This window comes from Furipterus horrens, unplaced genomic scaffold, assembly GCF_987537825.1.
Source record: "Furipterus horrens unplaced genomic scaffold, mFurHor1.1.pri manual_scaffold_5, whole genome shotgun sequence".
Taxonomy (NCBI): Eukaryota; Metazoa; Chordata; class Mammalia; order Chiroptera; family Furipteridae; genus Furipterus; species Furipterus horrens.
The window spans coordinates 49,764,507-49,908,685 of NW_028327175.1; the positions used below are offsets into that span (position 1 = coordinate 49,764,507).

At 43.1% G+C, this 144,179-nt stretch overlaps 1 long non-coding RNA gene and 2 pseudogenes across 2 annotated transcripts; 2 read left to right on the top strand and 1 right to left on the bottom strand.

Annotated features, from left to right (window-relative positions):
- Window positions 1-33,134: 33,134 nt before the first annotated feature.
- On the top strand, window positions 33,135-34,413 carry LOC150008580 (keratin, type I cytoskeletal 18 pseudogene; annotated as a pseudogene).
- A 9,493-nt stretch (window positions 34,414-43,906) lies between these two features.
- On the bottom strand, window positions 43,907-113,381 carry LOC150008581 (uncharacterized). Of its 2 annotated transcripts, none has more exons than XR_016511325.1 (3): window positions 113,034-113,381; window positions 100,818-100,898; window positions 43,907-43,966 (listed from the first exon to the last, which is right to left on the bottom strand). It is a non-coding gene; the product is annotated as an uncharacterized LOC150008581 (long non-coding RNA). The 2 variants fall into 2 exon arrangements; XR_016511326.1 differs by lacking the exon at window positions 43,907-43,966 and adding an exon at window positions 98,984-99,235.
- A 3,056-nt stretch (window positions 113,382-116,437) lies between these two features.
- On the top strand, window positions 116,438-117,437 carry LOC150008582 (small ribosomal subunit protein eS17 pseudogene; annotated as a pseudogene).
- Window positions 117,438-144,179: the final 26,742 nt, after the last annotated feature.

A 144,179-nucleotide genomic window follows, 5' to 3' on the forward strand; every position in this document is an offset into this window, starting at 1 on the left:
ACACTTTAAATTCTTCAGGTAGTCTCAACCATGAGAATCAGAATATTCCTTCTAGAAATAAGGTCACTGCAGAGTTGGAGGAGGAAAACGTGGCATTAGGGTGAAAACAGGTGACTTGCGTGAAGAAGACCTTTATCAGCTCATGAGTATACCTGTCATGTTAACACTGAAAAATTTTTTTAATGTTTATTTTTTCAATTACAATTGACAATCAATATGATTTATATTAGTTTCTGGTGAATAGCATGGTGGTTAGACATTTATATAAATCTATGAAGTGATCTCCATGATAAGTCTAGTACCCACCTGGCACCATAACATAGTTATTATAAAGTTATTGACTATATTTCCTGTGCTGTACTTTACATCCGTGTGACTATTTTGTAAGTGCCAATTTGTACTTTTTAATCCCTTCACCTTTTTTCTTCCAGCCCCCCACCTGGCAACCATTAGGTTGCTCTCTGTATGAGTCTGTTTCTGGTTTGGTTGGTTTGTTTGTTTTGTTCTTTAGATTCCACAAAACTAAATTTGTTTTAAGTTAGGTATTGCCTCCCTTTGAACCAAGTCCTTTAAAAAGAAAACAGCAATATGATATCATTTTATAAACTCAATCATTAATTCCAAAAAATAATGTTCATCTGGAAATAGTCACGGGTCCATTAAAAATGGCAAAAGAAGTCTTTCTCGCACCTCATCTGGCCCTGAACACCTGAACCACTAATGCTACTGACAGAAGAAAACGGGAGTGGTTCATGGGAAAGCGAGCCCTTCGTGCCAAGGTTCCAAGCAACCATTAGGGAGGTGACGTATGTACACAACAGAAACCTCATCCTGGAGTGGCCAAGGGAACACACTCATGAAACTCCAGCTCAAGGACTTCCTGGAGGGCATAAAGCAGGCGCAGCTCACAGCAGCGACCTCCACCCAGGATCCCATGAAAGCAAACACTCCAAGCACCTCGTGAATCTATGAGTGGCCATGGGGTTTGCTAGCAGAGCTTTCAGGGGAGTGCAGGATACTTACTACCCATGAACTGGGCCTAATAATGTAGGACAACCCATATCCTTAAAAGCCAAGAGCCTAATCTGGGATTTGTTCAGGGATCAAGACAATGCTAGTAGTAACTGCTGACGACCTTAGGAAAAAAAAATTCTGTATTCTCACGGAGGTCACTTCTGTTTCTAACCAATACAGCCAAGCAGCAGTGGAAGTAAGAGTTTTCAAATATTTAAAATAAAAGGCCAAAGTCTATGGTAAACTATGTTCATATTTCTAAAAGCATCACTGAAAAGTTCAATGTCACTGGGATATTTTGTTTTGTGTTTGTTTACTTCACTCACATTGATGCTGGCTTTTTACAACCAGAGACACACACCTGCAGCCCTATGGCGGAAACTGCCCTATGTGTCCACAGTACACACTGCCTGAAGGCCAGCGAGCTCAGAGAACAATCTGAGAACGGCCTAACAAACGTGTATCACACACACATGCAATAAAGAACAACATGTGTAAGTGATGTGTGCAAACATGGCTCTTCATAATTTAATTTATGTATCAAGTGTCCCCTCTCTAGTGCCTTATTTCTCTCATATATTTAAGACCCATGAAATACTGTGCGATCAGAACAGCACGCAGACATACATATACGCACATTGTAATTGTAGATTTTTTAAATGTCTAAAAAATCAACAAGACAGATTTGTACTCAGAATCTATACTCAGTTCATTGAACACTATCAGTGATTTCACAGCCAGAGATCAAGTTATGTAGAAGTTTTCAGCTCTCCCTGACGAGAACGCCAAATTAAAAAAACGTGGACAGGTTTAAACATTCTTCATCTATCAGCTGAGGAATTCCCCAGATATTTAGGGTTCAAACTGTGTTTTGCAAACAGATCAGCTTAGCTGTCAAAGGGACACACAGTCTTCGAGGAAAAGCAAGTTCAATGTACAGTTCCAGTAGCTTCAGGTACTTGCAGATACATGAACAATCCTTAAATGCAGACAACAGTCCTGGCCTGTATTGCTGAACTGGCCTAATGACTCAGGAATGTCCCTTGCAGGAGGAGGCGGCCCACTGGGCTTTCCTCATTGCAGCCTAGATGAAGTCAGTGCAGTAAGTTCAAGATAGTCAGAGAAAACCATGTTCTGGAATTCTGAACCCTTGTACTTGTTCATATGCTCCAATAATCTCTTTCTGGAAAAAAGGACTTACTGTTACAGCTTCTAACTATAGTGAGGCATAGTAAATAGAGATAAAGTTCAGCTGGATGTCTCAGAAGACTATGTGCCAAAAGACCAAGCCATTTGAAAACAAAAGCAAAATCACTGGGAAGGCTCGGAGAAGAAATGGCTTCAGGTGCCTTTCCGAAGAGGAGACATATTCCTACCCCCTGCTCCCCCTCTTCTCAACTGTCAGGGCTACTAGACAAGGCTGGTGAAGAGGAAGTCTTTCCAGGTTCATGGATGTCTAGTGCTATGGACTCCAGGTGCCACTGTGGGCTCCTGCCACCATCCTTCCCAACGTGCACCAAGCCAGAGTGGGTGACTCACTGAGACCCCCCCCCCCCACCATGGCTCGGTGAGAGAAAGGTGCCAGGCAAGAGAGCCTGGGGGAAACCAATGGAGGGGGAAAATAGACTGGGATTCATCCAGGTAATAAAAAGGAACATCCTCAAGTGCTGACACATATTTCTCTGAACTAAGAGACTTTATTGCAGCAAATGACTTCCCATAGCCCTGACCACTACAGGCCTTGTGAGGAAACACCCACAGCCCTGGCTGGTGTGCCTCAGTGGATTGAGCGCTGGCCTGCAAACCAAAGGGTCACCAGTTCAATTCCTAGTCAGGGCACTTGCCTGGCTTGTGGGCGAGGTCTCCAGTTGGGGGTGGGAGAGAGGCAACCACATATTGACGTTTCTCTCCTTTTCTCCCTCCCTTCCCCTCTCTCTAAAAATAAATAAATAAAATCTTAGAAAAGCATAACACCCACCTATGGCAGGTGCTGATCTGTATCCAAGTGCCAAGCTCTCCCATGAGTAGGGTGGCTCACAATTCTGGGTCCCAGCATACAATACGGGCCAGCCAATGTTTTGGGGACAGTCTCTCACCCACAGGATAAGAATGAATTCCAACAGCCACCCTCTCAAGCTTGCTACCAAATGCACTGCTCCACCCTCCAGACCAATGAGCTCATCCGGAAAGGCAGCATCAGGGAGTGACTCAGTGGAGCCGGACTGTCTGGATTTGAATCCTGGTTCCACCACTTCCCAGGTGGTGACCTTGGGTACAGATGTGCCCCTGCGTTGCAGTTCCTATGTTTGTCCAATGCGATACTAATAAAGCCAACCACATAGGCTTGTTGTGACAATCATTTAAATCAAATAATTAATAAGCTCAGAACAGTGTCTGGCACATGGTATGTACTCCATTCGCATAGACTGCCCTTCCAGGGACAGGGTCCAGCCAACCTATCCCCTGACCCCACATCAACATGGCCACTTCCAAGGTCACATCTCTGGCACTGTCATTTAAAACGTTCCGTTCTAGGGCCCACTTGGCATGTGGGCAATTAGCCACTCCTTCAAACACCAATTTTCTCCACGTAAAAGGAGGCCTCTGGCAGAAAGGATACAAAATGGAGCAAGATCTATTTTCAGTGCTATCATCCTGCTGAACCATTAACTAGCTCTGTGTCTTCGGATAAGGAACTTCACTTCCCCGAAGTGGGAGTGATCAAAGTACCTATCTCATAGGGTGTAACAGGACTGCAAAAGCCATGCAGGTAAAGCAAGGCATAAATTTAAGTACCCAGAGGGTGATAGAAATCAAAACTATTATTATTATAGTGGCTAATATTTATTTTTCTGTTCTTGAAGGCCTGTTTGTCTCCACATGGACACACACACACAAAAATCACCTCCTAATACCATTAACTCACTATAGTCAAGTCTGTCAAATGGCAAAGTCATACATAGGGCAAAAAAACACCAGACAGGAAGCAGGGAAAATGTGGGTTCTGGTCTAGGCTCTTGGCTCACTGGCGTGTGACCGTGCACAGCCCCCTTATAACTACTTTGGCTTCAATGTTGCAGGTACAAAGTGAAAGGGGAGGATCTACAGATCACCACTGTCACTTTCAGCTCCCAAGACCAGTCATTTCAAGCGCATGACCACCTCTTACCACTTTCTCCCAGACCAGCAGCACTACCTGGAGTGCCTCTGGTTGCATGGGAGACAGGGACAACCCTGTTGGGTCCGAGGAATGCCAAGTGCAGAGGCAGAAGAGGTCCTACTGGGGGCAGGGGGCATGCCATTGGGCACTGCACAGGAAGCTGCCCAGGGCCATGGTCAAAGGGCCTGGCTAGGCTGGTTCCCTCTTCTCATCTTTTCTACTTGGGTAGAGAAGCCACTGCTAACCCTTCACTCCCAGTTCCAAAGTGTCTCTCATTCTCAGAAACACAGTAGGGTGGTCCGCACTCCAGTCCTTTGTCCAGGTCTCCTTTGTCTTTAACATCAGAGATGGATTCTACCGTTAAAGAACCCCCACTCAGTTTTGAAAATCCATGCTCTTAAAAAGGGTCATTCCTTTCTTAGATACTTTTGCTCCCTATTCTCGACAAGTGAAATGATTGATCGTAAAGAGTTTCATAGCCATATGCCAGAGGATATGGTAGAATACAAGTTTTAATCATTTTTTAATGAAGGGTACCAACTGGTGAACAAAAGCATCTCAGTGTGAGTTCTGCAAGGGGGAGAAGCCAGCAACATGAGAGAGTCCTTTTTAAGTGCTTTGGTTTCAGGCAGGAGTCAAAATTCATATCCCTTTTAGTTCAAAACATAAACCATATGAGATTGTCCAATAAAATTAATGTTGCTGCTGTTTATTTCTGTTCCTTGGTGAATTATTAAAGTCAAGCAGTGCAATTCTCTCGTCAGTTCTATAAGGCCCCAGAAGGCTGATTTGCATCTCTCCAGGGGCACTTATTTCTGATAAATATTCTTATTAATGATCTAATGAAATGTCTTGTTTTGTTATGATCAACCAAATGATTCAAGTGATGTTTAAAAAGTCAACACTCCAACCCAAGAGCCTGGTGATGAAGCTGCTGAGCTGACATTAATTTAAAGTGATTTTCAATTTTACTTGGCATTATCAGTGAGGTCATGGGTAGATTTTTTAAAAACCTTCTTTTTAAAAAGTTTGGTCCCAATGCTGTCCAAGGCAGTATTTTAACAACATTCAGTAAAACTGATCTGATTACAATGATAATCACAGACAGCAAAGGCCAGGGGCGGGAGGTTCTGGCAAGACGAATTATTTGTCCGCCAACCACACACACCTGCAGTCGGCAGGCAGCGCGGTCGCGGGCGCGGGCTGTGCGAATAAAGCGAGGACAACGGCAAGGACGACGCGCACAGGTACGTTCGGCTTCACTCCTCACTTCCTGACCTGCGCTTCAAAGGGCCCTGTCGTGGGGGTGGCATTGACAAAAGCAAGGGCTAACCTGTGCTGGGATCTTTGTCCTGTGGGCAGGAATCGAAATGCAGACTCAAAGGCTGGCCATGTGCAGGTGGGAAGGGAGTCGTGCACACAGAGAAACCTCCCTCCCTCGCAAAAGAACCAAGGGCCCAGAGGCTGCAAAGGACAGAAGCAACAGGTTTCTGAGATCATGGATGAAACTGCACCAATTCTGCAAAAATAGTTCTCACTTTCCCCAGGACCCAGAATATTTAATTTCTTGATTGTTCCTTTGCCCTTGTCTCGTTAAACCCCACCCTTTGAAAGCACTGCTCATGCAATAGCTGCTTAGCTAAAGCACCTAAAAAAAAAAAAAAAAAAAAAAAAAATCCCTGATATTGCCAGCTTCCCAAACTGGAGAATTCCTATTAATATGTCTTTGCTGACCTTTGTTTATCATGGGGATTAGCAACAGCCAACTTAAAGCTGACTAAGCACTCAAGTTCTAAAGAAGAGACTCCAGGCAGATGCCTCTAGGAGTCAACACCTTGTTCAAGATCTGAGTGTCCTCACTGTGTAGAACAATATACTGGGTGATGGGGGTGGAGAGGGTAGGGTGGAGACACAAAGATACTCTTACTTCCTTCAGAAACTGTCCCTGCAGTTAGAATCAGGAAGCACACAGACAGTGGGGCCACTGAGGAGCATGACCAGCCACAGGGAACTGGGAATGCTGGGTGGGGTGGGACAGTATGGGAGGAGGAGAATCTTGAGAAAATGACAAGGTTTTATGAGAAACATAATAACTGTGAAGTAAATCAATGGTTAGTTCATTCATATCAGAGAGTTGCAGTTGGGGAAAAAACAAAAAAGATTAGAGTTCTTCTGCTTCTGTTGGATAACCCAGGAGGGTTGCTCAAAAACCCTTTTTAAAAGAAGCTAAAGGGCTGGATCCTGCTGACACTGCTTATGTTCCAAGCAAAATTGAGGGTGCTGATAAAAAGTCATGTTTAGTTGGGGGGAGGGGTGTCTGTCTGTAAGTAGGAATGATGGCTGAAAAAGTGAAGAATATTTAATCTAGACATTCCTGCTAGCTAGTTAGTATGATGAATTTTAAATAGAAGAATGAAACTTAACCTTATGTTCTAACTCCTCTTACCCATGCAAATTCATTTTTTAACTTGCAGGATTACTTGTGAACTCTTAAAAATTATTTCAAGGAACTAGGATGACTTTTAAGTGACTCTGGGTTTCTGGTCCAAATTCTAGCAGGAAAAATGCCTAGGACATACAACGATTAGACAGTCTTAAGAGATAAACTCACTCAGGTTGGCGCTCAGCCCACATGGGTTAGGAGGCTGGTGGGGCCCTGGCAGGGCTGCTTTGCCCTCTTTGGCTTTTGTTCTAGAGCACAGTATCCTCTGGTCCTAAAAACTGGTGGGAGTGGAACTTGTTAACATTTAAAGAGGTAGTCTGCCTTTGATAGAATCAATAAGTATTAATATGGCTTGGGGCGGGGCGGGGATAATAAATGTCCACGCTCAAGGAAGAGTCTGTGAATATAAAGTGTGATCCTAAAAAGGAACTTGCAAACTTTTTGCAACCTGTCCCTGCCCATTAAATTCTCTCTCAGCCCCTGACCACACGGAACCTTTCCAGGAGAGGAAGAAGCTCCAATGGATGTGACTGAGAAAGCAACAAGCTTGTGTAAGACATTTAATGTCAATGGGAACCCTAACTTCCTCAACAGAAAGAAAGCCAGGGTCAAGTAGCCTGGTTGGAAGTGGCCATTCCTCAGAAACCACTCAGCCAAATCCAGAAACTAGGCGGTGGGTTGATCGCCCTCCTGCTGCTGGATAGAGTGAAAGACAGGTCACGTTCACGTAGCAGCAACAGAAACCTCTGAAGTGCACTCATAAGCCCAGTTCTGAGCCAGTGCTGGGACAGCCAATGACCACTCTCCATCCTCAAAAGGCTCATGGCTAGTGGGGGACAGATAGGCAGCAGGTGGGCACAGCACAGAGTGGCCGCTGCCATGGGAACAGTCAAGACGGTGTGCCCTGTTCTGTCTGGAGTCAGAGAAGGTGACCAGCACAAGGCCTGAGTGCAAGCCCTGCTCAGATCATTGCTGTCCCCTGAAGCAAGCGGGCTCGAGCAGGGCTGCAGCAGGCAAAGAAGGCAGAAGCTGTCCTGTGAGGGGCTGGATATGTGTGTCCAATACGTTATGATGAGGGACTCCTACAAAATTCAGCATAAAAGTGACAAAATCAGACTTGCATTTTAGAAAAAAGTCATCTGTAGGATACCTGCAAGGATTAGGCAAGCGCCAGGAAGGCCAGACCTTCACTGATTGTGTCTGCTGGGTTGAGCACCTTGTACACGCACCTTGCACGCACACTTGCACATGCGCTCGCAAAGGTGTACGCAGGCTCCCCAGGAGTTGTTCAAAGGTGGGGGGGGGGGCTAAGCCCCAGGGCATTGCTGCCAGTAGTGTGGAAGGGGCAGGAAAGGGGGTGCACCCGGAGGGTCAGGAAGGCCAGTTAGGAAGCCCTGGCAGCGATCCAGGTGAGAGGGGGAAAGGACCAGAGCTACTGCAGGAGAAGGGCAATGTGTAAGAACCGCCTAGGAGAGCGCTCAGGACTCGGTGACTGACAGGCTACACCGGTCAAGGCTGACACAGACTTGTACACCTACTTGGATATTTCCTTTCCCTGGAGTAAGAATATGGGAGAAGAGATGTGCTGGGCAAGATGGTGAGTTAAGAAGCACTTGACATCTCTGTGGATCGGGCACTCGAAGATTCGGTACCTGCCAGCGTAAGGAACACCAGGGGCCTGAACAGGATCTCCCAAGGTGGTGTTGTGGAATAAGAAGACAGGAGGTCCAGGGGCGTGCCTTAAGGAATTGAGAAAACTGCCAAAGGAAGCAAAGAGGAGGCCAAGTATTCTAGAAGGCAAGGGGAGAGAGATCAAAGGGGTGTCCCTGGTCAGCAGAGACCAGCAGCCAACACTGCTGTTCACATCCTGCCACACTAAGACTTTATCCTGAAATGCAGTAAGGAGATCGCTGAGCAGGAACTACAGTTAGTCTCTGAGATACACTTCAAAATGTTGTGCTTTGCATTTTAGCTGGATCCTCGATTTTTCACCCCCTAGCATTTCATTAAAAGGAAAAAAAGTCCCACAGGTACTTTGTCTAGGGAGTCATTACAAGAAACAGGCAGTTAGCACAAGGTCAAGCTGAGGAAGACTGTGAACAATACAGCCTGGAGAAGCTGCTGGGCGTGAGGAGGGGGCTGGAGGGAAGGAAACGGCTGGACAATGCACAGATGTCTACGTTTTTGCTGCCAGAAGTTCAGACAAACAGGAAGACCTTAAACTTCTCCAACTGGGGGCGCTTGGTTTTGCCTAATGAGCAGAGAGTCTGAGCACATGACTGGAACACGAAACAGAAGGTTGTGATTAAGGCTGTGAGAACTTCTCCCCACAGAACGTACGTGCAGCCTCATCAGCAAAGAAACTGGAGCGGGCTTGCCCTGCGCCCAGACCCTGCTCCCTCGGCCTGCGGCCCGCCCACCACTGGTCCATGAGGATTTGGGCGCATGGTCTGTGGGTCATATGAACTGCACCTACTCATGGGACCCAAATAGGGCCAAGACACCAAATTTCACAACTTAAAATTTTCGTGCTGACATGTAGCAGAATTTATGGGTATGAAGCCTCTAAGTGAGAACCCAAGAAAAAAAATGCCTGGTGTAATTACCCAAACAACATGCTCTAGTCCATAACCATATCACCAGGGAGTTATAAGAATTATTAGACATCCTTTGTACTTCAAAAGTTAGGAATACCATTAAATGTTTTCTCCTTATAAACAGTTATACATTTCTCCCTATTTGGTAATGTAAAAATAATTTTAAAACTATGCAAAGAAGGAATATTTCTTGAAATAACTGAAGTTCCAGAATATCACCTGAGTGCTACCCTTTAACTATTAAACATAAATACTCTGAGATATCCATAACAGGGCTTCTTAACCTTGACACTTTTAACATTTGGGGCCAGATAATTCTTTCTTCTCAGTGCTTGTGGTATACATTGTACAGTGTTTAGTAGGACCCATAGTCTCTTCCCATGACATGCCAGTAGCACTCTCCTAGTTATGACCACAAAAAATTATGTTAGATACTGAAAAATGCCCCTGGGGGACAATCCTGCTGTAGAAGGTACCTGCTTTTGGTTAAGCTACAGGCTCTAGACTGAAATGAGGTTCAAGTCCTGGCTATAGCTTGTACTAACAGAATGAAGTTGGGCCCCATTTTCCCCAGCTGTAAAGAGGGGTGATACTACCTCCTTCATTGGGTTGATGTGAACATTAAAGGAGGAAATACATGTAAAATGCTTTACAAAGAGCAAGCATTTAGTAAATGGTAGTAATAATAATGGTTAAAGAAGAGAGTGGTTGACCCATGACCTTGGATATAGAATCAGGAAGGTCATTTATTTGGCCATCTGGTAAAAACAAACTGCTCACATAGCTCATGTCTAAACAGTCTGTACAGGGCACTTATGTTAGTAGGCTAGAAACAAACCATGGATTAATACTAACCTTGATGGAAGCCATATTGCATTAATCCCCTTTGGAGTGGGCTGGGGTTAAAAATAAAGGGAAAACAAGTGAAATGGAAAAATTAGCTACAGACCAAACAGAAATATCCCACCACAAAGAGTAAAGGTAAAAATTAACAGCCTTTAAAAACTGGGCCACAAACTAAAATAAATATGCTAAATCTGGGGAGAGGGTACCACGGGAAGAGTTGGTGAAAACCTACACAGTTAGAGATGGTCACTGGCAAAGAAGAAGACAGTCCTCAGTGGGTGTCACAAGGTGGGGAGTGATACAGGCACAAACAGCAAAGCAGCAGGAAGATGGAAGCGCTGTAACCCCCGCCTGTCTCCGGCCAGCAGCTGTCTCAGAGCTGGCTCCTGTCAGCACAGCTGAGCCTGTGGAAGCGGGGAGCAGAGCTGGCTGGGGCCTCCCCAGGGTCCACTGCCTTGAGGACAGCAATTAGGAGCCTCAGACCAGCTCTCTCGCACTAGCCGTTTTCCCGGCCCCGCAGTGGGACTGGCAGGATGTTAAACCTGTCAGTGGGAAATGGTGCCACAGTCAGAAAAGCCTCCCTCTCAGCCTCCTCCCCGAGTCTGAAGCCTGCGCCCCACTCCACCACCTCCACACATGCAGGGAACCCAACAGCTGCCTCTCCTGCTCAGCCTACTCTGGTCGAGCTTCATGTGCAGGCTGGGTTTGGATGGAATAATCCAAATGCAAACACTGTGAGTCAATCAGCATCCAAACTTTTCTGTTTGAAAACAGTGGCTTTATCCGGTAGCTGAAGTCTAAAATAAGTTGTTTGAAACAGTCATCTGACTCCCAGAGAATGCCCACACTAAGTTGGCTCTCTCTTCTAATCAGTCATTCAAAATACAACTGGGTCTTTATGAGACAAAGTCTGGAAACAGTGAAAGGCCCTCTTCATTGTCTTTTTTTCCTGAACCTCAGTAAGATGCAGTTGTCTACTATGTCATTCAAATGCACCATATATTTCTTTTTTCATTAAAGTAAAATAAATAACCCAGAATAGTAGTAGGCTTGTGCCCAGCATTTAAGGTCGCACACATTAACATTCCACAATACGCCCACACATCTCTATAGTCTCTGAGCCCAAGTCTTGTCCACGCAAAAACCCAGCGGAGGCGAGTGATTTTTTACGCTGATATGCTATTATGTTATTGTCAGTTGAATACACTCTAAGAACCAAATAAGGAAAATAGACAACCCTCCTTTCTTTCCTGAAGGAAGGCTACACAGTGCCCTCCATTTGACCCCAACATCAAATCAAAGACATCACATGGTATTTACATTCTAGGGTAATTTTTACAAGATAAAAACTTCCACAGCACAGCTTAGAAAATAAAATGTTTGACATAAATGAGGTATCCAATAGGTAGTAAATGTTAGAAATTTGAAAAACAGGCAACAAATATATAGTTGACTTAAAACATCCTAAACCATTTTGAGAAACTCCAGAAAGTTGAATGCTAACCCCACTTTGTCAGAATTAATTTGGGAAACATTTAGTCCTGTGTGAAGGAGAATTGGATTTCTCCAGCCAACATTTTGTCAAGTCACCATTTCCATAGTTAGTTCCTGTCAGTGTTCTGTCTGAGTAACGAAGTGTTTCTCTCCCACCTTGGCTGGGAGGATGAACATGGGGCCAAACACCTTGGAGACAGAAAAACAAACAGACTCACTTATGTTTTTAACTCAGTTCTGTCTGGAAATCAGGAAGCAAGACTGAAGATTAACTTTTGGGGAAACTCTTAATGCTGACTTTATTATTACTATTTTTTAAGTTCAAATGAGAAGTCACTGAGAGCGCAGAAGTGAAGAAGGCAAACTTCAATTCCCTCCTGGGAGGCACAGTCTACCACCATCACTTGGGACAATTTTTAATTCAGAAGGATCAGAAATATGGATTGGCTTCCTGTCCCATTATTTCACCTGACCTTTGTGTTTGCCGATTTTATATACAAAGTCCCCTGCCTAAAAACAAAGGGAGATGGCCAATTTCCCTATACAGCGGGTCCTTGAACAATGATTTCATTCAGCACCATTCTGTTATAATGTTGATGAGAAAAAACAATCAATTCCCAGCGGGGGCTGCTGTCTATGTAGAGTTTGAGCTGCACATGGGTTTTCTCTGGGAACTCTATATATAGAGTCCTCCCACATCCTAAAGACGTGCACATGAGGTGCACTGGCATGTCTCGATGGTCCCAGTCTGAGTGACTGTGGGTGTGAGTGGCCCTGGGACAGAAGGGTGTCCTGTCCAGGGTGGGTCCTGCCTTGTGCTCTGAGCTGCTGGGACAGGCTTTGGAAACTCGTGACCCTGAACTGGGATAAGCAGGTTGGAAAAGAATGATCTTACTTGTTTTTATTAATCTTCCTTAAATATATGTATAGCTCATATTTATTTCAATGTTTGACAGTGGGAGTGTTTTGGGTCTTTACTTAGAAGTTTGGTGATGGTTTTGTGACCAGAAACATGCTATAGGAACTTAACTCTTATTTATATTGATGAGCTTAGGGTAAAATTGGTTTTGTTAAATGTCGTTTCACTTAAAGTCACAGTTTCCAAAAACCTACCGATAATGTTAGGTGAGGACTTACTGTACTTCTAGTGAAGCCAAGGAATGAAGGACTTCAGATTTTACTTCATTTACATGAGGAGGAATGAAAAAAGATTGTGAGATTTTCAAATTTCTTTATTACGACAGTTTTTAGTCCCATCAAGAGTAGCCGAACAGCCCTGGCTGGTGTGGCTCAGTGGGATGGAGTGTTGTCCATTCGGCTGAGAGGCTGTGGGTTTGATTCCTGGTCAGGGCACGTACCTAGGTTGCGGGTTCCATCCCAAGTTGGGGTGCGTATAAGAGCTGGCTGATAGATATTTCTCTCCATCTCTCTCTCCCTTCCTTTCTAAAATTCAGTAAGCATGTCCTCAGGTGAGGATTTAAAAAATAATAATAACTGAACAATGTCATTCAACAGGAAAGATCAGCTAACTCCCCTCCCTCTGGCCCCAGCTTTGTTTGTCCAGACACTGGGTGTTTATTGAACTGCCTGGATAAGACTGTGAAGTCAGGGACGCTTCCTGTTCTGAGTGCTGAAGAGAGTAAGAATGGGCGGGAGCTGGGATGATGAATAGTAACATCCAATGCTCATCAATCTCTACTTTTCATTTCTCTTTTCTCAGGTCTGATAACCCTCTTTATTTTCTGAACCTGACAGTTGCTAGGGCTTCTCATTGATTACAATCGATCTCTGAACCTCTACTATCTGTCTAAAATTGGATCTTTCTTTAGGGTAATTGTGCTCCCAGGGGAAAAAAATCCTTAACTGTTTAAACTGATGCATTTCCAGCGGGCATATAGCCACAGAACCATATCTGCTGTGCCCTTCAGAGTTAAAATACACCTGTTCACACACTCCCATCTTAATCTCAGAGTGTCCCCTACTGTGTTCTTCCCAACTCATTGCCATGTTTGCGCCTTTGTTGCAGAATGTGTTTATGTATCAGTGACTAAGAACGATAGTGACATTTAAAGCGATAGGCACTGTGTTAATTGTGTACCATGAATGCACTGCTGTTGAACATCCTCACTGCTTTCAGAAAAGTGCTATTATCTCGTTTCACAAACAGGAAAACTGAGAGACGGGCCATTTAAGTGAATCAAAAAACAGAGCAGTCCCTCCAACATCTAAGATACAGCACCCACATTCAAAAGATGCTAATAAATACTGACAACCAAAATTCTATTTTAACAAGTCTAATGCTAACAAATTTTGTAAAATTGCTTTTTAAAAACACATTCTTCTACTGGACACAAACAACCAAATGTTAATTGGCAGAGAGACTCGTCAAAGGTAAGCACCTTCATATCTTAAAATTAAAAGCTTACCCATATCACCCTGGCTGGGTAGCTCAATTGGTTAGAGCATTGTCCCAATATGACAGGGTTGTGAGTTTGATACCCAGTGAGGATACATATAAGAATCAACCAATGAATGCAAAGTATGTGGAACAACAAAGCAATGTTTTTCTCTTTCTCTCAAATCAATAAAAAAAGGGAAAAAAAAGTTTATCCAAAGCAACACCTAAAATCCTTGAGCAGGTGTCTTTGTAAGAACTGAAAAGTACTTTCACTGGTGACCTCACTGTCACAGCATTCTTGAGAAATGTTGAAAAGACCTGATCAAGGACAGCCTTTTCCCCTGAAGCATGAAGCCACAGGCTGCCTCTGAAAAGTGTTGTGCAATCTGCAGGCAGCGGGGCTTTAGTTAGGATGGAGCCCCGCCATGCAGCAAGGCTAGTGTGGAGCTGGATGATAAAACGGTCACAGCTTTAAAAACAGAAAACATTACATGAAGAGCCAGATGAAAGGATTTGTGAAACAAATCACTGAATTTTCGCAATCCTATAGTCTCACGAAGGGAAATCATCTGACAGACTGAATCATGAATGTGTGCAATGCAAGAATTTATCAAAGCCTCAGAGTATGAATCATAGCCACAAAATGTTTTTTTAACATCCTTGTAAAAAAATCAGCCTATGAATGTAGCAACTCTTTCAAAAGCACTTGTCTTTTTGCTTTAGGCATTGACTCATTCAGCAACCTGTATAAATAATTAATGAAATCTACCTGAAGGTTAAATTTCTGGAAACTAGAAGAAGAAAGGGCAGAACATAAATACTAATGTTTCCATCCAAACGAGTCTAGTGTCAGTTTACTATCAGGAGTCCATGTCACTGCCTTTCCGAGTAATCAGAGACACAAATCCGGGAAGGGCGTGGATATAGACACATTTCCCCAATGGCATGCCGCGGTTCTGGTGCAAGGCTGACAGCGCCCTGGCCTGCTGCTGCCTGTCAGCAGGTGGGGGCACCCAGTCAGGCCAGTGGTGCCAAACGAGCCATGATCGGCCATGACCTGGTGTAGACCGGGCAGCGCGGCAGCTGACGGCAGAGACACAGCTCCTGTTCTCTCCTCCACCTTGTCCACCGACATCCTTACCCACAGGACCCACAGACTGAAGTCTTCTGCTTCCTAGGGACGCTGGGGACCCACTGCTCCACTGCAGGAAACATTAACTTAGGTCTAACTCAGCGCTGTTATCTTTTCAAAAACCAAGATTTCAGAAGACATCTTCCACATTCCTGGTGTTGCTGCTCCCCTACCAAAGAATACCAATCCCTTTAGGCAGACATGTTGTGAGTACTAAACATTAAGCCTTAACTACAGAATATTTTTAAACAAATGAAGCTTTGTTCTATTGGGTATGACAGTAATTCAAACCATATGAACAAAGTGCTGCCTGGTGACATTCCTTAGAGGATGTGTGACAAACATACATGAGGGTAAACTGGCATGCACAATAACAAGTATTAGTTTGTCAATGCACTGTTCACGTTGTGAGTAGGGACTGGGAGGTGCAGGATGCCATGGGAAAGGTAAGTAAAAGCATAACCTTTCAATCTCCCTGAACAAAGGAAATCCGCAGGGAGGAGAGGGGGGAGCCCATTCAGGCTGGAAAGAAGTCGCAGCTAGAACTAAAGGCTCATATTCCAAGGTCAGAGCCCTCTTTTCAGCAGAAGAAAAGTAAAGAGAGCGTCATTTACATTTCTCCCTGCTTGTATGGGTTGTTAAGTAATAAGCCATGTGCCAAAACCCTAATCTGCAGGATCAGCTCTGAAAAGAGGAAAAGATTTCTGCCAAGCATTTATCAACACCTAAAATTGTTTCTTTTCATTCTCAGAACTAAAGCTGTTTTATTAAATATTTTAAATCTGAGGTCCACCACTCCCCTCCAAACCTGCAGGCACTACCTCAAATGTCAAGCCGTTGGTCTAAGAAAGAAAAGAGGGGAAAAAGCCAGAGAGGCCATTAGAACAAGAGTGGAGACCCCTGAGCCTTCCTTCCCCAGCCCTGCAGCAGTGCAGACACCCAGCTGTGAGCCTCGGCAGGACAGCTCCTCACCCAGCCTTTCTGCACGACCAGGAGAGCAGGGCCCCAGATGGCACCCTAGGAGGAAGAAACTGGGCAGCTGTGGCCAAACCATCACGTGATGCCTGTGGACACTGGTGGAGGGCAAGGGGGACTATGAGGCGGGATGCCACGCCCCAGAGGGGTACAAGTAGGGACCAGACACCTAGCCTCATAAAACCCTGGAGTCCCTCCTAGAGGGAGAGCAGAGGGGTCCTCTCAGGGGTCAAAGGCTGAAACAACAGGCAAGGGCAGCTTCCCAGTCCCAGGAATCAGCCTGGTACACAGAAGGGCACTGGACGGGGAGTCCGAGAACCTGCTCCTCCTCCAGCACCGCCCTGAACCAGATGAGCGTCCCAGGCAGGTTGCTCTGGAGCTCCACTGGCTCCTTCTTACCGGAGGCAATTAGAAAGTGAGTTGTCAGGGTACACTCACAGCTCCAACGTCTGTGACTCAGTGATTAACTGTCCTCACGCCTCACCCACCCCTGTGTTGACTCACTCCACCACATGGTGATTGCTGGGTTTTCTTTTCCTGACCATCGTTTGGATTCAAAACAAAACAAGAACCCAAAGGCAGAACTCCAGATGCAGACTCAATGTCCCCTACTTCCCGTTACCGAAGCAGCTGCAGATCCTTGGCAGGGGAGCAAAACGGCCTAAGCTTTGGCCCTCCAGGACCTCATCAAGCCCCCGGCCTCCTCTGCCCAGGCAGGCCTTCACCACCCCCTCTGCTCTGACAGAACTCCCCATTCCTGCCAACGCCGGGCCAGGAGGTAGACTGGGACGAGGCCCAGGGATTTCACGTGGAGGAACACTGCCAGAATCACACAGCCGCCTCAATTTAAGCTTTTCACATCTCAGAATGTTATTTTTTGCCCTCTCTGTAAGTCCATGGCAAAACAAAAATGCTTTAATGGCATTTTGTTTCAAGTTGAACAAGTTTGCTAGAATGTAGAAAGAAAAACCATCATCTTCATAGGAATAAAAAAGAAGAAAAGCCGTTTTCTAGTGTCTGAGGGCTGCTCCCGTCACATTTTAGCTCTTTGTATCCCTGAATCCGGGACATCCCACAGGGTAAGACATACAGAAATGGTTTTGTGAGAGATAGTGGTTCTGCCAAGGAACCAGAGAGCGAGTTCTGCACTTAGCATTCAAGTACCTGAGGACCCTGCCCTCTCACCCAGGTGTTGCCCTGAGCAAATCACTGTGGGAACCAGATAAAAGGCAAAGCTCAGAAAGCCCCTTAGGTGCAGAGACTGCCTTCACGCCTCGGTTCTGCTTTGTTTCCCCAGTGCTCACCAAGGGGAGAGGGCCTGTCCCCCGTGGCCAGCATGAGGGAGGGAGGAACTGAGGAGGGCAAAGACCTAGGACCCCTTCCATCAGCAGAGCTACCCAAAGCTGGCACAGCCAGGGGAGAGGGAAGGGGCCAGGAGAGAAAATCCATCCACAGGAGCACCTCCCGGGCAGCCCTCTGGCCCAGGCCCCTAGCTCTGCACGCTGACTCCCAACCCCACCCGCTCTGCTGATGCCCTTGCTCCCCCGCCAAGCCAGGTACAGGTATGGAACTCCCACTCCCTGACTGCAGAGGCATCATGACTGGTGGCCGCTAGACTCTAAGAGTCACTATAGTACCTCACCCTGGGACTCCTTCACAGGCCTGACCACACTGTTTCCACATGACCAGGGGCTCTGGATCTGAGCACAGATGGATAATGATTTCTGGAATACAATCAAAATCACAAGCTGGAGCCTACCAGTCTCAGAATGTTAGAAATCAGACTCACTGTTCATCCCCTTGGGGAGGACTCAGGCACCAGCCCTCAAGGCTGCGCCAGTCGATCAGAAGACCCATGGAAAGGGAGCTCACTGGGTTTTCTTCTGTGAAGTTCAACCAGTCATGGCTTCCCCGCTGAGACATCACTCCAGTTTCTGAGGAGCCCATGCCAAGCACAGGCCAGTACCATAGACTGAAATCAGCCCCACAGATCATGTGCGATCACATGGAGAGTGGGGGTCACCCACAGTACCATGGGAGATGGACTCACATGGCGGAGAGGGAAGGGTGCCATCATTCAAGCAGAACTTGGCCAGTAGAGGTAAGTGCCTCTTTAAACACAGTCAGCCAGATGTTCCTCCTCTCTGCCCCAAACAAGAAAAATTCCCCCCAGAGATGGAGGAGGGCAGTTTTCTCACCTCTAGAAGAGCTTCTAGAGCCAATACAAGTTTTGTCCTCACCTGTCTCCACCAGGGCCCAGCATACCACTTCTCCAAGAGACCAGGTAAAAAGCCTGGCCTCTCAAGGACAAACTATCTACAGTCTCATGAAAGTTTTTTTAAAGACTTTATTTATTTATTTTTAGAGAGAGGGGAAAAGAGGGAGAAAGAGAGGGAGAAAAACACCGATGTGTGGTTGCCTTTCGCGTGCCCCCAACTGGGGACCTGGCCCACATCCCAGGCACACGTCCTGACTGGGAGTCAAACCAGTGACCATTTGGTTCTCAGGTCAGCACTCAATCCACTGAGCCACTTCAGCCAGGGTTCATGAAAGTTTTAAGATTGTCAGAATGACTTTTACCTCATAGCTTTAATGTCTGGGCTATTCTTCTGCCCTGACCATTTTGATCAAGTCTGCTCCGTTATTTTAGAAGATTCTGTTCCACACCAAATAGCACACGCCTGCGTTTTACTGAATTGGTCATTACACCTACAATGTTTGCAGTCTCCCCAACCATATGTATTTTTACCAGCAAAATTATAATATACAATAGTAGTAATATTCAAGTGTCACCACCACCACTGTGCAAGGAAAACATGGTTAGGATGATGAGAAACAGCTGCCAAAGCACTTGCCATTTTTTTCAGCTTAAGTCAAACACAAGATGATAAAGACGGGGAGTGGGGTAACTCCCCTGGCTGGGTGCCTTCGCTCTTCCTTGGAGTCCTGAAGATCATGGAGGACTATGTCACCCAAGTGTGATGATCCCTGGGCCATCAGGGGCATCACCTGGGAACTTGCTGGAAGCGCAGAATCTCCCCAGCCAGAGCTCCTGAGTCAGAATCTGCACTTAGCAGTCCCAGGCACGGTACAGTTTAAGAAGTAGTACTGAAGTACTGCTATAAGGCCTTTCTTTCTCCTCTCATGCAACACGCCCCACCTTACTTGCACACATACAGTGGCCCCAGATCTGAGATCAGCCTCTGCTCCCTGGAGGCCACTGAAGCTTTCTCTAATGGGCCCAGCTGCCACAGTAATCCCCCCCACCCCGCCCCCCGCCCACGGCTGGCATTCCACCACCTGGCTGCACGCTAGCTCATTTGGCCTCCTCTGTTGAACTGTCCGGGATGGTGAGAAATGTGTAAGGCGTTTTGTCCCCAAAAACGTTTGTTAATTCATGAGGAAAAAGATCTATTTTTAGGTGTCAACTGCCAGGGCATACTGGCTCACCCAGTCCCTCTCCTCCCACTTGCCCAATTAGAAAGATCATATTGTTTCCTGGCATACAATTCCAAGGGCATGGAACACAGGCAGGGGGCACGGAGAGGCTCCAAGAACAGCTCTCAGTGAATGGAAACAAGATGATTTCTGCTCAAAGTAATTTCCTCAGCAGCCACCCTTTCCTCCCATCTTGGACCCCATGCTGAAGGGACGCCAAGGCCACGTGGAAGTAACAGAACACCAACATATGCAAGACATATTTTTGTATCCTCAAAATACAGCAGAAAGCAGGGAGAACCAATCAGTTAACTCTCCCTCTATCCCACCCAAGTTGAAAACTTAACAGTCTTATTTCAATTTCCCAAATGATAGATGAATCCAAGTTTTTCTCATATGGAGAAGTGTGCATAAGAAGGGAGGCTATAAAATTGAAAAGCTTCTGACCTAGCTATGTTCACAAATTCTGATTTTTTAGGGGGACCCTGGAAAAGACCATAAACACACAATTTACCTTATTATCTTGGTGAGCTACAGGGAGGGCAAATATGTTAGGACATTTCCCTGTTCTTTGCTCACAGTAGGTGGCACTAATTCATCACAGTGCTTTTCCCAACTAAGCCTAGATGCTGCCTTAGGATCCTTCTCAACAGAAGCCCAGTCTTGCAGAATCTTAGAGGCCACCTCATGCATTCTGAATCAGGATGTACATTTGAACAGGACTCCCATTCACTGACGTGTGCACACCGAAGTCTGAGAGGTGCAGATGTAAGCTGCACCAGAGCGAAATGGACTTGCTACCCTGGTCTATTATCCCGGGCTTTCTAAACTCTACATCCCATTTCTATTCTAACTTCTCCAGAAGTTTTATACTAGAGGAGTGTAGACAACAGATGACCCATTACATTTTTTAAAAATTTAGTAGCAAACATTCAAAGATTGAAAGACAATGTAAAAATCCACATTTGTGGCTTTTCTTGTTGGGGAAAAAAAATCAGTATACCTGCCAATACTGGGCCTACATTTCCACATGATAATAGGTGATGAGAGTTAAGTAGTGGCAGCTCTCTATTGAGTCTCCAATTTACCCCAGTCTCCACTCCTCCCTATTGCTTTGCAGCAGCCTGTTTTACTCATTCCAGCTGCTTACCTGAATGTGTGACTACAATTGTTTCCAAAATCAACAAGAACAATTGCCCATTGACACAATCACCTTCACATTCAACTCTTCACGATTAAGAAGCTAAGCAACCCCGCCTGCATTGGCACAGTTTCCCTTTCCCTGCATGACCTCTGTGTGGGGGAGAGGAGTGCTTGCAGTGTGAGCTGCCGTTTCATCGAGCTGTTACACTCTTTGAGATCCCCAGGCTGTCTAAGGTCTGCACACACATCCCACACATCCGTTCCATTGTTTGCTGCCTCGCACCAAGCACACACCAGGAAGCACAATCCTTACGAGCACGAGCTGTAAGCCTACAAGAGTTCAAATTCCTAGCCCTGCCACTCAGTAGCTGTGTGATGACTCTAGGCAAGCTGCTAACTCCCCTGAGCCTGTTTCCTCGCTTGTGAAATCATAGGGAGCACTTAACTCAGTACTCCACTGAGTTATTGTGGGAAATAAACAAAAGACTTTGAAGTGTTTAGCACAGGGCCTCGCATACATATGCACTCAATAAAGGTGGTTATTGCTGTTATTATACACAGTTGGTGCTCACAAAATTAGCTGACTTTCCCATCACCTTTGACTATCCCACCCCCCAGAGAAACTGAGAGCTTGCAGACCCTCTGCACTGTCACCAAGGGTAAAGAATGATGCATTGCAGCCCATGGGGCCTGGTCTCTGGACAGGCTGCCCACATCAGTGTCCAAGGACATGGGTGGGTGGGACACAGACCTAAAACCACACAGCCACGCCTGGCATGTTCCTACCCGCCCCCCTCACAACTTCTACACTCACACCAGCTAAACTTTTTTGTTTTTAAGTTATTAGCATTTCCATAGGCCTCCCTTTCAAGTTAGTAAGATATATTTTTAAATTCTATTCCAGGCCACACAAATCTCTCCCTTCTCTCACACTGTCCTTGCTTAGGACCACACAGTTCAGCATTTAATGCTCTTGCAATTTATCATATAGGCCTATGACCCTCAAGGACAACTCTAAGAGGCCTCTAAAGGTGATTAGCATGTGTGTAGCCAACACAAAGTGATTTTTAAAGTACACACAACAGTTTCCTTCTTTCAGGCAAATAGTCTTTTATTTATTTATTTATTTTTTAATTTGGTACAAGCAAAGTGCCAAGCATTGTAACAAGCGTGATACATGCCATGCCCATCAATACGCATTCCCTTGTGTGCTAAGAGACATGTTTCATGTTAACTAAACTATGAAGTGGAACTCTTCCAGCTTTCTTTGGTAATGTTTAAACCATACCCGGTACAACAAATGAAAAGGGACAGAATTGGGTCATTGTCTTGTTTGTTTGTTTCCTTAAAAAGGGACTGGTGATGATCTATCTCTGCGTTACAGCATTATATCTGCCAATGCTGCAAAACTGACGGAAGAAACATGGTATGTCTTTCCAGAAATAATGGTTTCCATTCAAGTTCCTCCTTTCAGTTCTAAACTATCAGTCACTGATTTTAACAGGCCACAGACCTTGGCCTCACCTGTACTGGGTAGGAACCATTCACAGTCTTTAGGAAGTAGGAACTGGCTGGGAGGGGGCCGCACTGATCACTTCAGTCTCCCTGAGACCAGGAGGAAGTAGAGGCATTTGGGATCACTCCTGGCACCTGTGGTCTGCGGCCCGGATTCAAGCATCCAGTCGCCGCTGCCTCTTCATAACCAGCTTTGACTTATATGTGGCACGTGAAAGCGGCTACAGAGCCCCGGACAACAGCTCCTCCTGCGTGGCAGGCAGACAATGGTCACGTTGAAGTGGCTCTCAGGCTGATCTGGAATGACCTGCTTGTCTGAACAAACCACACAGCCCCGCTAGGCAGCTGCTACCTTGGTGGGGACACAGAGAGTTGTCATCCCAGATGCTTGGCCTTTGGCCACAAGGACAGACCCCAGTGTCTATGATCCCGTGTGCCTTGGTGAGGGAGCTGGCCTCTAGCATTGCCAGAGGGCATAGTGGAAGGTTTAGAGCAGAGCCGAAATGAGTCCATGAGGGAAAACGGCATGAATGTTAGCAATAAGAACAACAGGAATAGAAGATCCCTTACCTCCCACTGACAGGAAGCCCCTTTCCGAATTAGCTGTTTGATATACCACCAGGGAATTGCAGCCCCACCTCCCCAGCCATCTATCACCCCACTTCAGCCCAGACCCCCATGGTGCTGCTCTCCACACAGACTAAATCAGCTGCCTGGAAAGAAACAGTCTCACAAGACCTCTTGGTTGGCGGTAGTGAAGGTGGGAGAGATGAAACATCTGGGGAACTAGAGCCAGAGGGTGAATGTGGGGAGAGCATCCTCCAAGCATTTATTGATCACAAAATATGAACCGACCAGAGGCCCAAAGGCCTCAGGAGCACTTCCTTTGAAGTTTCTCCCTGTTCCTGAAGCAGCCAGAACACGGCAGCCAAGACCTGGGCGCAGCTGAAGGAGGTCACAGAGCTCGTATTTCAAATGTGATTGTGGCTTGTACAAGCCACTTCACATTTACTGCCGTGTGGAAAACATAAAGGCAGCCACGGCCTGTCACATTCTGTGGCGGGCTCATGGCTGAGCCAGTCACAAAGTCCTTGGGGGAGGTGGTGGGGGTACCTTTCATAAACTCTTGCAGTGAGGTGTGTGACCAGGCTGGCACCTGATAAATCAGTTACTGAAACAGATCCTGGCCTTCCGGTGACTGGGGATCCAGTAACACTCCAAAGAGGGGAACATAAAAATAAACCCATAAAGCAATACTGTGCTGCAAAACCCACACAAAAGAGAACTTTCAGTTCAGACTTGCACCGCAGGAAAATGGTAATAATTACAGTTGCTGCTGAGTGCCTGCCTATCTACTTAGTGAGGGCGGCCATTCGCTTGTGCCCACCTGGCCTACAGACAGCAGGAACCAGAACCACTGGGGTTAAGTTCAACTTAAAAAAAAAAAAATCTCCATTTAAAAAATACATTTCTGTAGTAGGAATAACATCAGAATGCTTCAAGTTGGAGTTATGACAAGGGGCCACTTTAAGAGGAAACCCATTGGTAATTCTAGAATTCTTCAATTGCAGAAACTTAATAGCTCTGCATTTGTCTTTAAAAATAAAACACCATTGTAGTTAAGCTTTTGTCCCACTACCTTCACGTCCTTCGGAAATGAATCCTCCAGCATTGTGCGAGGGCTCTGATTTGCCATCAGGAAGAGTTAGCAATCTCTACAGGGCCTCCCATGAGCCCATAGCACGCTTTCTCTGGGAGGGTCCCTTGAGAGGCTCAGGTGTTGGAATGGGACGCACTGCTGTGGCCCTGGCAGAAGGAAGATCAAACATCCGCTCTCACAGAGCTGCCAAACCCACTTGCCCATGTCCCGCTGGAGTCTCCCAGCAAAGGGTGACTGTGAACTGAGTCCTGGGACTTCCAGGAATCGCCCTGCTGGGCTCCTCCCCGCTGCGGCCGCTGAGTTTGAGGCACTGAACCCAGCAGAATCTGCCCCACTATTCTCGGAGCTCCAGCCAAGCGGACTTCCCGCATGTGCGTACCTCAGTGTTGTGGCCTCCTTACTCCTTCTCCACCTCCCAGCTGGCCTTCAGGGTCGAGCTGGAATGCCAGCTCTTCCATGGAAGCCCTTCTCTTTAGACTCTTTCTCCACCGAGTGGCACGGTGCTCTCCACAGTACAGTGAATGAAAGAACACATTTCTTCTCCCTTACTAGACAGTCCCTGAGCTCCGAGGCCTCCTCTGTCTCACAGTCACACACGTCCCCCTCACCCCATCCCCGGGATGCACAGGCAGTATGTGCTCTGTAGGTGCTGGTGGGGCCTCCCTAGAGCTCCACCCCTGCCCACAGGGAGGGCCGTGGTGTCCTGGGGCAGGCACTGGGATGGGGTCTCCCATCCTCCCTGCTGAGGATCTCTGGGTTCCCTGCTTTTCTCTGTTGCCCCTCTAAGAGGGCAGAGCACAGCAGGATGGCCATGCCCTAAGTCCTGTCACTGAGATACAGTCCTCAGACCTGGGCCTGGCCTCCTGGGCACAAGGGGACAAGGTGAGGAGCCTTGGCCTTCCCGTGCAGGCCCCAGAAGCAGAGGCAGCCCAGGGAGGCCACTATGGGGCTGAAGAAGAGTCTCTCCTCAGCCAGTCAAGTCACCTTTAGGTACACACAGCCAAAGACTGAGGGAGATAGAAAGACCTGTGCGTAGGACAACGAGGACCAAGTATAAGGAAGACTAAGGCAAGACATAAAGCCACTGCTACATGTGAACTGAAGGCAGAAAGGTGACCTGGGAGGGGTGGCAGGAGCCTGCCTTAGCCTTTGGTTGTCTTTAGTAATTCCAGGGAGGCTGCTGGAGGAAGACCCACCGCCAGTGGCTGGCCAGGTGGGAGGGTCAGGCTGCAAGCACTTTCTTCTTGGCTTTTGAGACAGGCTGAGAGCTAAGCATGGCCCACCGACCTGGTGCCAGGATAGCAATGAGGAAGAGATGCTTGACTTGTCAATGGAGAGCCTCTCAGTTCTCTGAGCAGCTTCCTGGGGGAAAGGCGGGGGGAGGGACTCTCCTCCAGGCAGAGCACCCAGGCTGCTACAGACAGTAAACTCCATGAGGGAAGGGACCCTGGGTCTCCCCTACTCAATACCATAACCTTGAACTAGCAGGTGTTTAATACCTACCTGCCTATTTTGTGACACCTCAGAGGGTAAAAACAGCTCAGATCTTTGTTTTGGAATCATCAGAGGGAGCACATTTTGAACACAGTGTACAAAGAGCAAATCAGCCTCTCCATTCCTGGATACCTTAGGGGGATAGGGCGGGCACATAAAATCTCTAAACCAAAATCGAATGTTACTTTCTTTATAGGGCCACCATTTCTACAAGGAAAAATCAGCCAGGAAAACCTCAGATGTGACTTTAGTCAATAGGATGATTAGGTATTATTTGTTTGAATCCTCAAGTGGCCAAGCTGTGCAGTCACGGTGAGGATCCACAGCTTTGCTGACGGTGGCAGTTTTAGAGCTGCTTGTTCTGGTGAGGTCAGGCCACCTTGGTGGGAAAGTCAGGTCAATGGCAGAAAAGCATGCCAGTAAGTCTTGGGCCATTTTCCTGCATGGAAGTGCGTGCTCGTGTGCGCGCACACACACTCCTCCCTTGTCCCTCCCCCCACCCCCCCCCCCCCAAAAAAAAACACAGGAACGAAACTACAACCAACTGAAGAGACTGTTTTGGCAGGCATTTAACTGCATCTTAGTCTGCATTTTAGTAACTGGGTCAGAATCTAAACTTCTTTCTTGTCTTTTCTAAAAGAAAACATTCCCTAACCAAAATATGGAATTCATCTGCATTATAATCCCAAGTGAAGAGCGGACTCATTTCCTCTTGATCTGTTTCACTTACTCCCACTCACTCTTGTTTCTCATGGACAATGAATGGAAACACTCCCCTGTAGGAATTTTAACCACCCTCTTTGAGACAGATGTTTTGGAAACCACTGACAAGCTGCCTGTCACTGTGAGGCAAATCACACACGCTTCCAGCCAGTCAGGTCCAAACCGTGAGGTGTTTCGGCACATCCACCTCTAATAGGACCTATGCGGTCTTAGCTCTCTGCCCTATCAGATCAGATAAAAGCAACCTTCTCTTCATGTCCCCTTTCACCAATACGGTCGTCACCAAGAAGCCACACTTAAGACTCCATCTCAGCAATGTCATTGTCACCTACTGAAGAATCAAGAGTGGGACTTCTCGGGCGTGTCTCTGTAAAGACCCAGTACTGTAGTCCAGTCAAATCTTTCAATGAAATTGTTACCTTCAGGCAGTGAGCCTAGGCACTTGGGAAAGAAAATGAAATTTTATAAGCCACTAGGGCAGTGTTCATAAATTTCTGCGGGGCAAAAGGGGCCCCTGTGGCTTGAAGGAATTATTACTCAATACTTCCTAAGCACCCACATAAGTTCATGTTTCTCCCCAAGGGCCTCACTTGCTCCAGAAGAGAAATGTACTACAGGCTTTAGTCTTGTTTAAAATTGGTGTGATGCATGGGGGCAGCGTACTCGAGCCACCTGGATGTGCTGTGAAATAGTTTCTCAAACAGTTCCAGCGTTTCCAAACGCACCTATAAAAACAAGACTAAATGCCCGTTAAATTCACTCTTTAGGAAACCTATTTTGCTCCAACAGAGTCAACTGACCGAAGAGAAGTTTCAGCAGAAACTTCTGGTTATTGGCAAGAATAAGGGCTACGTTCGTGTACACTTGGAGGAGCACGAACTAAGTCAAGAGCAGATCCTCAGAAAGAGACCCCTCTTTACCCATCCTTTGCTAACTAAGGCCATTATACAGAGGATGAGCTGGAGAAGCTAAAGTAAAATCTGAGAAAAATGCTCAACATTAAAAAACTTAAAACCTGTGCAAAGGTTATTCTCATCTGCCTTAGCAACAGGCTTCAAGAGTTCTAGTTTCTACTGCACCAATAAAACTCTGGAGTGACTGTCTGTGAGCCATTAAATCCAGGCACAGGCGTTCCTGCCAGAGCTGCACAAGCCTGCGTAGTGTTAGTGCACATGCTTGAGGTTAAGTCTATTGGCGCCTTTTTTCTATCAGTGAGAATCATTTAAACGTAATACTAAATTTCAACTTTATATGGAGCAATCTGAGTGGAATGACCATAAAGTTATAACTGTGATAAGACATTTTCTCAAACTAGGTATCTTTAGGTCGTCTGCTTCCCAAAACCGTTGGGGGTGGGGGTGGGGGGTACACACCTACAGACAAAAATAAAATTAAAAAGGGGTTAACAGAGAAAGCCAATAGAGAACATGTAAGGACAAATCCTAGAAACCTATCCCCAGCTCCATCACTTTATCAGCTGTGTGTCCGTGGGCAAATTAACCTCTGAGCCTCTGTTTCCTAATGTATGAAATGGGCATAATAACAGACCTACATTTCCTAGCATGGACCACGCATCTGAGGCACAGTACTCAGCAAATGGGAAGATCTCAAGAAATGGTCACCTTTATCACGCAATTCTTACTAACCTCCACTCCAGGACTTGCTGGTGCTGACTTAACACAACCTGTCAGTCACCTGTACAGATGACTAGAATTGGCTTGTTCACCTTGCCACTTAGAGGTCACAGTCTGCTTGTTCTGTTTATATTGACTCTGAGTTTCCCAGTGACATAGTAGTTACACCAAATCATCTATTTGTTTAGCTCTGCTTTATGCTGCTTCCAAATGTCTGTGGATTGATCTATGTGGATCCCAGAAATGTAATCGTTAGTTGTTTGGCTAAAGAGGCTTCTCTCTGTGTTTGTTTTTACTAGAAGTCAGTCCTCTGAACCTGCGGTTTGCAAACTTTCTTTCTGAGCATGGAACACTATTTATCAAACAAAATCTGACAAGCAACTCCAGTTCTGCATATGAAACAGATAAAAGTAGAGCTGTGCTGATTATAAAATAAAGGGTTGACGAGGGCCACCTTGCTCCAACCATGCCAGGCAGCCCCCAAAACGCCCCTAGGAACTGCAGCATTCTGTGGAACATGCTCAAAAAACACTGATCTAAATGGCTCTTCCAATTTGGATCTCACAGCATGGTCCAACCTTGAGTCTCATTGGTGAGCTACTGCTTTACAACTCCTAGCTTCATCAGTAACAGCAAAGTCAGAGACCCACAAAACCATGATCCCTTGCTTACTAAATGTTACTAACATGGCTGTGGTCTGTGCAGATACACAGAGCCTTACTTTTTTTGTTTTACTGACTGAGTTACAACAAGTGTCCCCCAAGAACGTTCCAGGACACAGTGATTATATGGCTGTGTCCACCAGTATGTATGGTGCATGATATCATTATCATAGGCTTCTGGAGGAGCCAGGCTCCATTGAGTTTTTTTTTCTTTTGTACTGATTAGGCCATGCCATATAAACCAAGGCAAGCCAATCTAGCAAAGGCTCAAAAGAATCAAATAACTGTCAAGGAAAATACCATTCCGATGGTGGAACACGCACTACTCGCAGTGCTTACGAAGTACCAACAGTTTCCACACATGTGAAATGTTACAGGGACAAAAAATTAGAGAAATTCAGAGGAGGGGATCAGAATACTGAAGCAGCTGGGGAAAGTCACCTCTTCAGAAAGTCCCAGACAAGGAAGCAGGCCCCTCCTTCCCGTTTAATTGCTGCTCAGCGGAAGCATGACATCGACTTAACTGTGGGAAGGCAAGAGGCGGAGGGGGGCTTGTTCAGGGTGGTCTGAGGGAGACCAGCCAGGAGTGATGGGGCTGGAGCCAACCAAGCAAAGATCCCAACCAATCATGAGGAAAATATTTCCTCCACAGAAAAAGTTGTCTCATCTCCCAGGAGAATGGCTGGAAGACTCCCAGCCTGAGTCACGTGGAAACAGCTTTCACGAAGCACTCCAGTTTCCCAGGGGAGTGATCTGACCATGATGCAGGAGGAGGTTTCATGACCAAGTGGGTCTTTTCCGGCTCCAACTCCCATGATTTCTGGAACCTTCTGCTTCTTCCCAACACACTGTGGCCAGTGTGGCCGAAGCATGACTGTCAGGATCTTCCGGTCTGAGCATTTTAAGGCCTGGGTGCAACTACGGACATGGCTCTGAGGCCTCCCAGCTGCAGTCCATGAGCCTGGAGTCCCAGCAGCTATATAAGCCAGCTCCACCTGGACTGGGGACGCTGAGAAGACAGTGGGTGCAGGGTCCCTGGAGGTGGTGGTGCCAGGCCCAGGCACTCAGCAATCAGGCTTCAGTGAGGGGCATGGCCTGGAGCCTCTTACATATCCACATCTCACCAGGGGACTGCTGAAAACATGTCCCTTTCAACATCTGCTAATCAGATCTGCTCGTAAGCAGCAGCAGTAATTAAACCTACCCTGTGACAGAAACACTGGCAAGGTCTCACATCCCCACAGCTGGCTAGTGAGTGGAGCAGATGGGCCCTATCAGATGCTGTGTCTCCTTACATCTAAGTATGAACCTGAGCCCTAAGTGACACTGGTCACCTTCAGAGACAGCTGCCGGACAGCCCTCAGGAAAATGTCGCTGAGCGCAGGTGGGAAGGCCACTTCTCCATCAGTTCCTCTCACCTTCCCATAGCAGCATCAGCAGGACCTGCCGTGGATCACTCATGCTGTGATTGGGTGCCATTGTCTGGTGCTGTTATCACATACCAGACACACTATGCTCCTGGTAACTGTTCACTTGACTCAGGTTTCTGGGAAATCTCTGTCCAGAAATTTAGTTTTAAGCCAGAAGAGCCTCCTCGAAAGTATGTGATTAAACAACCATATTTTTTTTCTGTCTTATTTCAAAGTTTTTGTTGGGTGCTACAGCTTATGTTAGTATATCCATTAACTACTGTTGTGTGACAAAGCTCCTCAAAATTTAGGGGCTTAAAACAACGGTATATTATTTCTCACAATCCCAGGGATCAGCTGCGCATGGAAGGCCAGTGAAGGCTTCATTCACATGCCTGGCAATGAACGCTGCCAGCCAAGAAGGGCGCTGCAGCTCCCCTCCTATGGTAGGTGAGAGTCTCAGGCCAGAATTCCGACAGGGCAAAGCAGAAGCTGACATACCTCCTGAGATCCAGGCTCTGGAACTCACACAATATTTGTGCTGCGTCTATCACTCCAAGCAAGTCGAAAGGCCAACCTGGATTTTGAGAGGTAGGGAAATAAAGCGCCAGTTCTGGACGGGAAGAGCTCAATGGATATGTGACCACTGAGCATCTCCCCAACTGTGTGGGCATGACCAGAGTTCTGGGAGAGGCTCATAGGTACTCTCTGGCTAGAGGGGTCCAAGGACAGATGCCAAATCCTATGTCCTACCTTTGATGAACAAGTGTACATATTAGCACGCTGAAGTCTCTGAGAAGTCCCACAATAAATATAAATCTTGTTTAGCTTTGTTTAATGATGAATAAATAAGTTTATAGAAGACCACTATCCTGTAACGCCATTTTGGAAAGCTCAGTCATGAGTCTTGATTTTTGGAATAGCTCTAGTTTAGCATACTTTTCTTGATGTATTATGAGATGTCCTATAAATGTCATGTATATTTCCAAAATGCATTCTACTACGTGGAAGCGGCACACTCCACTGTGAGTCCTCAGTTGGGGGGGTTATAAAACTAAAGGCCACCACAGTTATCTCCCAGATGACACATGAAGAAACTTCCACTCAAAATCATCTTTTTTTTAAATTTATTTTTTAGAGAGAGAAGAGAGGGAGAAAAACAAGGAGAGAAACACTGATGTGTGAGAGATATCAGATGCCTCTCACATGCCCCCAACTGGGGACCTGGCCCGCAACCCAGGCATGTGCCCTGACTGGGAATCCAACTGCCAACCTTTCAGTTCACAGGCCGGTACTCAATCCACTGAGCCACACCACTCAGGGCTCAAAACATCCTGATTAACACTAGAAAACTTTTCTAAAAGTTGTATGCACAAAGGTTTGAGCTTTTTATCTTCAGATATAGTGTTTCTTGAGCATTGACATTAGTCTTAATTCCTACAGAATACACATTAAGATTCACTCTGACTAAACTTCCCAAGTTTAAAATGCAGTGAAAATAACATAACGAACAGCAGAGCAGGAGGCCAAAAGCTATTCTTTCACAAGGGGCTGACAACCCCCTAAAGAACCACTCTACGTCTTAGCCTGCCTATCAGTCACCAACCTATACCCTCTTGGACAATCTTCTGCCGAAGCAGAAAGAAAAAGATCATCTATCTTCAAAACCAGGTTCTCCACTGAAAGCTTTTAATAGTTATGACACGGGGAAAATAAAATGACCTGATGCGCTGGTGGGAGCATGATGGTCCCAAGAGTGAGTGGAGATTCATGTGGGCTGGGCAGAGTCAAATCAAGGCTCAGGGCTGTTATCACAAAAGCACTCACCAGACCAGGAAGAGCAAAAGCCATCTCCGAAAACTCAAGGATCAGACCCTGCCCCTCCCCACCCCCCCAGTCCCTGTCCCAGTGCACAGTGGAGGCCCACTGCAATACTGGATCCTGAAGACAAACCTGAAAAAACAGCCCATGGAACTTCTGTATTTGCTCTTGTACTGGGGAGAGTGACTGACAAGCGGTAGACAAAATGATCCAGGCATCTGGCTGCTGGAGCAGCGCCTCACACTTGATTATTCTTACATTCACTTCAATTAAAGGACAGAGATTCTCCCAAAGATACACAGTGATCAGGGGCCAATTTACTAAATCAGAAGCAAGATACCCTAACATCTCTTTCTTTGTCATCAAATACTTGTCAGTCTTTAACTTATTCGGTGAAGTCATCAGGGAAACATCTCTTGGAAGTCTGAATGCAGTTGAAAAGGATGGTATACAGAGGAAAGGCAAATTCCATGGCAAAAACCACTGCGTGAGTTAAAAAAGAGGATGTGGGATTCCTAAGGGAGAAGGAATCATAACTGTACCACGCTGGTTCCATGAGCTCCATTTATCATTCTGCACCTAAGTCACTGCTGCAATGGTAGGATGTTTGATGGAAACTTAAGCAGGAGCCAACGGAAATGGTATCCGCCTTTTGACATTAGTGTGGGAGAGACACTAAAGGCAGGGATGAGGCCCTCAGGACTTCTCTCATCTCCACTGACGACCTCACTACACCTTGTATTTCAACCACACCAAACCACACTCATGGCTTCCTGGCCTCACTTCACACTTTCACGCCCTCTTGCCTTTGCCCATTCTTGTCTCTGCCAGAACTTCCACTCTCCTCCTTCATCCCTTGCTGAAACCTAGTCGTTCTTAAGGCCCAAGTCAAATGCCACAGCTCTGGGATGCCTTCCCCAAACGGCAGAATTAACTGTTCCTTCCTCTGTTCCCACATAATCAGTTCATTACAGTGGCAATGACTTCTCAGCTAGTCTGTCATGGCTGGGTTGGGAGCCCTTTAAGGACAGGGACATAGGTCTGAATGATTAGATATCTGACAGCTTCAAGATCTTATCCCCTCCTCCCCCAAATGACACTAATAGCACATGATGTGAGGACACATTTTCTATGTTAAGATATGTCATCGAGACCGTTGTGTGAGTATATAACAAAAAGGAGCAACAAGAGACACATAGCAGAGAAAGATTCTTTTTAAGGTCCATTAATGGCACTGGATTCCACCTTCTTGACTTCCCCAGGAATTTCCCAAAGTAATGAAGGCGGTTCTGTTCAGACTTGGCTGGCCACAGATTTCCGTCAGATTTTTGTTTTCTTCCAGATCTGAGTGCACAGAAAAAATATCGTAATTTCCTTATAAGCTTAGTTATAATTCTGTAGGCTGATTAGCACTGAAGAAACCTTAACCTCTAAGGAGTCTGACAACCCACTTATTCCATTTGTTACTCTAATGGCCTATCAGTGTTTGTTACCAATGCATGATGTCATTTTAGAAACAACACCTGACTGCAGCTTCAACCTGAGTCTCAGCTTGTCGCCTTTCTCCCTGAGCAACATGAGCTTCAGCACACACTCCAGCTTCTCCACAAACTACTGGAGCCTGGGCTCCGTGCAGTCTCCCAGTCACCGGGTCCGGCCAGCCAGCAGCGTGGCCAGCGTCCATGCAGGCGCCGGGGGCTCAGGCTCCCAGATCTCGGTGTCCCACTCCACCAGCATGCGGGGCAACTGGGGATCCGGGGGCCTGGCTGCAGGGATGGCCGGGGGTCTGGCAGGCATAGGGGGCACCCAGAGCGAGAAGGAGACTATGCAATGCTTGGCCTCCTACCTGGAGAGGGTGAGAAGCCTGGAGGCTGAGAATCGGAGACTGGAGAGCAAAATCCGGGAACACCTAGAGAGGAAGGGACCCCAGGTCAGAGACTGGGCGCATTATTTCAAGATCATCGAGGACCTGAGGCTCAGATCTTTGCAAATTCTGTGGACAATGCCCACATTGTTCTGCAGATTGACAATGCCCATCTTGCTGCTGATGACTTCAGAGTCAAGTATGAGACGGAGCTGGCCATGCGCCAGTCTGTGGAGAATGACATCGATGGGCTCCAAAAGGTCATTGATGACACCAACATCACTCGGCTGCAGCTGGCGACGGAGATCGAGACTCTCAAGGAGGAGCTGCTCTTCATGAAGAAGAATCATGAGGAGGAAGTAAATGGTGTACAAAACCAGACTGCCAACTCCAGGCTGACTGTGGAGTTGGATGCCCCCAAATCTCAGGACCTCAGCAAAATCATGGCAGACATCCAGGCCCAGTATGACGAGCTGGCTCGGAAGAACCGAGAGGAGCTAGACAAGTACTGGTCCCATCAGATGAGGAGAGTACCACAGTGATCGCCTTGCAGACCGCTGAGATAGGAGCTGCTAAGATGACACTCACGGAGCTGAGACGTACGGTCCAGTCCTTGGAGATTGACCTGGACTCAATGAGAAATCTGAAGGCCAGTTTGGAGCACAACCTGAGGGATGTGGAGACGCGCTATGCCATGCAGATGGAGCAGCTCAATGGGATCCTGCTGCACCTGGAGTCAGAGCTGGCCCAGACCTGGGCAGAGAGGCAGCGCCAGGCCCAGGAGTATGAGGCCCTGCTGAACATCAAGGTCAAGCTGGAGGCTGAGATTGCCACCTACCACCGACTACTGGAAGAAGGGGAGGACTTTGATCTCACTGACGCCCTGGACAACAGCCACTCCTTACAAACCATCCAAAAGATCACCACCCGCAGGATTGTGGACGGCAAAGTGGTGTCTGAGGTCAATGACACCAAAGTTTTGAGGCGTTAAAGGCAGCAGAAGTAGGGGATCTTTTTGCGAGGCAGGAGGCCAATAAAAAGTTCAGAGTTCATTAAAAAAATAAAATAAAAAAAAGAAACAACACCTAGTTGCCTCTCAGAGAGTCTCCTTATACCTTCCCTTCCCAGGTTCAGGAGCAGTGGTATAAAATTCTCAGTATTTTTTAGTTCACTCTGACAACTATCAGATACTGATGTGACTTAAGTACACTGTACTAACAATCTCTGTATGTGCTTTGCATCTGGCCATATGAGATGTCTCTTGAAAGTGAACTTGTGTCAAAAATGCTAAAGCAGTGCCCTCAGCAGGCGCTGTCGGCACCCACCAGCATCCCCCCAGCTCCCATTTCCACACATGCAGCAAGCACCCAGGACCTCTGGTGGAAGGACCTCCACCTGAAGGAGCAGACCTTAAGGGCTGTCCTCAAGAGCAGCCTCCAGTCAATGGCAGGTGTAAGTTGGAAGAGACACAGCCCAGCCTGCTGGCCCCTCCGACGGGATGATTCTGAAGGTTGTTTCCTAGAAGACAGGGACTAAGTAACCAGCTCAAGCACCTCCCTGCACGGCTCTTTTCTCCATATTCCACATCCCTGTTCCCTTAATGCTTTCCAGGATTACCTCCCTAGAAACCTATTTGTGTTTGAATCCTTATCATAGGATCTGTTTTGGGGGAGACCAGCCTAAGAAAAGTACCAACAGTGAAGCAACCTGACACCAGTAAAAGAAGGCAGACGCATGGGGACACCCATAGTCAGGTGTGGTAAATATTCACAGTAAATAAAACACAGTCACAGCCTATTCGTGCCCAAGAACCTTTCTGTGTCATAGTCATAATGAGTCTGAAAGGCTCAGGAAGTGAACTGAGTTGTCTCAAGTCTCTGGGAGTTAGTGTGTTATATGTATTCTAAAAATGGATTGAATTTCATTGGCCGTTTCCAACTTCCATGGTATTAGATTTCTTTTTATTCTTCTCAGCACTGTATTTCCAATAACCCCTAAAAAAAAATGTACCCCTGGGGAAGGATATTTTGCTGTCTTAATAAAGCCTTTCAAGCCTTAGGAGACAATCACCATATTTTCATTCTCAAAAATATTAATATTACTCCCTGAAAGAATCTTATGAAAATATTTGTACTTCTTGCCTGAGTTCCCTGGGAGGTGAAGTTGAAAAGCTAGCTAATAAAGAATAATCCCAGTCATGGAGGAGGCATGGGTTCACTCTGGGGCACACTGCATTGGAAGTGCCAGTGGGACACCAGGGGAAGACCCCCACCAGGCAGTTGGCTCTACAGGTCTGCAGCCTGGAGGGGGCTTCAGTCTGGGGTGGTCTGGCCTGTGGGTGGCAGCTGAAGTCACGGACGAGGCTAGATAACTTGGAGAATGCAAGAAGCTGAGGTGAGAAGGGTCAGGGACTATTTGGTAACCATGATTAAGGGTCAGGCACGGAAAGTCAGCCAGTCCGACAAGAAACATTAGAGGAGAAAAAGGTAAGAATCACTTCATGGGGTCAATGAACACTTTATTATGAGCCAATGCGTTGTTTATTATTTGTATTCTGTCAACAGGGGTTATATCATGTCTGCCTTGAGCAGACAGAGGGGAAACAATAACAGAAGTTCCAGGACAGGATATGTGGTGAGGACAGGGGCGCTCACTGGGCAGGGCTAGCTTTTCAGATGCTGACAGTCACAACCAAGAAGTCACATTAGAACTTCCAAGTGTGTTCTCTTTGACACTTCCACAGCTGGCTTCCCCTTCAAATACAGGACAGTTTGTATGCAATTAACTATTACTGAGAAGACAGTATGTGCAAGTTATGTACCTCAAGAAACCTTTCTACAAAAATGGAACAAGATAATAAATCAGTCGCATAAATGACAATTTCACCTAAAAAGGGCACAGAAAAGCACAAAACATGCCTCGCCTCCTTGTAAAGCTACAGCAAAAATTGCAACTAAACTACAAAACAAATATCACCCAGAATCATCAGAAAATTGAGCTGTATGGAAGTCTGACAACCAAGGATTTAAAGAAGCTACAGTCATCCAGATGGGTAGGAGAGGTGGAGACATGGAGAGAGGTGGAGAGGCATAGAGATGTGGAATGGATGGTGCCACATCCATATTTGGTGGATAAAAATTGGGAGGGATACCTTGGGAACAAAGGATCTCACCCCAGACCAGCCCACCCAGTCCAGGGTTCCAGCACCAGGGAGGTAAGTCCCCATAATTTCTGGCTGTACTAACCAGTGGGGTTTCGTTGCAGAAGAAACTGGGGGATTCTCAAGAGAGTGCTCTTAAAGGACCTACAACAGAGTTAGGACTCATACAAACCCAACCTCTCTGGGATTCAGCACCACAGTAATTGCTGGAAGGGCACCACTGGCATAAAGGGAGAAAGTGCCAGTAGACAACTTCCTCCTGAGTAAAACTCCAGAGGCCAGGCAGCAGCACTGTCCACTCTCTGAGCCCACCCCCACACAGAGCCACAGAGCCATGACATGGGTTGCCCTGCACCGGCACTTACCTAAGACTCCTCCCCATACAACTTACAGTGCACTTTTCTGCAACAGGCCATGCTACTAAGACAGGGAGTCAAAGAAGCTCCACATAATACACAGAAACAAATACAGAGAGGCTGACAAAATGAGGAGACAAAGAAATATGGCCCAAATGAAGGAACAGAACAAAAATCCAGAAAAAGAACTAAACGAAATGGAGATAAGCAACCTATCAGATGCAGAGTTCAAAGCACTAGTTATCAGGATGCTCAAGGAACTCATTGGATGCTTCAACAGTATGAAAAAGACCCAGGCAGAAATAAAGGTTACATTAAGTGAAATGAAGAAAAATCTACAGGAAACCAACAGTGGAGGGGATGAAACTGAGAATCAATTCAACGATCTGGAACACAAGGAAGAAAAAAGCATTCAATCAGAACAGAAAAATGAAAAAAGAATTAAAAAAAACAAGGATAGGCTAAGGAATCTCTGGGATATCTAAACAATACAACAGCTGAATCATAGGGGGTGCCAGAAGGAGAGGAGGAAAAGCAAGACATTGAAAACTTATTTGAAAAAATAATGAAAGAACACTTCCCTAATTTGGTCAAGGAAATAGACATACAAGCCCATGAAGCATGAAGAGTTCCAAACAAGATGGATCCAAACAGGACCACACCAAGACACATCATAATTAAAACACCAAAGGTTAAAGATAAAGAGATAAAAGCAGCAAGAGAAGAGCAGATAGTTACCTACAAAGGAGTTCCCATAAGACTGCTGATTTCTCAAAAGAAACTTCGCAGGCAAGAAGGGACTGGCAAGAAGTGTTCAAAGTGATCAAAGCCAGGACTTACAACCAAGATCACTCTATCTAGCAAAGCCATCATTTAGAATGGAAGGGCAGATGAAGTGCTTCCGAGACAAGGGAAAGCTAGAGTTATCACCACCAAGCCATTATTATACAAAATGCTAGAGGGAATTATAAAAGAAAAAGAAGATAAAAATGATGAACATTAAAATGGCAATAAATTCACAACTATCAATAATTGAATTAAATAACAAACTAAGCAAACAAGCAAGACAGGAACAGAATCATAGGTATGGGGACCATTGGGAGGGTTATCATTTGGGAGGGGGAAGAGGGAGCATGGGGGGCAAAGGTGCAGGGATTAAGCAGCACAAGTTGGTAGGTACAACATAGACAGGAGAATGTTAAGAACAGTATAGGAAATGTAGTCAAAGAACTTATATGCATGACCCATGGACATGAATTGGGGTGGGGGCATTGCTGGAGGGAATGGGGGTACCAGGTGGAGGGGGACAAAGGGGAAATATTGGGACAACTGTAATAGTATAATCAATAAAATATTTTTAAAAGAAAATCACAAAAGAGGAAATACAAATAGCCATTCTATAATATTTACAAAAAACATTCAATTTCATTAGTAATAAAAACCACAAAAATAAGATGAGATGTCATTCTCACTTCCCAAACTGTCAAGATTTAAGGATCCAATGATCCTTAGGGTATGATTAAAAAAAAGCTTTTATATTGCCAATGGGAGCCCAACTTGCCTAGATATATAGTATTTTAAAAACTGAACAGAACACCATAAAAGGATATTCAAGGTTTATATTTAAATGGTTTTAAATAAATCAGAAAATTTAATTGTCAAAAATATAAGGTTAAAATGATTTAAAAATAGGTACAATATAGAATATCCAACCACTAAAATTCTTTTTTTAACAAGAAACTTTTAATGATATGGGGAAGTTTCATAATACAATATTAAACAAAAAAGTAAATGAACATAAAATTTTATATAGAATAAGTGCTCAACTATGTGAAGAAAAGAATGTATACAAAGTGACATTCTTAGGTACTTGGTCACTGGACTGGAGGTGACCCCTAAGGGGTCTGAAGGTTTTTCTCTGAATGCTAATACCTTTCTGAATAAACAAAGATTATTTTGATAGTCAGGAGAAAAACACATATAAACATCTTCTGGCAATTCTAGCCCAGCCTTAATAATAAGTACATTGGGGCTAGTGCTTGGCTTCAAGAGTATACGTACCAGTGTTCAGGGAGGCTAGGGAAGACTGAGGTATGACCTTTGGGCAGATGAAAAACCATCTTTGCTTGCAGACATAAATACTGCAAGTATAAAATAGAATACTGCAGCAGCTAAAGAAAAGTATAACTCCTGGGGGTTTGCCCCAGTGGCTTTCTCTATAACTACACTACCATCAAAATGCCTGACAATTTCTAGGACAGACTTAAATGTACCTGATCTGGGTGTAAATGGTCAATAAATGAGGTACTCTAACCTTGAATAATAATGAGTCCATGAGAACACTTGACCACCAGCCTAGGTTGACTGTCTTTCCAATCCATAGCTACTCCACGAATAAAAGGGGGGAGAAATGAATTGAACTTCAACTGAATCAGGGATACAGTTTGAAAATGAAGCAAGAAGAGAAAAATACTGTGGCGAGGAACAGAGCGAGGAACCAGCTCTCTCAAATTAGTCACACTGGAGGGCTAACGCGGATTTCAGTCATATTTGCCTTCGTTGCGTGAAAGAGATGACCTAAGCTGTGAGTTAACGACAGGAAGTGTCCATTTCCTAACACAACTTGGCTGTGTGTATAGAATAATTTGGATCAAAATCAGGTACATTTCCAAGTCCATCTGACCTTGCCAAGTAGTTTTAAAAGTTTTTCACAGGCTGCTCTGGGTAACATAAGGTACAAAGACTGGGAGTGGGGTTGGGGGACAATCCTATCTTCACAGGTTGCCCTGCACCCTAGCCTTATCACTAGTGGTTGTCCCCAGCGTGAGAGCACAGATGGGGAGAAGATTACACAAACTTTATTTTGGTTATTGAGTTAAACCAAAAGGAAATGAAGATTAAATCAATATTTGATTCAGAAAAAGTCAGTTTATGGTAGGAAGTCATGAGGAAATTTCAAAGAGCAGACAGGGTGCTTATGGGGGATGGATCTCGGAACTTCGGAGCCTCGTTTGGTGGTAAGCAGGACTGCTGTGGTCTGGCATGGGAAATGGAAAGGGATACAAAATAGAATGTCTACAACTCCCAATTACCTATATTAACAAGCTTCACATAAAAGCTTAAGTATACTTTACATTGACAATGAGGGAAACACCTCCATACCATCCCGGTGTATATTCATTCAGCTGAGGTCAGTTCATTTCCTCCCTTTCAAAAAGTGACTTTAAAGTGGATCGTTAAAGTAAAAAGTTTTCTGTATAAGGGTCATGGGCATTTCTTTGTGTAGACAGAATGACAAGAGGAGTACCAGTTGGTATTCTAAATCTATCTGCTGGAATACCTGTGTAGTCTTTTTCATAGACTTTGACATCTGATCAAAACAAACTTGTACGGTTACTGACGTGAGAGCCAGAACATCCTTGTGGACTAATCCCATTGAACAGAGGACCTGAAACCCCCATAGAACAAGCCATCAGACAGAGGAGCAGAATTCACAGGAACATGGACATTCTGGCCACAGCAGCCCCAAGAAGAGTCCTCTTCCCAGGAGGGAAGCACACATTCTTCTCCTACCCCGCCTTTACTTCCTCCCCCTGAAACAAATGATTTTTCCTACTTTGCAAAAGAATGAAAGCCACTACATGAGAATTCTCCTAACCTCTATTCCTTGCACTTTAAGCTTATCTATGCCATCCCACCCTTCTTCTGCCAGAGCTGCCCCAGCTCCTGCCCAATGCTGACCCATGGGCACCTGGCCCCATGACTGGGCTTCACCAGTGAGCCCACCCTACCCTCTCACATCTCCCTCTCAGCCCTGACTATTTCTGGCCAGTGACACCATCCTACCTGGTCCCCTGGCCTCCGATCAATCTGCCGCCTGTGGTGCCTTCTTAATGTTCAACTTCACTTCTCTGCTCTAAAGAACTTTCATGGCTTCCCCAATTATAAATGGGTCATACCCCCAAAACTCCTTTGCACACTGGGAGTTATACTTAAGCCCATATTCACTCCTCCGTTTGTCCAGCATTTACTAGACATAACATGTGTCGGGCACTGACACAGGCCTGAAGTAGAGGTCCCTTCAGTGACTGTTATAGAAACGTTACAGAACCAGCTCTACAGTCTAACCATCATTTACTCTCCATCCATTCAGCTGATACTCACTGAGCACCTAACACGCATCAGACATTGGACTGGGCATCAAGTATGTAACAAAAGACTCAGACCAGCCCTCGGGAAGTTTAGGGTCCACCAAGGGAAGCAACTTTCCATAGAAAGAGAGCACTCCGCTGGCGTGAATCTCAGGAAGCTTCTATTGGACAGGCATAGGTCTCGCCAGAACTTCTTATCAGAAAAAAGACAAACTGTCAACATGCAAGTAACAAAAGCAGAACCAGAACTGCAGTCACTTTAAGTGTTTAGTATATTTATTTTGATTTGCTTTTTAAAAATTTGGTAAACCACTGTCTTATCTCCACTCTATTTTATCAGTTTCCTATCCAGAGACCACATATTTGATACAATTCACCCTCAGTAACGGGGGAAAGGCTGTTATGTCCTCTCTCATTAAGTGCTTCCCCTCTCCAATTATCTGCTTCCAAGTGCTGGTGGAAATGAATTTTATATTCTAAAACTCGAATTTAAAAACCTTAATGTTATAATAGTCAAACTATATGCAAGGAAAGCCACCTTTCTTTAGCTAAAAATTCTTCATGAAATTTGAGAAAGGATTCTGTTTAATACACAAATATCAATTCTGCTTAATCCCTGAGCAGAGCTTACAATGCTACACAGTAGACTCTCACTCATTCACTCAGCATGGAATAGCATGAGGATGGCAATGCACTTGTGTTTTTCACACCGAGGACTAAGGGCATCACAGATCAAGTTCTTGCAATGGGAGAATTTTGACAAGGAAACTGGTTAGTCTTTCTTGGTAACAACTACAAAGGAACAAAATCAGAGAGGTTAGGAAACCTCACCACTATCCCCTTGTGAAGCAGCCAGGACTCAAACCCAGATCAGGATGATTCTGAGTCAAATACTCTTCTCCCACCTCTTAGAATGCACTTGCGTCACCTAGGACATGAATGTGAAACAAACACACCGATAACCTTAATCGTATTCTCTTCTCATGTTTCATATATACACTGGTCAAAACTAAACATCTAACCAGTAGTCAATCCCTTGAGAATATATGTCTATATTTCTAGTAACGTGGTAAGAAGAGAGTGCTAACTTAGAAAGTAAGGTCAGAGTTCTCTGTAATTCAGATGCTGTTAATTCAGAATTGCTATTCTTGTGCCTGTCTGACTTGTCCAAGTCTTACTGCATTTGATGAAGTGAATTCACAGTCAAAAATAAAAGACACCGAGAAGGCTAGTTTTATCTGGTCAAATCTTCAGAGATGGAGATTTCAAGGGTGAACTTGACTTAATTCCTGAAGACACTGGCAGAATAGAACTGGCTTGTCCCCAGAGCTGGATGAACAGGCCAGCCTGGTAGTGATCCAGGGCGACAACTACAATGGGGGACTAAATCATCGCTGGAATACATCGGAAATACAGAGCCACTTAACTCAGAGTGAACATGCGACTCCTTACATAAGGAGCAAGATGGCAATCGGTCCTGTTTCCGTTCACGCAGACTGTGCCTCAGTGTAGAAGTAAACACACTCCTCACCAGTACAGACCCGTCTCTGTTGAGACTATTTTCCCTGCATGGGTGAAAAACCAGACCTCACTACCAACCCCAATGTCCCCAGGCTGAAGGGCATCTGAAATTCTGTATCGGAACCACGCATGCCATTGTTATTAGCTGAATTTTGAACAGGTTTATGAACAGCTGGTTCAGAAAATCACATGCAACAAATCCCTATTTTTCAAACTTACAAGGAAAGGAATATACATATTTTTTATTAATAGTCTTTATTAATGGAAAAATCGATTTATCCCACCTTCACTAAATAAACATGGAGCAGATATTTAAAGATTATCAGTAACCGTGCCAATGATTAGCCGTCTCAGGACACCTACCTGTCTCAGGTCAGCAGCCCTGGCTTTCCCATGAGAAAGAACTTTGCTCAAATAATTTCATAACTCCCAAGTGTTTACAGTTCCCATTAAAAAATAAAGAAGAAGAACAAAGTTTCTTAATCTAATCCAAGCAGTCATTGTTAGAACAATTTAATAACATTTGAGAAGTCAATAGTTCAATTTGTGACATAAGAACAATTTTTCTTCTGTGGGATCTGTCAGTTAAAAAGATCACCTTTTCACAAATGAGATGGTATCTGTGAAAATACCCATGGCAGGCCCTCCTAAGTAGGGGGTATCAGTTGATCCCAAATCCATACAACATGCTGCCTCCCTTGGCCTGAGCTACATCCTCGTTTATAATGAGGTGCCTACAGGTTGAACAGGCCTTGATTTTCTTGAATGCATGCTCAACCCTTATTATTGCTACTAATATTTTCCAAAAGTGACCTTTACAAATTATAATCCATAGAGTTAATCATAAATCACCTATTAGTCAACTGTTTTCAACTTTCATGGAGGCAATTTCCCTACCTGAGCTGACAGTAATAAAATGAGTAATCAGAATTGGCCATCTCTACTTCCCCTTCCAGAGAGAAATGATAACAGTGAAATGGTCCACAGAAAAGCTCCAAAGGCAATACAACTTAAGTCAGCTCTACCCATTATAAAGAGCTCTGATATTTGTTTTTATAAATAGTAACAGAACAATCCATGTCAGAATCAAAGCATGGAAATTACAGCATTACATTTAACACCATTTATGAAAGTTTACAGGGTTCTTTCCAACATTTGTGTATGATCATCAAGTTGTGTTTCACTACCCCACCCCCTGCAAAAAAATACCTGTACCTCATTCCAGTAAGTTGCTACCCACGTGGAAAGTGTTTCCAAAGAATCGCTGACAATAAGGGTATCTGATTTCATTTACTTACCTAGTGTATCTGCAGGAATGCTGGGAACTCTCAATGAACAAGTTCAGAAAAACGTCACCTGGAGAACAAATTGAACAAAATGTTGGATTAAAAACACACACACACACAAAGGAAGACTTATCATGCAATTTTATGTTTCAGAATATGTGCTGTCTCAAATATTGGCTCCCAAGCACCATATTTTTCAACCGGCATTAGAAGGTGGCCGCTGGGAGCATGGACGCACCAACACAAGGTCCAAAACACTGATGAGCCAGGAAAACTGGGGGCCATGGGGTCGGGGCAGCCAGAGGACATGCATCTTGCAAAGGCCTTGCCTTTCCTCTCACAACAGGGACCGACTTGAAATGCAACTTGTGTCCTTGAGGGCGTTTTATAACAACCACAAAGGCACAAATAACCCAGAAACAAACTAAGGGATGAAATATGAGAGACTGTGATTGAGAAAACTACCCTGGAAGCACTGTATATCCTCTTCAGTTACTCTGCTAATTTTTTTAGAAGCTAAATTCACAAGAACATCAACGACTGGAGAAATGAAAAAATGGTCATTAAAACTCTTAACACAGTAAACAGAGCAACTTAGAAGTAGAAATTTATTTAATGATTGATTAGTCTATTCAGAAATCAAATATTCCTTTTGGTGTGCTCAGAGTCTTCAGGTAACCTTAAAAATTATAAGTCTATTAATACATTCACAGAGAATTCCAAAATATCTGCTCAGGATTGCTTGGAAATATCTGACAGAAATGGAATGAATTTCTAACATAAAAGATCCCAGTTAACCATTTGTTGGAAATCTGTTGTGCACCTAAAGAATGTGTGGCATCAGATTATAACCTCTACAGACAGGCAGAATGTTTGCTGACAGATGAGGAAACTGATGTTGAAAGAAGCAGAGAACCTCCCCTAGTATCACACAGATCCAGGGGTTCTAAATAGTACTCTTTTCCCCTGCCCTTTGGCCCCTTGAAAGCACCCCTTCCATGATACATAGTCTCTCCATCACCTGCCACACAGGAACCTGACAGCCCTCACAACTGGAAAAGAAACTGACCAGCAGATAAAAATGAACTTGTGCTTTTTGCATGCTTCAGAGTAATTCCTTCATTTCAGATTGATTAGCCTAATTGTGCTATTTAGGACTACAATGGAATATACTATGTAAGTAAAAATTTAGAAATAAAGGGTTTAGGGTCCAAGAATTATTACAAACACAATTAGAAATAAAGTACTTTTAACTCCATGTAAAATGGATTAAACAGAAAACACTCAATGGTTTCAGTTCTACTGATAAACAGGAAAACAGGGAAAGGCTAAGTGCCCATCTTCTATAATAAAACTTTCAAATATACCCATCGTCAAGCTTTGATAATGAAGGTCTATAATATCAGACCACGAATATTCAGACTTACAACTTGAGGTTAAAAAGCCAGAACAGGGCTCAAAGTCTCCTCTATTTAAAGCAATTATTTTAGTTCAGTAACAAGCTTGAAGATACTGGACAACAGTCATTCGGTTTCACTTTATAAAAAAAAATAAAGAAGAATTCTGAACTCATAAGGTCCTTTGTTATAATAGCTTAGGGGAGTTATGCTTTTTGTCTTTTAATGGTTATTAGTAAGTTAATTACTAGTTAAGTTCCAAGCATTTCCCACAATTCTTTTTACCCCTTCAGGGAAAGTCATGGGATGTCACGATCAGTATTTCTGTCTGGAAATGGCTTCTGGAAAATAAGGCACCAGAATTACTATGAATGGGTCTGTTCTAAATGGAAATCTTGATCAACATTTCATTGCCTCCAAAAGTTAAATGGCTCACAAAAATACTCGATCTAGCACAGTTCAAAATCAAAGATAACATTTTAAAAATCTCTTTTGTTACATACAACACAAGCAAAGCTCTAGACAGTTAAGATGGATCTCAAGACCTTAACAATAACAGAGAAGACAGTGACAAATGATGATTTCCCACCTCAAGTTTCCCAAACTCACACTGCTGGTTAAATGCACTTCTTAGAATACATTAATTTGGCCTGAACTCTGAAGAAAAAAAGGTACTTGGGAATAAGTTTTCAGGATCATGATAAAGCTTTTCTGATAACAAAGTCATATCTTATAAAACTACCAAAGTGATCAAAAAAATAAAACATGCCAATTCTGTTACTAGGTTTGGTCATTAAGTAGGGTGTTATAGTAATTTTTGTTGTTTAAAAAATGCTATTTCAAAAAATACAGTAGACTAAACACATACAATAGAGCCCTCCAAAGTTCACAAAACAATAGTGATTCTTTTAGGCATTAACTGTCAGGTACTGTTCTATGTACTTGATGGGAATTAACTTATTTATTGTCCACAAAAGCTCTGAAGGAGGTACTAGCTAGTGTTATCCCCAAACTAAAGATAAAGAAGCAGGCCCAGAAATGTTTAAAGAACTTCCCAAGAGTTAAGATGGCTGCAAGTAAGTGAAGATTTGTATCTATATACATTGTCGCATTTAATCCTAACAATTATATAATACAGCTGGGTAGAAAATTTTACCCCAGTTTAAATCTGAGAGAATCAAATTCTAGAATAAAGACTGCCTTTCCCAGAGTCACACTGAAAGACGGCAACAGGGTCAAGGACAGAACCCAAGGCATCTAACAACAAATACTTGTATTTGCTTGTTTTTGTTTTAAATTCCATTAATTGGTACTGAACGCATATCGAGAGAGTGTGTCTGCCTTTAATCTCTGAGAAGACACTCCAGGGCTCTCCCCTGGGGAGAACATCAAGTGTAGCGCACACAGTATTATATTATCATGCTGCCCCATCACCATTTTTCCGTTTCTCTATGTGCAATTAATGTTCTTCCCTTACTGGCTGTTAAAGACAGGGGAGCTTATAAAAATTAGAAATGTCTGTCTTTATCATTTATCATTTTGTCTTTATTTTTATAGATTAGTAGTCTATTTGGCCATTTAAGTTATTTATAGCCCAATAAATGAAGGCACTGTTTACTCTCGCAAGTACTGTATTCTAAATAAAATGAAAATCACTGTTATGTCAACCCAATAAATTCAATAAAAATTTTTACAAAGAAAATTAATGTTACTTTTGAGTTAAAAATGTTTACTTCCCATTCATCTCCATTTGAGCCTCATGCCCTTCTGGTCCACTTCCGGAGATCAGGAGGAGAAACAATAGCTGCTTTTAGTGCCTGAATACCCACGTGATAGGCACCAGCTCTTATTTATTGAATAGAATTGCCAAAAACAGGAAGCAGAGTTGTAAGACCCCTTACTGAATTATAACCTTTTATGACTTGAAATGCACTGGTATGAATTGTTTCATATTACTCCGTAATACTAGAACCAAGAAGTGTAAATTATCTTGGAAGTTAATTTTAAGGATAAATTTCAGCTTATCTAAAGAATGTGATATTAAGCAGAGTCATCCCCCAGTGGCCCAGGTTGCCTCTGGGTAGGTTAAGAAGTCATAGAAGGGGAAAGTCTTGTTAACTGTCCTCTAACATAGGGTCTTTACTGACCCCTGCAATAGCTTACTACACCCATCTCTGGAGAGAATGGACGTTCCCATGGCAAAACTCAGCATAAGGTCATATGACACTTTCCAATTCATATTCTCATTTGATCCACACTAAGAGTAGAAGGGTAGCTGGAATGGGGGTGAGGGCAGACACATCATTTATTATTCCCATATTACAGACCAGGAATTTGAACAATGTAAATGAAATCACACAATTAGTAAATGCTAGAATCTGGACTCCACCTAGGACTTCTGATTCCCAAGTCCAAGATATTTCCAGCTAGGTGACATTGCAACAACCAAGACATGATGGTTTTCAACCACCAAACTTATTCATTCATCAAGGGCAGAGGCTGGATGGTCCCCTAAAACTTGAAGCCTGGAAATGAGCACCAAAGGAGATAAGCTTGAAGCTGCTCCTCTCGCAAACCACCCCTTCTACCTCACTAAGAAGCACTCCATATTTTCAGTCGACATGCTCTCTACTGCTCTGCTTATGTGTGTCAACTAAACTAATTGTCCAAAGCCCGCTTTACTATGCTCTCTTCATACAATAAACACTTGAGGAAACTGGTTCACATTTTAAGGAAAGTTAGTGACAGCATAGTAAGCACAAAGAGCAGTGTCCCATTTCTGCATCTACAGTATAAATTTCTCAAAGACTTGGCTGGTATTTTTTTAAGTCAATGAAACGCATTGACTCTAATCTGACAACAGGTCCAAGATAACCTCACATTTGAGTCTGACAACAGGAGTTGAAGAGAAATGGGTCAGCCATTGAAGGACTGCAGAACATTGCAAGATTTTCAAGGAAAGGCACGAGAGTATCAAATTTCACGAAACTTTAGCAAACAGAGGGAGTGGCGGGCTGCCAAAAGCTGGACTGTGTTAACTAAGCCATGTGAAATGCTGGGAACTGAACCTCTACAATGCCTGCCCTGCCCCGCCACTCAGTCACAGAGGGAAGGACTGAAGTTCAAGTTTCCAGAGACCTCACAACTATGAGCCAAATGTTGATCACAAAAACTTCCTTTTACCCTTAAGGGAGGAGAAACTACTTGATTCAAAAATCACATTAACATGAAGAAGCTGTGAAGGGTAAATTTTAAATATCTGGGTACAACAGAATAGCCAGCAACAAGTCAGATTCAATTATACCGCATTTTCAACACATCAGGTTTGTGCATCAAAACGCTTACTGTTACACACACACTGCCAGAACCATGTTTCTTCATGTAATTGTTAGTTGTTTCCTGCGAATCCACTGGACCAGAGGCTCCTCAAGAATGAAGCAAGCTCTAGCTTACTCCTCTCTGCACAGTACCTGGCATGGGGTGGGCACTTTGTAAATGTTTACTGAATAAACAATTGGATGACTACACCAGGAGGTCAAAGGCAGGACAGGAGGAAGAGAGAGATACTGGATTATTAGAAGGGAAAACACCATCAGGCAAGGATGACAGCAAGAATTCCAGAATGAGGAGAAAGAAGAGACACGTGATGACTCAGCAGGCATGGAAGCAGCCCAGAGCGATGGCCTGTCTGTCCGCGCCGGGGACTCCTCAGTGAGTGTGGTTTCAGAACGCCAGTGTCCGGAACAACCTCTGTGAACTCCTTCTGTCCTGAAATATCCTGAAAATGTGGGTGGTGGAGAAGGGGGACAGGCAAATGCGTATAATCAGAAAGAACTTTAGGTAATTCTGGGAAATGCTCCCACATGACAACTGCTCTTAATCCTCTTGCTTTAAAAAAAAAAAAAAGGAAAAAAAGCCTTGAATACATATATGTGATTGTTTTGAGAGACAGCAACTGCCATGAATGTTGTCGAGCCCCCGCAATGTGTAAGCCTCATCAAACACCGCCTCCCCGTGTTTGAGAACAGGGCATTTACGATGGGCAGACACAGGTCGCTCCAGGCAGACAGGTGATGGCAGCTCGTGGGGAGCGAGGCAAGCAGCCCGCAGAGACAAACCAGCGCGGGAAGGGCTGACAGACAGTTTCTCTGACATTTCCTAGCAGCCTGCCTTCAAAATCTGGGCATAAACTTCAAGTAATAACAGATCTGTGCTTCTGAAAAAACAGATGCCAAGATTAAAACTAGAAGGAAAGAAGGTCCACTCATTAAGATTTCCAAAGGGTAATATGAACATATGTAGGCCAAAGCATACAGGGTGGGGCAGACCTAGGTTTGCAGTTTTGAGTACACAAAGCACAGAGTTTAGTCTTGTGTTATTATTTATTAATTGTATTATTTTCCATACAAACAACTGTAAACCTACTTTTTTTGCTCCACCCTGTATAAAGATCATGTAGAGGCCCTGGTCCCAGGCTGGCATCAATAATAAACCCCTTCAAGTCCAGGAGTGATCCTGCCATACCCACAGACCGCTTCCCAAAGACACTTGTATAGTGTCACCTTCACACAGGTGAAGCTCGTTAAGGGTGCAGAGCTGTCACACCATCAGGACAGTCCAACTCACAACTTTAGAAATGCCTTTCCTTTAAAGGATCTGCCTGTAAATGAAAGAAAGACATCAGAGAAAGGAGCACTGGCAGTGTAGCTCTGTGGGTTAGAGCGTTGTCCCTGATATACCAAGGTTGCAGGGTTCAATCCCCATCAGGAACAACAAAACAATGTTTTTCTTTCTCTCTCTCTTAAAAATCAATCAATAAAAAGTTTTTAAAAAAAGAAAGAAAAAGAAACCAGAGAAAGGGAGTCTGCATCCAAGCAAGGACAGCTCTAGCGATGAAATGGAGACTTTGCTTTTAGAAGCCTGGCTCCCCAATCTAAAATATTTACCGTTTTCATTATCTTCCTTACAAACAAAGACATTTATCTGTCCATTATTTTACCCACCCCAGTGAAAAAATATCTATTGGGCACCTAAGTCCCTGCCAGGCACACAAGGTACTGTGTGCCACCCCCAAGGGAAGTGTCCTCTCCTGTGGCACTGCCAGGGGCCCTGGCACCTCTCCCTCCTCTGACCTCTGCTGACAAATGGCCTGGCAGCCACTGCTTACACCACAACACCCAGCGGCACTGCTCTCTCTTCAGGGCCATTTGTATCTTGCGATTTGTATCTTAAGCTTCAGTCTACAAAATCAAAGGCTTAGCGCTTCCCTAAAACTTTAAACACTAGTGAGCAGGTGGCAGTGTTCTGGTGAAGCAGAGCCAAAGAGGGGAGCTTCGATGACACCACGTAGAGCCCGCAGGCCTGTGTCCTGTAAGCCTGAACGAAGGCAGCTGCTGAACGAATTTCAGAGGAATAACATCATTGCAAACACCCATAGCATGAGAGCAACATGATTAGGCATTTACTACCTTCAGGGTAAAACATGCCAGGCAATTTGTATTGTAACAAAACGAAGGTCCATGAACCTTTAATAAAATATTTTCATAGTGCTTATGATAGTGCTAAGTCTTGCTCAGTAATGTGCAATACATTTTATCAACAAAAATAAATCCTAAACACGCCTCGGTGGCGCAGTCCCATGGTGAGGCCTACTTAGCACAACCGCTACCCGAGGAGGAATTCAGAAGCACAGTCGTTACCCTCTAGGCACGGAGATAAGGAGGTGGGCACTTACTCCTGAAATCTTCTAGAACAACTCTGCTTACCTAAAGCAAAGGAACGCACACATCACAAATAAACAGAATAAATTACTACTAAAGAATAAAAGCTATTATGAATAACAGACATCTTATCACTGAATCAATGTATTTATAGTCTTCCAAGTAAATCTTAAGTGGGGGTGGGATAGGGAGGGAACCTGCCCAGAGAAATAAGAGAAAATGAAGGCAAAGACACTAAAACAGAAATAGTGCCAAAGCTGTGTGTGGAAGAAGCCAGAGCTTCCCAGGGATGAGAGGCCCCTGTGCACATTCACCCCCTTCCTGTTGAGCACCCGGACCAAGGCTGACCCCCAGAACCCACACTGCTCCATTCACGAGAGCCACTGCATGTCCTTCCTGCCCCTCTGTCACAGTCAAGACCCCCTATCCTTGTTTGGGTCAGAAGCAAAGGCTGAAGCCTGCCTTCTCTCCCTCAAGCTTGCAGGCATCACAGCCAAATCCCTTCTTGGTGGCACGACACTGAACACATTTTTTTCAAAACCTAAATGACTGATCTTCCAGTCAAGATGGCAGAGGCTTCTGTAACAGCTCTCAGGACCAGAACCTTGCTGTGACTGTCTTCATAATCAGAAAAGGACACAGGATAAAAAGCCTGGAGAAGGAATGCTTTCAGGGAGGCACCTAGGAAGGAGGGAAAGGGAGAAACCTAAGGTTCTTTCTCTAATCGTTCCTTCCCCAAAAGACAGCATTCAGAGTCTGATTAATAGAAGCTGTCCTCTTAGAACACACTTCGCCCCAGTTCACTTGTCCTGCATTTCGTTGACTACGTCCCTTCAGAAATCATGGCTGTGTTTCCCCCTACAGTGGCCTGCTTTGACTCCGAATCTAATGCCCTGTTCTCCAACGCTCAGTGTTGAAGCCTCAGGCCTTCTGCCCGTACTGTTTGCCTTTATATCTTCCCTACCCCACGCATGAAATTCTGTGGCATCTTCCATGATGCCTTCTGTAAACTCACTCTTGCCTTTGCCCTCTTTCCATCCCTTGCTTCTCTGAGCTCATGCAGAGCTCTGGGCATGGCTCCATCACACCCAGCACACCGGGCAATGGCTCCCAGTCCATCCATCTGCTGGCTAATATTTGCAAAGTGTGCCTTGAGCAACATTACAAAAGTTGCCATGGCTCAGTCCTTCGCTGGGAAGGGTGAGGCAGGCAGGTCCCCCTCAAATCAGATATTCATATGGCTAGTCCTCTCACTTCATTCAAGTCTCTGTTCAATGCCACCTCCTTCCCTGACTGTGCTAGCTGAATAAAAGAGCACAACGGGTATTTCTAGGTCTCTAGCACCATCTGCTCTCCTTACCCTGGTTCATTTTTCTCCATAGCTCTCACTGCTGCCTAATAGCCAACCAAATAGACAGATGGACAGATACAGACGTATCTAGGTACAGATTTTTTTAAATTAGCTGTTTGTGCACTGGAATGTAAGTTCCATTAAAGCAAGGTCTTGAATATGCTTTAGTCTATGCTGTATAGACCCCTAATATCTGGAATAGTGCCCGAGACAGAGTGAGTTCTTAGAAAATATCAAGTTGATGGATACATGTGTGTGCAGATGAGAATGTCTCAACCAAGATAGGAAACCTGGGGGGTCGGGGGGGTGGGTGGGTGGACAAGACGATCAGGTGAGGGTAGGGAGAAAATTTTTCTCATTGAGACTTTTTAAGTTTGAAGTACCTTTTTGGGCCACTAGGTAGTAGGGATTCCAGTGGGCAACTGGTCAGGAACTAAGGCAAGGAGTTAGGGGCAGGCAATATAATTTGGGAAAAGGTCAGTATAGAGGAGGTGATTGATGCCACAGGTAAGAGTGAGGTTAACCCTGAAAAGCATGTCACGTGATTAAGGGAAGAGCTGGCTGTTGTATAATGAAGAAGCAGTGTTCGGAGCTAGCTTGTGGGCATGTGTGTATTACGGGAGTGAGTGCGCTGAGATATCTGATCTACCTTTCAAGGCTTAGCCAAACTACTCTAGACAGCAGGAGCTCGGTAAATGCTTACTGTATATACTAACACCTTTTAAGACTAGAAAGACCATTTTTAGTGCCATTTTATCCCCACAGCATTTGGGCACGGAATGAATTCAAGAATGGCATGTTTACACAAGGCTATATTTTCCTTTTGTAGGACTCCCAGTTACTCTAGTCTGATCAAAGATAAGAGACACTCCAGCCTTACCTACAGAATGAAATAATACTGTATTACTTTTTTTATCTAGTTCAGGGAAGAAAACAATCAGGAACACAATTACGCATTCCTACGAGGTCCATGACCATGAATGTCTACCATGGCGCAAGCACTGTGGTTACAGATTTAAACTTAAATCTGCAAGGAGAAAAACTTCCTGGCACAGGCTAAAAAGTAGTAACAAATGTGACAAATGAGCTAAACTCAAAGGCTGAGTTCAATGTCATGGCCCGATTTCGAGACAGAAAATTAAAAAAAAAATCACTGGCTGACTTACGCACTTTGCTTTTGTGACTAACTGTAGCTTAACTAAAAATATCCACCAAAGTCAATGATGGGGAAACCAGTGTCACTATGAGTGCCCCACGTAGAAGAATTAGTTAGTCAAGGAGGCAAAGGCTCAACACCACTCAATAATCATGGAAGCACCTGGGCAAAGCACCTGCTGCAGGGGCCGCAGCAGAGCGTCTTCAGTGGAGGGACCCTGGAGGAAGTGAGCAGAGTTCTCCCCCAACTACAACTTGAGTGTCCCTGCTTTTACCTTTCATTTGTCTGTATTTGAATTCCACTTACAATTTTGTTTGAAGAAAGCACTCATTGTTACAACACTCTGGAAGCCGCTGACCTGGAGCAAATTAATTCTGGGGATTAAAATAAACAGAAGTTCTAAAAATTCTAATTTTTATACCCACTTTCACACTGAATCAAGAGTATCTTGGTGGTGGTTACCATGGAGTTGGCTGGTGCTGAGATTAAGAGGTGCTTACATTTTATAATTCTATAATGCTTGAGTTTTGTATAATAAAAACTACTACTTTTATCATCAAAAAAGTACTAGAGATACTCTTCAGACTACTTGTCTTTCCAATTTTTCATAGAAAACAAATCTTAATTACATCTAATTGCTTCCAGGCAACAATGAAATTCTAATGAGGCCTCAGACATTACTGTGTTTATGCTAAGAAACGAGAGAAAATGTTCCATGTTTAGTTAATTGTAAAAATCTATTTATATAGGACCATTCTCCAGGGGAATTGTGTACATTGGAATCATATTATTTGTTTTCCAGAAAACTTTCATAAGATTCCTGTATGCTATTCTGTTTCAGATGAAAATCAAGTGTTTCAAATTTTAATTACAAAGTTGTGTTTAAGTGAAGAAACAAGAACAACTATAGAGAACAATAGACTTTAAGGCATTAAAACAGAAGCAGATTTTTAATGCCAGTCCTTCTCCCAATTCCCAATGAGGAGGAGGGTATATTCACAGCACGAACCATGGAGCGTTATTTCAATAATCTCTATTCTAACGTGGTGTTGGAAGTTTCATCTTCAGTCTGGGGAGATCCACAAACAACAGATGCTAGACTCTGGGTCATAGGAGTATTTCAAATTTTCCTTGCTGGAAGGGTATCTCCCATCCACTGCCAGGACAAGGCCCTGCCAGGTCCCAGGAGGAAAAGCTAAGCTTGGATATCCTTCCACACTCCCTTAACTTCCCTGTGACCCACGGCACACATGTGAGAGAGAGGCAGTTGGTCGGGGTTAAAAGGACAGTCTGGCCATGAGCCCCACCCAGCTGACTGACACATAGTGCGAATGAACCCTGACCTTGGCCTCACCACTCCATTCTCTAACCAAATGTGTTAACTGACTTCAGATTCTTGAACTATGCCTCAGATGCATTTCCAAACTGACACACACACACACACACAGAAGTGATAAAACATACTTTATTTTATTAATAGCTAACCCTTATCAACCAATTATACTACAATCAATGATAAACAACAACTCACAACTGCTTTAAATCCCTTTCTCCACAAAATTCTGTATTAGAGGCTTACAGATGTCTCACTGAAATCTCCGAAAAACATTGTCGTCAGAGACAATTCTGCTGATGTCATCAGTTTTGGTTCCCAAGCTTTCCTTTGCATGAACCAAGGATCATTCAGGCTAGAACAGGACGAGTCTTCTTTTTGTCAGGTCTTCTCCTCCCACTGTGCATATTCCTCAGTCACCAAAGATTTCATGGCCCCAGTGCTCTCTGAAGAGAGCCCAGAACTGCTGACTCTTGTGGAAGAGAGGACCTCAGAGACGATCTGGTGCAAAACCATCATTGGTCAAAGAGGGAACTCCAGTCCAGAGAAGTGAAGCGACAAAAAAGTCTTGGTGGCAAAGCTGGGGACAGCAAACCAGGCACTCCCTCCTAATCCTGTGTTTGGGACAGGGGATTATAGAGCAGGTTCCTCCAGCCCCCCCCCCCCAACTCCAATCAGATCCATCAGATGTGTGTCAACACTCCAGAAACCACGAGGCTGGAGGAGTCTGAGGGGCAACCTCCCCCTGCCCCCCAAGAACAGTTACAATGTATCTGCTTCATACATTAGGGTTAAACACAAGATTTCATTTGTAAGAAAGGGTTTCACAGTAAATAAACATCTTGAAAACCACCACATGGCAGAACTAACTTCAAATAAAAGGAAAGTTAAAAAGAGAGGAAGAACTAAAAACATAGGGTCTTATTTTAATGAATGTGTCCTTTTATAAATGAAACAAGGAAAGAAAACAGCACTAAAACCAAATGTCAGAGCTTAAGAGTCCTCTCCTTTATTTTTGCCTGCCCAGAAAAATAAAACAAACAAACAAACAAAGACTAAGAGAAGAAAAACAAAGGGAAGAGAACATATTTTAATTTCTAGGTCCCTGGGAAAGTCTTAAATCCATCTTGCATTAACCAATTTAAATTCCTAAGGTAAATCTTTACTAAAAAGAAAGGAAGAGAGAATTTTCATAAATTACCTGTGGTGAAGGGTTGGGGAGAGGCAAGAGTCCCAATTTTACCTTTTGCTTTCCTGTCTGCTGAACACCTTTAATGGCTTTCAGTTTCTCCCATGCCTAAAAAAACAGTCCTTCTTACAGGTGCTCACAAGCCCCCGAACTCCCTTCAAGGTCAGTAAAAGGGAGGGAAACCGGTTTGTCACTGTGTGGTAGGCTAGAGCTAGATGCAATTTGCAGAAAAAGTAGATAGCCCTGAGGACACTGGGGATTCAACAAGTCACCAAGAACTACCTTCACTGTGGTTTTGACATTCCACAAAGAACCTTTGACTTTTTAATTTTTGTCATTCTAGACTCATACTGCAGACAGATGATTTTAAAAACTTGCTTCAAACAATCTTCTAAACTTTTCAAAGTTAATAGCTTCCAATGACATTGAACCAAACAATTTCTCTGCATTTTACAGACCATTTAAAGCCAGCAAACTTGAACACTCAGTAATGTAATCATTCCTTACAGGAAGTGCCCTCACACTAAGTACAGTTCTTCAGGAAGTTTGTTAATAAGCTCAGTCAAGTCAGCTCTGCCTCGGCCACAGGCTCTCTCAGTACCGTCCTCTGAAAAGACTGAATGTCATCTTCTAAATCCACAACCCCCTTACTTCCTTTCCCTCCCACTCACCCCTAACTTGCCACAAGCAATATTAGCATACAAGCAAATAAGCGACACAGCCCTGTCTAGGCATGCAGGACTCCACATGCTTTTAAGAAGTCAAAAAATAATGTCACAAAGTACTGGTTTTCCTTAGGCTCTAAGGATACATGAAAATTAACATGAGTTGTTTTATAAACTTGGAAAGTTCCGAGAGGCCATCTTGGTTAGCCTCCAAGCCAACTTACTTAAGTGACCTAATTTTTATGTTCTACTTTTAAAGATCTCCAGGACAGGAATTCCACAGTTGCCAGTGGTAGCCTGACTTGTGGGTTAATTTCCTTCAGAGTCAAAAGGGACTGTCTCTCTCAACTTGTTTAAAAAGTTAAACAAGAGCTTAACTCCTTTTAAAGATGTCATTTGAACCCTGAAACTGGTAACTAAAACAACACACAAAAAAAGTGAACAACCAAGAACAAGGCTATAGGCTAAACCACAGGCAACAGAAACGTGCCTGGCTTACTAAGACTGTCATGTTGCTCCCTCCGCCCGGATGAGCCTGCATACACCAGGGGTGTCTGCGTTCACAACTCAAGTTCACAAGTTTAAGAAATGACTCTACGGCTCCTGGAAGGAAAGTAGCTCATGTGCAATGAAGAAGTATTTTCTTTCCCAGGCCTTCCACACTTTCCAAATGAGGAAAAGAAGTTTCGGATTTTGGTGTCCTTTTCCTCTTCTGTTTTTCTAAGGGTCCCCTAGGCAACCCCATACTGAGGTTTCCTAGATTTTTTGAAGGTGAACTTTCCACAGTGCTATACTCTCTTGAAACAAATCTGGAGACTTTGCCCTTGGCCTCCTGGAATTTTTCAATGAAACTCAAATATTATCCTAATGAAAACTCTGTTTTTAATTCCTTGAACTCTTCCCTTTCTCTTTTCTTGTCATGCCCTCTGGGAATGAAAGACAAGTACAGATGTTGGCTTGACCTCAACTAGCAAACACCAAGACCATCCAGTTCTAATGGTTTCTCAAGAACATGGGCAGCAGCACAAAGATAGTAATTGTGCTCCCTTTTCTGGCCTAGTCCTTTGTACTTCACCTTTCTGGAGGATCACTGTAGACAGGAAATTCTAGCACATTATCTTTTTGACAAAAACAAGATGTCAGTCACAGGAAGAATAAAGGAATACTAAGGATTTTTCAAAAGCGAAGAGAGCACAGGAAAAAACCCAACAACTATGGCCTAAGAAGCAGAGAGGAGGAGGAAGAGTGAGACCATATTTTGCCAGTTAAGGAATCCAAATGAGGCCAGGTCCAAGTTCTCTCTGGCAGAGGGCATTTGTGGAGTTTTGGAATTGGGTACCTACAATCAGGGTTTAGTTGATAATTTCCTTTTTTGCAAGAAGGAAGGTTCCTGATATGGAGGTTTTGGCAATTCCATTTCAAGCAGTCACATTTACCCCTGCTTGGGAATGGCTTGGACTGTCACACCAGCCTGGTCATATGTATTTTAGGGGCTTCTCCTTCTACCTGGGAACAGGTACTTTCCTCTACCAAGAGATCAACGGGATATGTGAATAGCTTCACTGACTGCCAGTATTCTCTGGGAAATGTCTTCCAGGAAGCACTTAGGTACCAGGCCTCTGACACCATTCTATACCACTCCGTCCAAACTCTAGGTTCCCAATAGCATGCTTGCTTCTAGCTACCCATCCTGTAACGAGGAAAGACCACCATGTGACCCATCAGCAGCCTAAGTGAGCACTCCAAGTGCAATGCCCTGCTGCACAAAAGGTACATGCTGCAGCAGGGAGAGTGATTATTCACAAACAGCTGTGTGTTCCGCAGACCCTTTGAAAAAGGCACACTCGGTATAATAGTGAGGATTAACTCAAACCTTAGTACAGAAGTGCAACTTATTTCCTCCACCTTTTTAAATCTGATTCTTCAAAAGGAAGATGAAAACTGCCTTCAAGCAAAGCATAAAGGCCCTCACACAGCACATAAACTGCCCCCAATTAAGAGACTCTGCTACTTGTTACAGTCTGGCCATTTTCCCGTACCACGGGTCTAACCAGCGAAACCAATTGGAGCCATGGCTGAAATATTTTCAGATTTCAGAACTGAGCCAAATAGAAAGACGCATCCATGGAAATGCCCACCCTGGTGTATAATTTGCACTTGCAGTCGGTGGACTGTTAAATTTGTAAGACTCCTAAAAAATTGCTCTTTGGAATCTCATTTAACAAGAATATTTTTCATTTATATTCCAGCTGGTTACATCAAATTAAGGACTTTGACAGGGATCTTTAGGTGACGGGAAAGACCAGGCAAGTCACTGAAGCTTCCTCAGCTACAGGAATCAGAAAGACATTTGGGGGTGGTGATGGTAGAGGAATTCATACATTAGCAGAAACACAGTTACAGGAAATAAGTAAGCAAATAAATACCTAAATAAAGGTTTTAACCTTTTTAAAATTTTCATCTAGCTCAACTCGGACTACCTATTTTTTTTATCTGTGGACCACTTTGCATAAACAGGAGCCCTAGAATTTAAATAAAGGGAACTTATTTTGTTCCTAGTTCATGCAAATTTTCATTGACTGAGTATCAACGGCTTAGCTGTTTTTTTTGAAAGGACTTATAGCTTTAAAAAATGTTTTCTTCTTCTAGATGCTAAATAAGGGATCCTTAGTCTCAGTTTACAGTGAAACTATCTGGCTCTGAGTTCTCTGTGAGCAGCTAATTAGAAGGGCTCTGTGAATGGAATGGCATTCCAAGCCCAAGATTTCAGTTGGGGAGGATTTTCATAAAATTTAGATTAACACTGAAAAAGATGGAACAGAAGCTTCCTATAGTCTTTTAGGTTCTCCTAACTACATGAGGAAAAAAAGACAACCAGGATGAGAAACTTCTCAAGAAAAGAAAGGTAAAGAACAATAAATGACATTTGCTAGGGAATACCTCTCAGTAACAATGACAATGACAGAAGCAGTGTGACCTCAGCTTCTGGCTCTTCTTCTGGGCCCATCTCTACCTGCTTCTAGGACAGGAGATGAGAGAAGACTTGCCCACTCCTTAAGTAGTGCAGAGGCACATAAAGCACTTGCTTCTGCTTGTGACAAAAATGACCCATAAATCTTCGAAGGATGAGTTAAAGATTAGCTCTGCACGGGGACTGTGAGTGCCACTGGCCTTAGAAAGGCGTGGAGATCAGCATCAGCCACAGGCCCAGCTGCCTCCACTGCTTGATGAGGTAAAAGAATCTTGAAAGACTGAACTTGGGTATGTTGAATAAATAGGAAACAGATGATGAGAAAGGTTCAAAAGCTGTTATCCCTGGAAACCAGCCCCCAGGGAAGCTATTGTGGGTGTGCATAGCATGGAAGGGTCAAGAGTGGGTGTTCATCATAGAAACATCTCAGCCATCCACGGGTCCAGGGAGACAGAACCTTCCGAAACTAAAAACTCAATTAACGATGATCATCCTCTTCTTCCTGATCACGAAGGGAGCCCTTGCAAGGGGTCAGGCACTGTGCTAAGTACTTAAATAACACCTATCTCTGGGAACACTCACAACAATTGTATGTGATAGGCTACCACTGGGTGGGACAGACAAAGTACCTTGCCCAAGGTTGGACAGCTAACAAGTAGCACAGAGCCTTCACATAGCACCGCCCAGAGGTCTAAAAGGCCAGGGAATCTCAGAGCTTAAAGTGGAGGGAAGAGGAAGCCATTTTCACACAGTGCTTTCATCTCTCTAAAGCACCGGAGGAGGAGGAACAGAACCAGCTCAGAGGACAAACCTCTTAGGTTTAAGTACCAGCATCACCATTTGCAGTTTGGGGATGGAATGACCCCAGGTGGCCAATCACCGTCCATTTTATTCTCCTTTCCCTGAGACCAGTTGCTCACACCTCTGAATGTTCTCCCTTCACTCTAATGGGGATCATCATCACGCTCCCTCACCGGCAGCTTTGAGGACCCAGTGGGATGATTCTGCAGTGACAAAGCAGGATACGAACAATGCCGGTTGTGTCATCTCCCATCTGATTTCCAGGTTGTCTCATTAGCATTTGAGTGCCATCCCACCTGGTCCCCAGAAGCACCATGTGGCAGACAGGGACAGTGGAGTCTTCATGTCATAAATGCATAACCAAAGCCCAGAATGCCGTGTTCTCACACAGCTGGTATCCCACAGGCCCCAGTCCCCTGCTCCTTCCTCTATCCTTGGTCCCAGTTCCCACAGAACAACAGCACGCTAAAACAACTGAGTCTGTGAGGAGGACTCCCTCACAGCATGTTTAAATGTCATAATGGTGATCCCAAGCAAGGCTGGGACCATTGTTGACGTCCCCCATATAGGAGGTATGCACACTAAATAAAACAACAACAAAACATCCAGATTTTATAGAAAAATAAGAGTGTCCTTTAATTCTGTCCCACTACTCAATTTTGGGTCCTCTGTTTGTTAATATAGAATAAGCTGTGTTTTCTAGCAATTATTATTCGAAAAGCTCTAGAAAAGGGCATTTCAACATAACAATAACTAAAATATTCTATATAGAGTGGAATGTTCTTTTTAATTGTTCTTGTTGCATCATGAATGCTTACTGGATTTTTAAACTCAATAGACTTACAGTATTCCCTCACTTATCGCGGGTATTACATTCTAGACCCCCTCCGCGAAATAGGAACCTTACATTTATTCTACACTCTTAAACCTATGTAACTTTAACAACATACGTATATAGTACTGCAAAACCCTGCGATATAGCAAAAAATCCGCAATAAATAATTAAATATAATATTTTAGAAAATCCCATGATACAGTGAGGCCGTGATAAGTGAATGGCGATACAGAGAGGGGCTACTGTATTTCTTTTTTCTTTTTTTAATTTATTTGTTTGTTTATTTTATTTTTAGAGAGAGGGGAAAGGAGAAAGAGAGGGAGAGAAACATCACTGTGTGGTTGCCTCTCACTTGCGCCCCTGACTGGGGACCTGACATGCAACCTAGTAGTGTGCCCTGACCGGGAATCGAACCAGCGATACTTGGCTCGCAGGCCAACGTTCAATCCACTGAGCCACAGCAGCCAGGTGTATTTCTTTATTGGAGGTAGAGAGATACCTAGTAGTTGTTGCTTCAAAAAGAACTATTAGATAATTATAACTTCTCCTAGCCTTTCAATTTTGTCCTTCACTGTTAGTAATAAAATAAAGGTATTGTTTTCGTCATTAAAGTCCTTGTCATATAAATTGTGAAAATCAGATATTAAGGCAATCCCGAATACCTTGAACTTTGCTAACAATATTAAACTGCTGCACAGCAAATTCAAGTTGATCCTAGAGACTCACTTTTCCCACAATCTATCTCTTGCTATGGTTGATGCTTGTTGGCCACAGAAGCTGATTGGCATCTTCTTACTAACTAGGACAAATGATGACAATGTCAGACACTGCGAGCTAACTATTATGAAAAAATTTCACCTATTTAAGGGCCTGTGGGCCAAAAATAAACGATACAATGGAAAAAGACCACCTTCAATCTCTGCTTTTGTCTCTGTGCCCCACACCTCCTGGGCTCAGGGACTCAGGTCTGAATCCTAAATACTCTAGGTCCATATGTAAGCCATTATGAGTAACTGTGCTTGAAATTTAATTACACATCTGCTCTTCTGCAGCCTTTAGACATCTTATGACTTTCTCTGACAACTGTTTGCAAAGGCCATAATCACAGGCATCTGTAACTGGATCCCCTGCTACAGGGCAAAACTCCACATAACTCCAAGAGGTCTGGGTCCAACCTTATTTGGTTTCTTGCCTCTCTCGCTTTCTCTAAAATTGCGCTGAGCCTTCAGTTTGCAGAGAGAGCTGCTGATTAGGCCTGGAAAGTGGTGGCCCAGGTCTTCTGTAGCATTCTCCCCACACAGGCAGTGTGAATCCTCATCATTTCCCTTCTGGCCCCCTTAGTGCCTTCAGGAAAAGGCCTTGTGGCTGTGGCAGGAGGCAGCTGAGGGCCTGTGTGTCAGTGATGTCCCCCTAGTGGTTTCTGAAGCCCCACAGAAGATTTGGGATGCACCCTGCTCCAAGTGGGCCAGAGAGTCAGTGCACCAATATTTCTCCAGCTCTTCCCCTTGTGTCGCTCAGAAGCTGTGTGGCTGTGGGGCTGCGGCCGGCCTTTCTAATTACAGCTGGCTACTGGCTCGACATGTGATCTTGAAAAACACAATTAACCTCCCTGTGTCTGTACCATACCTTTTAATAGTTGACAGCATGCACTTCTTAGAAGGATTTCTGTACTGTCCTATCTTCCATCCTCTAAACACTCCAGTTTGGCCACACACCGATTCAGCAACCCAGGGCCTGGCCTCTTCCCTCTGGGAACCTCAGTTTTCTCATCCAATTTCTAACCATCTCCTATTTTTTTCTTCATGAGGAACAAAAGTAATAATGAACACAAGTTCTTTTCAAATGATGAAGCACAGTAGAAATCTAGGGATTATTATTATTACTGTCATCCTCACTATCCTCTTCAAAAGCCCTATCCTAGGGTTAAAAGCTCTGGAGCCTGCCTAGCAGGGTTAAGTCCAGTTATTTAACTGCTCTAGCCTCCATTTTCTCAACTGTAAAGTGGGGATGAAATAACAGCATCTAACTCAGAATTATTGTGAGAAAGCACTTGGAACAGTGCCAGGAACGATGAATGGAGCATAATAGTCACCCTCACCCTGTAATTACCCTTGCTTGCTTTCTTGTTTCATCAGGGACCTTTTCCAATAAATACCCTTTCCAAGGCATTCAACTTTAATGTGCTAAAGAAAGACGAGGGACTAATAATTGTTGTTACACATCCTACTTCATTCAATGCTGGCAACCAACGTGTGCGGCACAATTTATTGTCCCCTTCTCATGTGAAGTTCAGAAAGGTCAAGTGGCTATTAGGTGGCAGCCAGAATTCAAAGTCAGGCCTGAATGACCCAGACTATGCATTGTTTCCATTTAGATTTACTTTCACTATTATTCTTTTTTTTCCTTCTCATTTCATAAATTTTTATAACTAATGAACACTGCAAGTAAAGTTTCTATTCAAGAAAGTTTGAAGAGTGTTATTCAGTTTCTTTTCTCCAGTATCCAATGGGGTTTTCCCTCCTAGAAAGGTTGAGAATCACCAAGGCATACAATTGCCTCTTGAAATTTCAAATGAATATTGCTTGACAATTGTTTTTAGAACGTCTCTGAGGTTTATTCTAGGATTTAATAAAGATCAACCTACTTTTATTACAAAGACTATTTTACATGGAATAAGTTTATACTTCATTAAACAGAACAGTTACATCCATGCTGGAACTGTTAGTCTTACCAAAATTATGTAGAGCATAAATTAGTAATACCCCCAGGAGAATGTTATGCAAATGGTAACATGAATTATGCCTTTTGCAACCACAGGCTTATGGCTAAGGAAGTTTCTGATTCTCTCAAGCCTTTGATTTTATTCAGGCACCTTTGACCCTTTATGCTTAGGGACTTGTGATATTTCTGTTGACTGGTAAACATTAACCAAATATTTCTTGGTGCTAACCTAGTGACACATTTAACGCACTAGTTTGTGGTGAAAGAGGAAAAAACTCATTTACTATTTTTTATACAATCACCTCAAAGACGGACACTCTACAGAAGTAAAACTCTCTTGACTTGGTATATATGTACAAGTTTACAGAGAAGAGTTAAGATAAAACATAACCCCAAAAACCAGTTTGTCTCTTTGTTCCCATGACCAAGCAACCAATGAAACACAACAGAGAGAAGTAGTTGACCTACACAGAGCCCTTACATTTTTCCCTCTGCAGCTTTTGAAACAGTTTACAGTTCCTTTATCTTTATTAGGACATTTGCCTCATCAAATTAATGAGTCACTAAACCAAAGGCTTACTAAAATGTTTACATTTGGGAACAAACTATCTGTTAAAGGTCTAGCAGAAGAGACGAGTCATAATTTGCCATTGCTTTTCAGTGAAATCATCTGGAAAAAGCAAAGCAGAGAGCTGGGATAGAAACATAGGATGGCGTGTAAAATCCAAAGTAAATCCTGAGACCGATGCAGAGAAAGCGTCAGCAATCCTTTCTGCCACGTAATCCTTAACATCTCCATCTCTACCCCACTGCCTTGTGGGAGCTCTTTCTTTCTGACAACTATGAAACAGGACAATCTTCTGGAAAAGTTAGCACTGTAAAACCAAGCACTGTATAAGGTAAATGAGCGGAACAGGAGTCGTTGGAAACCTTGTATTGTGAGGACTTAAAGGAACAAAAAGGAATCTTGTTAGTTGAGGCAACGTTCATGGCATGAACAGAAAAAATAAAGGGCAAATGTACACTCATCACATTTTCTTATGGTTCCATCTAGGCACACATCAATGGCATGAATGTGTGGCCCCAGGTCTGAGAGGCTGATTCCTGATGGAATTCCAGACCAAGGGCCAGCATAGGAGAGATGCGAAGGGGCGCTATGCACGGCATCTGGAATTTTCTAAAAAGAAATGGTTCCCTTTGAATCCCATCCACTTGGTGGTCTTTTCACAGTGTCAAGAACACATATTAACTGAATTAACAAATAGTATATTATTGTTTTTAACAAGCCATGCAGACCTATAGTTAGAGGTCAAAGGGAAGTTACACATGTCTTAGTAGAATTTCAGCCAGGGAATGCTGAAGGAGACCAGAAGCGCCCAGAGAGGGCAAGGCACTCTGTCCCATGAGGACAGGGGAGGACAGAGTGCACCCATCCCTACCCCTGGCCAAAGGAGGCGGAGATGTAAGCCTCTGCAAATCCAGTCAATTCTGTTGAGGGAATTCTTCTCTCTCTAAAAGGCACTCTGGCAGTTTCTCAAAATCATAGCTAACCTGGGTTTGTCCCCTGTGTAGTTTCTGCTTCTCAAGGGAAATTCTCTACTAAATTCTCTGCCTAAATTCTCTACTCTGTGGGGAGAGTGGAGTTCTCTTTACCTTTCTCTCTACTAAAGCTTCACAATTACATACCCTTTTTGAACATCTTTCACTTCCTTTTTTATTTATTTATTTTAGGGAGAGAGAGGAAGGAGGGGAAGGAGAAACAAAGATTTGTTGTTCCCCTTATTTATGCCTTCATTGGTTGCTTCTTGTATGTGCCCTGACCAGGGTTCGAACCTACAACCTTAGCATATTGGGACAACGCTCTAACCAACTGAACTACCCAACCAGGGCCTCTTTCACTTTCTTCACCTCTAATTTCATCTTCAGTAAGTTCTGCCTGATCACTCCAACTGAGTGAAAAATCCAGGTACATATACACACACACACTCGGCTGTATTACTCTTGGTAACTCAGGCAGGTGTTCTTTCTGAATTTCAAAAAAGATTCAAAGCTGTGCCAACAGAAGTTCATTCACACAATCAGTCAGGACAGAATCTATTCCTGGGCTTCTCATGTCTCGTCAGAACAAAAATCCACGGGCAGTACACCATATAGCAGCATTAAACACAATGGACAAAATGTGGAAGCAACAGGTGAGTGAATAAACAAAATGTGTCATGTACCTAAAATGGAATACTGTGCAGCCCTAAGAAGGAAGGAAATTCTGACGCATGCTCCAATATGGATGAACCTTGAACATGTGCTAAGTGAACTAAGCCAGTCAGAAAACACAAGTACTGAATGATCCCTCTAATATGAAGTTCTTACACTGGTCAAATTCATAGAAACAGAAAGTAAAAAGGTGGTCGCCAGGGGCTGGAAGTGGGGAGTGGGGGTGGAAAACAGGGAGTTACTGTTCTACAGGCATAGAATTTCAGTTTTCCAAGTTGAAAGAGTTCTGGACATGGCTGGTGCTGAGGGTCGCACAAAAATGCAAATGCACTTAATGCCACAGAACTATACACTTTAAAATGCTAAGACGGTTAGCTTTATGTTATGTGTATTTTACCACAATTAAAAACAAACCACCTGGCTGCTGAGGCTCAGTGGATTGAGCGTCGGCCTGAGAGCCAAGTGTCGCTGGTTCGATTCCCAGTCAGGGCACATGCCTGGGTTGCACGTCAGGTCCCCAGTTGGGGGCACGAGTGAGAGGCAACCATGCAGTGATGTTTCTCTCCCTCTCTTTCCCCTCTCTCTAAAAATAAAATAAACAAATAAGCAAATAATTAAAAAAACAAACAAACCCAACACCCGGCTCCCGCACGTGGCTGTGCCACTCTGCTCTGGATCTCTGGTTGGGAGCAGCGGCTTCACCGCAGGGCTGGGTCAACCAGCTCTGACCATCACACGGGGGTTGAAGATGATGCCAGCGGGGCTAGGCCATTGCTCCTCACGCTTCTCACGGGGAGGCTTTTCCCAGGGAGCACAGTGTCTACATCAGGGATGCCCAACTCACTTCCCCTCCTCATGGGAATCAGGAGAAGCAGCTCCCTGTCCTGAAGTGGGATGGGTAATAAGACCCCCAGGTTCCCTGAATTAAGGAAGGGGGAAGAGCTCAAGTCAGGAGCCCAAGACCCTGAGACCCTTGGGGATGCATTTCCATCCTATAGCTTTATGGTGGAGGAAGATGGGGCTGCGACTTTAGAGACATCAGCTGCCTCCCCCAGGGACTTCCCGCTTCCTGCTCATGCTCCCATAACAATATCATTTCCAGCATACAAAGCCGTTTTTAAAAACTGCTCTACAAGGTCCTCACGGAGTTGGTCCTGGCCTCCAGGAGGTCATAATTTATGATATATCACTGTGGCCACACCAGCTGAAACATATGGACAACAGGCTAGGATACTCAATCCATATTTGAATGGGTAAAGATGTATTTGTAGCACATGTGGTAGAGGTTGAGGGCACACACATTTTGGGGAGAAGAGGCAGTTGGACCAGAGAGTGAATAGACTAAGGAAGTATAGAAGAGCTACAAACACAGCCTAGAGGGTAAAGACAGGACCAGGTTTCTGAGAAGGCCTCACTCAGGAACCAGCAGTCATGACCTGCCTGACTCTAAAGCATCCCCAGAAGCTGACCCAGAGCATCTTGTCTGATGAGGTAAGAAAGAGATGCAATGGAGACAGAGTCCATTCCTACTGTTGGCAACAAAACAGCACCAGTGGTTCCTGGCAATTGGACCTCGGTCCAGCAACCGAAGTACTTTAGTTCTGGCTAACAAAAGATTCAGAGCAAAGAAACTATTAGAGAAAATTTACTTAGAAAGTCACAGAGGTACGAAAAGTGAGCCAGTCAGGTGTGGGCTTGGGAAACAAGTGAGAGGCAAAAGAAGGGCCCTTGAAGCTTAGGAGAGTGGCAGAGACTACGCCTGGGGGCATGGGGTGGGGAAAGGCTGGGGAAAAGCTGGGTGTGCTTCAGAAAGAGCCAGAGTTGCTCTGGGTCCTTAGGCTGGAGGGTATTTATCTGCAGGTCTCAGGGGAGGATCCCAAAAGAATATTCATCAGCTTTCCAGGTGTGTCCTTTCAGGCTCACGGTCTCTACTGATTGGTCAGCACCAGGGCACAGGGTCAGCCATGGCCCTGCTTTTCTGGCTTTGCAGCTTTTCTGGGCCTGGAACTGAAATACAACTGAGGCCTAGATGTATTTGATGTGGGTCAGAACCGTGTGTCCTGGGGGCTTAATGCTTAAGGGCTAGTCTCCTGTCGCCTAGTTTGTTCCCCCTCTAAGGGGGTCTAACCTGCATGACTAGCACTGTGCTAGGGGAGGGTCCAAACCACATGACCAGTGGTATGAAAGGTCAAGGGAGAGTCTAAACTGCAGGGCCAGGGATATGCTAGGGGAAGAAAGGCTACCCTGGAGGCGAGGTCCTTGTTTTCCTGTTGCTAGGCACCTGGGGCTTTCTGCCCTGGTGACCTTCTGCACCTGGCCCATTGTCCTTGCTCTTCTCAGTCTGTCTAACTGCCTGCCAACCACACTATCAGTGTTCAAGAGAATATAAAATAATAGCAAACACTTTCACAGCACTTATTATGAGCCATTCTTCTAACACTTTATTGGTGTTGACTTACTTAAGCCTCACAACCACAGTCACTGTCTTTTCCACTGATGGAGAAAGCACGACATAAAATAGCTTAGGAACTTGTCCAAGCTTTCAAAGCTAGTAAGTGTGGGCGCCAGGCAGTCATCTTGCTCATAACCATACTGCTACCCTGCTTCTCTGAAAGAACAGCTGTTTACATATCACTAGACAAGAAGAGAAGCTGAAGGTATGTTCAGCACCATGTAGCATGGTAGCTCTGCCCCCTGTTTTTAGGGGGAGAGGTGCAATAGAGCTTCATGTAGACACATCCTCCAAGTCAGGCTGATGTGGGTAAGATATTAGCTTTTACAGCTCTTATTGCTGTGTGGCCTTGGGCATGTTAATTAACCTCTCTGAGTATTGCTAGTCACTGAATCTGTGAGGACTATATAGGGTTCCTGACATATACTCAATAGACAGAAGCTACTATTCACCCAGCTGAAAGCTTTCAAAACAAGCATCAGACACACAGTCACCACTTAATAAGTTAATCAAAATTCTATAACAAAGTAATAATGGCTATCAGTCTAAACTGGCATGCAACAGTAGATTCATAGCCACAGTGCTACAAATCTTGAACAGTTTCTTTGCCATACTGTTTGGGGAGGGAATGCAATAGTTTTTCCTAAGTGTTCCCCTGGGAGAGTTAAGAACCAAGACACAAGAAAATAGAAAAAAAGACAAACACCAATGGGCAGCACATCCATGTGTTAACAGAATGTTTTACTTAAAAACATGGTTTAAAAGTTAATTTTAAAGATGACATTTCACAAGTCTTTGTTTGATTCTAAAAAGCCAAACATTCCAAAATTAGTAAATCACATATAGAAAATGGACAGTCTCCAATGACCAAAGAAAGAACATAAATTACACATCACATCTCAAACTTCAGAGAGGAACCATCTGATGAGGTTAACCTTCTGAATGGGGGCAAGCTCTGTGCTCTTCCCTCCCCCCGAAGGGAGCCTGGTGAACCAGCCCCTGGCTGGCCCAACCTCAGGGGGCACAGCTGTCTCTCAGTGACCAGAGAGCAAACTTCCTCCATACCCAGCATGCTCTGCACTCACATTCAAGAATGTAAAAATATTCGGCAACACCATCTACACAAGCACAGAAGGAGATTTTCCAGGGTTGCTTCAAAACAGGGTCTACGGTACAAGAAGTTGGACAAGCCATGTGCAGATGTCCCACCCCCAGTCAGGACGCAGGGATTCTCCTTCCTGGAGACAGACTGTATTTTTACAACAGGCTTTCCTATTTTCCTTACAGAACGCTTCAACTGTAACAGCCCAAACCAAACATCTGAAATAATGAGTCACCTATTGGCTTGAATCCGAAGCACCAGGTCAAATCCAGTTTAAGCCACGTCAGTGCTTAACGGCAACTTGAGTACAGCGAGCAGACTGATTTCTGCCACCCACCATCTGCACATCCTTTCTATTAGGGTGAAAGATGTCTTGGGGACGAGAGGCGTGGCTGTTCAGGATGGCATGAGGACCATCTACGGCACTCCTTGCCTCTGAATGGTCCCTCTTTAGAGGCAATTCCAGACAAAGAAAAGCCTGAAAAGAAACTCAGATGGATAGCATTTTTCCCCTTATGAACATTTCAGTCTAAGAGAAGGGGAGGTTTACATGAACAAAAATGGTATTAAGTAATAACACTCTTATTTGTGTATTTAAGTTATATTTGTTCTTGATTAGAGTAGATAATAAAATTGAAATATTCTTTCATCAGTTTGGGGAAAAAAGTGTCACTCTCAATTCTGAACTAAAATAAAGAAATGGATTACAAGAGCTATAACAAATTATTACCAACCTCATATGACATCTAAATTATGCATTTCTTTTCCTCCTTTATGATATTGTAATGTTTACAATTAAAACCAGACAGATACAGTTTGAAATTGAATTCAGAAGATACACAGCTATAAGATTACTTCTCAAGAAAGACCTAATGAGAGCAGGCTCTCGTTCCAAAACGCTTGACTTCCAGCACACAAGAGCCGTGTGAGATAACCTAGCTCAGCATCATCTCACAGGAGATAAGAAGCTGCCTGGAGGAACACCTACATAGATGTTTCACCTCTGGCGAATTAATGAGTGAAGCATGCAGGTGTGCATGAAAGACCGATGAAGTAGCCTCGGGATGGAAAAGTTCCAGGAGCAGTTTTCATGAGTCACAAACTGCCTTTCCTTTAATGCAAATCGGTTCTACCTCTTTTCAAACATACCAGAAAAGCGAGAAAGAGAAGTCCAGTAAAAATTCCTGATCTTCCCTGGGTGGTCCTTGTGATTATTATCTCATCGTTCCACTTCTGGGTGAAAGTGGCATGTGCCCATCTGCAACTGTCTCCTACAGCCCTGTCCCAGCCGTGCAGTCAGGTCTGCCACAGCCCAGCCATTCAGAACCCGGCTAGGAATCCAGGAGAAAGGGAGGCTCTGTGCAGGCAAATGTCGAAGACCAGCAAGCCACGTTCTGACACAGGTAGGATATATTATAAGTAAATATCCAGAGAAGGCAAATTCCTTCTTTTATAATAATGTTCACAGTCTCTTCTGCTCTCAACTTTTTGCTTTCTTCCCATTAAAACACAAAAAGTAAGTGACTCTAAGTTGTCCATGTTCCACAGTCTATAAATTCATATAACCAAAATTCAAACATTTAAAAGGAAATTCAATTCGGAAGTACTAACTAAATGAATCACAAAGTAATATTTAACATAGCAAACATGATAATTGTGTAAGCAAAGCAAAAAGCCAAGCAGAATCCCAGCCCTTGTCCATAACAGAATCACCTATGGGTCCTGGAAAACTCACAGAGGATCCAGCTACTCCCCCCCCAGAAATCAGGTGGGCCTGGATTTGGGTGGAAACCGCCCTGGGCATGGAGCCAGAAGACGAACTTTCTAAGCTTGGCTTTTCACTTCCTGGGTAACCTCGGGTACATCCCATCTCTTCTGTTTCCTCAATTCTAAAATGGAAGCACTTATCAAAAATAATCTAAGTCTCTTCCAACCTAACACATAAATTTTTTCCATTTTCTCCCAGTCCTAGAGTTTTTCCCATTTAGGAAACTTGCATCTCTTAGCATGGGACAGGAGCAAGAAAAGGTGGAGAAAATGTACCAAGTGCATCTCAGGGGATGTGAGCAGAGATTCAACAGGATGAAAGGATTTGTATGGGAGAGCAAGGAATTGGCAGGGTAGATTAGGGAAGACTATGGATAAGAAGTCAGACAAATGTTATTTGAAATGGTCCCTTTTAAGGAACAGAACAAAAGAAAAGTTGAGCCCTTACTGATGTGGCTCAGGGGTGTGGGCATCCTCCCACAAACTGAAAGGTCACTGGATCAATTCCTGGTCAAGGCACATACCTGGGTTGCAAGCCAGGTTTCCATTTGGAGGTGTTCAAGAGGCAACTGATGGATGTTCCTCTCACTTAATTTCTCCTTCCCTTCCCCTCTCTAAAAATAAATAAATAAAATCTTTTTTTTTAAGCTGGGAAAGAGAGAGAAGTGAAGAAACAATAAGTTCAATGTCCTCAGTTACCATTTGTCAAATGCACGTTGTGCTATATTATGGATATAAGAAGGGGTTTCCGTGAAGAGCCACATGGTCCCTACGCTCAAAGGATTTGTGATGTCACCCAGCAGTCTCAAACTTCATATGCATTAGTACCACAGGCAAGCTTGTTAAAAAACACAGATGCATGGGTTCCACCCACTCATCCCAAACATAATTAAGCATGCTTTTGTGGCTCGTGACAATTTGGCAGCAACTAAGTAACAATGGAAGACAAGTTTAGGATAATACAGTTAAATAAATACACAGGCTCTTTAAGGCAACTCTGACTTAGTTATAAAGAACAAATACAAGATAAGACCAGTGTTCCCAACACTATATGCCAAGGTGCCCAGGAGAGCCACTGTGAATTCACAGGAGAGTCAAGGGGTGTTTCCATTTTTCAAAGAAAAAACAGAGACTTGTTGGACACTGCATAAACAACTCATTCAAGTTAATTCATAGATTGCATCACATTCCTTTAATGACAACATCTTTGTGAAAGGTTTTTTTTTTTTTGCAATAGTTACAGAAAAAGCCAAGTATATTTGAAAATCGTTGTGGAGTAGGAAATGGGGGTAGAAGTGCCCAATCTAATTCCAAGGTTTGAGTGCTGAATGGGTAGACACACCTCACTAGTACGTAACAGGGGTTACTTAAGGATAAAATAAATTTAAAAATTTTATAAAATAAAACCTTTTCTTTTTCAATTTATATGTATCACACTTTCCAATGGCAACTAAGTTGTTAGGGCAAATACTTATTAGATTGTTTGTACCCGACTACTTAAAAAACAAAACTGTTTGCTATTTCTTTGGAAAGAATAATCAAGACACTTGGAGTACCACGAACAGAGATAACCTGGGAACTTCTGGGTTAAGGCAACCTTACAGTGAGATTCTTTTCACAGATAACTTAATTCACTTGATCAACACAAATCTGCCTAATGTTGCATTCTGGTAGAGAAAGCATTCTAGCGAAGTTCCAGAATAGTGCTTTTCCAAGTATTCTCAAATGAGAACAATGGATAATCATGAATGTCTATCCATTAATTAGTCAATACCCCATGAATTCTTTTCTTTTATGTTGTATTTCAAATAATATTCCAAGGTCAAAAAAGATTCTTGTTTTCATGGTAAGCATTATTACATTTGGGCAAAGTCCTCAAACACAAACGAGTCTCATTTCACAAAGTTTGAACATAACAGTAATTTCAGTCATGGACTTGTTAGATAATCCGAGTCCAGTTATCGCTAGTTTTTCAAGCAACAAGTCACAGGAAATGTGGAGCTCTCTATCAGCTGGTATAGCTAACTCCCTAGCCCACCAGACTGACCTCCAGCCCTTTTTCAGCACAGAGTAATTGTGTTGTTTGTTATTGTTGTTTACTACATTGGTCCTCTGTCCTCCCAGGAGCTATTAATTTTATGAGTTTCATGCAAATTGGATTTTATTTGAGATTTCCATGATTCCTAGATATAAACATTTCCCAAGATTAAAAAACCAAGGGTAAAACCCTCCTCTTAGTGGGCAGAACTTTATTTTAAAAAGATCAGCTATCTAACGCAGGCAAATAACAAACATCAAGACTTACTGCCTAGCCTTCGGATCTTGTGTACTTGGGACTTGGGGCAGGTAAAGGCACAATGCTGAGCACAATGGAAATAGCCTTCTGCATGTATAACTGCTCAGACATCCTGAATGCTTCTTATCTCTTAAATCTGGGATTTTAAAAAATTATTGGCAGCTTCTGGAGTTCGCTTTAGACAATGCTTGAAAAAAATAGAATTGTTGAAGTGACTGTTCAGAGGCAAGTCTCTGACTAGAAGAAAATCTTAAGTGGACCAAGCAAATCTTAATTGTGACTTTCAGCAATTTATCTCTCACTTAGGTTAATGATGAGCAAGCAATATACGGTACCCTTCAGAAAGAGCTGCTTCCTAGGGAGACAAAGAAGATCAAATAAAGGAAGCTTTTTCATGAGTGAAAATTATTTTGAAAAATGAAAGTCGAGAGCATCACACCTACTGAATTTCTAAATAATTCTGAAATTTTAAAGGTGAGATATTTCCCTTAAGATGAGCCTTTCAAGTCAAAAACATTTCAGATATAGTCTTGTTAAGTGAGCAAACTAGATACCAATCCTAACAAGAAGTCTTGTTATTTCATGTTAATTCTCCTTATATACAGCTATCCCGAAGCTTCAGAGTAAAAGTTAATCAGTAAACAGCTTCAGTTTGGTGTTGGGAGTAATGAAAAGAGAAGCTAAAATTACAGCCTGAGTCAAAAGAAAGTTTTCTTCGTTCTGAGTTTCAAAAATCACATCTTAAAGCTTTCAGAGAAAAAAAATGACTAATGAATGCAAGCAGACCCTCTCATAGAGATATTACTGACAAAAGATTATGAAGTTGGTACCTAAAGTAAATGTCCTGGCTGAGAAAATCTTTCCACGCTGGAATATAAATGGCAGATGACCAGGACTACACTCTATTTTGGCCTATGTCTGAAAAATTAGCTGCTTAAAAAACAAAAAAATGAAACTCCACAAATACTAAAAAGTAAAAGAAATCACATTTAAATTTGCTCAACACTTGCCCAGCATGTTTGCCATTTGCCAGACCCCACAGGCCAAGCAGGCACCCAAGTCTGAAACATCAAGTAACAACCGGCAGGGATGCTCAGAGGAAAAACTGTGAAAAGACCATTAAACAGAACAACTCCTACCATTTGGTCTGGTGATGAAAGGAGAAATGAGATGTCACTGAGGATGATATATATTTGGACCCTTGACTTCTTTGGGAGGATAAGGTAACAGAACAAATGCCTTTTCTTGAAAGGGTGATTTGCTTTGCCTTAAGATTTAAGCCAAGATGATTCTACCATGTTCACAAAAACCACTACTGACAATGCAGGTCCCACAGCTGAAGGTCCCAAGAGTGTGGCCATGGATCATTCGGGGAATTCCTCTGCTCAGGACAAGTGCCCACTAACAATGCAAATCATTCTCAGGCTTGTCTATGAGTTAACCATTCACAGCGAAGGGTCCTTGTGAGTTAGGCAGACTCTTTAACAGAGAGATATTTGTACTTTAAAAACAAACAGATAAGGACTAAATTTATTTCAAGTATCAACATCTCCATGTAGCAAACTTATACCACCAATGAATTCAAGAGCATTAAAAGGAAAAAAACAACAACAACCACCAAAATCTATCAACCCCTCCCGCGCATCCCTCAGGCTAGGCTGGAGAAAAAAGAGAAGCCAGAGAGGACTGAGGGGGGTGGGCCAGGTGCTGCTTCTCCAACCCTTTAGTCTCCTCAGGGGAAAGTCATAGTCAGAGCTTTGGTTCATGCAGCAGGTGAACTCAACCACAGGTGTGGGCAGTCACCACATCCCTCGTTTAGCATTACAGAACCATTTTAAGGGTCGCTGCTGGACCTCAACATTTACATTCAGTATGGAGGAGTAAATGGGTAGGGAAGTTTAACTCCTTAAAATAAAAAAATAAAAAACTTTAAAAATACGTATTTATGTGAAACACAGTTTATTAGACTCTCCCCCTAAAAAGACCAATAAAATATGGTACCACATTTAAGAGTTTCCACTGAAATTTCCAGGAAACAAGGGTGTATCTGATACACACTCTGGAGAACGACAAATCATCAGTCTCCAAATATGGTTAAAGGGGATGATGACAGCAATGAAGAAGGGAAGTAGAAAAAAAAATTAAGGTCCAAATAACACTGACACATCTTTGACTTTTTAAAAATTAGGTAGCTGTAAGATAGAAAGATTCCTGATTAGGTTCCAAGAAAGTGAAAGCAGCGGCATTTTCTTACAAAACCAAACAACTTAAAATTCATATCTGCCAAAGTCTCTAGAGACATTTTATTCAAGTTAAGGACTATAGCATTGGAATACATCCTTCGAAAAAGTCTCCCCTTTTTCACTCTAATAAGAAGTATGGTACCAGAAAAAAATGGCCTAAGTTTTGCTACATAGAGAGGGTTGATATGCTTATTAGATTTACTTCTTTCTTTCTTTATTCTTAAAGAACATACATCTGCCAGTGGGACCCTTCATCAGCAATAGGCATTCCTATATAAACCCGAGGAGGAGCCAAATGGTGAGAACTTACCTCAGGCAAAAGAATGTAGGCCCGGTGTTCAGTGAACACACTCAAGAAGACTCCTAGAGCCCAAAGACGTTGGGGGACAACCTGCCAACGCTGCAGAAATCCCAACCCAGGGGTCTGCTGGCACAGGCCCCCCAGCCAGAGCTAATCCCAGCAGCCCTGGCTCGTGAGCGCTGAATAGGAGCCAGGCCTGTGCCAACGAATCCCTTTACAGCACGTTATTTCATTTAAACCTCACCACCACCCACAATGAGGCAAGTGCATTTTATGAAGACAGAAACTGAGGCCCAGAGGGACGAGGTAACAGCCTGGAACCCATGCCTGGCTCAATCCACAGCCTGTGCGCTTAACCACTGCACTGAACTAATTTATTGATTAGCTGACAGCAAGCAAAGTCTTGATTTAGAGATGTGAAAACTATTGTCCTCTTACCAGTAAAAGGTTTCAGATTTCAGAGACAATCCCTTTTCCTTCCAGTGATTTCCTTCTTCCTCATTTCAGCCCCTCAGAAGGCCCTTGTGGCAAGGGAAGTAGTAATATGAACAGGAGCTAAAAGGGTCCATACTCTTCACCAAGCATGTCTCTTCAGGGAAATATATCCCCAAGAAGGGGACTCAATGGGGGAAAGCAATCTGCTTCAAGATGTTTGCAGTAGGCTTATTTATGCCAGCCTTAAGCTGGAGAAAATTCAAATGTCCTAATAAGGGGCTCGTTGAACAACACACTAGCACATATAAAATGATGAAATACTAAATGAGCTATTCAAAATGAGCCGAATATAGTTAATGCAGCTATATGGAATGTAAATTGTAATAGTGCTAAATACTTCAAATACAACAGAATTTACCCACCACTTGAAACCATAAAACAGTCCCACAGATATCATTTCAAAATCAAAATCAGAAGACATACATGAAAATTCAATCTTCTACAGTTTGTTGTTATGGTGGTTGAAAAACTGCTGAAAAAAATTACAAACTGTAAAAAGTCAAAACAGAAATCAATGATAGATTGCTATGTGAGCAAAGTAATGTGGGTATTCATGCCAAAATCACATACACCACTCTGATCACTGCAATTAATTTCTGAATTTGTGTTATTAAAATACCTGTCTGTTCTGTAGCTTCTTGAAGGCTGGCTTTACAAAGAGTCAATAGTTTCCCTATGGAGAGTAATGAGGTCTGAGGTTCTATATCAGTGCTGCTCAGGAAACATTCCTTTAATCCTTTCTGTTTATTCTATTCCCTGCATTTATGAGCTCTCTAAATCCCTTCTACTTAAACCATGCTACTAAACCACTAGGATTAAAGACATGGTGGGGTTTCTAACAGAATGTACAGTACTTAGTTTATGCCTGAACAATGTGTTTACACAATTTCATAGTTCAATAATTTGCTAAATGAGCTTGTACAAAATAATGTGTCTGAAAAGTCATTTTTAAATATGTGTTATGTCAAAAATGTGACAGGAGGTTTCCATTACTTCCGGGAAGGAAAGGTGCCCCAGCTCCATGCAGACTTTGCACGCTAATGGACTTCTGAAGCCAGACGACAGAGCCCTGGCTTGCCTAGGGCTTAAGTTATGTTTTAAACATTACTAGGAAGAGAAGTTTAATGAAAAGTTTTTCAATTAACTGTTGATTAGCTGACAAAATCAGACATTCAACAGGACATCCAGGCAATCAATGCAACTTCAAAAGCTGTCAGGGATTAGGAGCAAGACATGCATTGAGGCAGAGCCCGGCCTCTGCACAGGATGACATATGTCTGGGAAATAGATGGCACTGATGGAACCTGTTTCATGGGCCACTTGTCTGTGTCACAACTGTCAATCATCAGTTCCAACATCCTTCAAAATGCTCACTAGGTTTTTTAGGATCTTCTAAGCCATCATTACCACCATTGTGATCATCATACCACCTAAACTAAATAGAATTTAGGCAGGTCACCTTATATACCTGGCTTCTATGACAGGCAAGATCACAGAAAAAGCAGTGTCTTTATGCTTCTACTTTAAATTATCAATTTTAACTAAATCATTCTTACTCCATTTTCTCCTTTGATCTGTCATAAATTTAGCTTAGGACTCAAGACACAACAACCTGTAGATTGGTTAGCTTGAGATTACATAGCTCTACATTTTATAATTCCCTAGAATTTAATATAATCCAAAGATCCCTAGAATTCAATATAATCCAAAGATCAAACATTTCTTCATAGAACTGTTAGCAGACATTACTAATTACCTTGTATTTACAATCCAGTTTGAGGTCCTTCCAAAGCTTTCACAGTTGCGATTTAACCCTCACAATCCCCAAATAAAATGAAATTTCTTTATTTGGTAACATTCTATAACACATTTTGCAAAATCAACATGTCCAATGGGAGCTCTGAGGAAGCAATAATAAAATTAAACAGGTGTCACCAGCAAAAATTCTGTCCTAAAATGCATAACTTGATTCAACACAATTGATATTTACCAAGAGCTCAATATGTTCTAGGCAATGTGCTTCAGCCAAGTCTCTTTAGGAAAACAAAAGTTGACAAGAGTAAAAATTTAATAACCTTATGTATATCCTTAAACATTTAAAAGAAAAACATTGGTCCATGAAATCCACAAGCCTGGGGATCACTGATTTGAAAAATTATATTATTATATCTTTACTGTTCCTATGCCTAAGTGACCATCTGGTTTCAGATGAGCATCTCTAGAAGCGGCATTACCTTCTTCATACCACCAGGGACTAGGCCGTGAATTACTGCTCAGGCTATTTAATGTACAAGACAGAAATTTATTAAATATCAATCAAGCAGTAATTACTAAATGGTTCCCCAGTGGCTCAAAGAGTCAGTAATTAATTACCACTTACTGCACTAAGACTGTGAGTTATTAAACAGCACTAAAGGAACAGTTTTAAATGGTACCTTAGTGTCCTGAAAGTCATTTCCATACAACTCACCATGAGCATAGATACTGGGGGACTCCAGCTGTTTACTGGAAAACAACATGAATTGTCACATAGTAGCTAACTCCAGCCGGTAACCATGGCATTCAGCTAGATGGCTGAGCAAGCCACTTTATCAATGTCTCCCCTGGGAAGTCCCCTGCATTCTGATTCACCCTCAAGCCTGAGCACCAGCAAGACAGCAGCAGCCCCACTGAGTCTATCACAGTCCTGTCTCTGCTTACCAATCCACACCCAAAGCTGCAGCCTATCTTCTCCCATCGGTTTATATTTTGCTGTTCTGATGAAAACAAAGGACATTTAAATATAAGCCATATCTAATCACAAATAAAATTTGCAATGTTTATTCCAATCTCCTCCAAAATACCTTTTCTGTCCACCCTAGTGACACCCCTTCCTCTCGGTTTTCACCTCTCATTCCCATTTTATTCTAGATTAGCCTCTTCATAACCATCCCTTCTCTCCAGCCAGGGACCCTATTCTTTTAAATAAAAATTTAACATGAAAAGTCATCTGCTCTAGAAGGCTTTACCTGATGAGGAGACAAGATACTGAAAAACTCCAAAACTGTTTTCAAAGTCATCCCTTGAAATTCCAAATAAGTTTAAATTAAAAAAAACAAAAACAAAAAAAACTCAAATTGGTATTGGGTTTTTTCCCCCCCTTAAAAGTGCCTACACCAGGCAAAGTCCACATTTCATAGATCTATGTAATGCCTAAGGGTACATCTAATAAACTTGAAATATTAAATCTCTCTGGGCAGTAAAAGAACACACTCTAAAAAAAGCTCTTTAAGAAGATACAGGATATCCTTATCACTAGGTGAACTAAGAAAGTGTAAAAGAAAGATAAGCAATTAACCACTGAACTGGTAAAAAGTTTCAGGTGACACAAGGGGATGGACAAATGAGATCAAGGAGATAAAGTTCAAAGAGGTGGAACACAGACCATTAATCACAAGGACCTGGGAAAACTCTCACAGACTTAAGCCAAGAGAGAAAACATTCTAGAAGAAACCAGAGATGATCATGAAAGCAAGTGCTTCTTTAGTAGAAAAGCTAAGAACTGGAGTTATTTTTTTAAATCCCTATCAAATTACGAAATAGTTATTTGCTATTTCTACTGTTAAAAAACTATCTTTAACAAAGTCTTAGGAGTAATAAGAAAATATGGAGCATGACAGATTGTCCAAAATAAAGACTGAAAAGCGGCACTATTTTAATTGTATAACCTCTAATGTGATGATTATTAAAAACATAACCACTAGAATAATGTAAGGGCAATCCATACTAGATACTAGATATATACATTATTGGTTTTTAACCACTGACGCTACAAAATTAATCATTAAACCTGTCCTTATTTATTCATTCAAAGTCTATTTGCCAAGAAAGAAAAAAGGAGCTAAAAGGTTTGGGAAATGTTATCATTTAAAATACACTAGAGAACACTAAAGAACTTCATTAAGGAATAAGAAAAAATAGTTCCATTTTCTACAGGTAGTTTGTCAACCTGTATGAAAATCCAAAATAGTTATACTCTGACTCAGTAGTTTTAATCCATTTAGCCTATGAGATAATTAGACAACCACAGTACGAGGCTGTTTAATGGAGCTTCATTCATAACAGGGAAAATATTTCATCTATAAGAGATTAGTTAAATGAATCATAGCACATTCATACAATGGAATATTTTTCAGATATTAAAAAGAAGGCATCTATATTTACAGATATGGAAAGACTACCACAATTTATTGTGGAAAAAAAATAAAGCCTTATAATATGATCTCATGTGTGTGATGATCATCAAAAATAAGGGCAATAACTTCCGGTCAAGATGGAGGCATAGGTAGACACATTTTGCCTCCTTGCACAACCATAAGAAAGCTCACGATGAACCTCAAAACAAAAAAACACCCAGAACTACAAGAAAACCAAACTATATGGAAGTCTGACAACCCAGGATTTAAAGAAGCCACATTCATCCAGACAAGCAGGAGGGCTGGAGATGGGGAGCCAGGGTGGAGAGGACACAGTGTGGTGGTGCTGAGGCAGCAGTGGTGGCTGGCAGAATAGGAAGTCCCACATTTACATCTGGAGGAGCCTAGTCCCAAGCCAGATGGCGCAGCTTAGGGTCCCAGCGCTGGGAAAATAAAGCCTCATAACTTCTGGCTGTAAAAACCAGGGGGAGTTGGGGCAGCAGAAGAAACTGCCAATATTTCAGGAGAGTCCATTTAAAGGGCCTGCACGGTCTTAGAATAGAGGCAAACCCACCCACTCTGGGAATCACGACCAGCGAAATAGCTAGAAGAGCACTAGTCGCATATGGGAAGTGGGTGAAGTGACTGGGAACAGGGCCAGTGCGGAGCAAGCCACCAGCAACCAGGCAGCAGCACTGTTCCTCTCCAACACCTCCCCTACATACAGAGCCACAAAGCAATGAAGGCTCTGCCCCGTGCAACTTGACAGGTACGCTAAGACAGGGAGTCAAAGCAGCTCTATCCAATACACAGAAACAAACACAGGGAAGCTGCCAAATTGAGGAAACAAAGAAATATTGCCCAAATGAAAGAACAGAAAAAGAAAAAACAGAAAAGAACTAAATGAAATGTAGAGAGCCAACTTATCAGATGCAGAGTGGTGATAAGGATGCTCATCAAACTCATTGAGTACAGAAAACACATAAGGGAAGAAATTAAGACTACACTAAGTAAGATAAAGAAAAATCCACAGGGAACCAACAATGAAAAGAAGGAACTCAGGGTTCAAATCAATGATTTGGAACATAAAGAAGAAGTAAACAGCCAACCAGTACAGAATGAAGAAACAAGAATTGAAAAAATTGAGGAGAGAATAAGAAGACTGGGACATCTCCAAACGTGCCAACATCCAAATCATAGGGATGCCAGAAGGAAAAAAGGAAGAGCAAGACATTGACTTACTGATTTAATTGAAAAAATCATGAAAGAACAGTTCCCTAATTTGGTGAAGCAAACAGACATACAAGTCCAGGAAGCACAGAGAGTCCCAAACAAGTTGGATGCAAACAGGACCACACCAAGACACATCATAATTAAAATGCTAAAGGTTAAAGAAAGGAGAGAATCTTAAAAGCAGCAGGACAAAAGCAGAGTTACCTACAAAGGAGTTCTGATAAGACTATCAGCTGATTTCTCTAAGAAAACTTTGGAGGCAAGCAGGGACTAGCAAGAAGTATTCAAAGTGATGAAAAGCAAGGACCTACAATCATGATTACTCAATCCAGCAAAGCTATCATTTAGAATTAAAGGGCAGATAAAGTGCTTCTAGACAAGGTAAAGCTAAAGGAGATCATCATCACCAAGCCATTATTACATGAAATGTTAAAGGAACTTATTTAAGAAAAAGAAGATCAAAACTATGAACATTAAGATGACAACAAACTCACAACTATCAACAACTGAATCTAAAAACCAAAAACTAAGCAAACAACTAGAACAATAAAAGAATCACAGTATGCAGATCATACGGAGGGTTATCACTGGGGAAGGGGAAGGAGGGGGGGAGGTACAAGGATTAAAAAGCATAACTGGTAGGAACAAAATAGACAGGGGATATTAAGAATTGTATAGGAAATGGAGAAGCTAAAGAACTTACATGCACGACCTATAAAATGAACTAAGGGGGGCACTGCTGGAGGGAAGGGGGGTACCTGGCTGAGGGGGGCAAAGGGGGAAAAGTTGGGACTATAATAGCATAATGAGTAAAATATACTTAAAAATATATGGGCAATAATTATCTGTAGTGAAGCTAAGGTTCAGTTAAGGTTTCATTGCTTAATGATTGCAAAAAAAAGTTTATGAATTGCTACAAGCCAACAAATAAATGAGAGGAGGTATGGATTCTTCCAAGGCACTAGTTCTTAAACAAAACATGCAGTGTTTCTTAAGCAAGGGACAACCATCCCTGTCCTGCCTGCAGAGCTGCCAGTCAGCTGGGCCAAAGCACAGGTAAGCTCTTAACTGTGTGGTCTGGCTTCAATGTGGGTTGAGGCACTGATGAAAGACTTTCCCAAGTGAAGTCAGCCTGGACTTTGAACTCTGTCCCTTGTTAAGTTTCTACACCCTGATGGTAAGAATCACCACCTGACCCTGGCCCATGAGTCTTCTGGCCTCTCTTCTTAATAACTGATGTACCAGAGCCTGAGGAACAGCACTGTGCTGGGCCCCCAATCCCAGGAGCCACGCCAGGAACTGGGTAAAAGCATTTCAGGGGAAGCAGCCCCATGGGAAGGCCCTGAGTGGGACAGGATCTTGGTGGCTGAGGACCACAAAGGTCTCAGGTCTGGAGTAGAGTGAACTGGGGCTGGCAGGGCAACAGGACCGAACACACCATCCTAGTGTGTCTAGACAAGAAATGCAGACTTTAATTCATGTGCAACAGGACAGCATTAGATTTTAAGCACGAAGTAAATGTACTCTAACCTACAGTCTAATTTACATTTTTAACAATCCTGACAGCTGTTGTGTATAATGGATGGTGTGGGAGTTTTACTGAGAATCTATTGTTAAAACTCAGAATGCACTCAGGTCACAAAAGTAGAGTCTTTTTCTAAGTCTGTTTTCCCCATACGTGGTACAGCCAAGCTCCTAGAAAACACACAGACATACACACACACACACAGTAGGTGCTTCACCCCTTAAAAACCCACAGGACATTGTAAGATGCTCCTTTCTATGGAGTGTATTTCTCCTGAGGGGAAAAAAAAATTTTTTTTTATTTTTTGGAGTTTTTCCTCCAAAAGGCAAAACAGAATAGTAAGAAAAAACTATGTTCTTTTATAGTAAAGAACTGTGCTTTCACTAGACATTTTGTTACAAATTAATGCAAAGCTAGCTGTTCATTGACAGTGGAGCACTTCCTACTTTCTAATTACTATTCAAATTCTGATACTGTACAAATATTTCCTCACAGAATAAAGAGTTTGTTTGTTTGCTTGTTTTACCTAGTTGAATAATGTTATGGAAATATAAAAGCTACCCTAGTCTTTTGGACAGATTCTCTTTAGAAATTAACAATAGGGAAATAGTCACTAAAGCAAATGGTTAGGCATATGATTTGCATCTTTTGGAACTGGAATGCACTGTATAATCATTCTCTCAAAACTCTGAAAATATGACTACTATTTATCTAGTGCCTTCAGTTAAAACAGTTCAAGTGCTTTACAAATATCATCCTCATAATAACTACATAAAGAGAGGAGAGTCTGCTTTAAAAGTTCATTGGGCGTGAAAACTTGGCTCAGTTATTCACAGCTGGATCCAAAAGCAATTATTAAAATTAATTTTTAACAGCAACAAAAATAATTTGGCTGAAAGAGTAAACTAATAAGCAGTGAACGGCTTGTCCATGGCACACAGGCTGCCATTCCTTGCCCCAATGCCCAGAATTACTTCTACAAAACCAGCTTGCCTTCATTGTGAGGGCTCAGAGGCCTGATGCCAGGGGCTGAGTCGAAGGCACTGGGCTCCACTTTCTTGCAGCACTTAGTCCTACACTGAAAGTGCCCTTAAAGCTGGCACCAAATGAGCTGGGGAGACAGTACTTTTTTAATGAATCAAGGTTGAGCAAAGCGCCATCCTTCAAAAAGCCTGTGGGATGGCCCACTAATTGCTTGAGGACAGACATACCCATCCCAGCCTCTCTTCACCAGTGAGCTCCACTACATGCACCCTGGGATCCTAAGGTCCTCCTGGCAGATAGAGTAGTAGCAAAAGGATGAGGTGGCTCATTTTAAGTTCTAAGTGTTATAAGTCTTTGTGGGTCAAATATGCCTAGACAGTCCTGGCCCTGAATCTGGCCTGGTCTCCCTCGATGCCCCTGGGCAGACTGGCCTGGCTGGCCCAAGTCCTTGACAAAGAGTCAGGACCATTTCTAGCTGGCCCCTAGGAAGAGGTGTCCAGTAGACAAATGCTCTAGAGCAATTCTACCTACCTCCTACTGGCTAGTGAGCCAGGAGGGTGGGGGAGGTCAGAAAGCTTGTTCTTACCAGTGCTTGAAGCACCTGAGCCTCTGGGTAAAACCCACTCATTTTAAGGAGAAATTATCTACTTTCTAGCTCCACCTCTACAATTAGAAAAGCAGTCCTAAATCATACTATTATAATTGTATTTCACAATACCTGGAATACAGTTTCTACTGCAAGACTATATCCATTTCATTATAAGTCTCTAAGAAATGTTCTGAAATCATTTTGTTATATCTGAACTTAAAATTGTAGTAAAGCATGTTGGCTCTGTAAATATAAAAATAGAAGCATCAATAAAACTCATGTTTAGGACAAGAAAAAATAACTAATTCTAAATTATTTAGGTACAGGGAGAAGGCCTTAAGATACTTTAGAATACTTTATAAGAAGTAACTATAATATGCCAAGTATGCTCTAATCCGTTTGATCACTGCGAAAACCCATGAGGTATTATTAACCCCAATTTATAGATGAGAGGACAGAAGCAAAGAGACTTTCAGTAACTTCCCAAAGATCACCCAATTGGCAAGTGTTAGAGCTGGTTTCAAAAGCAGGCAGCCTGGCCTTTTAACCACCCAACTGACTCTACCAGCTGGTTTTATCTTAGCTAGTCACAGTTTATAAAGCAAAGTTCAAGACTCTTTCTCTCCCATAAATTGCATAAAAGCCTTTGACTTGTATCTACAATGTGGGTAGTATTAACACTTCAGGAGCGGTTCCTACGCAGGCATTTAGGATCCCTGGTCCTTATCCCTAAAAGCCTTCGGGCAGATCGATCCCCCTCCCAGATCCAAACACCCCTGGCATGTGGAGGAGGGAGGGGGAGGGGAGAGCGGTCAGCCCTGCCCCAGTGGAGAAGCATTAGAGTAAACAGAAAAAGAAATCAAAAGGACATCAAGAACATTTAAACAAGAAATACCTGTTAGAAAGCAAAGATGAAAGGAAGAAAGGAAGAAAGGAAGGAAGGAAGGAAGGAAGGAAGGAAGGAAGGAAGGAAGGAAGGAAGGAAGGAAGGAAGGAAGAAAGAAAGAAAGAAAGAAAGAAAGAAAGAAAGAAAGAAAGAAAGAAAGAAAGAAAGAAAGAAAGAAGAAAGAAAGAAAGAAAGGAAGAAAGAAAGAAAGGAAGAAAGGGAAAGGAAAGGAAAGGAAAGGAAAGGAAAGGAAAAAAAGAGGGAGGGAGGAAGAAAAGAAGAAAGAAACAGACTAAGGAAAGACAGATCCCAGATTTCCTTCCTTTTCGGGCATCAAAGCCTGATTGTTAAGCTGGTAATTAGACTAAAAACAATCCAAAATTTTAAACTGACCAACAAAGTAGCAAGAGAGGCATGGATACATGGAACAGACCAACAGCTGTCAGAGGGGAGTGGGGAGGAGAGACTGGATGAAAGAAGGACACAGGTACAGGCAAAGAACATATATGAATAACGCACAGACAGACAAGAGTGTGGTGACGGCCAGAGGGAAGGGAGGATAGGGGCTGGGAGGAGGGGGGCAAATGGGGCCATCTGTAATAGTGTCAACAATAAAAATAAAGGGGAAAAAAGAACCAAGTAACATTAAGGCAACTAGGAAATGAAAGGAAAGAAAGAAAGAAAGAAAAAGAAGAAAGAAAGAAAGAAAGAAAGAAAGAAAGAAAGAAAGAAAGAAAGAAAGAAAGAAAGAAAGAAAGAAAGAAAGAAAGAAAGAAAGAAAGAAAGGAAGGAAGAAAGAAAGAGGGAGGGAGGGAGGGAGGGAGGGAGGGAGGAAGGAAGGAAGGAAGGAAGGAAGGAAGGAAGGAAGGAAGGAAGGAAGGTAGGTCACCAGGACTTAGCAGCTAATAGAAAAAACTGTTTTCTAAAAACAAATCCATATATGGTAGGTATTCTTAATCTGTTCTTTCACAAACTCTAGACCCCAGATTTCAAATTAATGTAGGACCTGCCAGACAATCTTCAATGTACACATCATTTCCCCTAATGGGAACACGGTGAGAAACCCTTCCCTTTACTCAATCTAATCTAAAAGAGCAGACTGTCCCCCTGCCCCACCCCCTGCAAAAAAATCAAATCGGGATTCAAAACCTGATGCTACAATGAATAAAAACCTATATTGTGACCCAAGGGGACCTCTCATCTGGTTCTAAAAATATAAATAACCAAGGCCAAGCTAATGGATACACAAGAAACACAACAGCTACACTCCTTCCTCAGCCTGTCCCTCTTCTCCACCATCTAATGGGGTATCAGTCTGGAAAGGCCATGCAAAGGTCACCCCCCTCCATGGCTACACAGAGAGAGCTGACCTTTGTAGAGCCGGTGCTAGATGTGGGGTTGGAAGTGCTCCACGGTGCTCATGTTCTGAAACCAAGGAACCCTTACAGAACAGTCCCCCTGTCTCCTCCACCACCTCTGCTCACCCCTTCCCCTTCATCGTGCTCTCCGGTCCGTCCTTCCCCCTTCATTCTTTGGCAAATCCAAACCACCTTTCCTAGATTAATTCTATAACCACTCTATGAGTTGCTCCTGAGGACATGTTAGACAAAAATCACAAAGCCAGGAAAGGATTTTGGCAAGAATTCTAAGGCAGTCCTATCTAGAGTTAAGAACCATGCCAACAGAAGCTCAGCTTCCTTTATCCCAGGTCTGCAAGAGACAAGGACAGGATGCTAAAAGGGACTGAGAATGTGGGTCACCCTCACCGCTCACCCTAAGGAAGTCGGATTTCCACTTGTTGTTCCTCACAGCCTCTCCTTGCAGCCAACGGGTCCTGATATTAGTCTGACGGGTCCTGATATTAGTCTGACTCTTATCCCTGACGTCAGCATTAATAGTGACATCTGGGAGGTCCACACCCCCGACTTGTTTGTTAGCTGTCACACATTTGCAAACAAGCAGCTTCCCCAGGCCACCTGCCCTAAGGAAGGAGAAACGACACCTGCCTGTGGGTTATTAGTTCCAACTTCCCTGAAGCAAATGCTGGCTCTTGGGAGAACCCATCATGCAAGTCTCAGAATCTGAAATATCACAACTCCCTTCTAATGAATAACGTTAGTTTCATTTATAAGGTTGCTCTTAGTTCTCATGGAGAGAGAGAGAGAGAGAGAGAGAGATCAAATCATTGTATATTTTCCCTCATCAGCCCAGCTTAAGGGACAGTGATCCTATCTGTTCAGAATCATACAGACATGCATCTATACACCCAAATATGCAGTTGTTACAACCTACACTATAATGTGGTTCACTTCTAGGAAACACATTTTTTAGGGTGCCTACAACCCCAGCACTGGATTTAGGACAAACTGACCTGACCTTGTAAGAATAACCGAAAATCTCTTTCAAACTGTTGACTTCAGGGAGGATCCAGAGTTGCCTGGGGACATGAGAGCAATAATTTGGGATAAGGCACCAGATGAAGGCAAGGGCTTTGACCCTTACCTCCACATTAAACCAGAGCAGTTTCACTTTTGTTTGTATAATAGTTATTATTAAGCAATGTTTATTAAATTTAAAATCTGTTCATAGTTAAATAGACTATGCCAGAGGGGAAGGAAAGTCAGCAGGGTGAGGCAAAACGTGCACGGTCATGATCACCCTGAAAAAGTTCTTTAGAAGACAAAAAAAACCCATCTCTCAAGAAGCTTCTAGAACAAGTTTTTTTGGTGGAACAATAGACAAAGTGCTCGATTTATTTGGGGGGGGGGGGTGGTGTCACTGAAAAGAACAACTTTTTATAGTGTCTCACATTTTTGTGGGTCAGAAATTTGGGCCAGGAGCAGCTGGTTGGTGCTTCTGCTCCAGTTGGCAATGGCAGAGTTTGTTAGGTGGCATTCAGTGCATGGGGATGTTCATCTGGAGGGTCCAAGATGGCTTCACTCATGTCAGCAGGGATGGGTAGAAGGTTGGGTTCAGCTGAGACTGGCCACTGGAGCACCTGCTTTGATGCCACAGAGTACTTTTTAAATGATGGCTCAGGCCTTAAAGAGCAGTGTTCCCACGAATAAGGTGGAAACTGCATGGCCTTTGCAGACCTTGCCTCAGAAGTCACCTGATGATAGTTATTGTCATACACTACTGGCCAGAGTGGGGACAAGCCCACCCTGATTCAAGGAGAGGGACCTTGTCTTAAAATCTAGAACCTCCCCAGCATACTGAATAGAAAATAATACAAACACTCTGAGAAAGGTAATTTGCACTATGCCTGGAACACATTAATTCAGAATCACCAGTTTCAGGACACTGAGCCTGAGAAAAAGGAACCTGAGTGACTGCTTGTCAGCAAATTGGTCAAAACAGCAAACAGCCCCATAGTATTAACCAGACTCAGTAAACAGACTTAAGAGTTCAGAAACTGGCCATGAGCCCCACTACTACCAAGAGATTCTGAACTGACAAGGATCTGTGCAAATGGACCAATCACTTTATACGGCTCTGGCCATTAGAAACTTCTCAGAGAGATTCCACTCGGGCTGCTCTCCCTTGCGGAGTAAAACCCTAATGCTTTGAACTCACTGTCGCTGAGTTATCCTTTTCAATTTATACTCCTCGTGCCTCAGAGTTTTTGTTTTCTTATATTCACTCGATCATACTCAGGAAGGTAAGGTGATGTAGAAGAGGGCCTGGAACTCCTGAGGGAACAAGAGATTGAAAAGCGTCTCATCTCACTCTCTAAGGCAGTGGTTCAAGGCCCAAAGGGTCTTGCCCTTCCCATCACTTGCCCCTCCGCCCCCAGAGCACACATGGCGTGGGAGGCACTCTGGATGCCACAACTTGGGGAGAGGTGTTCTGCTGGCATCTAGTCAGTAGGCGCTACGGATGCTGCTAAACATCCCATGGTGCACAGGACAGCCCCCAACAAAGAATTACTCAGTGCAAAATGTCAGTAAGACCGATGTTGAAAAATCCTGCTGTAAGGCACACACTCTGACTGAGTCGACTATCAAGCAGCCCCATATTATTTCCAGCTCCCTGCTTTGGAACAGTGCATGTGTAGTTGAATTTCTATGAATTAAACACACATAATGCTACGGTTCCACTGGATTATCTCACTTTAAAAAAAGTTCTCCTAAAAGTCTGAAAATCATAATTCTCATCATGAACCCATTCTCTAACTTAATTGTTACATGTCACTTTTAATTTAATGACCCAGTCCCATCAGTGATACCAAAGGCAAACAAACAACCAAGAAACAAACTTGAGAGGATTCAGTACTCAGTGGCTCCCACGTGCTCTGACCTTTTGTGTCTTAAAATAATGAGCTTAAATGTTTATATGCATAAATGCAGACACAAGCAAAGCCAGAGTTACAGATGATCAGCCGCTCTGTCACTGCAGGCTCTTCCACCTGTCATCTCCCAGCCAGAGAACAGCAGCAGCAATGACACAGAGTAGCCTAACCTTGACCAAGCATACCCCGGTCCTCTGCCGCCTACCCCTGAACGGCAGATACCTGCCTGCATGTCCCATGGAGTCACTCTCTTCCCTGCAGGAACACTCTCACATGCCCTGCTCTGTGTGTGGCAGTCACACGTTGGTTTATACTTATAGACCAAAGGCTGTCAACTCACCAGACAGAAAACATCATTTATAAACTCTTATGTTCACCTTAGGGAAACTCCTAATAGTCATTTTTATTGGGTCTCTTCCACCACAAATTTGTAAAGCGATTTCCTATTTCTCACATTAATTGCTAGTTTCCTCTTTAAACAAGGTTTCAATGACACCAGTACATGGCACATGAAACCACAATTCCCTCTGTGAAATAAATTACATCGCTGGGTTGGTGCAAAGAACTATTAGCCGGCCAGGCCCGTTAACGGTGTGTGATGTGTTGCCATTCTCCCAGGACAAACATAAACACTTTTCATACAAGTTTTTGGCTTAGCATCCCCCTTTCCAACTAAGATTTTACACCAGGAGGTAGAATCTTACCTGTGCCACAGGGCAGATCACCACCAAGAATGGCCTTTACTTGGTAGGCATTCCTCCCAAGAAACACATACTCTCTAACAAATCTGATTGCAGGACTAATCTAATTTTGAGTGACTAGTAATTTTACCTCATGTCAAAATACACACTCTAGGACTCCTTTGATCCTAAAGGCAAAGGAAGCCCTGAGAAATTTCAGTTTACAGAACCTTTCTTCTCCAAAGAAAGGGTACACACAGGAAACTCAGTCAGCAGCAAGCTTTGATATGGAAAGAGACGCCTGAAAACAACAACTACAAAATGCTCTGAGCACCTCAGCTGACCCCCCAACAATTCAGGACACTTTCAGAAGTTATTGGATTATGTAAATCAACTTGCTCCTATTTCAATAGTGGTGATGACTACCACTCACTGAGCTCCAGGTATGCCTGACCCAGGTTTTGTCATTTCATATAACAATTCTACAAAGTGGGTATGATCATCCCCATTTTACAGCAGAGGCAGCTAAGCCCTTCAGACAGATCCTGTGAGTGTGGAGCAGGGCTGGAACCAGGCTGCCTGTAGCAAAGGCTGCGCCTTCCCCACCACAGAGCCAGCAAAACGGGGCTGAGAAGGACTGCCTCCCAAACACTGTCCTCTTCAAACACCCTGACATATAGCTCCTAATGTTTGTTAAATGGTTAAAATACTTAACAGGCTGCATAGTCACCAAACAAAATCCAATCCTGCATATTAATCATTAACTTTTTTAGGTCACCGACAATGAATGCTCTTTCGATTCAGGGTGGGCCTAGCTGCCATTAGGCACGACTGGGCTCCAGAAAGGACCAGAAGGCACGACTGAGACATCCTTGCAGACTGGCCCCACTGGAGGAAGAACTTGGTCCTCCTTAAGACCCTGTGGTTCTGGCCTTGCAAATGGGGTAGTTAAACCAGGTGATGATCAGAGATTTGATCCTGATTCTGGGGAAAGCGCACAGCATGTGAGGACACCACCTAGAGAAAATACCAAGGTATTAGTGGTAGGAAAACGGCCAGGGCACATCAAAGCCTTCTCTGATTTGTGTTGTAAAAACGGGAGCAAGATGCCTGCAAATCACCACCAATTTGGATTCTTACACTCCTACTCCCTGTAAAAATGTACTTGCACGATTTATACCTTATTTGAGGAATAATTAATGAATGCATGTATACTATAATATTTCACTTTGCGATAAGAAAATTAAAAATATGAACCAATCTTCTAACATATTAAATTTTTTTATACCCAGCTGCAACCCTCTGAACACAGAATTCCATTACATTTCAGCTTTTAATTTTGTAAACATAAACACTATTATATAAATTTGCATTAATATTCTTTTCTGCCACTGCAGTTAGTCCCCCACAGATTGCTTAAAAAAACAACAACAACTACTGAATTGAAACTCTGTCATATGCAATAAAATAAGTAAATAAAAAAACAAAAAGTGTGTGCCTTCATCAAAGAGACAATGTGAAATACTTGTCCACTAAAAGGTTTGCTTTCTCCCATGACCCTTCACAAGAGCTCAAGGCTCATGGCTGGGACATCAGACCCTCCCTTTGCACTTCTTTTGTACTTGCAAGAATCCTGAGGAGAAGAATCAGGTTCTTCCCACACGTAAATGAACTCAAGATACCGGATATTCTAAATACGTTTGTCATTTGCATGATTTTGAACGAAGAATATTTTGGGTCCCAGTAGAGTATTTACTATTCCCTTCCAGAGTGCTATGCCAGAACCATACAATAGGACAGGCTCACAAATGATGACCCTGCCAAAGAACAGCCCCCGTGAGAAGCTCAAACACCAGACCAGGAAGGCACTACCACAAACCACTTCCCAAGGCCTGATTTTCATAAGAAACACAAAGTAATGATCAATGCCACCGTGCAAGATTAAGTTTACTCTTTTTACTCAAGCTCTAATAATACGGCCAATAGTAACCATTCTTCTTGCTGCTCCGGAGACCTGGTCAGACACACCTCTGGCAGGCAGAATCCTGTCTGCCTTAGATCAATAAGCTCTGTGATCTTTAATGCAGAGCAGAAGCCAATAACCAGCTGCTTCTTTCTATAGTCATCAATAAGGGTTAGCCTAGAGCTTGTCTTATGGCCACCCAGAGACTGGATATCCGCTGCCTATTTCCTGGAGAGAAGCAACGAGCCGTTGCACAAAGTTAGCATCAGCAAAAGTCAGGTGAACCAGTCAAAGGGACTGTCAGAAGGAATGGATTTCCAGAAGGAAATGGATTTTCTCCCCGAGGTGGCACAGAAATTCCACCTGAAAGTGGTCAGTTGCCAAGGGTTCCAGAGGAAGCACACTCATCCCTGGACCTCAAGGCCATGTGGTGAAGCCCAAAGGTCAATTTAAAGAGACACCCCCTCCTCCTGCCCCTGCCCAGCCAGGACCAGAGTGGGTGGATGAAACCAAACCAAGAAGCAAACAATGACACCTCTTCAGTTAGTGTTTGCAAATTTAAACAAAATTTCTTAACCTTACACATTCTCTTTGGCAACTTTTCATCTTGAGTTAAAGTCGTGTAACTATTCTAAATTTTAAAACTCCCTTGCCATGTTAAATCTTTTCTTGTGAATTAACTGCGAAGTTAAATCGGGAGATAAACGAACAGCCTCGCTTTGCCCGGCCAGCCTCACAGGGGCAGCGTGGCTGACCACTGTGGGTCTCTCAGCACAGCACACAGCACGGCCTGGCTTGCTGGGCTGAGGCCGCTGACAACAGGACTACAATTTTCAAAATGAGGCTGGGCAGCAGTAGAGATCCGCTTTTACTGGCTAGTGGGATCTTTCAGTGTAGACAACTGAGTCCCCCTGACCTCCCAGTCATACCCACAGCATCTTGTACACACGTGCACCTCCGCACACAGACTGCACGTTTGAGGAGCTCCAAGCAGCACGCCCCGCTCAAGAGCAGGCACTGAGCCGCAGGAGACATGGGCTCCCAGCCGTTGGCAGACGGGCAACTTCAAGCCCATTTGTTCCACAGTTATCTTGATTCACCCAGGAGGCTGAGCAATGGGGGGCCACCCCCCGCTCCCCACAGCCCAGGCTCTGCCCAACTCCAGGGGCACCACGGAGACAGACTGTCACGTGGCAGTCCTGCCTCCCACCTACACCCCATGCCTGAGATAGCCTGTCTTCCCCAACAACTTGCAGGAATCAGTTTAATCTTGGTACATCTCAATTTCCTAAGCTACATGTAATCACAAGGAAACCTCAATTACATAAAAGCCACTTGGCACCACTTCTTACAGACTTTTCAGCCTATAAAAATAATCTCAAAGAGCACTGGACTAGGAGCAGAAGTCTTATCTTCATGCACATCATCCGCCCACCTAACAGGTGTATATTAAGCACCTAATACACACCAGGGACCAAAGGCATGAAGGGGAATAAACAAGACGAGACGAGGGTCCTGCCCTCACAGGGTTTTAATCAAGTCATTTAGTGTCGTTAACTGAAACTAAAGGGCTCTGGCAGGAAACTCTTTCAGGTCCCTCCCAGGTCACCACTCTCTACTCTGCTTTGGTGCTAAGAGGGGACTGAAGCATTCTAGAATGTTCTACCTCCCTGAACAGATGCTATTTTTACTCCACGTACATATAGTGTGGGCTGCAGATGTGTGACTTGTATCCATCCTGCCAAGCATACACGACCCGTGCTCATCCCAGTGTTTATTAGACTAAGTGGAGCCCTGATCTAGAAGGCTCCCTGGCAGGCACGTCCCAGGCTCCTCAGCCCAGGGGCGCTCACAGCCTCATTCCTTCCACATGCAGGAAATCTGGTTCCTTCAGGTCAGAACTACAGAAAAACAGAAGCAGGGCTGCCAAGGCTCCCTCACATGTTGCCTGGGTTTGTTTATTTCTTCTTCATCAACTCACATCATTTCTGACACTGCATTTCAATTTCCTGGACACAGTGAGAGAGAAAGCTTTTAAGAGGTACCGAAGTACAGCCAGCTGCTGATTGGCCACAGTAATGAAGGAAAGGAATAGCACGTGGCCAAGGCGGAGGGGCTCTTGCCTCGAAGGGCTGGGCACAGAGACTCTCGTACAGGATACAGAGGAGCGTGAGTGAAACAAGTGGAAAGCTGCCCCTCCCAATGCTGCTCCCCCTTTTCCCTCAGATAACATTTCAGGAAAACAGTTGGCTGGAGTTCTACCTTCTGGGAGTTCCTGATGGCACCACATCCACCCAAAAGGGAGACGTCTGCAGACACCATCATCCACTTGTACGGGAAAATATCACCTCTTGAATCAATGGGGAAAGGGGGGACAGATTTTTATAAAAACGATACAAACCAAAGCTATGATTAAATGCACTTGATGGTGGTTAAGGACTTTAGCAGCACATCTTAGTAGAAATTTTCTTTCTTTTTTTTTAGAGCTAGGTTCACAAATATTAGGCAGACATGTATACAGTTGAGAGGGAGAAGATGGACTAGAAAGCAATCAGACATGAGATAGTCAGAGTGGGAATGATGAAGGGTATGGGAAAGGCTAGAAATAACCAGCAAGAGGCAATGATGTAGATGGTGGATGCCTATGACCTTTCTGATCACAGGCACAGATACTCCGGAAGGCATTCAGCACTTTGCCTATGACTGTCTCAGGCATACAAAGAGCACTTCCCATCTACACCTCTCCAGTCACCCCGGCTCCCGCCTCCTTTGCCCTGCCCACCTTGATCACTTTGCTCCCTTCATAAAGAAACCAAGCTGCTTTGGGGGCCAGTGCCAACTGTTGGCTGGCAGAGAGAACTCTCTCTTCAACACACTTCCTCTCCCTCCTCTTGGAGGACATTTGATCGTTCACTTCTTCCTCCTCTTTGCTCCGTTCCTGCTAATGACAATCACTGAGGGCTTAATTTGAAAGTTAGCGGTCCAGAGACAGAATCCCAGGTCCCCACCTTCCTTACTGGGAGACCTCAGGCAAGTTGCATAATCTCTCTGGGCTATACTCTCTTCTCTGTAACCCAGTGGGGCTTCTGCAAGGCAGCAGAAATGAACACCCACTGTGAACAGAACAGCACCCAGCAGAAGGCAAGCTCTCACCACTCTGCCAGCTCGCCACCACATGGTTTAACACTTTGAACACTGCTTGACTCAGAGGAATCTGATCACCATTGCGCTCCAGATACATAAAAGACACCATCCCAACTCTAAACGAGCTCTCTTGTCTGGTTGATTTCTATCTTTTCGGTGGGAATGCCATGTTCCTAAGTAACTGGCAAGAGTGGTATGGCAGGACCTACACCAACCACATTAAGCCACTGACTCTCCGTCAGGGCAGGAGGAACTCCAAGTTGCTAACTCTAGTGCCCAACATGATTAGTGTGCCTCCCCAGGCCCTGCCTGGTACTACTACGGTGTTAGGAAGGAAAGGGCCAGCCCCTGTGAGACTGCATCCCAAAGGCCATCTCACTGCGATAAAGATCTCAAAGGAGCAAATTAAATTATCCCCTCCGCCTTTTATTCCTCAGTAACAACCACAAAATTAGATGAAATGACCCCCTGCTCCTCTAATTTAAGATCAATTTTATTACCTTCAACCCCAATTCTCTCTCTTTTGAATGGATATGAGACCCTGAAGACCCCCAGGCCAATGGGATTAGTAATTGCCAGCTTCTTCCTCCAGGCTGGCTCCAGGCCGGCTCCCCAGAGGGTGCTTCTCCTTCCCCCAGGGTGGGGTCATAATCAGTTCAATCTTCATGCTTCAGAGACATCCCTTTGAACAAGATCAAATGTTTCCCCACCCCTGCCTGGTGCTCTGCTCAAAGGAGCAGCAGCCCCTTCTCACTTGGAGCATTAATGTCAACTCAGCCAGAAAGGCAAAGGCAAAAGGAGGAGGTCACTGATTAATTGTCCACCAGGCTAAATCCAGGCCCACTCGAACCAGCACCTTGGGAGGGCTGGTCACCCCCATAAAAAGCTACATGCACTTTGAACCCAGGAACAAGAAGAATGGGAACTATTTTCCCAAGACTGCTGGGATGCAATGGAAGCTTCGGCTGCTTGTTTTCTTTTTCAGATTGTAACCAAAGAGGAGAGAAGGACTTCTCTGCAGCACCCCAAGACAGGCAGATAAAATGCAGGCGAGGTGAGCACCCAGGACTGCCCATCGGAAAATTAAGGAGAGGAAAGATAAGCAGCAATGGGGGTGGTCTAAAGGAGGCCAAGTTCCTTCAGCTTTGAAGAAGGAACCTGAGAGAACAGAATTCTGGAAGCCTCAGAACCAGCTTCATATAAGGAATGCTCTAGAGAGAAAAGGAATCATTTAAAAGGCAGGGTGTTTACTCTTTATCATTAAAAGAAATGGAGGAGGAAGATTTTTCACTCTCTTTAGCCTATTTGGAAAAGTTACTTGGATTAACTAGTCATCCAAAGGCTTCCTTCCAACTCAGGTCTGTAATTGTTAAAAGATGCTAAGAAACAGGAAACAGTCATTTCTTAACTGAAAGAGGATATGAGATTGATCAAAACAACACCTCCAAACCCCTCATAAAGCAGAAATCTAAGATATTCCATTTAAAACCAACATTTCCTGGAAACAAGAACTTATACGTTTTCTTTCAAATCAACAAAACATAGTGGATAAGACAAACCAGCCAGCAAATCACAGCTGAAAAGCAACCCGATCAAAGTAAAAAGTGGTTCCTAAATTAGGCATTGACTATGCTCTGGAAATGGAAAAAAGCAAACTCTTCCCAGAGATGTCAATACCTGGGTGCAGCTTCACAATGAAACTTGAAAGCCTATATTGGAGACTTTGCTTCTTTTATAAGAAGAAGAAAAGATAAAGGTTTCACCTGAAAAAACCAGACCCCTGAGTGGGGATGTGCCATTTATTTGTTGGGTATGTGTTTGTGTGTGTGTGTGTGTCTGTCACCAGCTGCGGTCTGGGTTCTCAGGCATTTCAGCCATAACAGAAATCGCCAGAGACAAGTACGTTAATGACACTGGAGTCTGAGACCAGCAGACCAGTTGCTGTGTCCACTAGTTGCCTTTGCTCTGATTGTCCTCAAATGTCTACCCTGGTCACAAGGGACCCACACTGGACAGTGTCCCTGGATCAAAGCCAATGCTCAGAAACAGCTATATCACACACACACACACACACTCTGATATACGAATCCGACTGCTAAAGCACTAGCAGTCCCATCTTTAGAACACTAAACATTTCACTGTATGAAAGAAGAGCACCATGTTAGTTCAAAACACAAACTCCACAAGCTCTAAGAAAATTCAGGTACTACATCACTTCTTGGCTTTTCTAATTAGGATGATGTAGGGCAGTGCAAACCAACTAGAGAGCTGTATGAGGTATGCCTGAATGCACATCTGTGTGGGAGACCCCCTGGGTGGAGGGGGACCAGCTCAGTAACTTGACGGCTTGACCTACACCATTTGTGCCAGCCTGATTAGAACTGTATCCTACAGTGGGAGGCACTCTGAGAATCAGATCTCTCCTAGAAGCTCAATGAGCTGCTGACTTTTTATGTGGTAAGCACTCCCCGTGTGTTCGGCAGCGTGAAGACCAGACACACACCACCACCTTGCATTCAGTTCTGCACTGATGGTGCAACACAAAACAGTCAGTAATACCTCAAATTCCAAAACCTACTAAAAAGCTAAAACACACTTAGATTTTAACATCTGGACTTTTAAACTGCAATTTATTTTCTTAGTTCATTTTTCAAGTATGACAGACGAACTGATTCCATGGAGACTGGAAATTCCTGGGGAAGAATATGAATAGGGTCAGCTGAGAGTCAAATTTCTTGGCCTGCCCTGTCTTTCGCTAAACTCTCCTCCAGGCAGCTGCATGACCGGGCTCTGTACCAGGGCGAAGAGACCGTGGTTACGTCACTGCTTCTGCGTGGGACCTGTTGGCTGGACCTTTACTACGCTGTGGAAAGCACATGCAAAACCAAAAGATAAGTTCTTTCTCTTTGTTTTAGGGCTGCACACACCAAAAACAAAGCAACTGGAGAGGCTGAATAATGAGCAGTGTCAAAACGGGACAAGGAAGTAAGAGCAAAAACTCAAGACCATGCTCTCTTAGGTGAACATGGTCTTTGGTTAGATTTAAGTACGGCCCCTCCCCCAGCTTCCACGAGCTGTCACCCACCAGTTTCTGAAAGGACCAGGCCCCATTCTAGGTCCAACATGCAGGTGAAATGCCACACTGGGTATTGCTACTTCCAACCCATAGGATAAAGTAAAATGGGGTCAAGCCAATCAGCTCGCCTCTCAAAGAACCCAATGTACTATGAAGTATGAGGAAAAGAGAAATGTACTGATTTAAAAGGTTTTTGTTTAAATTATTTAAACCTAAACTGTGTTTTAAAACACACGTTCAAGCCACTCGGAAATAGTTTTATTTCCTCTGGGTTGTTAACTGGGAAAGTCTACTGCTTGCTTCCTTACTGCCCACACCTGTAGATCCATGTTCAACCCTAGGGCAGACCAGGGCTCCCAGTCTAGCTGACAATTATCTCTCCCAAGGCAGCCAGGAGGGCTGGTGGCTCAGGGCTGCAGGCTGTCATGTAACGCATTACTGCTCCATGACCTCGTATCACTTACTACTCAAAGGAAGACTCTGACGCAATAACTCCTGACTTTCCCTGTGCAATAGGGGTAAGAATCGAGACTCCTATTGACTCAATACAGGGGTGGGCAAAAACAGGTGTACGGTTGTTCATATGGAAACAGACATGCAGGCTATGATCATTACAATAGCTTTATTAACTCTGTGTTTCACTTACTCACAACTGTATACCTCCTTTTGACCACCCTTGTATATTATGAAAAATTCTCAATTATGCATGGTAATAGGATCAAACATACATGTAATTAATCCAAAAAGGCACCCCACAAATCATTTCATTGGTTTAGGAATATATTATGATTATGTGTGTGTGTGTGTGTGTGTGTGCCATAGTTCAGTTTACTAGGACATTTTCTCCCTCACACTAACATTCAAGCATTTATTGAAAGTCTGTTCCATGCCAGCATCCATGGCAGGTGGGAGATGATAGCCAAAAAACCACCCTCACAGACTAGAGTAAAAAGGATGAGCGCACACAAGTAAAGCGCACCATGGCAAGTGCAGCATGCTGTGTGAGCAGAGAAGCAGACAGTTTTATCAATAACAAGTGAAATTTGGGTAGGGCCTTAAATGAGGAAGAGGGATTCTGAAGTGCTGACTCAAATGTTGGGGAGAAGGGTGCCCCACACAAAGGGAGAGCATCAGGTGACTGAATGCCAGCAGTGCCCAGGAGAAAACCAGCCAGGTAAACGTCTTCCCCCGTCACTCTGCACAGGGGCAGAGCACCTTCTGACACCTTCCGGAGAAGGGACGTCGCCCTCCATTGAAGGACTTCTCTTTACATCCGTGAGAACTTTAGATGGTTGTCAGGGTGTGTCGTCATGGCTAGAGTTTTCCCACAACCAGCCTGAGTGAGGAGGTCCAGGAACCAACCCCTTACCTGTACGATGAGAAGGAGCACCTTAACAAGAGGCAAAGCCACAGGTCAGCTGTGAGCTCAAAGGACTGCTTCCCAGTTTACCTGAAAAACAACAGGAAAGAGCTGTTTTTGTTAGCTTGCAACAGCCAGTCTTTTAACAGCCGCAGCAGAAACCTGCAGACCATGCCTCAGGCTCCTGGGTCTCAGGGCAGAAAACCTGGCCAGGTTCACTTGGCCAAGGGATTCCGTCAGTAACCTGGATAGGAATTCTAGTGTTATAACTTAGGGAAGGGTGATTAAGCCAGGTCCTTAACCCACCTGTGCCTCAGTTTCCTCCCCTGCAATAGCTGCCTCACAGAATGATGAACAAAGCCTTCTGTATGACAGAAACCATGCAAGCCAGCAGTCTCATGAATGTGACAAGCTCCCTGCTCTCAGGGAGCTGACCGTCCACAAAGACACAAAAGTGAACGGGTGTGAATCATGACCTTGATGTATCTGGTAGAAGCGAAAGTGGGGAAAATACAAGGTGACGAGGAGCCTTTGCAGAGGTACCTGCTAATCCTAGAGAAGTCAAAGGGAGCTGAAAACTCCTGGCAAATGTAAACACTTTTTTATGGATATGAGAGAGAAAACACGCACTAAATCACACTTCCTGAGAGCCATGGGGTTTCAGAAGAGTCAAGTCCTCATCTTCAAAAATGACTTGGGAAAAGACTCTCTCCATGGAGGAGGGAAAGCTTCTGCTGCTGGCCAAGTTCACCTCTTAAGCAGGTACAGAAACAGGATCATTTCCTGAGCTTCTCTCTCCAAATTAAATAGGCTAGCCCTGACCAGTGTGGGTCAGTTGGTTGGGTATCGTCCTGCAAAGGGAAGGGTTGCTGATTTGATTCCTGGTCATGGCACATGCTTGGGTTGCAGGTTTGGTCCCCAATTGGGGCATGTTCGAGAGGCGACTGATCATTGTTCTCTCTCACATTGATATTTCCCTCCGTCTATCTCCTCCCTTCTCCTCACTCTAAAAATAAATATTTTTTAAAATTAAATAGACAAAAAAAAAAAAAAGAGCAAAAATAATCTCAAGTACAATTATGGTATTCAACCTTAATTTTCATATAAAAATCATTTGGCTTTTTATTTAACCTGCAAGTATATGTGAAATGACCATATTAGATAGAAGTATGCCAGATGCATCATCAAGGATATTAAAGTCCCTATCACACACACAGACACACACACACACACAAAGTGAATGAGAATCAGTTCTGCCTAATGCCCTCCCAGGTATCCTGGGCTTTACATGAGCTGCCCTAGACATCTGGTGTCTCCAGTGGCCCTCAGTGACACTGTACCCAGCCCTGCCCTCCTTGAACTATGCCCACACTTCACCTATCAGTCACACCCTTAGCGAGCTAATCTTGAGAAGCACTTTATGAAATTATGCCTGTTAAGGTATAACTAACTAATATATTACCTGTCCTATGTATGCTTACATGTTGACTAAGAGAAACATTTCACCCAAATTCCTCTAATGGTAGAATTTTAGGCACAACAGTCAGTGAGCTCCATGTTTTGGGTAAGAAACTCTTTCTACAACCCTCCCATCCCATCACACTGACCATTTCCCACTGCATCTGTTTCATAAGCTGACTCTGCCCCTACAGTAGAGCTCAGATGGATCCTGCATTTGTTAAAACGAAGGTTAAGTTTGATACAATGATGTAGAAAGTTGGACTCCTCGATCTGTCGATTCACGTAGATCGGAACCAAACCGTCTGTGGAGGGTGAGGGACCCTTTATCCATTTCTGGTCAGCATTTACTTAGGAAAGGGACATGCATGTTATCCCCAGTGTCTGAACCAAAGTAGGGGACAAAGTGGGAAAAGTTGGCCTCAAGACATTCCTCAGACCTTTGCACGGACCCAAAGCCTACAGCCCATTTTTTTCCAGGAATGCCCCAAAGCACTTAATAATCAGTGTCTGTAAAACCTTCCTAAAAATAACAGCTTCAGAACTGACCTCTTGCACTGCTGACAAAGGACTCTCAGATTTGGCCCCATCCAAGCAAGATAACAGCTTCTCTGTAAGAATACAAGCATGTGTCAAGATAAAAACGGAAGTGGAGCCAATGGGATGGAGGCCAGCCTTCATCACCAAGTATCCAAGAGGCCAAGAAAAGAACCAGGAAGGGCGCCCCTCAGACACTGCTGGTATCACAGGCTTAGAGAGATGTGTTTCTAAATCCATGTTTCTCTAAGCTGGGGTTTCTAGAACCTGCCTGATAAGAACCATCTAGATACTTTGTTTAAAAAATACAGACTCCCAGGGCCATTCAAGGCCTGTAAAGTCAAAACTGCAGGGGTGGGATCTGAGAATGTATATATCTAGCCAGCACCCCAGCAGAGCCTAAGGCAAGTTTTAGACACAATGCTCAGAATGAAACAATAGGTAACTTTTTAAAACTTTGTAATCACAGAACTTCAAAGCGCTAGGGTGTATGAGAAAATGCAGGCTTAATTGGAGGAAGTTAGAGCCTTCTTTATCTATTTAAAATTATGGAATATAATCAACATGTAATGAGAAAATTAATGTAACTAAAAGTTAGCAAAACAAAACCTCTCCCTTTAACTATATCCTGCCCGGAAGACCCTCCACCGCTTCCCTCCCTGCGTGGCTACTTCTGAGAGCTGGTCCAGGCCCAAATGGAAGGCACAGGACTGAGAGCCTACAGGCTCATCCCAGCAGAGACCAGCCCTCAGTAGCAGGCAATCACTTCTCTGTCAGACCCCACAGGCACCTTCCTGATACCAGCTTTTTCAGCTTCCCGCCTCCAGGAGACTATTCCACAGTGTAATTCACATCCCAGCTTTATGTGAAGCCTTGCTACCCACGCGGAGGACAGACCAGGCAGCATGAACGTCAGGGGCAGCTTGGTAGAAATTCAGAATCCCAGACTTCACCCTGGCTTGCTGAATCAGTCTGCACTTTTAAAAGATTCCAGGTAATTCTTCTGCACATTCAAGTTTGAGGAGCCCCGCTTTAAAGCATGAGGAGTGCCAATGTGAGACTTTACCCCCGCCTGTGGGACGCCCCCGTCATTCGCCCACCCACGTATGCTCCAGACTCTAAGAGACCTTCCCTCACACTCTGTGCTCATCTCTTGTCAGTTTTGGTCTGTCTTGAGGCGAAATCATCATCAGCAGAACCCAGTGACTATCCGAAGCCCAACTCTTAGGCAGTTGAAAGGAGACTGTAAGTACTGACCATTTCTTACATTCTCATCTGGGTCTTACATGTGCCTCCCTTAGAAGGCAGGAGTATGGCCCCACGACCATAGATCAGCAGTGACAATCCAAAGTCAAACAATACCATGGAATGCTGGCTCTCTTGGCTCCAGCACAATGTTAATGAGGTCAAGGTCACAGGTATGATTAGCTTCCTCTGTATCTTGGCACAGACCCCAACCCTCTGCCTTGAGGCCAGCCGCCTACAAAGGCTCGTGCACCCTTGGTTACTAGGAAGACTCAGAGAATGACAAGGGGAGGCTGAACAGAGAAGCAGCGGCAAAGGACTCCAAGAACCTGAATGACTGATGAGCAGAAAGTATCAAGGAACAGCACGTAAACCAGAGGGATGGCTGACATGACAGATGACCGGGTCAGAATTCAATATTACCTGGACAGGCTGAACAACATGCCAGAATGAGGAAGCTGAAATTTCACAAGACAAAATGGGAAGTCCCATGGTCAAGATTTTAAAAATCAAACATCTAGTAGAGGAAATCTAACCTGATAGCAGTTCTTGTTTTAAAATGTTTAAAAAATTTTTTTAAAAATATGCAAGTTATGTTGACTGTGTAGTTCCTAAAAAAGCTAACATGTTCTTCGCATCCATGAATCTAGTTTCCAGACAATGGAGAGCAGTGGTCCCCTAATAACAGAGCTGGTCAGACTATCCTAAACAGTTGGCCAGCCACCTCTCCATGCAGGTGTATATATAGAACCTGTCACACCTTTTCATCACCACCAGCACTTGGGCTCTTGTTATTCAGTGTGGCCTCTACCAGGCTACAGTTCTTTTTGTTTGTGGATTACAGTTTAAACATTCCACACATCTGCTTAACTCCTCTTAATGCTGACCTTTTGATACTAATCAAGAAAAGAACTATATACCTAAGCACAAAGTGAAAAAAAAGCCCGTAAACAGACAAGACAACTTAAGCACACTCACTTACCAAAAAATGACCTACAGTCACCTGTTTCGGCCGGCACATTATGCTCCATATTACTGCAGGATTCCATGCAGAATCAGTAATTAGGCTGGTAAATTACAAGTTTCCGCTGCAAGGACTGAAAGGACTACTATAAGAATGAGCAAATGACAGAGTAAGTATCTGTTTAGACATACTTCTCTATGTACAATCATCTTCTAGGAATAGATAGCCAATTTAAAAAAATAGATGTGATTTTAGATTGTTTTTAAAGTTGTGAGCCATGTTTTACTTAAGTGTATACTTTATATAAAAATGGTAGTCATTTATTTTAAAAAGAAGACCACTTACTGGTAAGTTTATAATTTTCAGACTATCCAGTCTATTATTTTTAATTTCAGAAATTTTTATCCTTTTGTAAGGTATATAAATGTCTAATCACTATGTGGTATACCTGAAACTAATATAATATTATATGTCAACTACAATTAAAAATAAATTTAAAAGACTAATATGTCAACTGTAATTAAAAATAAATTTAAAAGACAAAAAAAAGAAACTTTGATCTCTATGGGCAAAAGAAAAAATTATTTTTAATTTTTAAGAGGTTAATTTGTCCTGAATAAGTGAGTGCCATGCACTGCTTACTGATGATTAAATGAGGCCACTGTCTACACGGTTATGGCCATCCTTAAATAACTGGCTAAATGCCTCAAAACTGGAAAACAACATGTGAAATTCAGCCCAACTGTAGCCTGCCCCAGAGAAAGGAAGCTTGAACTTCAGGTGCCCTTGACAACACAGCTCCATGTGGAAAGAAAATGCTGAACAATAGAAGCAGTGGAGGAAAAAGGGCCCCTCTAATTTTCCAGGCATGTAGAGAGGTTGCTGCTAACGGGGTATTTAAGATCGCACTGCTGGGTTGAGTTCTACGGAACATTGAAATAATTTTTTAAAAGAAAAAATAAAAATCTAACATGTCAGTATAGCACATATCTAATTCAGGACTTATCAAACAGATGTTTACACATTTAGATACAGAAATGAAACACATCTCAGATCACACAACGTTTATCAAAATGTACAAAGCACACCTACAATGAAGAGTGGGTTCTTCCCCATTGTTTGGAAGAAGCTGGCTCACTCTGGCTTTGGGTCCCAGCACCCAGTCCTGGTTCTAGTCCTCCAGCCTTCCAGAATTAGTAACTATATACAAAGAGAAATTTGAATTTCTTTTTTAAAGACAGAGACCTGTTATGTAATGGATGTACCACAGATATTAGAAGGTGTACAGTGTTGCGACCAAAACTGCGGAGTTTTGTACAAAAATAAATAATAATAATAACTGCTTTGTTCTGATTTTAAAAGTAACATGCTACTTACTGAAAATCTGAAAAAAAGTAAGAAAAAAGTCACCTGTAACCTCACTGGTCCAAAATAACCAGTTAAAATTTCCATCTACATTCTTCCAGTCTGTCTATGGCTACCAATGTTCCCTTCCATGGCACCCTACTTAGGCAGGCATGGGGAGGCATTACTGCTCATTACACAGACTGACAATGATGGATAATCCCCACTAGTCGTACCCTAAACCCACAGTAGTAAGGAATAATGGTCTGGTCATACTCAAATCAAATACTATGCCTGCAATTCAACAATCATTCATTGGGGTCTACTTTGCACTCTTTTATTTATCCCACAAATGAATGAAATTCAAATTAACAGCAATAGCCCCTGAGGGCCATATGGTAACTTTAAACAAAAAGGCGGAAAAGCCTCCTCCCTTGTGGACAGGAAAACAAGTTAGACCTCCTAGTACAAGTGCTCAAGGTTCCAGGTGAGAGCTCTTTTTCTGGTTTGCAGATAGCTGCCTTCCTGCAAAGTCTTCACATAGAGACCACGAGAAACCCAACCCCCTTCCCTAAGGTGGAGAAATTAATGTTGGGGAGAAAGGGTTGTTAAGAAGTTGTAGATAAAGACCTGGGAGCCACAAATACATGTGCGGGTGCCCACCAGCAATCCAGGGGTTCCTGCAAGTTGTACACTTTTAGGATCAGAACACAAACTGGGAGTGCTTTAAAAGGCCACACAGCCTAACTTGTAACAGCCTAACTTTACACATCAGCCTGGGTGCAAATTCTCACTGTATTACCCTTATGCAGCCAAAAGCTGGGCCACCTGGTTACCCCTTGTTGAACTATTCTCTGCACAAGAAAAGAACTGTTTTTACTGCCAATGTCACCTCAGTCAGTGCTGAATATTGTTTGTTACAAACCCAGTGAAACCCTCAATACTCTTCTTTCAAATACTACAACTGGGTACAGAGTTTAATGCCTATTAATTTAGAAACCATGTGAAGAGTTTTTAAACTTAGTTTAATTGCACTGTCCTAAATAGAACCTCAAAAGTTCACCCGAAACAAACACCTCAGAAACCTTATTTAATTTTGATTGAAATTTTTTAGAAGTGTTTATAATGCCACTTCAACTGTGGTATTCAGTCAAAATCAGAACAAACATATGAAGAAAAAGTCAAAATACACTGAGATTCTCTTTTCTTACCTGCCAAGTCCAGGGTCAAAGTTAGTTGTTTCTCTTGACCTAGCTGATGGCGATACAATTAAACTAAGAAAACATGCAGAAAACACACCTCATTAGCTGTGTTCAGTATTTGTAGATGCACACAAAACTAGTTTACATACACAGCAAGTGATGGTCATCCTACATTTTCTTAAACACAATATATACCTGTATATTTGTCAGCTCGGGCTGCTATAACAAAATACCAGAGACTGGTGACTTAAAAAACAGACATTTATTTTCCACTGTTCTGGAGACTGGAAGTCCAAGATCAAGGTGCTCTAATAACCAGTTCTGGGAGAGGGCCCTCTTTCTGGCTTGTAGAAAGCCAGCCACTTTCTCACAGTGGCAGAGAGGGTGCTCTGGTCTCGCTCTTCTTGTAAGGACACTAATCCTATCATAGATGCTTGACCCTCATGACCTCATCTAATCCTAATTATTTCCCAAAGGCCCTGCCTTCAAATACCATCACATTGAGGGCCTGGCTGGTGTGGCTCAGTGGGTTGAAGGGTACTCTCATAAACCAGGGGGTGGAGGGTGGAGAGTGGGGTTAGGTCAGGTCAGGTCAGGTCAGGTCGTGGGATCGAATCCTGGTCAGGGCACATGGCCAGGTTGCGGGTTTGATCCTAGGTTGGGGTGCATGCAAGAAGGCAGCTGATATTTTTCTCTCACACTGATGTTTTTCTCCCTCTCTCTCTCCATCCCTTCCTCTCTCTCTTAAAAGCAATGAAAAAATATCCTCAGGTAAGGATTAAAAAAAAACCCCATCACATCAGGCATTAGGACTTTAGTCAACACATACATTTTGGAAGAACACAAATATTCTGTTCATAAAATAAGTATGTGTGTTGGGAAGGGGGTTGGGGAGTATCAATTTTATCAGTTTACATCCTAGCTGTTAAATACATTCAGAACCATTCCATACACATTCCTTGTAACAATCTCAGTTCAAAAGAACATAAACAGATCTTACCAAGTCTACAAAACAACACCACTAAGAGTCTGGTCGTTTAAGGCCAAGGTCAGGGGCTTGATTATCCCCACTCAGGCCTGTCGAAAGGATGAAAGAGAAAAATTCAGTTGCAAGGACACAGATTACTCTCGCTCTGAGCAATGTTTAGTAAATCTTGACAGACCAGGCAACCACTTGCCTCTACTATACAAATAATTCTCTTTCATCCCTAGCCCCAGACTTCTCTTCCTGTTTGTGTATCCAACTCTGCTAGGCATCTCTCTGGAAGGTTCACAGTTAGTTCAGTTTTGGATTCAAGTGAACTCATTACTCCTCACCATCTCCCCAAACTGAGGCTCCCCAGAGCTGCTTACCTCAGTGAATGGCACCATGACCCACACCAGTCACCTTGGACTCACTCTGTCTATGCACCCACCCTTGAGCCAGAACCAAGGAAGTGTGGTGAGTCCTCCAGATCTGTACCCTCCCTCACCCCGCACCAAGTGTCCTGCATAGCCTCCCAGTTCACCTTCTGTCCACTACCCTGGCCACCTTGTCACCTAGCCCACCTCATGCCACCAAGTTCTTTCCAAAGAACAATATGATCATGCCACTCAGCTGTTGCAATTCTCCATCTTCCATACAGCTTTTGAAATCACATTCAGACTCCCCAGCTCAGCAACTGAGACCCTACAACCTATGGTACCTCCTTGTACAACTGAGCCTGCAGTCCAAGCAACTAGTGCCAGGGTCTGACCACCTTACACCTTTACAAGCCTTCCAGACTCCAAACATATGCATTATTATTGTATCATTTTTATTGTGACTTTAAAAAGTGAAAAACAGAAACAAAACCTTGAAGGTACAAGAGAAACCAAGTTTCCATTCTTTATTCTCTCAGTCAGGCCTTCTACAGCAAGGAAGTCAAGTATCTCAAATGCCAGAGCAGATTCTTCCCTGGGTTTTATAAGCTGAGTATAAGATCTGACCTTTGATGCCTTCTTTGCCTTTCTAAGGCTGAGAAGATTACTTCTGAGTAAAACTACTGTTTGTTTTCATGGCCTGTTGGCTGGTGCTTCTAGTCAGCCACTGCTCAAACTGGACACATACTTTTATCAAGCACAGAAAGAAATAGGTTCCCCTTTATCTCTTATCCCTATGAAGGACCCAGAGGACTGGCTGCTCCTGCCGCCACACCCGGCTAGGTCATTTCCCTCTGATCAGGCGGGCTTGTGGAAGAGAAGTATACCCCGCCCGCTGCTTTCCAGGTACAGGATCTTCTGATTCAAAAAGGGAGCTTCCAGGGGTGGTGAGGTCCTTTGCACACGGGGTTTGCTTCTTCAACTATTGACAGAGCGTGTGTGCTCTGTGAGAGGAGAGGTTTGCTCTTGGTTCTTGCTGTGTTACCTACCAGAAGCCAGAACAGAGCCTGGCCCACGGGAGAGGCTCCATGGTATTTGCTGAAGGACAGGATAAAAGAATGGATGGATGATTGAGCAAACAAACAGGCATTCCTCCCAAATTAGAAAGGCAATATACAGCCCAGTTCCCCAGCTCAAAACAGTTTGGCTAAGGATGCCTTTTGTTTACTCTGCTCTCAGGTACAGCCTTAGTAAAAACTGAGCAAGGTATCATTAACCTCAAGAGATAATTTAAAGTTGCTTTTTGGAATAAATTCTAGGGATAAGATATTTACTTACTACTTGTATCTTTTTAAGAGGACTAGGCATTGAATTAAAACATACCTTTTAGGATTCCCAAAAGACGTATTTACTATATCTACTAATGAAAATTGTTTTGGTTTTTTTTTTTTCTTTCCTCAAATACATTTGGGTGTTTACATTGGTGAGACCTGGACCTCAGAATTTGCCATTGCAAGAGGGCAGTGGAGCCTGGAATTGCAAACCACACCTGTGCTACGGTCCTCAGGTCCACACAGAGCCTGCATTACACACTCCCTGGAATCAGAGTCCAAAAGGAAGGAGCCTGCAAGTTCTAGGACAGTGGTTCTCAACCTTCCTAATGTCGCGACCCTTTAATACAGTTCCTCATGTTGTGGTGACCCCTAACCATTAAATTACTTTCGTTGCTACTTCATAACTGTAATTTTGCTACTGTTATGAATCGTAATGTAAATATCTGATATGCAGGATGTATTTTCATTGTTACAAATTGAACATAATTAAAGCATAGTGATTAATCACAAAAACAATATGTAATTTTATATGTGTTTTCCAATGGTCTTAGGTGACGCCTGTGAAAGGGTCGTTCGACTCCCAAAAGGGTCACAACCCACAGGTTGAGAACCGCTGTTCTAGGATAACCCTGGGGATGGACGGCCAGGGGCATGGGTACAGCCTCAACTCAGGGTCTGGCTTAAGCAGCAGCTGCTCACTCTAAAACCAGGTACCCTTGCATTCCACATCTTAGAATGGCATGGCTTTTTCCTGAGCGTTTGAAATACCTGACAACCTTTGTTAACATTTTCTGAGCACTTAGTCTGAGACACCACCCACGTCCTATACAAAAGTAATCACAATGAATCTTCAAGGTGATCCTTTGACGTGAACTCTTATCACTATCATTTTACAATGCAGAAGCCAAGGCTAAGAGAAATCCAACAACTTGTCCAAGGTTGAGATAGTGATGCCCTCGGGAACTCAACAGCCCCAGTCTGGGTCTCCTAATTTTGGTCTCCTACTTTGTTAATTCTCTGCAATTAAAAAGTTGAGAAGCTGTACATAAACACTGTTCATTAGAAAGAAATATGTACTTTTCCATATGTTATTTTTCTATCTTCTACTCCGGATTTTCCCTTCCTGCCCTGCCCAAACACGATAGGCAGGAATTTCTCTTGAGTTCATCAGTCTACACGTCTCTGTCAGCAGGCAGGTGCCATCAATTCTGAGCCCATTACACGGATGAACAGTATTCATTTTTCCAGCAGGCATCATTTTGCTCTCATCCACCAAGATTCCTGTTCCTTCCTATAGACAAATTATTGGTTCGTGTATTATGATTCAAATATACTCAGGGATTGTTTATTTGCAGTGCAATTATTCTTCCTAATTAAACCTCTCTGAAGACAAATTATTTCCCTCCCCACCCTCATCATCTCTAGCAACACATGCCTATAACATAGGGTTTTATCTGACATTACTTCAAACCCCTCAAATATTTCATCAGAATCAGATTTCTGACATAGATTAATAACAAGGCTATCACAGTATGACAGCAAAAAGAAATGAGAATCTTGGGCTTTATATCTTTTCCCTATCTTTAAAACATTCAGTCTCCCCAGCAGCATCTGTTTTCTATCTCTTAAGTTTGAAAAGGGAAAGTCGTTTTAAAAGAGGAACAGCAGGAAAGACCAGGAAAGGGCAATTTCAAAGAAATTAACATCTGATCCTCGCTTAAACCTGGCGTGGGTGAAGTGCAGTAAAGGTAACGTCCAGAAGATAAACGTCCCTTCAAACTCAGTTACTCAAGTTTAACTCCCAGCACCGGGCTCTAACAGCTCCCCCTCCCCCTCCCGCCCACACCTCTCCTCCCTCCGGTTCCACACACACTTGTCTATAGGGGCCGTTTTGCGATTTCAAACAGTTCGACTTTTACATGTGAGTCACTGATAGCAACCTACAGGCACGCACACAATCACAGTAGAAAAAACGGGAAATATAGGAAACGTCCGGTATGGGAGAGAGGATGGGGATGGGAGGTAAGACTTGGTCTTTACTACCCTTTTCTGCCATTGAAAGGATCGTGGACGCTCCCGAAATAAAGTTGAACGGTATTGTAGAAAACCCTTCTGCTTTTCTGAGTTCAAAAAATACTACACCGCTCAATGGAAGGGGGAAAAGCCTTTGTGCCTAAAAACATCCAGAAACACAACACTGTCTTCCCCAGTCCTTCGTCCCATCCGATGGACTCAACCCACCCTTTCCAAATGTGGTCTTCCCCACTAGACGCCCACCTCCTTCAGTCCGCACCCCAAATCACTGCGCTGCCCACAAAAATGCCGCCCAGATCTGAGAAGCAGCTGACGTCTGTGGCCGGCGTGACCCACACGCCACAGACCAGGCTCCCCGGGCGCGGCACCAGACGCGCCGAGCTGCGCCTAAGACCCGCGCGCAGCCGTGCCCGCGGTCCACGCTGGTCGCGCCAGCTTCCCGGGAAACCTCTGCTGCAGGCACAACTTCTTTCTACTCCTGCAGCCCGTGGCCGCGGCGGTGAGAGCAGAAGCAGCCGTTCCCTCCCATTCCCAGGGGCCAACACCGTCCCTCTGCAACTCCCCCGGCCCGGTCCTCTTCCCTCCGGTGGGCTCCGTGGACTCCGGAGCGGTGTTCCTGCGCCAGCCGCCGCGCACGCAGCCAGGTCTCAGCCGGCAGCGACGGTTCTGCCAGCACCCTCGCGGGGGTCCCCCACCCGCCCCACCTGGACGGAGATGCAGGCTCTCCCTCTGGCAGAGCGCGCGGGGTCCGGTGGCTCCAACTCACCCGGCCCAGGCTCGGAGTCTCCAAGCGCGCAGCCGTCCCCAAGCCGGGGCTTTCCGTTACGCCTCCTCGCAGCCACCTCTCTCTGGCTCTCTGGCCCCGCCGGCCGCTCCGGGAAGAAGGAGGAGGGAGGAAAGGGGAGGAGGCGGCGAGAGGAGGGGGCGAGGGAGGGGTGGGGAGAGGGTCCACGGGTGGGGGAGGAGGAGCAGGCGAGGCGAGAGCGCCGACCTGGGCCGCCGACGCGGCCAGGCTCACAGAAGGAGGAGGAAGAGGGGCGGGGGCAGAGAAAGAAAGAGGCCGCCGAGCCTCCCCGCCCAGGACCCGGCCCCGCGCCGCTGCCCAGTCACCATCGCCGCCTCCGTCCCGCTCTCTGGCCAGGCGTCCGGGGGAGGGGTCGGGGCCTGGGGCTCCCCCGGAGCGGGGCGGGGCGGTGGGCGGGCGAGGCCCGGCCCCCGGAGGGGAGTGTCCTGCGCGGCCCCGGAGGGTGTAGGCAAAAGGGGATCCCCGGGGGGAGGGGCGGAGGCCCGGGGGCCTGGGAGCCTGTCACTGCGCCAGCCCGGCATCGGCGCCTCCCGGAGTCCTGCGAAGGTTCCCCCGAGCCGCGCCGGGGACCTCCGGGGACAGTTTCGAGAAACAGTCTCAGGAGTGGCGAGAGTCGCACCGCCGGGCGGGGAAGGTGGGGAGCTGCGAAGTCGGTGTCGGGGTGAGAGGCCGGACTCCGGCGGAGAGCGGGCCCTGGAGCGCCCGGGGCAGTTCTCCAGGCCGGGGTCCTAGCGGGAAGAACGTGCGTCCCGGGGAATCCCAAATGGAAAGGTGGGGGGGGGGGGGGGTGCCTGGACCCCCATCCTCGCCTCCTTGTCCCGGAGAGGAGGCTCCAGGCGTAAGTTTCCTTGCCCTGTGAGGCTCTAGGTAAGGAAACTCAGGGAGGAGAGTCTCGAAGAACATTTGTAAGTAGATTCCTTGGGGTCCTGAAAACATGGCCCGCTACACTCAAATTACTGCTTCGGGGTGAATTTCTTAGGCGTTTTTGCCGACAATCTGAAAAGCATGCTTGCTGAGGGAGGAGCCTCACTAACTCCCCACCACCACCCTGAGAGCAAAGAGCACAGAGTTAAATGGCTACGAGTTAAGGTGACAATTTTCCTTGTAATTTAAATATCGGGACTAGGCTCTTAGCCAAGCAAACCCTTGTCTTTTTTCCCGGTCAGACTGCTCCCGTTCCCAAATTCTGGGCCTGTTGTCTGGGACACCTGTGTCCAGTCGCCTGAACTCAGACCTTAGCAGTCAATGGGAGGCCTTTCTCCTCTGTTGCCAATAGCCACTCCCATTGTTTCTTCTAAGCTCTTTCCAGTTGCCCGTGCTTTTCAAGACCACTGCCACCTTCCTGGTTCTGGGTATTCAGAGACTTCATGGCTTCAGTTGCCTCCTCCTTGGTTTCCTCTTTGCACTGGCATCCATCTGCACAAACCTACAGGTTAAGGGTTCTAGAACTCCGCTCAGGCAGACCACTTCCTGTCCTAGAAGCTCTTTGATACAGAATATTCTGAATTTCTTAAAAGCTTTTCTATTCAAAACCATCCACCTACTAGCTCCTGGGAGCCTGGTGCTCGCACCAGCGGGGTATCCTCCCCTCCCCCCAGAAGGTTCCATACTGTATCCATGTGGGAGTTTCTGACACTTTTGCTAGAACTGGAATGCTCTCTTCCAATGCTCTTTCATTTTCTCTCACAGCCAAATCCTGCTTATGTTCATTGAAAGTGAAGTCTGTAGGATGACATCCCTTTTATAAAAGGATGTGTGCCTTCTTTCCATTTTTGAAATCATACACTAGAAATAACAAGATTTATGGGGAAAATAGGGTTAGGAGCAAACCACTCAAAATCCATGTAACATTGCAACCAGAGCAATAACAAAAACAGCAACTGTTCCTGGGGGTGGTGAACACACAATACCATATACAGATGATGTATTTTAGAATTGTACACCTGAAACCTATATAGCTTTATTAACCAATGTCAATAAATTCAATATGAATTTAAAAATAGAAGTTTAAAACATTTTTTAAAAAAAGAGAGAGACCCCAGGGACACACTCATGCACAGAGGAGAAACCATGTGAGTGAGAAGGTGGCTATCTGTAAGCCAAGGAAAAAGGCCTGATATAAAAACCAAGCCTGCCAACACCTTGGTCTTGGACTTCCAGCCTCCAGAACTGTGAGAAAATGCATTTCGGTTGTTTAAGCCACCTGGTCTGGATATTTTGTTACAGCATCCCTAGCAGACTAATCCAAATAGGTACTTATTACAGGCCTAATGCACAAGTTACAGTGACAGCCTCCTCAACTGGGCTGAAATTATTTGAAAGCAGGACCTGAGTTTTATATTTCTTTGTATTCCCCTAGGTGCTCAGTGAAGTTTCCTTCACAGAGTAGGACCTCAGTACACACACACACACACACACACACACACACACACAAACCCAGCAACCTTTCCAAGAAAACATACCAGCAAGAGTTTATGAGCCATGTTAAGTTCCTAAGAAATATTACATAAAAAAATATAGGACTTTACCTTTATAAAAAGATGGAGGTAACTGATAAGGAGATTGGAAGGAGATTGTTTGAGGATGCAGAGTTAGGAAGATACGCACAAAGTATACAAATGAGAGATGAATTTACCCTCCCCAATAAACCCTTCCAAGTTAGAGCTCATGGCCAAATCAATCCAAGAAAGAAAGAGCACAGGGTGAGTGGACATCAGGCGTAGTACCGTGTGCTCTCCACAGCTCACATTCTGCTGTGTGTTTTGCTTGCAGCTGCTCTTGGTGGTGCAAAATCTGAGGTGCTGAGAACAACTGTGTGAACCAACACAACCACCTCAATTTATTAATATCCTTTCCCTACCTGTCAGTCATGAATGAGCTAATCTGCTACATATACTCTCATTACAGAAACATGCTGGTTACAGAGCAGACTGTACTTACTTCTATGCGCATAAAATAGACTGTACTTCATTCCATACATCTGCTGAGCACTTAACTCTGTCACGGGTAGTTCAGGCACTGGTGATGCATCAGTGAACAAAGAAGAATACAGAAATGTCTGCCCTTGTGGATGTGGATACTTGAACAGGGCATTACAGATGATCTGTATTGTTTGGTGGTGGTACATGTTTCTCATGTACGCAGCTTGAATTGATGCCTCGTCTACATTCTAATTTCCTTGAGGGCCAGAGTTGAGCCTGATGTTTTTGTATCTTTCACAACATCTGACAGTAAATACCTACTGGGGCATGTAAATTAGGGAATTTACACCCATTTATACCCTGTGCTATTGAATTCATGGAAGAACCACTTGGGAAATCTAAAACTAAAGCTTTCTCAGGTGCTTTCACCAGGGACCCACCAAGATGGGCTAGGTCCATACCAAGACCATGAAGAAGGTGGCCAGCGTCATCATGGAGAGGCACCACGTGCGCCTGGGTGATGACTTCCACTTCAAAAAGGAGATCACATTATCCCTAGCAAGCAGCTCTGAAATAAGCTCGGCAAGAAGCCAGGCGGCTACGTACACATCTGATGAGGCAGATTCAGAGATGCCCTGTGAGAGGTATTTCCATTAAGCTTCAGGAAGAGGAGAGACCAGAGACAATCATGTTCCTGAGGTTTCAGCCCTGGATCAGGAGATCACTGAAGTTGGTCCTGACACTAAGGAAATGCTAAAGCTCGTGGACTATAGCAGTCTGTCCAACCTGCAGGTCACTCAGCCTACGGTTGGGATGAATTTCAAAATGCCACGTGGAACTGTTTGAATCTTTCTACTGCACTGTAATATCAATAAACCATGGAAGGAAGGAAGGAAGAAAGGAAGGAAGCAAGGAAGGAAGAAAGATTTTTCTCACAACCATATTTGTTGCTATTTGGGCTAAAGTCAAAGCAAGTATCCCCAGATAGGAGCATTTGGATCCGAAGAATAGATAACTTAAACTTACTAGGTAGGAAGCAAGAAGTTAGAGATGGGAAAGGGAGGGAAAATAGAGATGGGGAGAGAGGCTAAAAGGTGTAGTTCAGGAAGAAAGTACCTGCTATGTTCCCTGGAAAGGCAGGCCTGGGAAATAAGGGTAATAACAAGAACCGTGGGATATTGTGAATGCTGCTTCAGCCACATTTTCAAGAAACACATACTGTGAGGTCTAAGTGAAGGATAAATTAAAGGGAGCCTGCCAAGTTTGGTCAAATGACAAGGAGGCCTTGTAAGAAAATAATTATGATAGGTCATAAGGTAAAATTACCCTGGGCCTGGCTAAAATGTGATTCTGGATTTACCTGTCCATGCAGATCATTCAGTCCTCTGAGCATTATGCCCTACCTGGTGTAACTTACATTAACAGGGCTACACAGTTTTCATGTGTGAACACTTTGTATCCTATTCTGTGTATGAATGTGCTTGGAATTTAAATACAATAAAATATGTATTTATAACAGACACATTTGATATATTTTCATGACTGTCAGCATACTGAAGATTAAATTTGCTTATTCGTTTTCACAAAAACCTAACTCTCAAATCTACTACTACCACCCCCATTTTTGAGAGATATTTCCTTATACAGTGATGAGAGAATTTCAGTGCTAGACACAAATTTGGAAATCAATGTCTTTTAAAAAATCATATAAAAATTACATGATTTAAACTAAGACTCTCTTCAGAGAAAGTAGCAAAATTGCAATTCACCAACTTGGTCCTGTGAAAAATCAATCTCTTAAAATTATCATTTTGCTTTTTTATTCCATGAACCTAATTGTATAAAGAAGCCATCTAAAATTATAAGACTGCTTTTTCTTTGACAAATATGGGTTGAGAAATGGACATTTTGAGCACAAAAACTTGAAGGGCTCTCCTGATTATAAAGAACCCTGCCTATTAAAATCAGTATTCTGATCTACATGGGACAGAAGCCATCTTCTGGGTCACAGAAATGGCCTGGCTAAAATCTCTAATAGACAGTAATGTCATGTTTCAGTTTCTGCTTCCACCTGGCAGCTTTTAAGTCAATGATAAAAATGAAGCCTGTAAGTACAAAAGAAATTTCTCTGTTTTTACTGAAATCCCATTACCAAAGTGCTAGGCTATCTGATAAATGAGGATCTGATAAATGTCTGCAACTGAGAACAGATATCACAATAGGATTTTTCAGTGACCACATAATGGGAGAGCAGTGGGACCAAGTCATATATGAAGGGTCATGAGCTCCTGATAAAGAAAATCTCAATGACAGAAAAGACTCCCTTTCTCCTCTCACACCTATTAAGGACAACATCGACAATAGAGCCAAGGAGAACTGCGGCCCTCAAAATGCAGCGTGACAAAGTCGTAGGAGAAATAAGCACTCAGAACGTTGGGCATTTGCTCTCTCCTGGTAAAAACTGAGGGGTGTCGGCCACTTTGATCTTCCAGCCACAGTCTCTACCTCTTGCTCTTCCTTTCTTCTATAAATGAAGTGATAGTTTTAATTTGCCACTAACTTCTAAAGTAGTCTGCTTTCCTGCCTCTACAACTAGACTCCATGTGACTGGTAAACTCAACCCAAGAAGGTGCTCTGTTCATTTCCTCCTATTATGCCACCACTACCATAAACAAATACGTCTGGCCCTCATCCAAATGAGCTTACCTCTGAAGTGAGGTGGAAATTTCCATTCAGTAAGAGTGTTTTACTGCAATATATCTTTCTAAGTTGCATGCAAATTCTGCAACATTCTTAGCTGCTCGTAACATATAACTGGCAGATTCAATTCACTGGATCTTTATTCACTCCAAATCTTCACCTGCAGACATTTTCCTGGATTACAAAACTTTCTCAGAAGAGGTACAAAATACAAAGAAGCTTGGGGATTAACTGTCTTAACAGTGCTCATTACAGGCATAAAACCACCTGGAGAAAGTATGCCTTAGCCCTTTATAACAACGGTGCTGTGCATCTGGTCCCTGACTTGTGCTTTCAGGAGCTTTATCTTTTCTATTATATTATAAATTATGTGTTTCTCTGAAAACCTCTAAGAGTTAAGGTTCTTTTACTATTACTCCCATTAGTACTTACAATAAAATTTGGAAAACACTCATCATGATTCAATAACAATGCTAAGATGAGAATTTGAGAAAACTATTGCTTTTTATTCCCCATTTTGAAGAGGATGCTTTTTCCTAATCTGACCCAGACTAAAAATATCTAATCTCCAATCTGAAAATCTTGCCTGTAAGGAACTATTTTCTTTTACTTTCTCTGCTAATCCTCTTCCTGGAAACAAGAAGCAGAAGCATGTATGAGGTCTGTGCAGAAGGGATCCAGTCATGTAATATTAAAAATACAGATATTTATTAATGAAGATTCAAGAAACAAAAAACATTGTAGGTAGGACAAGGATGCCTCAGTCCCCTTCAAAGTAGGCACCTTGGGACCTCACTCAGTTCGCCCAATCACCATCAGATGCCCTGTTGTATTTTCCTGAATCTCATCAATGGTCTGAAATATTTTCCCTTTCAAAGGTGATTATAGTTTTGGGGAAAGCCAGAAGTCTCAGGGCACCAAATCTGGGCTGAAGGGGCGCTGAGTCACCTGGGTGATTTGCTGTTCCACCAAAAAAATTCTGCAAGAGATGTGCCGTATGAGTGGGTGTGTTGTCATTATGAAGCTGCCAATCACCAGTTGCCCATAGCTGTGGCCTTCTGGATTATCTGAATAGTTTCCATAGAGGAATGTGCAAGCTTAATACAAAACTTGATCAGATTTGTTGCTCTACTCAGTCATTTTTAATGCAACAGCCACACAGTACACATGTTCACATAATGGCATCTACCACCCCACTGACTAGTACAGTGAAGTCATCATTGTTCATGCAGGCACGTTCCAGTCCACTCTCCTTGGCTGCCAGGTTATATCAATATCGTGCAAACTGTTCTCATTATATTAACAATGGGTCGAATTTTTCTGGATAGACCTCGTATATCTATAAAACAATTCTTGGCAGCCTATTTACACATCATGCTAGAATTAGAAGGTATATTATTTACTATTAATAATAAAAATATTGAATATTATTAGTTATTCTGCCTACTTCCAAATGGTCCTGGGATGACTTGTTATTTAAAATAACAAAAGAAGGTAAGAGATCCTCTTACCAGGGTCCTAGTTTACCAGAGCTGAGCATTAAATTTAGCTCTGGGCTTTCCAGAGCCAAGGTAAGAAGGACATACAATGAATAATATAGTTCTTACGATCTGGTAAAAGAATCATAGTTGTTCCTCAAGTCAGGCAAACTTTTTCCTGGCACTAACTTCTAAGAGAAATTGAATCATGGAAATTCTTACATAAGAAACACTGGACACTCTAAACTTCTAGGTGCAGCATCTTCATTGAGAGGAAGCAGTAAACTCTTGCCCTATAGAGCAGAGAGGGTAAAAAGTTAATGAGAGATGATAGAATTGTCTAGACTGTGTTTTGACCATGGCTGAAATTGCATTATCTGAATTTAACTTCCACATAGACTCTGGGACCCAGAGGATATTCTCTGTGCCCTCAATTAAGAAAAGAAAAAATAAAAATAAAGGAGTCTTCTCTTAAGCAAATTATTTTTTAAAAGGCCATTTCTTCATTGACCTCACAAATCTTTCTCAATTCTAAATCTTTTATTATTTTACATAGAACCCATTTGACAACCAGCACCTGTGCTCATGTCAGAACAACCTTGGGAAGGTGTTCAATGAAAACAAGAACTAAGGACAAGGACAATCTACACAATTAAGATCAGTTCTAGCTTTTCTTTCAACAGAATGGCATTGTGCTATACTAATCTTACAAAATAATGTTTAGTCACTTTTGATATCATGTAGATGAGAGTAATATAAGTCATGAAATTAAAATAAACCATAAGACTAATGTTTAGATCTGAAAAGTGATTTCTTTAAATATTCTGTCAAATTTTCCTGGTAGACAACTGTCTTAAAAGTAATTATATAAAAAATAATTATATAAGTGCCTTTTAAATTTTCTAGAGTGTCATGAAAAAAAAATGTTTCATATTAATGAATTCATGACCCTTCACTACCTTCAGATATAGTTTTTGTTTAGTAGGTGTATGGTAAGAAAGAAATGGGCTTTGAATTCCTGGAGACTGTGTACAAATTCTACTTCTGCCACCATTAGTTACTAAATAATTTTAGGCAAATCCCTTAACCTCTCCAAACTTTAGTGGTTTTTTTTTTTTGGGGGGGGTCCTTTAAATGAGAATAATACTACTTATCACATGGGGTGATTATGATTCTTATATGATTGTTATTACAATGTGTGGGAAGATCTCTACCATAATGCCTAACATATTATAGGTACTTAATAAGTATTTATTCTCTCCCCTTGGCATCCATATTCCTGCAAAAAGATTTTTTTCCCTCCCAGTTCAAAAAGACCGCTCTTCCCAATTTGCCAATTACATAGTTTTCCTATACTTAAAAAAAAAATCAAAACAATGAAGTACTGACATAAGAATAGACATATAGATCAATGGAATAGAATTGAAAGTCCAAAAATACACTCTCACATTTATAGTCAATAGATATTCAACAAGGGCACCAAGACATTTCAATACAGAAAGAATAGTCCTTTCAACAAATGGTGCTGGGACAAGTGGACATGCACATGCATAAGAATTAATATGAACCCCTACCTCACACCATGCAAAAAAAATTATTAGCTCAAAATGGGTCATAGACATAAATGTAAGAGATAAAAGTATAAAATTCCTAGAAGAACACATAAGACTAAATCTTCAAGACCTTGGGTTAGACAATAATTTCTTAGATATGACACCAAAATCACAAGTAACAAAAAAACAAACAAACAAAAAATCGCATGCACTGTATTTCATAAGTACTAAAAAAGTCTGTGTGACAAGGGAACACCATTAATAAAGTGGGAAAGGAAAAATCATACAATGGATTTAAATATTTGCAAAACATGGAATTCTTATAAGGCAATAATAAAAAGGCAACCCAATTAAAAAATGGGCAAAGAATCTGAATAGATGTTTTCCAAAGAATTATACAAATGGTCAATAAGCACCTGAAAAAATGCTCAACATCATGAGTTAGCAGGGAAATGCAAATGAAAACGACACTACACATGACAGTATGAAAAAATAAAGAAAGCAGAAAATAACAAGTGTTGATAAGGATGTGAAGAAACTGAAACCCTCATACATTGCTTACAGGATTGTAAATGGTGCAGCAACTTTGAGAAAGTTTAATATTTTCTCAAAAGGTGAAACAGTTACCACATGCCCCCCAAATTCCTCTCTTGATATATGCTTGAAAAGAAATAAAAACACAAAAACCTAAACACAAATGTTTAAGCAGTATTCTTCAAAATGGTCCAAAAGTGAAACCCCAAATATCTATCAACTGATGAATGAACAAGCAAAAAGTAGTAAAAACATTTGTTTTACTATTGATATACATTCATTTAATGACTGAAAAGCCATAAAAATTGAGTACTGATTCATGCTGCAACATGATGCACATTGAAAATGTTACGCTAAGTGAAAGAAGCCAATAACAAAAAACTATATTGTATGTACAATTCCATTTATAAAAATGTTTAAAATATACAAATCTATAGAGACAGAAAATAGATCATCAGTTGCCTTGGGCTGGTGTGGAGGTTGGGGGTGAAGGAAGTGAGGAGTGACTGATAATGGGTATGATTTCCTTTTGGAAGTGACAGAAATGTTCTAAAATTAGATTGTGGTGATGGTTATTTAACTCTTAATATACTGAAAACCACTGAACTATATACTTAAGATGAGTGAATTTCATGGCATGTGAAATATATCTCAATTAAAAAAAAAACAAAACCATGATAGGAGAAATGGGTGTGCTATCAACAACCAGGAATAATTCTGATAAACATTTGCTGTGTGTAAGAGGAATACAAATATGATTAAACATGGATGCCATAGTCAAAGAGCCTAAACTCTAGGGAATGGATGTAGTTCAATGAAGATCAATGTATATTTTGATTGCCAGTGGAACCAGAATTAAATAAGTAGCTGTAATAATTGTATTCATCTAACACAAGATGCTGAGCACCATACTAAGCTTAGGGACATAAAGTTTGCCTGTCCCAGTCCTCTACTGGCACCCAGGCTTTGAGGATGAACGAGGAGGATTTAGGTAAAAGCACTGGGCTAAAGATAAGAGCAGGTGCCACCAGGGCCCATCAGCACTGGAAACAAGCAGTGGAAGGAGATGATATTAGAGAAGGTTCTCTGGGAGTTGTGACATTGTTTTACAAGGCACAGGTAGAATACAGTTCACTCCAAATGAAGAAGATTGCATGCACAAAGGCCCTGAAAACACCAGAGAGCACATTGTGGAACATATGAAAAGGAAAAGTGAGAGGTGAGAAGGAATAGACTGGGGGAGAGGATAGATATTAGTGGGACCCCCAAAGGTCCAGTGAAGTTCCACCTGAGGTCCCCAGGAAGCCATTTGAAGGTTTTAAATTTCAGGAATGATCAGATCTTATTTTAGACAGATTGCTCTGGCTGCTATGTAAGGAGATGGATTGGACGAGACCAAGACCAGGAACGGACAGATTGGTCTTCCAGGAGAGTGGGGATGAGGACCTACATTGCTGGTGGTGGTGGGCTTGCAGCAGCAACTGGGTGCTCAGTGAAGGAAAGGAGGTCAAGGTGGCCCCAAGTTTCTAGGCTGGGTAACACATAGCATGTTGTGCCAGCCACAGAGGGAACAAACATGGGACAAGTGGCCAGATTCCTGTTGGGGCATGGTGAACGTGACTATCCCTCATGTGAGTGGAAAGGGCTGTAGGCCACAGGTATGCAAAACTGGAGCTTCCCTCCTGGAAACTATAAAGACTGGTGTCAAAACCTGCCTTTTGCCACCAGATTGTGGAGTTGGGCCCAGTTATTCATTCCTTGGTATCCAAGCCAAGGACAGGCCTTCAGAAAACAGAAGATGCCAACTTCTATCTCAAGCACTCAAACTACACCAACATTAAATAGTGCTGATAAATCTGGGCATACTGAATTCTTTCCAGCCAAATGAAAAATGTCAGTTTGAACAGGCTATGGGAAGGACTTCATGATCCAGGTGCTGATGGAGGCTGGGAGACTGTCTTTAGAAGTTTATCCAAGTTGGGTTGAATCAAATATCATTGTCACTTACTATGAGGACGATGTGAAATGTACCAGTGATCTGAATCAGTATTCCTGATAGGCCTCACCTTATTAGCTACTTCAACAGCTTAATAACAAATAAAAGGAAATTTTACCTACTTCTGAGTTATTCTTTAGCAGTTATATAAAATACTACTTTGGAAATCTTCATTACTTTGTAAACCAGATAAGGCCCTCAAATCCTAATGGAATTATTGATCTTCAAGTCAAAATAAGGGTTCAGTGCAACTCTTAGTGCATTTATTGATTGCTGATGGGATCAAAATTAACATGGGAGAAATAATCGATAATCATATCCTAAAAATAGAGCTAACATCAGAACCCATCTCTGTGACTTCTAATGTAGGATCCTGTCAGTGCAAAGTTCCCTTAGAAACCTGAACTTCCTTTAACCGGATAGAAAGCAGACACTTCAGCATAGGATGAAAGACAATCTGATATGCATGTTCAAAACTAAACAATTCTTTAACGTGCATTTGAACCTCAGAGACCTCAAAAGAAAAAGCAACTACCATGTCTACTGATAACACATAAGGAATTCAAGAGAAACATTTCAAACTTATAAAACAAATTGTTAAATCTTTCCTATCCTTTGTCTGAAACTGGCAGTGGTCCAGAAGCATAGCTTCTCTTTCTCGCAGCCCAGAACACTTCCCAAAGCTTCCAAGTTCATGACATTTTAAGCAAAGGAAATTTGCCAATGCCTGAAGGTAGCAATGCCAGCAACCTGCTAACATTTTAATGTTAGAAACTGTTTGTGCATTTACTGTGTTCTTCAAGGAGCTAGCTTGAAATCACCTTGAGAAAATGTATTAATTTCTCTACATTGCAAAATAAAGCCATTTAGTAATAGTTGTTCACATACGTAAGTTGAATTTTAATGACTTTACAGTTGTATATTTTTTAAACCCTTAATTTTACAAATCTCAATGGAAATTATTAGCAATAGTTATAGCATTTTACAAAGCACAAACTGCAGCTGTGATGGTTCAGTTATTATCACAGGCCATTTCAGGTGGTGGTGGAATGAGAGAACCAAACGTTGGTTTCTTATCTCAAGGTTTATTGTCCAAGCCTTAGGCAGGACCATGATTTAATTGTCGGCCATTTTTTCTAACAAAGCAACCTATCCAAACAATCTATATGGCAGTTGGACAATAAGGAAATTTTTTAAAAGATTTATTTTCAGGTTTAGTTTTGTTTATATCTTGAGAGAATTTATGTTAGAATATATCCCCCATTGAGATAAACTCATGATGATATAATTTGCAGAGTGGGAAGTTCTCTGACCCTCCTCAGTCAATATCTCATGACCAATGGAAGGGTAAGTTGGACACTTACCTCACACCACATAGAACAATGAGTTCAAAATAGTTTCAAGACAGAAATGTAAGAGCTAAAACTATAAAACTCTTAGAAGAAAACATGGGAATGAATTTTATAAGCTTGGATTTGGCAATGGATTCTTAGCTGTGGCGCCCAAAAGAAACAAAAGAAAAAATTACACTTGATCAAAAATAAAAACTTTGGTGTATCAAAGGACACCAAGAAAGTAAAAAAGATGGCCTATAGAACAGGAAAAAATGTTTGCAAGCTATATCTGATGGGAGTCCAGTATTCAGAACATATGAAGAGTTCTTATTACTCAATAATAAAAAGACAAACAACCCAATTAAAAATGGGCAAAGAATTTAAAGAGACATTTTCCAAAGAAGTTATACAAATGACCAATAAGCATATTAAAAGATGCTCAACATCATTAGTCATTAGGAAAATGCAAATCAAAAACATAATGAGATACCACTCCACACCAACTAAGATGACTATAATAAAAAACAGAAGGGAAGATAACAAGTGTTGGCGAGCATGTGGAGAAACTGGAACCCTCATACACTGCTGGTGGAAATGTAAAATGATACAGTTCCTTCAGAAAATAGTCTGGCAGCTTCTCAACAAGTTAAACATATGGTTAAAACATGACCAAACAATTCTGCTCCTATGTATACACCCAAGAGAACTGAAAACAGGTGTGCTACAAAAAACTTGTGCATGAATGTTTATAGCAGCTATTTTCATGAATCAAAAAGTGGAAACAAACAAAATGTCCAGCCAAATGTGGTATATGCATTCAACAGAATACTATTAAGCCCCCTAAAAAGAATGAAGTACTGATACATGCTACAATACAGATAGATGTTGAAAACATTTGCATGCAAAGTGAAAGAAGCCAGACACTGAAAGTCACATATTATTGGGTCTTTTTATATGGGATGTTTAGAAAAGGTAAATCTATAGGGACAGAAAGCAATTAGTGGTCACCAGGGGCTGGAGGAGGGGAACTGGTGCGTGACTGCTAATGGGTATGGGGTTTCTTTGAAGGGTGATGAAAATGTTCCAAAATTAGTAGTGATGGTTGTGCAACCTTGCGAATGCACTGGAAGCCATGGAATTGTAGACTATAGTTAAAATGGTAAATTTTATGTTACGTGAATTTTATCTCAATTAAAAAAGCATGTTTTTCTAAACCAAAAAATAATTAGTGAGCCATGGTGGGTGTGGCTCAGTGGTTGGAGTATCTCCCTGCAACTGAGGGCTTGCATGTTTGATTCCCAGTCAAGGCACATACCTGGGTTCCAGGTTCATTCCTGGTGTGAGCATGGGCACATGCAGTCCCTGGTCTGGACATGTGTGATGCCCGGTCAGGGCGTGTATCCCCCAGTCTGGGTGCATACAAAGGTAGCCAACCGACACTTCCCTCTCATTGATGTTTCCTTCTGTCCCTTCCTCTCTCTCTCTAAAAAAGCAAATGAAAATGTCCTTGGGTGAGGATTTTTAAAAAATAATTAGTGAGAAGATTGACATTGTTTTATATTTTTGCAAATTTCCTTATGTATGATTTAGAAGAGAGTTGGATGCTCGTATTTTCTTCTGTATTCAAGCAGCTGCAATGTTGTTTGGCTGAGTATATGAAAGAAATCCATCCTTTCATAGATAAGTAGTTGGAAAAAGAAGTAGATTTTAACAACCTTTGTACAAAATTGTGGATAGTCTTCTTTCATACAACACCCAAACTCAACAAATGGTACTTTTTAAGAGGTTAGTGGTAATGTATAATCTGAAACCAAATCAATGAATTTATGTTTTACCATATTAAAATCCACTGGTTTATCTTGCAAAAGTAGAGAAGAACAAGAAGAACAAGAAGAAGAAGAAAAAGAAGAAGAAAAGAAGAAGAAGAAGAATTTAGACTGAAAAGTGGTAAGTCTTTTTTCTTTGTACATATATAACACTGATTTAGTTTTTATAAAGAAAACATGGAAATGGATAATTATGTTCAAGGTTGTTAGTTAATAATTAGCAATGAAGTTGTTTGGCTTTAAGGAACATTTTATGTTCAGTAACAGGGAGAGGTATACTTTTTGTCTCTATGCCCACTGCTTGTCTGGGTGATAGGAGCAGGCTGCAGAAAGGAGATGGCAGGAAGTGCACAATATAAACCGCCTACTTCAAAATGTGTTCAGCCAGGCTGGGTTGGGGCTGCTTTCCCGGGGCAGGGGGTGGAGACAAGACTTCACAGCCCAGCCAGTTGTGCTGGGATGCAGACGTCTCAGGGCAAGGCTGAGATGCCTGTGTCATTTAGCCACTGGACTGTACATGTTCAGAAATCCTTATTGAACTACCCTGAATTAGGAAGAATGCACCAGAGTGCAAAGATTTTTTTTTTTATTGTTGCTGGAATTAAATTTTTTAAATCCATTTTTAAAAAAAAAAAACCTGTTTATTTCATCATTTTATGCATCTTTCCATATTATTGGGATCATACTGTAGATAGCCTTTTAGCTTTCTTTTCTCACTAAACACCACGAGCTAAACATTTCCTCACATCAGTAAAAATTCTGTCTGCTCCACTGTTAAATGTCCTCCCTCTAAGCAAGGCCTGCTTCTACACCTGTACATTCTACTGAGGCATCCTCATGGTTTCATACATCTCTGTTAGGACCCCAAATACTTCAGTAGTCATTCCTGATACACTTCCTTTATCCACACACCCTGTGTCCTGCATTGCAGCTAACCGGTACCTCTCCCAGCAGCCTGAGAAGGCCAATGCAGGTCAAGAAGAATAGGAAGACCTCAGACTCCCTGGGTGAAGCACCTAGACCACTCATCTAGGTTCAAACCCAGCCATGCCAGGTAATACTGTGACATTGACAAGCTATTTAATCTATTTGCACTTCAGTTCACTCCTAAGTAAAAGGAGGAAAATGAGAACTGCAACGTTACCTTGCGGGATGGTGGCAGGTGGGCACATGTGGAGTACTTATACCAGAGCTTGGAGACGGGGGGAGTTGGGGAGATGTTGAGGGTACAGAATCACAACCAGTAAGCCCTGGAGATCTAATGCACAGCATAGTGATTTTAGACAACAAAACTGCATTATAAACTTCTAAGCTGCTAAAAGGCCAGATCTTAATTGTTCCCACCACAAAAGAGAACATATAATTAGGTGGGGTGACAGAGGTACTAGCTGACACTGTGGTGGTAATCATATTACAATATATAAATGTATCAAATCAGCAAGTACACCTTAAAGTTACGCAATGTCATGTGTCAATTATAGCCAATATAAATTTATTATTTTTATATATATAAAAATAAAGAAAAGACACAAAGCTTGGCAGGTAATAAATGTGTGATACATGTTGGCTAGTATCATTAATATTAATGAGAATCAGACAGCCCTGGCTTGGAAACCCCTATTTTCAACTTGCCCCGAATGTCAGTGGTTATCTTGATGAACCTTTCAGTGCTTTGGTCTCCTCCCCACTAAAATCAACATTAGAATACTAATTGGTATTAATACCTATCTCAGGGTTGCAAGAGTTGACATGTAGGGAGCTCAATGCAGAGCGGTAAGCCTTGATCACCATGGGCACACAGGAATGCATCGTATGTCTCAGGCTCCTGTTATGAGGGAGACACATGTGCTGGCATTTGGGTGGTTTCCTTCTGAGGGTCCATGAATCACTCGGTGGAGAGGCTTAGAGTCCCCACTATGTGGAAACCCACCCATGTAGATGAGAGGACCCCTGGGCCAGCAGACTGTTTGCGTTTTCTTAATTTGGTTCTAATCAAATGTTCTGGCTGGAGGACCTTTCCAGCTGCGGTAGGGTGGGAACGTTTCAGTGACTGTGTTATCAGGAAGATCTGGTTCTTGTTTTAAAAGTATCTATCACTTGTGGAATCACAGAAATGGAAGGCTTTGTAATGAAACAGACACCCCAGGCCTGTTCCCAAACAGAAGGCTCTTTTGTAGAGTTTTCTTTGGGTGACTTTCCAAAGGCTCCTGCCAGGCCAGCCCGGCCCAGGCAAGTCCTCCCGGAGGTGGGAGAACAGGCAGCTGTCGGCAGCCAGGGTTCCGGGCAGCCGGGCAGTCAGTCCCTCTGCCCCATTTCCTGCACAGCACGTACACATGGCCATTTTAAAGGGCCTGCCTACTCTGGGAATTAGGTAAGAGAAGAAAAGGAACAATTAATATGTAAGTCTGGCACTCAAGTAACTCATGAATGTCTGAAACATGACTCAAGAAGGTTATCTGGCTCTCTGAGGCAGGCATGCTTCCTCCCCCTCAAACTCTGGATTCTTCATCAAACTGCTTCTTGGAGAAGCCCCTTTTCTGCACTCACCTTACTTCCAGCCCCCTATCCAAGGCCACGATCTCTCCTTCAATACCTTTGGACCCTTGGGGACTCGACTTATCTGCCTGGGTCAGAGGGCAGCCTCTCTCCAGTTGAAAGCTGTCTCCCTAAGCCCCTGAAATACAGCTTGTAGCCCCTCTGCATCTTCACAGTCCTTCACTCCACCTGTCCCCTGCCTCTGAGGACCCTGTTCTCTACTCAGCTGGACCAGACCAAGCTCCTCTGCAATTCTCCCCTGCCCCCATGCAGCCTCCCTTTGCTTGTAGAAGTCACTGGTACCCTCAACACCCTCCCTTGGGTCCCAGCATCCGTTTTCTCCTCTCATATGTTTTGTATCTACTTCTGGAACACCTGTCCTTCCAGCCTGGGGCCAGCAATTGGTAAATATTTACAAAGGTTACTATGGGCCCTGTCCAGTGTGGCTCAGTTGATTGGAGCATTATCCAATAGACCAAAAGTTTGCAGGTTCAATCTTGGGTCAAGATACATGCCTAGGTAGCAAGTTTGGTCCCTGGTTGGGGCACAAAGGGGAGACAGCTGACTGATGATTCTTTCACATCGATGTTTCTCTCTCTCGATCTCTCTGGAATCGGTGAATATATCCTCAGGTGAGAACTGGGGGAAAAAAGGTTACTGTGGGCAAGGCACTATGCTAGTGGTCTGAGAACAGAATGTGGTAAGACCTGGCTTTGTAGTCTAAGAGCTTTCTAGCTAACACAGACCGTATAAAGTTATGGGTGCCGGGTGCCACTGAGTGCCCTCACAATGGCAAGCAGGAAGGACTTCCTTCCCTGGCACGTCCAGGGAAGGCCTCCCAGAAGAAGTGGGATTTGAATTGAGCATGAAAGGCTTAAGCAGACCAGTGGCTCCCAATGCCTCTTAAAGAAAGATATGAGTTGGGTTCTCCCATCAGAAATGTGATACCTAGGTGTGTGGTGGGGTCTCATTGTCAAATTCTTTTTCTTTTTCTTTAAGTGTCATGGATGACTGAGTCAGGCGATTAGTGTTGAGGACTGGCCAGGCACAGAGGAGAGAGAAGTCATTTCGGGCAGAGGAAACAGCTGAAGCCAAAGAGGAAAGGCAGGAAAACACAGAGTTTTTATTTTGAACAGGACAGGCATGAAATAGACAAATTTATCTGGTAGATTTTAGTGCTTGGAAGGCAGCTCAGAAGTTTAGATTCCATACCTAATGCAGTAGGGAGCCATTGATAGTGTTTGACGAGGGGGATATGTTCTAAGGGATGAGGAGTTATTTCTGCCTAGATTTAGCTCTTTCCTCAGACGTGGAGAGGTACACTGTTTCCCAGCGTCCAAAAGTTTTGGTCCTGGTCTCTTTTGCGTATTGCAGGTGAAGCTAAAACTAAGGTCACTTAAAAGCCTGCCCCAGAATGACTACCCATGTTTACTCCCATTGTTTAGTTTGCATGTCCTCCAAAAGACAACCAAGATTTTGATTGTCTAATCACATCTGTGGAGAGGCATTTCGTTTTCACAGAAGTACAGGTAAAGGTGTTCACAGAGAAAGAAGGGGCCACTGCAAAGAGATACGACAAAGGAAGAGATATAGGACTTACTACCCAATGGTATTGGGAATCAGGCAGCCAGGAGAGTGTATAAGAAATTCTTGAGGAAAACAGGGAATTTTGATTTGCAGAGCAGCTGCCTTCTAAGACCCAAAGGCTGTGACCAGGTAGAAGCAAGAGCTTTATTGTGCATATTGGAAAGCTTCCTCCAGAAGTAATGGGATGGGAGTGGTCAAATGGATCACGGAGGCTAAGACATAACATTGTAGGATTCTAGGTTTTATTAAGTGCTTAAACATACAGAATCAGTCATGGCTGTCAACAAAGGCCATTAGGAGCACAGGTCTGTAACAACAGCACTGCTTATGATAATGACACCTTTGTTTATATAAGGCCAGGCATCAAACTTCTTTTGGATGCTACACAAACCCTAGCATGATTTGGGGCTGGGCTAGCTGCCCATGAAAAATATTTGTTAGGGCTTTTTAGCTCCTTGAACCTGGTGGCCCAACTGAGCAAATGCATTGTTTGAAAGAGAATGCATGTGATACTTATGGAACATAACTTTTCCCCCTGAAAGTTAAAAATAACTTTTTCAAATGCTGTTCACTCTCATTCAGATGTATCCTAATGCTCTATTCTCTCTAGAATCAAGGAAAACCCCTTAGGGACAAGTTAGATGCTTGACAATATCAATGAGCTCTGCAGGAACTCCTAACAAATAATGGAGATAAATAATAGAATTAAAACAAAACAAAACAAAACAGAAAAGGGCAGCTTGATTGCTACTATACTAAAATATATGTACAGTTCTTACTAGGAGAATGGTGAGCAAAAAGACCTTCATCGTTGCTGAGAATAAGAAGAAATGGTCTTAAATTTAACAATGATGCTAAGAATGACATGCAGGAAGATGTAATAAAATGTAAAGCTGTGAATAATGCAATCCTCTTCTTTGAGGATGATGTTAAACTATGTCTCTCGGGGTTGCACCTTAGCCCTATTAATACATCTTTTTTTATGATACCTGTGCAAGAGTGTGAGCACCATGAGGGCAGGTACATGGTTATCACCATTTCTATGCTTGTCATCACCGCACCCCCAGGACCAAGCACTGTGTATGGCTGCGCATTTGATTAAAGAAAGGATGGATAGATTTGATGACCTATTGCCTGACAGTATAGCATAGCTTCTTTTTTATTTATGAAAGTAAAGAAGTAGCCAAAAAGAAAACCACCAGCACCACCAGTCTCCCCACATAATATACAGTCTGGCAAGTAAAGAAGAACCTTGGATCATAGCTATTTGCAATCACTGGAAACTGTGTGGACTTGGACAAGGACCAGAAATGTTCAGGCAGATCCCAAGTTCAGCCTGTACAAGATTAGAGCAATAAATTGAGTGTATTTATCATTTAAATGAACAACAAATGGGAATCTGAGATAAGCTGACATTGAAATTCACTTAAACTTTGTACTTACAGAATGAACACTTTCCTAATGGCCTCAGGATCATAGTCTTTAAAACTCCATGTGACTCTCAGATGTGGTGCCTGAAATGCCACAGTAGTGTGGAGATTGTGCCACAAGGCAAGCATGGTGGGCACACTGGGAAGGACAAGATCACCTTCTTCTCTGGTTGCAGGTTTCAGAGGACAACCTATTTTTTAAAATGGGAAAAAATCAAAAAGGAAATTTTCTAGAAAGCAAAAAGGAGGTGTGCAGAAAAGAAAAGCAGAAGTGAAAAAACATATAACACTGGAAAAAACAAAAGATGATTTGGACAAGCAAAGAAAAAGAAAGCACAAGTATGAATAAGGATTCTAGGGCCTTACAAACATAACAGGAGAGCATGTGAAGCTCTATCTGCAGAAATGATAAAAACATAATCATAGAGCAGGGGTCTTTGGGGAGCCTTGAAATTTAAAGATATATCATATTCAAGTCTTATAAGTACAGCATGGTGTGTTACGCTTACAATGCGACAGCAATCCAGATTTATTCTGACTCCCTCCTCTCAAAGACAAATACAGTCTCCAAATAGGCAAAACGCAGTTATAAATGTGACTTAGGAAACTGTACATGGGTCACATGGTTATAGCCAACTCTGTTACCCCCAGCTCCATCCAAGTCCTTCTTCCCATCAACTCCAGATAGCAGTCAAACTAAATGTCACAGATGACAAGCTTGGATCATAACTTTTCCTCTGCTCCTTCCTCACCACTTTATTCTTCTCTTCAACTTCAGTCTTGTATATGAGTCCTTCCTATTTTTAACCTCCATTTCCACCATTCATAAGATATTGACTTTTACCTCAGGCAATTTATTTTTCATACTAACTTAACAAATATAATAAGGCACCAGCATCATCAGTCTCTAAAGAACCTGAACCAACCTGGAAAGTCCTTCCAGAATCTCCAAAAATCTCTTTGGCTCTACCAGAAGTAAGCACCATTAATTTTTCTGTTTTCTTCTGTCTTGTTTAAATACAGGTGTGTTACTTTGCAATTCTCTTCCCCACTACATTTTAGCTATCTTTTAAATGGAATTGCCTTTCTAAGAGCTGCCAGGGCCTGGTGAAATGTCGGGTCAAGGCCAAGGTACCTCATCTGGCTGTCTGTGTTTGGGTGTGCACTGGGGCTTCCGGTCTAGCCCAGCATGGACTCCCTGTTAATATTTCCAAGGTAGATTCTTTCTCAGTGTCTCTGTTCAAACTTGACAACCCAGATGGCATTGGCCTTAGTTCTCTAAGGTTAGAAGGTTTGAACTGTGGCTTTCTGTCCCTGTTCAAACAGTTGTAAACAGACAGTTGGGAGGGAAGGCAACTTCTCTATGGAGGATGTGAATCAGGAAGAAACAATTGGTACCTTCTCTATAATTCACTAGTTTCCCACTCTATCATAGGTCCATATAGGTAACAAGTAAATTTTTGTTTCTTTTTGCCTTAAGCTCTTAGCCTTAATATTTAATACAATTATCTACCAAACTAGCTCTCAAACAGATTCTGTAAGAAGTAGTGTCTGATTTTCCAACCTCTGGTTATTGATTCTACAAAAAGATAAACTCTGGGAACACCTCTTTCAGGCTGACACAGGACAGAGACTCTTGGTATAAAGACAGAGCAAAGTCCTGTGTGTAGTGACTTCTAAGTTTAATCACTTAGAACTGGCCCTGGAAAAATATTCAAAATGGTGAGGCTTGTGGTGTCTCTCTTGGGACTTCTCTCCCTCCTCCTGACAAGTTACTATAATGACTTCCGTTTGCACAGTTCTTTACAGTTTGCCAACTTTTTGACATGTGTTATATCATCTCATCCTCACAGACACCCTGAGAATGGCATCATTACTATTGTCATCCCCATTTTATAGTTCAAGGTGCTGGGGCTCATTCAACTGAAATTATGGAGTAAATACTATGTGCCAGGCCCAGTGGAGCTACGACCATGTACAATAGTCAGTCCCTACCTTCCAGGAGTCTGATACAGACTGCTCACCACAAACAGGAAGTAACAACAGCCCTAAACTAGGAGGGCCCATAGCAGGCCCAATGTCTGTCCCAGAACGGAAAAGCTTTCTGTAAGAAGTGTCACTGATTTTTATAGGACTAAGTTAGTAAGATAAGAAAAGCTACAGGAAGGGCATTCTAGGCCCCCAACTCATTATTATTTGAACCCTTAAAGAGATCTATCAACGCAAATGTATTTCCAGTGGTGGGATTTCAGATCATACTATAAAGCCAAAAGAGGTATTTGGGCAGGCAACATGTAGGGTAGTTTGGGCTAAGAGGTATCATGCTATAGTCCCCAGATTGGACGTGCCTCCTTCTGGGGAGCCCAGACCAGCCTCTGGGACACTTTTCTGAGTAGGCCTGAAAACAGTAGCCTTCTCTCCAGAGGCAGAGCACAGAGTAACTCTCCCTGACTCCTCAATAGGAAAGTACACATGTGGGTCATATATAGCACGCAGAGGACAGCCCTTCCAGAAGTGACAACGGGGAAGATAATGTCCAAGCTTTTCAAGCACAATAATGTAATCTACTAAACTCAAGCACTCAGAAGTGCTGCTATCAATTGTTCATGGTCACAGGTTCAATCCAGAACAACTTTTCCTACATCTTCAATCTCTCTAGAAAAGAAGTCGAGTCTTCATCCTCCAGATATCCCCCCCAGACAGGGGTGCAAAGGCAGCTAATCCCCCAAAACAGCAAATAAACCTCTAGAATTTTGCCCCCAGAGATTAGTCCAATATCCCCAGGGACTGTCTTTGATTTTTCTCTCAGTTGGACATAATAGAAAATTTAAATTATTTTGAGGAAAAATAAAACATCACTTTCTGCCCTGCTGGCCCTCCTTTAAAAAACATCTGGGATAGCAAAATGGGTGAGATAAGTGTAAAATAACTTTAAAAGACGCCATTCCTAGAAACAGTCCAGAACTGCTTCCTTATGTGGCCTGTGTCGTGGGCAGGGGTCTGCAGGCTGTCCTGGACCCAGGCCTAGGAAGTGACTCAGACGTGGCAAAGAAGCCATGTTGTTGAAGAATATCCTGGCGCTGGATTTGGGAATGGCACATATTCGATGATCATATAAATTCTGGTCTTGTGCACATATTGTTTTACAAAATCCAGGCATGAGATCATTTGGCCTGAGTGTTTTCTCTGAGGGTTTCTCACAGACAAACACAGTTATCTGAATTGAGTTAGACCAGGGGAAAGGCATTTAGGGGATTATCTGATTGTGCATGTGGACATTTAAACATTTCTCAGGCAGGTCAAAAACCAAAGGTTTTCTAGAGGGCCCAAAGAGGAGGAGCCCACTGACCTTCAAACATATCTTTTTCTAGTACTTTATGGAGAAGAACAAAAGTACTTTCTCCAAATCATGAACACGCAGATGGAACAGCTACTGCTGTTCTTTCAGGCAGCATGTATTTGATTAGATGAGTGGGTGTTTCTGTTTGTTTTGAGGTTTGTGTTTTAGACTATTCAGAAGAAAAAGAATCTCTAATATTATTCACCCCCCCCTTTTTTTTAGATTTAAATCTAGTTAATTTACATTTTAGGTTTAATTCTAATTCAGTTATTTATTTTTGCTCATAGTTTTTTTGTTTTTGCTTTTTTTCATAGCTTATGTGTATTTTACTGGCTTTCTTAGATTGCTCCTATTTTTAAGTAGGATTTTGTATCACAAATAAGCCAGCTTCCAGTCTGCAGCACTGTATCTTTCTAGAAGAGAATGGTTTGACTAACCACTTGCATCAGACTCACCCTGGGGAACCCCGTTAAATGTAAGTTCCCTGGGCTCCATTCCAAAGACCCTCATTCATTAGGTCTGGGTCCTGCCCAGGGACACGCAGGTGCTTCTGTGGCCCCCTACACTGCAGTCCTCAGAATTACGGATTGCCAAATCAAGTGGCCATTTTCTAACCCTCCTACATCCTTTGCTTGATTCTCCTCAGAATTTTTTTTGCATATAACAGTTTCCTAAGACTAAGATGTTAGCATTCATCAGAAAGGTAGGCTATGTTTTGATCTATTCACAGTGTGACATACTTCCTAAAGGCCAGGGAAGAACCTGACATCTACCTGATTATCAGTTTCTTGAGTGAAAAGAGAGAGGAGCAGGTGTCCTAAAGGCAGGCCTGCAGGGCAGTGGGGAAGGAGACATGTCCAACTGGAGGGAGGCCTGTGAAGGGGCCGGTAGGGCTGGTTTTCCCTTTCCTTTCACCTGTGAAATGTTCCAAGTCAGCTCTGCAATAAAGAGGCTTGCTTATGGGGAGAGACTCAGAAACTGAGTATTCTCATTTTAGGAGGAAGAGCAAATTTTATGAAGTTCTGAAAGTATGGATAGAAAGAGTGTGCACCCCAACATTCAGAACACTAAAAATGGGGCATACTCATTGAAGTTTGATAAATGTTTTAGGTATATATAAAAGCAACAGTGAATGACACAACTGGTAATAAATTTAAGTTACTTATTATCCTAAGAGATATGCTATAAATACCTTTAAAAATAAACTATAAATATATTAAGAAATGTGAGAATTGCAGACCTATGCCAGATTATTAAGGAAACTAGTAATATTTGAAATGCATGCCCCAATTTTGAGGTTGATTTCCTTGAAGAACAATTGAAGTATTCTAGCAATTTTCCTTGAGGTCACAGACCACAATAGGATGTTTCATGTCCTTAGTTCTTTGGTACTATTCATCTGTTATTTGGCAGAAGCCATACAGCAGACATAGCATGAATTGAATTTTCTTTTTTTTTTTTTTACATGTCAGAGATTTACTTAACTCATTACTGAGGGAACCAACAAAGGATAAAGCTGGTTCAAAGGAAATTCATATATAATAATGCTGGAGTGAGATTGCTAAATTAGATACAAAGCTGGTTGATGTATTCTGGGGCAAAAACTCCAACACTGTAACTTTTATAGTTATTTTTTTTTATTAGAGGACCTGAATTTTCAATTCTTTCTCCTGATTACTAGCAGAAATGTTGGGTAAGTTATTTTATCTTTCTGGGCCTCAGTTTTCTCACTTAGAAAATTAAATAAATACATATGGAATACTTATTACAGCATTATCATGAAAATGAAATATCACCATGTTTGTGAAAGTAACTACCATAAGGTGGGTGTTTCTGGATCATGACATTTCAGGCTGAATTGGGAGTAAATCACATGTCGCCATACACAATATGGCCATACATAATAATTTCAGTCTATATAGTAATATCAGATGTTCACTCTAAATATATATGTAAAAATAATGCGTGAAAACATTTACCCACTAGCAAATTAAAAATACAACTTCATATATTTCTGAGTTTTAAAATGGTTATGATAAATGTTCTGACTTTGTTTAGTAGAGAAGCAACTCATGAAATAAGAAATGATAAGGGTCTATATTTGGGAGTCCATGTCAAGTACATGAGGCTGAGGGGCAGCCTCTTCCTGTTGGGTAGTTGAGGTGAAGTTAGACTTCCTCCACAAGGTAGGGCCAAACCCTGAGATCCAAGTCTCGAAGAGAAGAATATGACCTAGAAGCTCAGGCTGACTGCCTGGCAGTGCTCATAAATTATAAAAGGCACGACTAATTCTTTCTCATTCCAATTACACATAACCTTTTTGTTCCCAAATGCAGTTTTGTACTTTTATTCTGTTCCCCCACATGGTTCCAATGGAGAGATAAATACTTTCCATTTCTATTAAAACTCTGCTGGTACTGTCAAAAATGCCATTGTGAAACAGCTTTTCTCGTGCCATTAACAGGCTCCCAAAAAGGATTTCAAGCAGCATGTTCAAACTCATGTGTCAACTCAGTAAGTGACTGAACACACATGTTCGGATGCATAGAGGCAAACCGTTCTCCTACAGCTAGCAAATCGCTGCAGTGAATTCGGCTTGTTAACCTACTGCGGGGTGTGAACATGGCATGTGTTCTTTTTACATTGAAGGTGCCCTGAGTGCTTGGTCTCTTTGGTACCAGTTTCTTACATCTTTGATGTTAATAGCATTTTCTTGCAATTTTCCTTATCACTTTACTTTTTACTATGTAACATTAGAAAAAGAAAACAATTTTAAAGAATACTGTTATCTAATAATTTCTAACTAAATCTGCTCTCATGAAATGAAAGTTTTCTTCTAAAACTTTCATGGTGGTGACTATTTTTGTGATACTTTACAATTTATAATGTTCACTTTTTTCTTCAATCTTCATATCAAACCTGTGAGACAGGCAGGACAAGAATTATAACTCCTCTCACAGATTAGAAAAATGAAGCCAGAAAGTTTATAGAGGATGTAAAAAGACTTGCTGGTTGTTCATTCCAAATAACTACAAATATCTCCTTTCAAAGACAAAATATCCTTCGCAGCTCCCTGTGGCTTTCTTGAATTGTAAACTATGGTCCCAAAGAAACCCCAGAGAAGTAAAATCTATTGTACATGTTCTTATATGGTTAAACCCTACTGCAACAAATAGTATTCTAAAGAAGGTAATTAGAACAATAAGAGTAATTTGTATTTATTATTTATGATGTACCAGGTTCTGCATTAAGTGCTTTCTGTGTTTTGTCTCATTTAATCCTCACAACATCCCCAAGCAGAGAGACAGCGTTATCTCCATATTTCAAATAGGGAAGTTGGGCTTGGAGAGATGTAGTGACTTTTCCAGGTTACAGAAGCTAGATTATTGAATCTAGTCATGCACCCAGCTCAGTCTGACCCCAGGTTCAGCACTTGTAAGCAGTGCTTTACACAAAGCTCATTTTCTGTCCCTGCTGACAACACAAAATAAATGTGTTTGTATTTCAGTTTAAAATGAATTGTCTTTCTCAAAAAAGTTACATTATACTATATCGCTGGTGTGAATACAAAATGGTACAGCCCCTTTGAAAACTAGTTTGTCAATTTCTTATAAAGGTAAACATACACTTAATATAGGAAGCAGTCATCCCACTCTAGGTATTTACTCAAATGAAATGAAAACACTCGTCTGCACCAAGACCTGAATGGGAATATTCATAGCAGCCTTATTCATAATAGTCCCAAACTGGAAACAACCCAAATGTCTATGAACTGATGAATAAATAGACTATGGTACAACCATATGATGGAATATTACTCAGTGATAGAAAGAAAACCTACTGATGGATGCAACAGTGTCAGATGAATCTCAAGAGCATTATGCTAAAAGAAGCCAGACACAAAAAGCTTTGTTCCATTTATAATAACAAAACAAATCGGGGGTGGGGGGAGGCTGGGGATGGCAAAGGGAAGTTGACTGAAAGGGGGTTCATGGAACGTTTAAGATCATGGAAATACTCTGTATGTTTACTGTTGTAGTATTTCATGAGTCTATATATTCATCAAAACTCATCCAACATTCTACTTTAAAAAGTGAGTTTTACTATATGTCAGTTATACCTCAAGTAGTCTGAGTTCAAAACAAATTAAGTATTAAAATAGGCCTGCGGCTCTGCGCTGCCACTTTCCTGAAGTATTTGATTAGGAGCTATTGTCACGGCAAGCTCACAGCATGGCCCTCACAGTGCTTTTGTTCACTTGAAGTAGTGATTTCCCTCCAACTCCCCTCATCCCTTCAGAAAATACTACCTCTCTCTATTCCTCTTCTCTTCTAATACTCCATCCACTCCTCTCATGGAATAGGCAGTGCTACAGCTGAAAGTGGGCTGCTGAAGAATTCACCCTTGCTCGGGGGAGGGCAGCTTTTTGGTTCTATTCAGGCCTAATGTGGAGTGAGGCCCACCCACATTATGGAGGACATTCTGCTTTCCTGAAAGTCCATTCATTTAAATGTTAATCTCATCCTTTAAAGACTCCCTCACAGGAACAACCAGAATAATAGTGGAGCACATACGGGGACACAAAATTAACCATCGTTATCGTGATTCAGCTCTGTTTTTCCTCCAATTTGTAAAGAAAAGAAATGGAATTTTAGGGACTGAACTTCTCAAAATTGTTTTCCAGACTTGGGTGATGACGAGAATCCCTTGAAGATGCTTATTAAACCTGCAGGTCCCCTCCCCTGAAGATTCTGACTTAGGAGGTCTGGGGCGCAGTCCAGGGCAGTTTAAATGAACTCCTATGGGATTATGATTTGGCAAATTTGGGCAACAGGACAGTACCTGCAACCAAGAAACCAGGCTATCCGGTGGGATTAATTTGAGCATTTGCTTGATGTGAATCATATCATTTGAAGCTACTTTAACGATGAAGTCTATTTAAGAAACCTTTTACTAAGCAATTAATTCTGCCTAGGACTCAGCTGGTCTCCTGAAGCAACTCCATTAAGTGTGGTGCAGCTTCAGAGGCCGATGTACCAGACATTTGTTCCCTGTTTATGCAGGCCCATCATGGCCCTTCACAAAGGCAGGTTTGGGGCAGCATCAGAGCTGTTCTCTGGGCACCAGCTTCTAACCACACACTGAAGAGATCCAGTGTGTGCCCCCCTAGGAGGCTGGACCAGTGGCCCTGAAGTGCCCCAGGCAAGAAAAGAACTTAGAAGCTGAAGGGGGAAGTACACCTAATACCTCCAAAACCTCTCTCTCTCTCCCCCTCCCCTTTATTTTTTTAAAGAAAGCTTTAGCCCGGAGTGGAAAGGACATCAGATAAATATCTTGAAATAGCTGAAGAGTGCTCAAGTGGAAGAGAGGCTTGGCTTTTCCCCCTCTGCTCTCAAGAGACAGAAATAGCCCCAGTGGGTGGAAGCTATAGAGAAGGGGGTATGTGGGCTGGACAAAAGGAAGAACAAATAGAAAGGGCAAGAAGCTACAGCTAGATAGAACCTGTTCACCTGCTGGCCTTGCCACGAACTAGTTGTGGGATCCTGGGCAAGCAGGTAACCTCTCTGAGTTTTCTGAATTGCAAAATGGGAATAATCACACTTTCAGTCCTGTGATGAGGATTAAACGAGATGTTTGTGAAGCTCTTAGCAGAGAGCTGGGCCCTTATTGGTGTCAAGTAAGCTGTAGATGACAAAAGTAAGAACAGTTAAAGCTCTGAAGAGTGAAGAAATTGCCTAAGGAGGAGTAAACACCAGAAGTGCTCAAACATGGTCTCAACCCTCCTTTGGGGGGAAGAGGGCATAATGGGGTGGGGTGGGGGGCTCTCAGCCCTGTGTGGGTGGTTGGATTGGACAACTTTTGAAGTCCTTTCATGCTGAGCAATTTTATGGCTCTTAGGAGAGGTAGAGAATGCAGTTTTGTGTTTGCAAAACAATTGCTCTTTTGCTTTTAGTGAAAACATTTACTCTCTCTGGGCAGCCAACCCTTAGCCTTTGAGTATAAAAATCTGAAGACCTATGATTTGGATTTCTACAGGGAAGTTATGACATTACGCATGCTTACTGCTATCTCACCCTTAATACCAAAGCTGGGACTATGAATCACAAAACAAACTGATGGCAGAATATTCCCAAATAGCAAGGAAAATAACTGAACCGGAGTCTTGATGGACACGCACATGGCAGAGAACGCATCGTGCTACAGCCAGGACAACTGAGGAAGGAGTATTTTCCGAGAGTCATAGAATGCTGGGATACCTATTAAAAATAGAAACTGGAACTTAAGTTTTCCCTAAATGTGTGATAAGGATGCTCAAATATTTTTATGAATTGGAATAAAGTATGATCTTCCCGTAACTTCACTGGAAATTCATGTCAGACATTTCCAATTAAACACAGTATGTTAAAAATATGCATTTATATTCCTTGTGTCTGGAAGAGTGCTGTAAAGACCCCCCCCCACACACACACACACAGTCCAAAGAAAAGGAAACAACAGCTGCTTAGAGGTATACACCTTTGGGAAGAAGTGGATGTAGGAGCATCCTTGACACAGCAGAGCTGAGAAAGCTGAAATCTAAGCACTGCAGAGAGAGGCACCAGTGAGTGAGAAGCAAACCAATTCACATGTCAGAACCCTGGAAAGTCTCAGGAACCGAGTGTTAGACGTTATGGAAGATGTAGGTTATAATGGAAAAGAAAACTGAGGGCCAGTTTAAATTGTATAAAGAGAATTAAAACCCTATGTCTTTCCCTTCCCCCGTCCAGCAAGCAACTGCCTCCTGTGCTTCCTCCCTCCAGTTTAGGAATTATATGTTTATCCTCTGGAAAATTTGAACACAAGGAGCTCCCCATTCTAGGATACCAGAACATTGTAGATCTTAGAGGAGGATGCGAGAGAGATGCCCTATTGAAAATAGGGAAGCTGAGTAAAAATCTAAGTACTAGGCAGAAAGTCCTTCAGCCCCTTTCCCTCCTAGTTTTCAGATCAAAAACAGCCACGATTGTAGCACTCAGAGATAAGATTAGAGTCTTTTTCTTTGTAAGAAACTTAGATTCCCAAGAAAACATCTACAGATTCTGACCTTTTCAAAGGCCAGTTTATCTCTCTATCTCCCTAGATCAGAGCCTACCATTTAACAAGACCCACCTGTGTACCTTTCAATGCTCTTTATAATATCTCACTCTTAAATTTGACCAGGCAACTAAGGATTGCCAGATATTTGAGGAAAATGTCCAACTTACAAGAGAATGAACCATACAAGGGAAAAAAAGAACTTGAAGAAAATCAAGATAATACGGAAAGCAGAATTGAAAAAACAAACAAACAACTGTAACACCCTCAAAGAAACGGGAGAGGATAATTGGTCTAGGAAATAAGAACTAGATATTATGAAGGAACAATTAGAGAGTAGAAAAAATTACCTTGGAAATTTAAGCCATGACAGCTGAAATTAAAAACTCAGTGAAAAAAATTAGAAGATAAAATCTCTTTCAGAGAGTTGATAAAAAATGATTTAAAAATAGGCAATAAGAGAGACAAGATAAAAAAAAAAAAGACAGTTGATCCAGAAAGTTCTTTTCAAGGAAAAGAGAACAAAAAAAAAAAAAAAAAAAAGAGTAAAGAACATGATCAAATAGGTAATATAAGAGATTCCTCAGCTTATAATGACAATATTCTCCCAACAGAATATGCCCATTGTGTGCCCAACCTAATAAATAAAAAATGTTCACCAAGTCGTCGGCAGCCGTCCGTCTCGAGAGACGATGGTGTAGCTTCTTAAGAGTCTATCTGCAAAAAAAAAAAAAAAAAAAAGAGAGTCTATCTGCACCACCGAGAATGGCTGTGCAGTCCGACTCGGGAGTGACACGGT